Source organism: Schistocerca gregaria, chromosome 5 (assembly GCF_023897955.1).
Source record: "Schistocerca gregaria isolate iqSchGreg1 chromosome 5, iqSchGreg1.2, whole genome shotgun sequence".
In the NCBI taxonomy this organism is placed as follows: Eukaryota; Metazoa; Arthropoda; class Insecta; order Orthoptera; family Acrididae; genus Schistocerca; species Schistocerca gregaria.
This window is the reverse complement of record NC_064924.1, coordinates 278874264-278992320: the sequence shown is the minus strand read 5'-3', so window position 1 is coordinate 278992320 and position 118057 is coordinate 278874264. Positions and strand designations below refer to the sequence as shown.

Sequence of the window (118057 nt, the reverse complement as noted above, 5' to 3'; positions counted from 1 at the left end):
TATATATGGCAAACCATAGCAAGTGCACTAGGCTGTTAACAACTACCTAAACAATATTTACAGTTCCCACAAACATCTTTTGCCAGCCTATGGTTAGAAATCGATTCTGTTATTCCGCAGAACCAACATGTGCCACAGATATCCTCCACTAAGATGAATGGTGTTGTATAAACCAACTTACTTGGCTAATTACAAACATCACATAACAAAAAAATTGTTCATCAAATAACAACAGTTATAATTTTCATTCAGTAATTATTATTATTTATTTGTGCTTAAGGTCCCTTAAAACCCCCTCTTATTTCCTCAAAACAACCAAGACGTGGATAAACATATTTAATTTCTTTCAATCCTTTTTAATTAATGGATACTTGGTTTCCCAGGGTAAACATGACAGTTATTGTCCACAGTATCTCTACTTACTTATCTGTACATATTACAAAAATCACCATCACATTTACCCTACCTTTTATCTGTAACATATGCCCTGACACATAATTTCAAATACACACTTCTTTTTAATTCATGAGTGCTTAGCTCATCCCTTTGCATTTCCAGTCTTGAAAAGTATGTCGCATATTTCAGCTTGTGTAATTAAAAGTTACATTGTTCTTTAATAGCCTCATTTCACACTTAACTCGCTTCCTTCAAAATACTAATCTATGTCTATTCAACCATACTCTTGTGCTTTGCTTGCAGTAATCTAGTAAATGACTTTCTCATTGTGCAATTGCCCTATTTGTATTTGATTCCCTTTGCACTATCACATAGTTATTTAATACATACTTTGTTTCCTTTTCATAGGTAAGAATATGGGAGAGATTTGTTATGTTTGATCAAGCTGTGTCATCATTGCAGTACTCTTACTCAAAGGCAACTGCATTTACTTGCATATCACAACAGCATAAGTGTGTCAAATTTTTTTAAGACAAAAAATATTTAGGTTCACCTTTACCATATGGAGTTACATGCTGACATTTTAATGTACACTACTCTCTACAGCTCTGTGGTAAGTCAAATGTGCGGAAATGTATATGTGAATATTTGGAGAATCATCAGTGCCCAGGTAAGTGTATTAGCCTTCAACTATTTTGGAGAACACTTCAACTGTGTGATTAACAGTCACTGTACGGCTTCCTGTCTCTGTAAGAGCTGCTCTTACACCTCCTTATATGGGGAGATAGTGTAAGTATCTGTTCATCTTTTCAATGGAGATGTCCCTTTATTAATCACTCCAAGAAAGGAAAAAGACAGTTCAGGTCATTCCATTTATGAATTTACCTGACTGAGAATTAGACCATCCCTTCTGTAGGTTCACCTATCTTTCTCTCCAGTACCTACTGGTACACTCCCTATATGCACAGCCTGTGACCTTTATCTTTATACATCCTAATGATGTTTTTCCTGATTCCTTCTTTTTGTATGTCCTCACCTATGCTTTTTGCAATGCTGTAACTTATATATGCTCTATTAAATCGTCTAATAAACTTTTGTCTCATGTTACTCTTCGTCTTTTCATTTTACCACTTGTTACCTATAACATTAATGGATGCTTCTCCAGGCAGTCTTCACCTTCCAACAAATACTTGCTGGTCATGACTGTCTGCTAGGGACCTATTCATTGCTACTAGATTATAAAGTTTATCTTTAATGTTCATTATCAAAGTGGTCACATTCCACCCACATCAAAAACCATGCAAAAGTACTGTTCAGAGTATTTACCTATGTGAAACATAGTCTTAGCCACAATGGCAAAACAATTGACTCAGCAAATTAACGCTTTCTTGCTTGAACATTAGAACACCATGTTCCACTTAGGAAATGGTTCTTTTCCCGTCCTCTTCACCATTTATTTGAAGTGCCTAACATGTAGTTTGACATGCTAAGGTCATAAGTAACATACTTTTATTATTACCTAACACCTTCTAGGGCTGTATAGAACTGTTGTGACTCTTATTTAGCTCTAGGACAGGACAGTAAGAGATGGATTTATGTTAAAGACAACAGGATAGTAAGAGAAGAGTAAAACTGATCCAGGGAAAACAAAATGTGGAACACTGAAACAGGTAATTCGGACACCCGACAGCTGTCAATCTGCTGAACCAGAAAAGATAGCAGATTCTCCTCTGTATGTGAATTTCACCAAGATATAAATATTGTATAATCCCTTTTCTTGACCTCTAGCCTAATTAGAATACCACTTTTGGATAAGGTATGGTTAGCACCTTGAAGGGTGCCATATAGTGTGGAAAAAAATTGTATGTTTCCTTATTCAGATTAGAACTAAGCTGGAAATCCTGAACTAATACAAAGTCACTAATCTGGAATGCAGATGGAATTGCTTTTTTATTTCATTTTTGTAACCTACTTTCCATTTGTTTTGTAAGGTTTCCTTCACAGTTTTTATTGAAGGTGGCCACTTAAACAACATTAATAGTGGTTCACCAATGAAAGTTTTTTTCTTAACTTCTACTGGTGATAAACCTGTAGACATATGATGTAATTCATTCAAAATAGTTTGGAGCTCAGTAATCAACTCAGTCCATGTGCTATACTTGTTATAACAGTATATTCTACAAAGACATCCAATGTCCTCCATTACTCAATCACTAGGATTAGATATTTTGAAATAGCTGCATGTTTTATTCCTGCCCACATCAGAAATTCTTTGAAGTTATTACTTGTAATTGTGATCCATTATCCAAAAAGAATCAGTAAGGCTTACCCACATGTTTAAACAGTCTCTAAAAAATATGTTATTACTGTATCTGTGTTAGTTTGCTTTATAGGGTAAAGTTTTATGTACTTCGACCAACATTCTATCAATACAAAGATGAGACTCCTTCACCGTCTGTACTTAACTGACCAAAAAATTCAAAGCAGTTAAATCATGTAACTCTTGCAGTATTACTTGATACACTGTAGGTGGCTATTAACATCTTTAACTTTCTGTTAAACTTCCCAAGATCACAGTAGTTTTACTATTTTCTCACTTAAATCCATCAAGTAATAATTTTCATTTAAATGCATTATGCAGGTATGAATACCGAAATGTCCATATCCTTCACAGATAAACTGTATTATATCTTCTTCAGCACATTGTGGTACTCATAATTTCCAACTAGATATGTTATTATTTAATCTCCAGGCCAAAGTATCGTCACTTATTGTCCATAATGCTGGCTCAGCTACCAACAACAATGATTGTTCCAACTGCTGAAATTCAGTCCTAAAATATTCATCTGTTTTTATTCTCTGCTTTATTCTTAAGGCTAGGGTTCTAACTCGTTATTGATATAATCTGAGATTAGAACACTTGACTGCAAAAATGACACCAGGTCCGTCTGTCAGTCTGAATTCATTCATACCAGAAGGTAGTCAAACAATGGAAGCTCTAGGTAGGAATATCAATAATGTGAGGAAAAGACAGAGTGCTACTTACCATAAAAAAGACACATTAAATTGCAGACAGCCAGAATTAAAACTATATGTAAACGTCTTTTAATGATACCTGTAGCTAATCTTCACAACACATCAGGAACTTGGTTCTGGGACCCTTTACGTAATTAATTTCTATTTGGACCTCTTCTGAAACCAAGATCCACCTCATTAAATAGTTGTGTAATAATCTACTCTCCATCAAGAATGCGAACTCCTGATGGTCAGTGTAAATGATTATTCTCAATGCCCAAATCAGTGTTTGGAATTTTCAAATACTCCACACAGTAGCCAGTAGCTCCTTTTCTGTAGATGGGTAATTTAATTCGTGTTCATTAAGGCTTCTACTTATGGAAACAGCAGTTTTATACTCCCAAACTTCAGGATTACATTCCCCTTGAAATAATTCTGAAATGCTGCCACATTCTGACACATTCATTGCTAATTTAAATGGCTCATACAACACAGGGTGGTTCAGTATATGTGTATTCACTAATGCTTCTGTATTATTCTTAAATGCTTCCAATGGCCCTTTGTCCCACATCCATTTACCTATTTGTTTCAATAATGTTAACAGTCTAGGATCATTCATTACCTGACCATGCTCACATATACAATAAAATCCTGCTAGTCTAAGGAAAGAGCATAATTGTTTTATGTTCTGGGAATCTGGACAATTTTTTAGCCTTTATCATCTCAGGGTCTGGTATGATTCCATGAATCCATAAAACCTGTCCTAAGAACTATAATTCCTCTCTGCCGAAATGAGATTTGGACAGTTTGTTGGTAGTACCTTTCTTATAAGACTTTTGCAGAGTTTTTGTTAATAGAGCACAGTGCTCTTCCCATATCGTGGACACCATTAAAATATCATCTGCATAGGTAATCAGTTCTTGTAACAGTTATTTCTCAAAAGTGTTATCTAGAGCACAAATAAATAATGAAACAAGTCTGGAACCTAAAAGACACTACTTTCATCTGATATGATGTACTCTCAAAGAAGAACAATGTATAGTGTTTCAAATTTTTGTGTAACCTTGCTTTCTAATAGCCAACTGTCAAATCCACTGGACTGAAACATCTGGCTTGTTAAAACGTAGCTAGCAATTCATCAGTTCACTTTGATCTATCTCTTTCAGACTCTATATACTTGTTGAGAGTACGTATGTCTAAGATCAGGTGCACTCCATCTGTAGCTTTCTTAATGACCAACAATGCACTGTTGCAAACACTTAAACTTTGTTCAGTGATTTGATTGTCTATCATCTTATTTATTCCCTTATTTGCTACAGATATTAAACTTAAAGGTATAGAATAACAATTACAAAAGAACAGTTTTTCATCTTTTATTTTAAACAAAGTAATCTCCTAGTATTTTCGTCTTGTCTGAAAATACTGACCTATGCTTCCATGAAATATTGTATAATTCTTTTTCCTGCTTATCCTGTAAGAGGTTAGATTGATAAACTATACTATATACTTGATTGTAACCAAACTGAATAGCTACTCCAGATTCATCGTTGCTTAGCAATTGTGCATTAGCAACTAAGCATATGCTGTTTACCATTTCTGGACTCTTTTAAAAGGTGCTACTTCCCATTAAAATTTAGTTTCCTTAACAGTAATTCTGCATCAAAGTCAAACGTCACTTTATATTTTGATAACCAATCTACACCAAATAATATTCCTAGATCAACATTAGGTACTATTAGTAAAGTGTGCATAAACTGTAAATTTCCTACCCTTACAGATATATGCATCTCTTCCCAGAATGAGATTTTCACTCTGCAGCGGAGTGTGTGCTGATATGAAACTTCCTGGCAGATTAAAACTGTGTGCCAGGCCGAGACTTGAACTCGGGACCTTTGCCTTTCGCGGGCAAAGGTCCCAAGTTCGAGTCTCGGCCCGGCACACAGTTTTAATCTGCCAGGAAGTTTCATATCAGCACACACTCCACTGCAGAGTGAAAATCTCATTCTGGAAGCATGCCCCAGGTTGTGGCTAAGCCATGTCTCTGCAATATCCTTTCTTTCAGGAGTGTTAGTTCTGCAAGGTTCGCAGAAGAGCTTCTGTAAAGTTTGGAAGGTAGGAGACAAGGTACTGGCAGAAGTAAAGCTGTGAGGATGGGGCATGATTCGTGCTTGGGTAGCTCAGTTGGTAGAGCACTTGCCCGCGAAAGGCAAAGGTCCTGAGCTCGAGTCTCGAACCGGCACACAGTTTTAATCTGCCTGGAAGTTTCATATGCATTTTTTGTTTGATTAACTCACTTTTACTTCCCTTAATCCCCACAGTATATACACTGGTAAGGTCATATGGGACACCGGTCTTTATTTTTCATTGTTTGTAATAAACCGTGTAAAATCAGTGCTTTTTTATTACCAGAATCTACATAAATATCCACTTTCCTGCTATGTATTCCAACTACTATGAGTATTGGCTGACTTTCTTCTTTTTTCCTTATCCCAACAACCACCCTGGCGTAGGTATCATGCATGTAAAAGCAATAAACTTTTCCATGTATGGTTCTACAATGATATTATTACATACAGTTACAGGTAATTCCCTTTAATAACCCTGTTATTTGATAAAGCTACATTTTTAGTTTTTGTATTATCTAGACAATTGCTGACTGTGTTTGGTACAAACACTTGTGACTGCATATTATTTTTTCTCTGGGCTTTTATATTAGTGGATTGATACCTTGGTTATGAACATGACATAAATTAGTTCATCCTTTTTTTTTCAAAGTTTTTATGAAAATAGTTCCCTCCATCTTATTTCCACCCCGGTTTTCTCCATTGACATTTCCACAGTTTTTATTTATTTATTTATTTATTTATTTATTTTAGTGTCTAGTCCTTCAATGAAGGTCAGTAGGTCAGTAAATGACTTACAGTTGTGCACACTCTATACTAAATTTCCTTTCTTGGCTAGTGTGGCACTCTGCATATCGATACATGCACAAGGTATGGTTCTTCTATTGGGTTACACAAATATTTAGATCAAGTTAGATGTCACTCAATGTATTTCTTATAACTACCCCAAGAATATTTGTAATATTTTGGCTCTAGTAATTCTAGAATCAACTTTTCCTGTGTGCTAGATGACTAGTATGTTCTCTTGAATTTTTTTGTGAGAATCGTCATACGATTCAAAGTCTTCTGAATGAGCAGTTCCCCATTCTGCCACTTCTCCTACCAATCAACTAAGTGCAAAATCTGTTTTCTTATGATGTTACCTTTTCTTAGGCAAGGAGCTAGTTGCAGTCCTTCTATTGAATGACTTGATACCCCTGGTATTATTGACAGTCATTTTCCTACTAAGCTCTTGTGGATATTTCTGAAGACTACTCATAACTTCTGAAATTCCATCTGATTTCCACAGTATCACCCAAAGTATTAGTGACAGCACCAGTAGCCTCAACTTTCCCGTGTACTTTTTGGTCAACTATCTCCTGTAGATACTCCTCCAAACTAGTCAAAGTGTTTGAAGCACAAATTACTCACCAAGTTCTCTAATTTGTTCTAACACCTATACTTGGCCTCCGGTATCTGAGATTTAACTATGTATACTTTCGAATTCATGATTTGACAATTCCTCTATTTGTTGCATCTTATCATTTGCCTCTTTAAACTGTTCTTTAACTTCATTTCTGACTGTCAAATTGTTTAGTTATCTCCATTTATAAGTCCTTAGGTAACTTCAATAAAGTCTCTTCTATGGTTTCCCTTGAGTTTCAGTACCACTTGACATATATACTATTAAACAACTCTTCTTTCGTGTATTTCACACTGTTAGATAATGCTTCTAATTTGTTTTAAATGTCTGGTAAACCATCATTCATGCCACTTGTAGAGACTGGTGTACAGTATAGAGAACAATATACTCACTTAATAGCGCTTAAATAATGTTACTGCATTGAGTTGTGGAATGCACACTGTTAAATTCTGTTAGAGGATGTACTTTAATTAAATATTTTTGAATGACCGTCATATAACTTGCTATGCTGCGATGTTGTAACAGATTTGAGGGAAGTACATTATGGTTCTGAGCACAACACCCATAAAAGACCTATAAAGTGTTTTAGTTTTACTATTGTCAGGGTCTTTTCTGTATGTGTCTAAAAAGACTTAACAATAGTTGCAACACATAAGCATCTAGCCCTGCTTACTCTGACAGCTTCCAATTCTCCGGAAGTTTTCTGTAACTGATCTCAGACTGTCTTTTGAAGTTAATCTCCATTATTTTTGTGGGTGACTAACCTTTACAAGTACTTTTAAATACTCAAAATAAAAAATCCCACCAATTAGTTATTTTCATGTTCCATAGATTGTAGTTACAAGTTGTCACTCTGATATCAAGTAAGTCAGATTTATAGATATAATGCACTTTCTCAGTGTCAAATATGTATTAAACAGTAGCTTCTAGAGCTCTGTTGAGAATAATGCTAGGTTTGCTCTTAATTTCTTTTTAATCTTTCCAGTTTTATACAAGACATGTCTGCTTAATAACTATGACCTTTTTATTTAATTCGCTTAAGTCATTTACCTATTATTTTTCTCTCATCAAAAATAACTTGACTCTTTTTTAAAAATTATTTTTGTGCATCAGCTGATAAACTACTACTCATTAGCACCCTTTGACCAGATATAACAATCAACCGAACATTGTTTTACCGCTATAGCAGTAAAACAATTGACTCGGCAAACTACTGTTTTTTCATTTGCATGTTAGCATGTCACATTCCACTTAAGCTGATGGTTTCCTTTTGCCTGCTCTTTCCCCCTGTTCCCATGGTGTGGGGAACATGTATTTTAACATAGCCATTAAATAAGTAAGTAACAATGCTATAGAGCCTGACGTAAAAATAGAGTTGTAATAATTCAAAATATCGCTTTAAAATAAACCTTCAACCTTTCTCCAGGTCGACAACTGGTTTACTTCAGGCATATTGCACCCATAATGGTCTTAAGGTGCCCCCAACAAAACATACTAAATCCTTCTCTAGGGTCAGGAACATAAAAGCAACTTAAGTCTTTATTTTCTAAATATCTCCAGAGAGCAAGTTTTGTTAGTAGCGTAATCTGTGCTGTGTCAGGCACATTATGTTATGTAGATGCACACTATTTATTAGTAAGAAGTACACTATTTAACAAAAACTATCTTTCCCAATGCCCATCAGATTCCAAACCCAGCCCCTCCTTACTAGTCGCCGTGACCAAATATATCCTCACCCACAATCACTTCTCCTTTGAAGGCACTACCTACAAGTAAATCCAAGGTACAGCTATGGGCAGCCACATGGCACCATCCTTTGCCAACCTATTCATGGGCCATCTAGAAGAATCCTTCCTGAACACCGAAATCCTAAACCCATCACCTGGTTCAGATTCATTGATGACATCTTTGCGACCTGCGTTGAGGAGGGGGACACTCTATCCACATTCATCCAGAACCTCATCAATTTTCCCCCCATTTGATTCACCTGGTCTTCCTCAACCCAACCTACCTTCCTAGATGTTGACCTCCACTTCAAAGATGGCTGCATCAGTACCTCCATCCATATCAAACCTACTAACCACCAGCAATACCTCCACTTCGACAGCTGCCACCCGTTCCACACCAAGAAGTCCCTTTCATATAGCCTAGCCACCCATCATCATTGCATCTACAGTGATGAGCAGTCCCTCTCAAAATATACTGAGGTCTTACTGAAGCCTTCACAAACCATAATTATCCTCTCACCGTTGAACAAAAATAAATCACCCATGCCTGATCTTTCCATTCTCCCACCATCTCCCAGAGTCTCACTGTCCAGCCACAGAGGAGCATTCCCCTCATAACTTAGTACCACCCACGACTGGAGCAACTGAATTACATTCTCTGCCAGGGTTTTGACTACCTCTTATCATGCCCTGAAATGAGAAATGTCCTGCCCACTATCCTTCCCACTCCTCCCACAGCAGTATTGCACCGTCCACTGAATCTACACAATTTACTCATCCATCCCTACTTCACCTATCCCTTCAATGGCAGGGCCACCTGTGAAACTAGTCATATGATCTACAAGCTAAGCTGCAACCACTGTGCTGCATTCTATGCGTACATGACAACCAACGAGCTGTCTGTCTACATGTATGGCCACCGATAAACTGTGGCCAAGATACAATTGTATTACACTGTTGCTGAGCACGCTGCTTTATTTCAATGACTGCTTCACAGCCTGTGCCATATGGATCCTTCCCACCAACACCAGCTTTTCTGAACTTCACAAGTAGGAACCTTCCCTGCAATGAAGCCTACATTCCTGAAACTCTCCTGGCCTCAACCTTTGTTAGTCATTGTCCTCACCCATCCAGCCTCTTCCCTGTTTCATTACCAGCACTACACAGCCCCCATTCCACCATTGCACACAGTCTTTTTACTTCTCTCCATTTCTGCAACTCCCCACCCCCCTCCCCACCTCTCTCCTGCCCTCCACCAAACCTCCCGACTGCACGTAGCTGCCCTACCCTCTCTCCACCTCGTCCCTGTGCACTCCACAGCATTGCTGAACTGCATGATACCCCACCCTATCATCCCTCCACCTCCTCGCTCAGGCCTCCTCCTTACCCCCATCATGCACTGGTACTGCTGCTCGCAGTGTGGCTTCAGTTGCCTGAGACTGCAGACACGTGTGTGTGTGTGTGTGTGTGTGTGTGTGTGTGTGTGTGTGTGTGTCGTCTATTTTTGACGAAGGCCTTACGGGCCGAAAGCTTTATTTGTGACAGTCTTCTTGTCATGCCTATCTGCGACTCAGCATCTCCACTATATGGTGAGAGAGAGGCAACTTCCCTTTTCATAATACTGTTACATTCAATCCTGGATTTTCCATTTTTTGACTTACATATGTTAGCTAGACAAATGTATTCCCGAATTTTTGCTATCCTCCATTAATTATACTTTTTTAATGCAATTTTTTCCCATCAGTGTAGATAAAAAAATTTAAATTTATAGTTATAATCATCGTGTACTCTACTATTCCTACTAGGATACAGATATTCTTTTTGGTTTCCTGCTACTTCATTCATGGAACTAGGTGTAGCACTAGTAGACTCAACCTTCTCTTGTACTTTCTGTTCAACTAATTCCTGTAGATATTCCTCCAAACTAGTCAAAATTCTTTGGATCACTAATTACTTCACCAAATTCTCTACTTCATTTTAATGCCTCTACTTGGTCTTGTGTATATGCTATTTGATTTGACAGTTCCTCAATTTTTTGTATCTTTCTGTTTACTTCTTTAAACTGTTCTTGAACCTCATTCCTAAGTCACATTGCTTAATTATCTCTGTTTGTAAAACCTTGGGTAACTTATTTTCTATATTTGAAATTTTTTCTATTTTTGTAGCTGCTTCCTTCCCTTTTTTTAAATTTGAGAAGTGCATATTTAAGTTTTTTTTTTTTTAATTCATTCCCTTGGGTTGTAATAGACAATTCTTCTTTGGTAGCTTTAACACTATTGTTAAATTTTCTAATTTTTCTCAGTATTTCTGGTAAAATGCCTTCTGTCTTGTGGGTAGTAACCGGCATACAGTATACACAACAAAAATTCACTGAATAGCACTTTAAATAATGTTACTATGTTTTGACATCATCACTTCAAGCCAGTGAAAAGTGTTTTTACAGTTCTTCTCAGAATGAATTACTAATAAAAATAAATCTCAGGTTGGAGCTATTTACAGCTCAGCTAATCAGCTGACTCCACTGCACTGCTGATTTCTCATGCATGGGCTAAGTGATACAGTGATGAGCTGCTGCATAGTCATTGTGTATCCAACTGACTGACTGCTGCACTGCGAAGCAAAGTCGAGCTGCACTGCTGTTGTGCTGGTCAGCTGGTGCAGGGATGTTGTCGGAGATTGCTGCTGCAGTTTTAGTCTCAAAATGAAGTGGAATTCTTCCATACTGTTGATGAAATTCTTTTCTACTCATGTGCCAGAGGTTACTAAATCGTGTAAAGATCTTTCATTATTGATGTTGTTGCTAGGGTCAACGCACATCCTTTGTCCTACTCTTTATAATAATGAACTCTTCTTCTCTCTTAGTCCAACTGAAATGATTTCTTCTCAAATAGTCAAATTAATTCAGACAACACCATTGTGTGTGCCTGCTTATATTTTCTCAACTGTTGACTTGATGGTCTAGACAATATTGTATCTTGTTCCAAAATTTTGCAAAATTCTTAAAAATTCTTTTTATTGTTGTTATAGCTTTCTTCTTTTAGCATCTCTAATTTGTTCCATGCACTAAGATGCCAAATGAAGTGTGATAGATGTCCTTTTGTGGTACGATGTGCTCCATTTCTTGCACAATCTATCATCTGGTTATGTGTGCAACGATCACATATATGAACAAAAATAAGACCTATCTACAGGGAAGTGCATATCAAGAATACTCACAATTATATTTTTAGATTGTATCAAGAGTAATTTTTATGAAAACCCCCGTGACCTGACTAAGAGTAATATACAGTCACCATTATGTAGATGGTACACTAGGCTTATTTTATGGCACTCTTGCCAAAGGAAACAGACATTGTCAAAGATTTAATCTGTTGCATAAGAACATCACCTTCACTGTAGAACGTGAAGACAATTGGAGTATTACCTTCTTAGACCTAACAGCTAAAATAGAAGGAGACACCCACCTTTTTAAGATATTTCAGAAACCCAGTACATCTGACTGTATAATTCACAGCAGTTCTCGCCCTCCATGATATCATATTTCTACTCGGTGATTGACAGGTTAATCAAATACCCTTTAAATGAGGTGAATATTAATTCTGAATTCACACACTGGAGAAGGCAGCATCTAACAATGGCTATGACCTAGAATTCGTTACGAAATTATACGCAGAAAAAAATCAAGATGTATATAAATATGATTTTCTGAAATGACAAAAGACAGATAATGTAACTCTTTGACCCGTCAGTAACATATTAACACTATATGATGGTTATGTCATAAGTGATCAAGAATTGTCACTGCCTAAGATTTGACAGCAGTGACGTATACAATAAACTGTTTACTATGTGATAGGATGGACTTCATATCGTCTGACGTAAACTGACATGTATGTCATTGCTTTAAAGATACATAATGTGAGTGGGCTTATATTTCTGTTGTTATATTGACAGTTATCATGTTGTAGAAATCAATGTACATACAATTGTTTGTTCTTCTGTATCAGAGTCTCTTGACAATGGGGTGTAGTCTCAAATACTGATTTGGCAAATAGACATTAGCGGCTCATGGCATTTAGATGACGTCCTGTAATAAACATTCTTACCATTTATATGATTATCTTTACCACACATTAATAAATTCTTCTGTCAAGTAGGAGTTGTCAAGCATATATGATTGTGTTCATTTGCCAAAAGACAATGGTGAATGAAAATGGGAAAACTAGGTAAACTTTTTCACAGGTTTATCTCCAAAATCTGATATTATCCGTATCACAAAAGTTGCAGAGCTTAGATGTTTAAGATTATAATATAATAACAAGTGACTTCAATTTCAGGTTCTTACTGATACAAATTGCTGTGAACTAACAACATTCCATTTAATTTATTGATTTAAGTCCTGCATTATTTTTACTGGAATGGTCAGGCCTTGTACAGTACAGAATTTATACTTTATTCTTGATCTGAGTTCAAAAAAATTCCATTTGCAGAGAAACAATGATCAATTTTCAGGAAAATGTTGTTTAAATTTTCAAGTGTCAAAGATTCTGTATCAGGCTTGATTATAATTCTTACATCATCAGCAAATAGAACTGTTTCTGCTTATTTGGTATATACTAGCAGGTTATTCATGTGTAACAAGAACAAGAGACGACATAATGCCGATCCCTTTGGTACATTGTAACAATTGTTACCCATCCTAAAAATGTAGTTTTATTACACACACTTCCCAGGTTTCTTAATGCACACACCACATCATTTTAGTTGGATAGGATGAAAACCAATTACTAATAAGGTTTCTGATACCAAATAAAAATGCCTTTTACAAGTTACAGGAAATAGCATTTAGCAATATTTTGGCATTATATTTTGCATAACCTGATTTGTCAATTAAAAAACAATGTGTTCTGTGGAGAAGCTTTTTGAAATTCAAACTCAGACTGTTTCTTGTTCTATGAGTGGTGTGTTAAGATTGCTTCAAACATTCTCTTTTCTAGTGCCTTCAAGGAGGAGGTAAGTCATGAGACTGTTTGTAATTGATATTATGTGTTTTATCACTTTTCTTGTAAAGGATTCTGTTGGAAGATATCCCCTTTGATAGTGATCTAGTATGTAAGTGACCCAATACATTGCATATATGGGAAGAATGAGTTTTTGGTATTTATTAACTGAACTATTCATTTCAGATGCTCTACATATTTTTAATCACTTTCCTTAATACATACTTAATGCAGCACATTATTTCTTTTGACAGGAAATTGGTCCTACTTCTCTGCTTGTCCCAAACATTTCCTACAGATTCCTTTTTCTGTAAATGTCCATTTCCCGTAAATGTCTGTTTTCTGTAATTATCCGTTTTCCGTAATTATCCGTTTTCCGTAAATGTCCGTTTTCCGTAAATGTCCGTTTTCTGTAAATGGAACCTTGATTACTTTTTTGATCTCTTGTCTGTTTTGACTTCTTATAAGTACTATTTTTCCCTTAGGAAAACAGCTGTTAAGGATTTGTAGAAATCCATCTATACATATAATATATTTGATAAAATTTCTTTACTTGACAACCAGTTTCGGTCCACAAACCTTCGCCAGGTTCATAAAACATTTACATAATTATGCTAGACAACACAAAAACAGTGGGGTAAAATAATAAAATCTGTGAATTCATCACTTTTGTCAAATTTTAATATAAATTACATTGTTAATCATAAATTTTTTGTAGTTGACAATACAATTTGGATTTTATTACTTGATCCCTTCAAATTTATATAATCCAGCATGATAATGATGGCCACAGACTGAAACCAATGGTTCAGTAATGAAATTTTATCAGCAGCTCCTTGGAGTAATCAAGACATTCTTCAAATGGTTCTGTTACTTCACAGCATCTCTAAAAGTTAACCGAAATACTCAGTTCTGCCTACTTTGCACTCAGAAATAGCTCTCATTGTGTTTACCTGCATACAGTACTGCTAGCATGCTGCCCTGTGGTGTAATCTTCTGGGGCAATGCACCTAAGAAAAGTATTTACCTGATGGAATGTGCAGTTGAAATACTGCGCAAAACTGATAACTGAATATCTTCCAGAAACCTCTTCAAAGGATCTTGTGCTTCTTCCAGTCACACACCAATGTGTTTTAATTTAACTATTGAAAGGCAAATACCAATATGGTTTCAGAGAAAATCATGTGGTAAATCTGCTTTTCCCTTATCGATCAATTCGGGCTTGTGTTACGTTGCTAATGACTGTGTCATCCATGAGGACATTAACCTTTCTTTTTTCCCTAGATTTCTTTACTTTTTTCATATGCTTCCAATAATTGCTTTTGATATTGTTGTGTTCGGCAGAAAGTACATCCCACTCTACTGGTTATTAGGGTTTCTTCCTGTTCCATTCACGTATGGAGAATTGGAAGAATGTTCTTTTGAAATTTCTCTTATCCTCAAGATCCCTTTGTAAGCTACACATAGGGCAGAGACATTAATTAAAGCCAGTTCTTGAAACTTTGTTCATAGAGTTTCTCTGGATTGTTAATGTATATCTTAAAGAGTCTTCCACTTCAGTTCCTTCAGTATCTCTGTGACACCATACTACGGATCAAACAAATCTGTGACCATTCATGCTGCCCCTCTCTGTATATGTTCACTATCCCCTGTTAGTCCTGTTTAGCACAGGTCCCACATACTTGAGCTATATTCTAGAACGGGTCACACGAGTGATTCATAAGCAATTTCCTTTGTGGAGTGATTGTACTTCCCCCAGTATTCTACTAATAAACTGACGTCTACCACCTCCTTAACCTACAACTAGGCCTTTGTGATCATTCAATTTCATATCCCTACAAAGTGTTACATCCAGGTATTTTTATGAGTTGGCAAATTCCAACAGTACCCCATTGATATTATAGTCATAGGATACTACTTTTTTTTTCGTTTTTTGAAGTGCACACTTTTACACTTCTGAACATTTAAAGCATGTTGCCAATCTTTGCACCACTTTGAAATCTTATCAAGAACTGACTGAATATTTACGCAGCTTCTTTCAGATAGTACTTCATTATAGATAACTGTGTCATCTGCAAAAGGCCTGAGATATATATTAATGTTTTCTGCAAGGCCATTAATATACAACAAGAACAGCAAGGGTCCCAACACACTTCCTTTGGGCACACCTGAAGTCACTTGTACATCTGACAAAGACTCTCCCTCCAAGATAACATACTGCATCCTCCATACTGCAAAATCCTCAATCAAGTCACAAATTTCAGTTTATACCCTATATGATCGTACTTTTTGCAATAAACATGGTACTGAGTCAAATGCTTTTCGAAAAACAAGAAATATTGCATCTACCTGACTGCCTTGATCTGCTTTCAGTACGTCATGCGAGAAAAGTGAGAGTTGTGTTTCACATGATCAGTGTTTTCGGAATCCATTGTGGTTGGCATTGAGGAGGTCATTCTGTTCATGATACTCCAGATCTATGACAGACTATAATTAAAAGAGTGGCTAACTCTGCCACATATCCAGTATGGAATCACAGTGATTCCATTGGGCCCTGGAGCTTTGTTCAATTTTAATGATTTCAGCTGTTTCTCAATACCACTCATTTATTTCATTCATATTTTCAGTGGTATTAGTGTTAAATTGCGGTAGTCACGATAATCTTTGCAGTTATTTTTCTACAGGCAGTGCTCATCCAAAAGAACATTATTCTCAAAATGCCAAGTTTTGGGCATTCTGTTACAGAACCAATAGTCGGTCTAAAACAAACACAGTTAAAACTCACATAGTGAGCATAATTCATTCCATCTTACTCATAGTGCAAAACACTTGTTAATTGAAACAATTTATCCCATGTAAATTAATGTAAAATACTATGATGTGTACCATAAAGAAAAAGTACCAAAAGTTTTATCTTACTCATGCCATTTATTCAAAGAAAAATTATACATACAGTATTATGTACTTTATTATTCATGATATATAAGTAAATCTTTCTTACTACGAAGCTATCTATAGTCATTTGTTTCTGCTGACACTTCAACAGTTGGCGATAATGCAACATAGAATTATAGTCAAATAAATTTGTAGTGCCAATAGCCACTGAATTATTGGGGTGACGATTTTCAATGTACAAGGCAACTGATTCTCATGCTTTCAGCATTTCTCTTATTGCGCCAAAAGATTGCTACTTTGCTGTTACTGCCTCCTTCTCCTTTGAAGAACTCCTCTCCACAACTTCCCACTGTGAAACACACTGCAACTTTGTAAGCTCTTCGATGGTCATTTCTTGGCTGTGATCTTTCACAAGCTCATCAATATCACTGTTACCCACTTTTAGTCCCATGCTGTTGGCCAAAGACACAATCTCGTTGACTACAGGCTCCTCAAGTACTGACTCAAATGCCTCAGAGTCATATTTGACAATGCGCTTCAGCCAAATCTTCTTCCAAGTAGAAGTAAGAGTTCTCTTGGTAACCCCCTCCCACGCAAGCAATGATATTGAAGTGATATTCCAAAACTCTCTGATGGTGAAATTGGTAGCTTCCGTCAACTCAAAGCAATGCTCGAAGAGCGCTTTAGTGTAGAGCTTCTTAAAGTTAGAAATAAATTGCTGGTCCATAGGCTGGAATAACAGAGTGGTGTTGGGGGGCAGAAATTGGATCGGGATGAATTTAAATTATTCAAAGAGGTTTATTGTTGGCCTGGAAAATGGGCAGGAGTGTTCTCCACAACATGCAAGACATGGAGTGGCAGATTCATCTCAAGGAAATATTGTTTCTCCAAAGGACCAAACACTTCATTGATCCAATCACTAGTCTTGTTGTTGGACCTCCACATCACCTCTAACACTTCATTGATCCAATCACAAAAAGATCATGTGTCACCCAAGCCTTGTTGTTGGACCTCAACATCACATTTAATCTGCTCCTCTGGACTTTACACTTCTTGAAGGCTTGTGGGGTTTCTGAATGGTAAAGAAGCAGCAGTTTAATTTTCAAATCTCCTCATGCATTGGCACAGAACAGCAGTATGAGACGATTTTTCATTGGCTTGTGACTGGGCGCTGCATTCTCCTGTGCTGTTAAAAAGCTATCCTTTGGCATCCTTTTACAGACTAGACCTGCCTCGTCACAATTAAGAACCTGTTGTAGCAGTAACCCTCAGAATCTATGAGTATCTTGAAGTTGCTGATGAAGTTCTCTGCTGCCTTTGTATCTGAGCTGGCTGCTTCGCCGTGCCTCACAACACTGTGGATGCTGATTCTTCTCTTAAACTTCTCGAACCATGACGACTTCCCTTAAACACTTCTTTGGCCGCTGATTACCTTGGCATCTTCTTAACGACGTTGGCAAAAATTATTCTCAATTTCTCACACATTATGTTCTCGTTAATAGTGTCTTCTGGAATTGCTTTTCATTTATCCATGCACGGAGCAACCTTTCGACGTCATCCAGAATACGAAACAGTTGTTTGACTACTCTTTCACTCACTTTGAAAAATCTATCTCCTCCACCTCACCCTTTTTCTTAAGGATAGTGCAAATAGTTGATGTAGACCGATCGTTTCTGGGTGCTAAACCAGCAACACTCACACCACATTCGCGTTTTTGAACGAATTTACGTTTCGCTTTTAAGGTCATTTTCTTTCTGTTATGGTCATCTTGCGGCTTTGTCTTCGGGGACGTTTCTACGAAGGTTATTAAAATGTGCACACAAAAAAGTGCAACGTAAGTTTACAAAAACGTGTAATCACAAGTTGCATGAAGAGACTAGCAGAAAGAGCTTTGAGCCCAGATTGCAGTACGTTCTGAAGACATTGTTGATGATATGCCGCTGCCGACAGTGAAATGTGTTCATACTGTTGAACGTTTCCCACGCCGCGCGTGGATGGCTAGTGACTACTCACTAAATCGTCACTCGTTATACGAAACGTCTCTCGCTAAGTGAGTCATTCTTGTACAATTTTTATTATCCTTATCCGAATTGCGCGTTATGGGAGATGCTCATTAAGTGAGGTTCTACTGTATACATATAGAACGAATATATCAAACAATGACATGCAAATATTTATATGTAGATAATGTGAAATTTATCGACAAAGCCATCCAGCCATGTATAAGTTTCGCCTGCCGCAGTGGCCGAGTGGTTCTAGGCGCTTCAGTCCAGAACTGCTCTGCTGCTGCGGTTGCAGGTTTGAATCCTGCCTCGGGCATAGATGTGTGAGAAATCGTTAGGTTAAGTTAGGTTTAAGTAGTTCTAAGTCTAGGGGACTGATGATCTCAGATCTAAAGTCCCATAGTGCTTAGAGCATTTGAACCATGAATAAGTTTCAGCCAGCCATGAATAAGTTTCAGCAGAGACAACTTATTTGACAGGCTTATTTTCTAACAAAGGGGAAAATGACAAGTTACACTGAAGAGCCAAAGAAAGTGGTACACCTGCCTAATATCGTGTAGGGCTCTCGCGAGCACGCAGAAGTGCCGTAACACAACGTGTCATGGACTCGACTAATATCTGAATTAGTGCTGTAGGGAATTGACACCATGAATCTTGCAGGGCTGTCCATAAATCCATAAAAGTACGAGGGGATGGAGATCTCTTCTGAGCAAGGCATCCCGGATATGCTCAATAATGTTCATGTCTGGGGATTTCGATGGCCAGCGGAAGTGTTCAAACTCGGAAGAGTGTACCTGGAACCACACTGTAGCAATTCTGAACGTGTGGGGAGTCGCATTGTTCTGTTAGAACTGCCAAAGTCCGTCGGAATGCACAATGGGCATGAATGGATGGAGGTAATTAGACAGGATGCTTATGTACATGTCACATATCTGAGTCGTATCTAGACGTATCAGGGGTCCCATATCATTCCAGCTGCACGCGCCCACACCATTACAGAGCCTCCACAAGCTTGTACAATCCCCTGCTCACATGCAGGCTCCATACCCAAACATGTCCATCAGCTAGATACAATTTGAAACGAGAGTCGTCCGACCAGGAAACAGGTTTCCAGTCAACAGTCCAATGTTACTGTTGACGGGCCACGCGAGGCTTTGTGTGGTGCAGTCATAAAGGGTACAGGAATGGGCCTTCGGCTCCGAAAGCCCATATCTATTATGTATGTTGAATGGTTCACACGCTGACACTTGATTGCCCAACATAGAAATCTGCAGCAATTTGCGGAAGGGTTGTCATGTCGAACAATTGTCTTCAGTCGCCGTTGGTCCCGTTCTTGCAGGACTTTTCCCGGTCGCAGCGATATCGGAGATCTGCTTTAGCGGGATTCCTGCTATTCACGGTGCACTCGCGAAATGGTCGTACGGGAAAATCCCCACTTCAAGATTCTATCGTTATCTCGGATATGCTGTACCTCATCGCTGGTGAGCCAACTATAACACCACGTTTAAATTCACTTAAATCTTGATAACCTGCGATTATGGCAGCAGTAATAGATCTAACAACTGCGCCAGGGCTTTTATTGTCTTATATTGGCGTTGCAGACCGCAGCGCCGTCTTCTGCTTGTTTGCGTATCTCTATTTGAATACGCATGCCTTTACTTTTACCAGTTTCTTTGGCGTGTAATGTATATACCAGGACATTTACAGGAAGCATGTTAGCCCCTTTTACACGGTGCGCCTAATCCGTACATCTATGCACCAGCGTCCCAAACGGGCATATCTGTAACTACGTACTGGTTCACGTAGACCTATTGCACTATCTATATGCATGATAGACGTGGCGCACATGCGCAGTAGACGGTAAATAACGCGCGAAACGCAGAGCTGTCTGATATCTTGTAAAGTCGTTCGTTCTGCGGCGCGGAAAGCAAGGGACGCCATGTAACTAATTGGAACGTGATTCGTTCAAAATATTTATGTGAGCTCAAGGTTCGTATTTAATAAGACATTGTTTTTATGATTATTTATTAAGTGACTGTTATTCCCTTATGTAGGTTATTGCTGTTGTATGTTAGTTTTATATTACACTTGGTTGCACAGGTATAAGTATATATAAATTTACATTTATACACCAGTTTGAACATAGAGGATCCACTTGTTTTTTGGAGCTATTTCTCTGGCAGTGGCAGTAAATCTTATTCGGGCAGAACGACGACGACGACGAAAACGAAAATCCAGACGTTGTTGAGTTCGACCCTGGCTGAAAAGAAGGAATGAAGGTAGGGGATTATATTCACTGATTATGAAAGAACTGAGGCTCGAAGATCCGCAAGAATTTCGGAACGGATTGACCTGTTTCGAGAAGCTGCTGTTTATGATAGAAGGCGGATTTAGCAAGTGTGTGACAGTCATGAGGGAGGCTATGTCACGTTCTCGAAAATAAGAATTAAACCATATGTTTATACGTTTTGTGATCATACCAGTCTAGATCACTGATAAAATACCGGTAAATGCCCTGTTATGTTGCAGACTGGTTGTAACATTACGTTTCCTGGCGATTGGGGAATCTTTCAAGAGTCTGGTTTTTAGCCACAGTACAGCACAGCCCGCTATTTCAAAAGTTGTTGGGGATGTATGAACTGCAATTTGCAGCACTTGAAAGGACCAATACTTAAAGGTGTACTTGTGTTATTTTTCCAGGTTTTGAATATACGGTACATAAGTGCTACTCAGAGTTTCTCAGTCCTCGTCTATCGCACTGGGCGAAAGTGCACGGACTTTGTCGCTATCACTTCCAGTTTCTCGTTTCTGGCATGCTGAAATAAATAAGAGATGCTATCAAAACAAACATGAACGTTCGTAAACTAAAGCAGTACGATACAAATCGAAAATCACGGTGTCGCGTTATATGCATATTGCTCAGAAAGAAACTATTGCTGGCGTATCGTATTATGATGCAGCGAGTCACACGTACACCTTTCCTTGCTTATCCTTGAATTCGGACGCTTAACGTCTCTTTGTTCCATTTCATTTCTAGCATACGAAGTAATGAATAGAAATAATGCTTCCACAAATAGCTAGTATAAAAGAAAGTCTACTGGCAAAACATAGGCTTTTCTCCGCATTTATGAAAACTTGCTTACTGGAAAAAAACGCATACTAGCCACCAAGCAGTAAGCAAATAACAAGCAGAAGGAAACAGTTATCTTTTTACCATCTGCTTCCAAGGCAAAGCTAACTTAGTTTTGCTCAATAATATTTGTGTACCTCAGGCAAAAACTCATTTGTATTAAATGCCAATCCTAAAGTCATCAATACACATGCTGATCCATGGGCTATAGTATCAAGAAGATTTTATCTGCCTTCGCAATATAAGCCAGCCACCCTGTTCAGTGAAGTTGGTTATTTTTGAACTGTACTGACATCCACAAAGATATAGAACATATGTTCAAGGATCAGAAATCAGAGCCATATGTGAAAGAAAATATGTTAACTGAACACAGCAGAGAAAATATTTTCTTCAGATTTAATTCAGCAGGACGACGAACTTAATCGTGATATACCTGGCTGACACAGTACCTTCCCAAGCCAACTGGAGGCTATAAAACAGCAAATTCCAAGCCTTAAAGTGACGTAGGCTGCTGCTAATTGAGAGATCGTGAATGGATTGGTCTACGCATTGCTTCATCAAGAAGAGGGAAAAAAGATTACAGCATAAAGACAATGAGAAACAATGTACAACTCTGGTATAAGGCATTACTGTGCCTGTATTGAGGAATAGTCTCGCGATAAAACGGCTTTAACACTGTACAAATTTGATTTATTGATATTTTTGGAAGTGTTTTGTAATGAAGAAATGTTGTTATTCTACACTTGCAAAACAATTCAATGGAATAAATTCCACGATGCATTTGAAAAGGCGGTATTCATGCAGGCCGTCAACGGAGCACGGCCTCAATGTAGATTTCACGGGAGACCCGATGACTGACTTTAAATGCTGTGCTCTCTGGATTGGCTGCGCATGACGCCACGCCTCCAAGTACCGAGGTCTGCCACTAGATGTCACACTAAAAGAGTTGCTCTTTTCCAGACCATTGAATTTACTACAATGCATCAGAGTTGATGTTGGATTATTATGCTTTGTATAGAAATTACGCCTGTGATCGTATATATGAGCTTCTATCTGACAGGGATCTTGTTGACTGGTCCTGCTTCCCTTTGTTGTTGTTTTGGCCTTCAGTCCTGAGACTGGTTTGATTCAGCTCTCCAAGCTACTCTATCCTGTGCAAGCTGCTTCATCTCCCAGTACATACTGCAACATATATCCTTCTGAATCTGTTTAATGTATTCATCTCTTGATCTCGCTCTACCCTCCACGCCGCCCTCCAATACTAAATTGATGATCCCTTGATTCCTCAGAACATGTCCTACCAACCGATCCCTTCTTCTAGTCAAGTTGTGCCACAAACTCCTCTTCTCCCCAATTCTGTTCAATACCACCCCATTACTTATTTGTGGTCTACCCATCCAATCTTCAGCATTCTTTTGTAGCACCACATTTCGAAAGCTTGTATTCTCTTCCTGTCCAAACTATTTATCGTCCATGTTTCACTACCATACAAATACTTTCAGAAACGACTTCCTGACACTTAAATCTATGCTCGATGTTAATAAATTTCTCTTCTTCAGAAACGCTTTCGTTGCCATTGCCAATCTACATTTTATATCCTCTCTACTTCGACCATCATCAGTTACTTTGCTCCCCAAATAGCAAAACTTCTTTACTACTTTAAGTGTCTCATTTCCTAATCTAATTCCCTCAGCATCACTCGAGTTAACTCGACTACATTCCATTATCCTAATTTTGATTTTGTTGGTGTTCATCTTACATCCTCCTTTCAAGACACTGTCCATTACATTAAACTGCTTTTCCAAGTCCTTTGCTGTCTCTGACAGAATTACAAAGTCATCGGTGAACCTCAACGTTTTTTATTTCTTTTCCATGGATTTTAATTCCTACTCCGAATTTTTCTTTTGTTTCCTTTACTGCTTGCTCAATATACAGATTGAATAACATTGGGGAGATGCTACAACCCTGTCTCACTCCCTTTCCAACCACTGCTTCCTTTTCATGTCCCTCGACTCTTATAAATGCCATCTGGTTTCTGTACAAATTGTAAATAGCCTTTCGCTCCCTGTATTTTACCCCTGCCACCTTTAGAATTTGAAAGAGAGTATTCCAGTCAACATTGTCAAAAGCTTTCTCTAAGTCTACAAATGCTAGAAACGTAGGTTTGCCTTTCCTTAATCTTTCTTCTACGTTAAGTCGTAAGGTCAGTATTGCCTCACGTGTTCCAACATTTCTATGGAATCCAAACTGATCTTCCCTGAGGTCGGATTCTACCAGTTTTACCATTCGTCTGTAAAGAATTCGCATTAGTATTTTGCTGGCGTGACTTATTAAACTGGTAGTTCGGCAATTTTCACGTCTGTCAACACCTGCTTTCTTTGGGATTGGAATTATTATATTCTTCTGAAAGTCTGAGGGTATTTTGCCTGATTTTCGTCTTTATTTATGCATATTTATGGAATTTTGGAAGTCTGTCTTCAAACATCAGTTTGCTTAAACAGTGCAACACGATTTTAAAAAATCGAAAATGTTGCCTCTGAAAATTAGATGATTTACGAGCTCTGTATATAAAACAATTTGCTTAAGTGAAACAGATGCATGTGACTGACAGAGTAACGTCAAAGTCTCACAATGAAGGAGTATCAGGTTCGAATCTTATTTTTATTTAAATTCAGTATTTATTTGTCAAGTGGAAATTACAGTAAACAATAATGAAAAAGAAGTTTTTAATGAAAATAACATTTATTTGTAATTATAAATCTCTTGAAACAATTTGAAATTTGATGCAATCATGTGAAACGACTTATATAAATCAATAATAATGCAGAAACAATTTTCACTCTGCAGCAGAGTGTGCCCCGAAATGAAACTCCCTTGCAGATTGAAACCAGAATAATCTGCTAGGAACTTTCATTAATAATAGTGGTGCATTTCGTATGCCGGACCAAGCGGCTCTAGGCGCTACAGCCTGGAACCGCGCGACCGCTGCGGTCGCAGGTTCGAATTCGGCCTCGGGCATGGCTATGTGTGATGTCCTTAGGTTAGTTAGGTTTAAGTAGTTCTCGGTTCTAGGAGACTGATGAACTCAGATGTTAAGTCCCATAGTGCTTAGAGCCATTTGAACCATTTCGTATGCTCGCTTCTCCACGGAAGGTAGAAAGAACAAATTATAATACCATAGTGCAGCGCCCGCGCTCTTCAGAACTACGATGCAATGATCCTTCGAACATGCGTGCATGTGCTAAGGAACAGGCACAGCGGCAACCGCAGCCGTTATGAAATATGTGAAACGTATACCCAGTTACGAATATCGACAACCATTAGCTGTATAATAGAATGACGACAGTGAAAATTTGTGTCGTAGAGGGACTCGAAGCCGCATTTCCCGCCTACCACGAGCGGTTGTCCTACCACCTGGCTATCCGAACGCTCTCCATGGCTAGAACCAAAGTTCCATGTGTCTACAACATGCACTCGTACATTCACAACGTACATTCTTGTACAGGAGAGACATTTTATTTGAAAGTCGCGGGCCCGGTGTCGGCGAATAAATACGATATTGCAGACACTTGGCTGATGACATATGGAAGTTGGTATAGTGACTGTTTTTTCGGACATGTCCGAAAGAACAGACACCATATCCATATAAGTATATAGTTCTAACAACACCGGCTATGACCTCCTCCTTTTATGCAGATGTACACATATTCCCCGAAGTCTTACGGGAAATGGTAAGGTAAGAATGTCTTCCACGAATATATAAAGATGGATAGAGCGTCTGCCACGTAAGCAGGAGATCCCAGGTTCGAGTCCTGGTAGGGGCATAGATTTTCACCTGTCCCCATTGATATTTATCAACGTCCGTCAGCAACTGAAGGTGTTAAATTTATGGAAGTTGGGTCTGACTGTGAAGCGTGCTCAGATAGGCGGCAGAAGGCGGCCGCTCGCGATGAGAGGGGAATCCGGGTTTTGGGTCCCCGGTCTGGCACACATTTTCATTGTCGTCATTTCATTATTCAGTCGATGGTTGCGCATATAACTATGGTTATGATGGCCCGCCCGTTTGGCCAAGCGGTCTAATGCACGGCTTTCCGGAGTGGGAAGGAGCGCCTGGTCCCCGGCACGAATCCGCCCGGCGGACTTGCGTCGAGGTCCGGTGAGCCGGCCAGTCTGTGGATGGTTTTCCATCGGTTTCAGCAAATGCGGGCTGGTTCCCCTTATTCCGCCTCAGCTACACTATGTCGGCGATTGCTGCGCAGACAATTTCTCCACATATGCGTACACCACCATTATTCTACCACACAAAAATAGGGGTAACATTCGTCTGGTATGAAGCGTTCCCCTGGGGGGAGGGGGGGAACCGCACAGTAACACTGGGTTCGGTGTGGGGGCGGCGGAGGGGTGAAGTGGACTGCGGCAGTCGTCGTGGGGTTGTGGACCACTGCGGCTAAGGCGGGGATGAGTCTCTCCGACGTTTCTTGGTCACCGGTTACCATACAATACAATGGTTATGATTCATAATTAGATTTTTCAAAATTTTGTTAATTTCGTAAATGTTTAGTATCTTTTATCTAGCCATCTTAAATGTAAAAACCTTGTTTATTTTAGAAAATTTTTTCCTAATTTATAATGTGTCTGAAAGCTACATTATGTCATAGCATCTCCTCTGTCTTCATAGCTAATTTTAAGGTTTCCGTTTCTTAGTTGATTTTGATTATTAATATTATTAATCCTTTTTAAAAATAAGAAATAAGCAAGTATCATAGTCTGTACATGTACGATTTCGTATTGTGAAAGTACGACCTGTCTTTAACAAGGCGGCAGGTCATTTGTAAATGGCAGCAAATAAATAAATAAACAATGTGCATATTCGCAGCTGCGAATACATTTCATGAAATTGAAATATTTATGGTAAGAACTTAATGGGACCAAACCACTGAGGTCTCCGGTCCCTAGGCTTACACACTACTTAATCTAACTTAAACTAGCTTACGCTAAGGACAAAACACACACACACAACACACACACACGCCCGAAGGACGACTCGAACCTCCGACGGGCGGAGCCGCGCGAACCGTGACAGGACGCCCAAGACCGTGCTGCTACATTTTATGTATGAATAAGAAAATAGTGGGTATTAGCCATAAACAGAGGAAATATGGAATCCCCAGGGGAAAATGCATTTGCAGTTGACCAGCAGATGTTTCTGTAAGTACAGCCCAGCCTTCTGAATTTTTATGTACTAGCATCTACTAGATGACTAGTGATACGGATACCGTTCATGATATTTGTATGCCTTTTCACTTTACTCACAGTGGCTCTCAAAGTTTTGCGTGACTGTACTGGTTTGTTTTTTGTATACATAATTCATTCTACCAACTACGGAAAAGTATTGATAATTTGGTGGACAATATTTCTGTAAATTCCGTGAATACGACAATATGACATCGCCCAGTACTTGGTAGCATGAAGTTTCGACTCAGTTTTATCACGATCCAGAACACTTAGGATCGGTTTTGCTTTCGGTATTACCGTTGACAATCGGTGCAGGTACACTATGGGGGGACACAATCTTTTTTACACATTTGTAGTTCGTTGCTGTAGAACTTTACTATAAATAAGCGTCCATTTGAAGATATTCTGCTGAACAATACTTGTAGAATATAATGTTTGTAGTCTCATACCGTAACACAAGTCCAGATTTACACTGTAAATTAAGACAATATTTACCGTGGAGTTTCATCTCATTAGCCTAATGTGTGCTTTATTTATTTATTTATTTAGTTAGTTTGTTATTCTTTGCCCATTGACTCTAGCTGATAATTTTCAGCCGAGAGTATAAGGTGCGTCATACAATTTTATATGTACAATAAATGTGCAGTAATGAAAACAGGATTACCTTTTAAAGGGACATGTGAGGTTATTACTTACCTCCTATTACAATACAAGAGCTAATATTTAATTTGAAATTTAATACTCATACTGTATATACATGTATCTGTAAGATACACTTTTTAAAATAAATGTAATTTATTCCCTTAACTGATTCTGGAAGCTTGAAAAACCTTTTGCCTACTCCATACCGAGCGCTCATTGTTAGGTTCACATTTCGCTATCTTGTGTAATAGCTTCCCTTTCCTCTTGTCGCGTGGTCATGTACGACTTTATTACTTATTCTCTACATTTACATGGAGACTCTGCAGATCACATTCAAGTGCCTGGCAGAGGGTTCACCGAACCACTTTCATAATTTTCTATTATTCCAATCTCGTATGGTGCGCGGAAAGAACGAACACCTATATCTTTCCGTGCGAGCTCTGATTTCCCTTATTTTATCATGGTGGTCGTTTCTGTCTACGTAGGTCTGTGTCACAAAAAAATATTTTCGCAGTCGGAGGAGAAATTTGGTGATTGGTATTTCGTGATTAGATTCCTCCGCAACGAAAAACACCGTTGTTTTAATTATGTCCACATCAAATACTGTATCATTTCATTGACACTCTCTCGCCTATTTCGCAGTAATATAAAATGTGCTGCCGTTCTTTTAACTTTTTCGATGTACTCCGTCAGTCCTATCTGGTAAGGATCCCAGGCCGCGCAGCAGTACTCCGAAAGAGGGACAAGCGTAGTGTACCCAGTCTCTTTAGTAGATCTGTTACATTTTATAAGTGTCCTGCCAAGAAGATGTAGTGTTTGTTTATCCTTCTCTACAACATTTTTTGTGTGTGTTCCTTCCAATTTAAGTTTTTCCTAATTGTAATACCTAGGTATTTAGTTGAACTTAGGGCCTTTAGATTTGACTGATTTATCGTGTATCCGAAGTTTAACGGATTCCTTTTAGCACTCATGTGGATGACCTCACACTTTTCGTTATTTAGGGTCAATTGCCGATTTTCACATCATATAGATATCTTTTCTAAATCGTTTTGTAATTTGCTTTCATCTTCTGATGACGTCACTAGTCAATAAACGACAGCGTCATCTGCAAACAACCTACGACGGCTATAATATTCTGACTATATATGCACAATGAGTAGACTGCTTTAATATTATAGTGAAGAAAAGCTTGTCAACAAGTTTACAAGGGTGGTATTTTGACTATGCGTCTCACTGCTCTCTTTTGAATTTTAAATATTCTTTTTAAGCTGCTGTCTTGTACACTTCCCCATATACGAATTGAGCAGGACAGATGTGAGCACCCAAGACAATAGTATTTGTCCTGAGTACATCATCCACAACTTCTGCCGTTTTCAGCATGAAAAAGATCTGAGTGTTTAGCTTTTTAGACAGAACATCTTTGTGCTTACCCCGTTTCTAATGCTATAATAGTTCCTAAGAATCTTGCGTTGCTTACTTCTTTAATTGCATCACTATTTACTTTATTATTTAAGTTATAGATTTTATGATTAACTTCTTTTACTTGACATGAAAAACAAATCTTAAAACATCCAACATAATAGTCTACGTTCTTGTTAATTCAGTGATTTGTCTCCTGAAGAACTTTCAGAGCATAGATATGTAGCTGCATTAATATTTTTATCATTCACTATTTTGAATTGCACATAATGTTAGCGTAAATAGCGCTAAGGAGATGTGTTACTGGTCGAATGAGCATACTATAGTTCAAAACACGTTAAGTAGCGTATTTTCTGCAATTTCATCTGATGTTTTTGCCCAGTGCCAAATGTATGACAGCGGAGTTTGCACTCAGCTAACGTCCGCTCGTACGTGCCGCCGCCGAAACGTGGCTGCCTTGGCGTTGGCCACTCACTGAGTGTGACATCTAGTGGCAGCATGAGGTAGCCGTGGCGTGACGTCATGAGCCGTGACCTCAGGAAGCTCAGGGTCGAGCCGCGGGAGGAAACGTTGGCGCTGGCGTCGTCTGCTGTAACATTAGAAAGTAAACACACGTTCCCGCCGCGCTCACTCATGTTGTTGCAGTGGATTCCGTGTTGATTTGACTGTATTATATTGCTTTCTTTGTTTGTGTGTTGCATTTTGAAGGCTCCATGAGGACTTGGATATTTTTCTTGTGTATTTTCTTCTACAATAGAGGCCAGATAACTGTAAACGAAAAGCAATTCCGGTTTTGCAGTACCTGGGCAAAGGAAAAACCGATCCTTTGCCCAAATAAGAACATAGTTTGATAAAACGATTTTCAAAGATAACCTATATTCAGTGAAGTCAGCTCAATCGAAGGAGAAAATTACTTTTTTTGACGTTATTGGGTGCTTAGAAAGGTAAAAAGCAATGAGTGAGGTAAGATAACTCTATGTGCCACATTAAAAATGTTCTTAGCTGCGTTCGTATGTATATTCTCTAGCAAGTCAATCTCGATGTTCTGAACTGTTTGGGCGGCACTATTCCTATATTTCACTTCTCATCAGTTAAGCGTACAAGCTCAGTAAACAAAATCCATTGTTAATTTTGCTCTGGCCTTTAATAATCTTTCACATTGCTAGTCCATTAATTCTAAGTTTCGACTGTTTTGTGTTGTGGTTAGCATCACTGTTCGGTACATGGCTAAACGAAGCGATGTTTTGACATTGCGTCTGGTATGAAAACGCGACGATTCGGCTGAAAAATTCTTACGCCCCGCCATAGCTCGGTCCTCTTTGTAGGCCTGAAGCCGCTTTTGGATCAAAAGAACCTACGCGCAAGTTTCATTGTACCTACCCACAAAATACAGAATCATTTCGAGAGGGAAATCGAAAGGCGTGTGGAAGTTGTTCTTCAAACTTGTGTCAGGTCTGAGCAGTAGTAAGTCAGACAGCGCGCTGTCGCGATCACATGTGGTCTGCAGGTGCAGGGTACCCCTCCCGTCCCCCCACCTGCTCCAAGTTGCGCATTCGCTGAGAGATACAGTCGTCGGCAGATTAGCGCCAGGGTAACGCAAGTACAGCAAGCTCTCCATTATCCGGGCCCACAGGTGTTTGCAAGGAGGAGGATGGGAGGGGGAAGAGGGAAGAGTGGGGCACCCTCCCCTTCCTTTGGAACTTGAAGTTTTCTCGCATCACCTGCTTTCAGCTCACTTTCGGAAATTATATTAATAATATTGTGTTTTCAATTCATATTTTTTTTCTGACAAAGTCCCTCTTTTTTTGGATAGGTAGTAAAACGAATTTTGTCCTGCATACTCCAACGACAGATAAACTCGTCTTTGAAGATAGCAACGCCGATCCCAGCTCCTTCCTGATGCAAGTAGTACACTGGCTAGTTCGCTACCCATCTGAACAAGCGCGGTTTTTTTCGATTTGTCGCTAACTTTTCGCAGAAAAGAACAATTAAGTCTTTCTTTACTAGTAGCACGCTCTTCTATCCGAGATGCAAGTTCATGCAGGTATGACATACTCCAAACCAGTTTCATCGGCGTTGTAAATCCATTACGGGAGGAAATTATCCTGTTCATTGTAAATGAAGAATACGAAGCAAAAAGCATCATCTGTGGTCTGTGTTAGCACCAAGTTTCTCTCCCTGAAATGCAATTTCTCTAATCCCGTAGCGATGTTTAAATTCAGCCAGCCATTCTGATGAAGCGTTAAATATTCTTCCAGTTTTCATGGAACTCTGGTGCTTTCTATGTTAACATCCTCCTCGTGCTCTCTTCCGCTGGAACCACAGGTTACAGTTCTACATCTAGTTTCGGACAGTTCGGCTTAGCTGTTAGCTTTGGCTGCAAAACTTCCCAGCTTTTCTAAATTTTTCTTTGGGTCATTCACTGTTCGTATATAATATATATGAGAACGTTTTGGTGCAGATTCTCGCTTTTCTAACTTAGCAATGCTTCTAATTTGCCGTTATTACAAAATTGCGTTTACTTGTCATCTTCTGATATAAGCAATCCTCCTGACGATGTTCAACAGTATGCTTTCATTTCGTATCAACACTGATTGTGAGTAAAAATCCTGACTGAATCGCCCCAGAAGGAAACCTGAATCATTGTCTTTTACCATTGGATGTGAGGAGGTAATTATCTACTTTTAGCTCATAAGAAAAGGACTTGGCAAACATCAGCCGCAGATGCATTTCGAGAGCAGTATCCCATCATTTGTTTTAATATGAAACAGGAAACAGAAACCTATTTCAGGAATGTCCGACGGTGGGATGTTGATCTGTATTGTTTTATGGCAGGAAAACACGGGTCAGAACGAAACTATTCGTTCTAATTACAGCAGAATACTTCAGGCTTCAATTTTTGCTTTTTCAAAAATCGTCAAAATGTGCATAGATAATCATCAGTCCGAATAGTACTCACATGGATAATCAAAAAGCTGGTTATTAAGTGGAATTTGCTGCGAACGCAGCCTCTCAAATTATTGCATCATGTCGGCTACACGCAGGAGCGTTTGACGTGGCGAGTGGCAAATTGTCACAAACAGATTCACCGCCGCGCCGGCGACTGCTGGTGCACTTCAAAGTGATCCGCTATTCAATTTTCCTCACTCGATTTTAGGGAAACTATTCGATTAAAAAGTGATGCTTTTGAATATTATGACCTCATATTATACTGTGTTTCGGTGGCTCAGTGAAGTGACATACGGAGCCAAAGGCCTCGCGTTCGATTCCCGGTCAATCTTAAGATTAATATTTGTTACGTTTCCTCCTTTCACCTCATCCATTGTTTTCTAATGTCAAAAATGTCTAACTGCACGATGGTTCGCACTGCACGTTAAACTGTAGGCCCCTTTGTAACTGGCTCGGTAAAGTAATTCAAAGGTCGAAGGACAACAATGGCATACCAATGCCATAGGATGGCTTTTAGTAAAGCAGTGATGGCCGAAGCAACCTTCGGGCTGATGACAGCCTTATGTTTAATCTTATATTATGGCTTGATTATAACCTTCGTTATTCACTGTAGTTATATGATGCTTCAAAATCAAATTACTGTTTGCACGTATTCCAAAAAAAAAAAAAATTACAGTGAATTTTGCTGTCACTGTCTTCTTTGCGTCGAGCACACTTTAGCTCATGCGTTACTGCATATGCAATGTCGGTAATTATTCGAATGTTTTAACCTTTCTCTCTCTCTTCTGTGTACTTCTGCGAAAAGCTATGGAAGAGGGGTCAAGGCTCTGAAATTTCCATTTTTGATATAACTGATTTGGTAGGTCTGATGCTGTATCGTGTCCCAAGCAATAAAATTGACTGGAATTCCACCAAACTTATTGTGTCTCAGACGACAGATACGTATCCATTCCATGTTTTTAAGGTAAATTACTTTTGACACCTAAATGGTAACCATATTTGTTCAGTATACGTTATACTATGTTCATCTTTTTGTAATGTGAATGTCATCTCTTTGATCCAACGACTACATCCTTAAATCCAGCCTATCGCATACCAACTACATTAGGTCGGCATTGTAAATTAAAAATTCGAAACAGAAAAACATCATATGATGGAGAAAATGGTGATAGAGAGTAACAAAATCACCAGTAACCAATGCCAAACTGGAGTAACAGGAAACAAAGTTTAGAAAAATACGTATTCGTCGAAGATACGAACTATGTAATTTTCTTTGCTTATAAAGGTCACATTTGACCATGTTAATCGGCTAATTGCATTAATTCCGTGCCTTCTGTTATTTAATGTTAACTTGCATCATTAAAGTTGAACAAAATGTATAGCTGATTTTATAGGTTCTTTGAGTAAAGTGTAAGCCAGGGCCAGAATCCGACAAGATCAATGTGGGGAAACTCCGAAAACCACCCTAAAATCAGACCGTAGAGTAGACTATAGTGTAGGATCGAACCAAGGCAGACCACGTCTTGCCAGTTTAATACATTATCGTGCAGCCATGTCAGCTGTACAGTGTTGCCAGTTTAGCTTTTTTCCTGCTAGATCAGATCACTGGCGTATTTGAGAGGAAAAAAATTTAGTCCCGCCTAGTGGGATTTCTAGTTTATTAGTTTCTCATGACGGGCAAATTATCATAAATGAAGTGCGTCACAAATTTCTGGCAGCATCGGACGTGTGCGTAATCAATAAACAGAAGAATAAAACTTGAAACTACCTGGCAGATTAAAACTGTGTGCCAGACCGAGACTCCAATACCGTTCTGGTACACAGTTTTAATCTGCCAGGAATTTAAAACCAGTGCACACTCTGTTTTAGAGTGAAAATTCACTCTGGAAAAATTAAACATACTACTAAGCGAAAATGATCACAATGCGTTCATTGTCATCTGCCTTTGTAGCTTCAAAACGCATTAGTACAGGCATTACAGCGAACTTCCCCAATCCAAGAAATGATGCAACCAGATAGTACTGCCTGAACAGGGTATTCCCTACCGTGCCTCGCTGAAGGTCTCGTAGTATTATGTCCCCAGCAACGAGTTTCCTACTCGGTAGCCGTATCGATCCACATATCACAATCCCTCCGAATTTATTTAGTTCTCTTCGCAGTATTTATAAACAAGCAGAAAATATCTGTTTGTTAATTTAAGATGCCTCCACAACTCCAGTACAGATTTTGCGAAGTGTGGTTAAATGATGATTTTTTTAAATACTAGTTAACTAAGGTTCCCAAAGAGAGTAGTAAGGGAAAGTGTAAATTTTGCAAATGCTATATTCACGCTAAACGCAGCGACCTTGTGCATTACACCAAAACCTCATCCAACATAATTCCTCATGGAGCTGGTTGGACGAATTTGTTACACCAACTAAGAAAACCGAAGCAGTCTATCTGAAGCTTCCCTGGTCCTTTTTGTAACATGCCATTCATCAAAACATAATATAACGGAAGTATATTTTATTTAATGATAGTCCAGCTGCAGTAGGACTTAACAACAACAGAACAAAGCACAGTGCAGTGGTGACCTTTTTTTTTTACCTCATTTTGAGAAACTTCCGTTGCACGATATAGGGACCTTTTAGTATTCTTGTTGACGAGTCTAATCACCATTGTTAACAAAACGTTGAGAATTGCATTTGTCTATTTTAGTCGTAATAAAAAGATTTGACTTACACTTTTCTGTCACTTCCCTAGTTATGAAACTGAGACACCTAAAATATCACTGCATATGTGCCGAAAATGTTACGTGAAAAGAGAGTGAAAATAAATAACGTGAAATGACTTTGTATTGATAATTCCGGAATAACGGTAGGTATTAACACAGGAGTTCGTGTAAGGTCCCGAAATAAATGTCCCAATCTCATCATTATTCGATGTGCATGTCATTCATTACAGTTAGAATTTCGTAGAATTTATCTCACGAGAAACTAGCAACCGGTTTGCTTTTTCTGAACGACAGTGCTTGTACAAAGCTGTGTTTGCCGCAATGAAAAGTAAGCTGTCACAGGTGAAAGAGTGGATGCTCGGATTGTAGAACAATGGCTGGAACTCTCTTCTGTGTTTGGAATCCCGATGTCACAGGAAAGGAATTACACAGCCTACATTCCATGTATCTAGCTGAAAAAAAAAATGTTGCACTCTCATTTTTTTTTCGTCGTCTGTTGGCTGAAGGGCAAAGGGGAGATAGGTCATTTGAAACCCAGGCTGCAGATCCTTCTAAAGAGTTTTAGTGGCGGGCAATGCAGAGACATTAGTCTTCCCAAGACGCAGGAAGAATTTCTTGGCAGTGTGTCCTGTCTATTGGAGAAGAAATGGCATTTCGTAAAATGTACGTTACTCTGCTTTTTAAGTTACGTAGTGAATTTCAAGCAACACTCTGATAAATTTTTGAGAAATATGTCAGGTACAGTAAATTTCAAATTCTGTGTGAATAGTCAAGGAATTACTTACACCGATAATAAAAAATCAGGAAGGCCATAGCGAAACGATTAGTGGTAAAATTAACGTAGATTTATTAAACGGAAAGAAATTTCTGAGCGTCTGTGTTTCTGAGTGGCGAACTATGCTTCAGGCGTTAATCCGTTTGAATGTTTAGCGGGTAGCACATTCTTTACTAATTTTGCCGTGCTCATATACAGAGGCAGAGAGACTTTTCGGTATCGTGAGCATTGTGACAAAGAAATTACACAGTATAATTTCGTCAGAAGCGTTAAACGTAATAATTACCCTACAGTAAAACAAGAGCTTAGTCGGAAGGGAAAGTGTTGTAAAAAGTTCCATCGGAAATATTTAGCAAATCAGTTTATATTTTGAACTCCCATCTCACGTTTCAATATGGCGCGGACGTAAACATCAGCCTTCGCTGTTGGTCAATTTATTACCGCAACCAGATTTTCTGCTTTTACATTCGCTCGTTTCGCCAACTCAAAACTGTCACCCTCCAGCGTTACGTACACCTCAGCCTGCGCTAAGCCGGCCGTTGTGACCGAGTGGTTCTAGGCGCTTCAGTCCGGAACCGCGCTGCTGCTACGGTCGCAGGTTCGAATAATGCCTCGAGCGTGGATGTATGTGATGTCCTTAGGTTAGTTAGGTTTAAGTAGTTCTAAGTTCTAGGTGACTGATGACCTCGGATGTTTAAGTCCCATAGTGCTTAGAGCCATTTGAACCATTTCAGCCTGCGCTAGTGATCAGCCTGACGCCACAGCCGAGATTTCAGGGGGAGATCCAATACCACACTTTAAGTGGAACGATGGCTAGATATAAGAGTGACACAGCTGATAATCTGACGATCTGAACTGAACCTTCGAGAGTTACAGACATTTCGAGTAGGACTGCACACCTTAATTTCTGTCAATTACCGAACTGTAATTTGAAGCTGGTGATCGAACTGAAATCGTTATTTACAGAGGTAGTTAACTATTTTGTTATCTTGTACGTAATAAAAAATGTATGGTAGATAAATGTCATTACAAATAGCATTTTCGCTGAAATGGCTCTGAGCACTATGGGACTTAAAAGCTGAGGTCATCAGCCCCCTAGAACTTAGAACTACTTAAACCTAACTAACCTATCACACACATCCATGCCCGAGGCAGCATTCGAACCTGCGACAGTAACAGTCGCGCGATTCCGGACTGAAGTGTCTTGAACCGCTCAAACACCGCGGCCGGCCAAATAGCGTTGTATTGCATACTTTTTAACGCTTAGAAACATAATACAACATTCGCACAGTCCAGTTTATATCTGAACGCCTTTTAGCGGGACTGTTGCTACGCATTTGGCAATATGGAGCAGGAGCGCAGGATTTGTTAAGTTCTGTAAGATGGAATGTTGGGTTGCGTGCATCCCACAGATTCGGATTCAAGGGGAAGTCGAATAAAAAGTAGAGACCTAACCACTGACGTAGATATATTATTAAGATTACATTCAAATATAAAATTATTTTTTCGTTATTTTATTGTAGCACGTTAAATGTACGCGTGGCCTCCCCACAACCGAACCCTAGATCTGCAGCTGTCAACCTCGTAGTGTTTAAGAAGGCCCCAGTTTCTGGAAAGGACATATTTTCGATCTCAAAATGTCACTTTTTTTTCTTCTCTTCTCTAGTGATGCATTTAGATCCATAGACAAACATATTTCCAGTACAGCCCAGCCATGCTCTGCAGTCTACAAGAGCTCTGCGGTGCATAACTGAATGTAAATTCAGCAAGTGGATCTTCTCCTACAAGGAAATGGTGAACTGCTGTTGTGATTACGTTGTACTGCTAGGGGAGTGGGCGTCCATGTGGAAATTCTGGACGGGTGTCGGGAAAATGTGCTGCAGCGATAGCGGTGTAAGCCGGAAGAAGTGGTCGAGAGGTTCTAGGCACTTCAGTCTGGAACCGCGCTGTTGATACGGTCGCAGGTTCGAATCCTGCCTCGGGCATGGATGTGTGTGATGTCCTTAGGTTAGTTAGGTTTAAGTAGTTCTAAGTGTAGGGTACTGATGACCTCAGATGTTAAGTCCCATATTGCTCAGAGCCATTTGAACCATTTGCTAGCGGTGTAACATCCCGTGAACCACACGCGGATCCAGAACGATATTTTAGCGTGTTCCCGATTTAGGATGATTTTATAAATATGGTTGACCTTCGACGTTTGTTTGGTGTGGAGGAGGAATGAGAGTGTTTTTGCTGTTGCTCGGTATCTAGGCTACTTTCACTGTGAGTTATTAACGTCGATACTAATTCTGTCTCCCTCTCGCCCCTCCTCCCCCCTACCCCCCAGAAAATTTTAGAACGACATATACCTGGGCTTTAATATAAAAAATAATAAATATATAAATATTTTAATATATTAATAATATAATAATAATATAATGTGTTTAAATCAGCGTTTATTAAATCACTATGACATAACTTCAAGAAGATTGCAAGTCGGGAGAATACATCACTAGAAAATCTGAGAAATTTATATCTCATACAGCGTCATAATTCCCACTGTTTAAAATCGTGAGCACTCACCATTGAGGTGATGCAGTATGGTACACTTACTTTTTACTGTTCTCGTGTTAGCCGGTCGGAGTGGTCGAGCGGTTCTAGGCGCTTCGGTCTGGAAACGCGGGACCACCACGGCCGCAGGTTCGAATCCTGCCTCGGGCATGGCTGTGTGTGATGTCCTTAGGTTAGTAGGTTTAAGTAGTTCTAAGTTCTAGGGGACTGATGACCTCAGATGTTAAGTCCCATAGTGCTCAGAGTCATTTGATCCATTTTGTTCTCATGTTATATTCTGTTTCTATTATCATAATACGGCTCATTTAACACTTCACCACCTAACAAGCAATCTACTTCTCTTGCGATCCCGACAAAATCCAGCAACCCATTTCATTATTATCAAACAAACAAATAACGACACAGTTGCGAAAAACGAATAAAAAATCTTATTGCTGTTACAAAAACACACTCTCAGTTTTCTTCATTTATAGAATTGTACATGTGTAGAGCAAATGCGATGCATAATCGGCTATAATGAAGCAAGAATGGTGTGATGTTAAAGGTTTCTTGCAAGACCCGATAGTGTATTTTTTTTTTTTTTTTTTTTTTTTTTTTTTTTTGCAGAAAGGTTGAAATTAATCAATGACATGTACTTTAGTTCCGTACTTCCCCTTTTAAGAGTTGTCGAATACCGTTAAAGAGGGCAATAGCTAAAATTCGACGGTCTTCATCCTTATTTTTGGTTAAATACAGCAATGCACTTCGACGACAACACAAAATTTTTACACGACCAACAGCGCGGGAATACGACGCTATACGCCACTATCTGACTTTTTTCAATGCGGCTACTGTTGTGATGGACGCTAGGTAAACTGACCTCGGGCGGTTATCGAGGATGGAGCTCTTGCACGACGGTCTGTTACGAGTATTGTGAGTTATACTCCATTTAATCCGTTCTCCGACCCCCATCCTGATCCGCATCCTCCACTTGCGAGAAAGATCGTTCTCTGTTTTAAATTTGTTTTTAAACTGTATCTCAATAAACGAGTTTCTTGTACGAACGAGAGGCGGCATATTATTAAGCGACGATCCCGTAACCTGGTACTTATTGCACAGCTTGCAGGAGCAACAAAAATTTGATTTTCAATATTTTGCGTAATCATTGTTCGAATTAAAAAAAAAAAAATTTGAATGCTGCCGTAGGCTACTCATTAAAAAGTACAATCTTATATGCAAAGTTTAACACAGGAAGACAAGTGTAGCTAAAATTCAACGGTCTTCATCCTTATTTTCGGTCAAATACAGCAATGCACTTCGACGACAACACAAAACTATTATTACACGAGTAGCGACTACCTCATGACCAATAGCGCGTCTTTACCACTTAGCGGCTTCCAACGAACTTTACACGTAATTTCAAGCATTTATGAAACTATTCCTCTCTGACTCACCCCACCCCACCCCACCCATAATAATCACAAAATGACGAAAAGAAAAAAAAGTTGTCCGTTTACTACATTTTCTACGTTCATGCAGTAAAACCTTAACATCAGACATGACTTTTTAATCTGTTACTCCTTTACTACTGAATCTATTCACAACGCCGTTTACTCACAGTATCCACATATATCAATGAATGTACCTGCAAAATTATCATTGTTCAGGAGATATAGCAGGCCTTGTGGCCGTGCGGTTCTAGGCGCTTCAGTCTGGAACCGCGTGACCGCTACGGTAGCAGGTTCGAATCCTGCGTCGGGCATGGATGTGTGTGATGTCCTTAGGTTAGTTAGGTTTAAGTAGTTCTTATGTTCTAGGGGACTGATGACTACAGATGTTCAGTCCCATAGTGCTCAGAGCCATTTGAACCATCAGGAGATATGACATCATAATCATTGACACGCGTTAAAAATTAGTTTTTGTTCAAAATGGAGCGCGCAAATTACTCAGACTGCATCCATCCAGTGTTTCGTAATGAGAACACTTAGAGACTTCGAACAAACTTTAAGCATAATTTCAAAGCTTTTCCCGCTTACATGCTTAACGTCAAATATTTAACACATTAATCCATTTGTTAAGTAATCAGACGTTTGAAGCTGTTGTATACGTAAAAGTTCGATTCTTTAAAGAATCGAGGATTTACTGGTGGTTTGAAGAAGTTTTACATTTCTGATCATTTAAAGCAAGTCGCCAGTATGTGCAGCTTGGTTCAGATGTGCTTGCTTTAGATAAATTCATCATGTTCGAAGAATTTGAGGTTAGTGTTAGTATTGTGCGCAAGGTCATTAATATACCAGGTGATCAAAAAGTCAGTATAAATTTGAAAACTGAATAAATCACGGAGTAATGTAGATAGAGAGGTACAAATTGACACACGTGCTTGGAATGACATGGGGTTTTAATAGAACCAAAAAAATACAAAAGTTCAAAAAATGTCCGACAGATGGCGCTTCATCTGATCAGAATAGCAATAATTAGCATAACAAAGTAAGACAAAGCAAAGATGATGTTCTTTACAGGAAATGCTCAATATGTCCTCCATCATTCCTCAACAATAGCTGTAGTCGAGGAATAATGTTGTGAACAGCACTGTAAAGCACGTCCGGAGTTATGGTGGGCATTGGCGTCGGATGTGGTCTTTCAGCATCCCTAAAGATGTCGGTCGATCACGATACACTTGCTACTTCAGTTAACCCCAAAGCCAATAATCGAACAGACTGAGGTCTTGGGACCTGGGAGGCCAAGCACGCCGAAAGTGGCGGCTGAGCACACGATCATCACCGAACGACCCGCGCAAGAGATCTTACACTCGTCTAGCAATATGGGGTGGAGCGCCATCCTGCATAAACATCATACGTTTCAGCAGATGTTTATCCGCCAGGCTGGGGATGATGCGATTCTGTAACATATCGGCGTACCTCCCACCCGTCACGGTAGCAGTCACTTACGTTTTGCTGTCCAGCGCCATCTGTCGAACATTTTGTGAACTTTTTTTTGTTATAATAAAACCCTATGTCATTCCAAGTATGTGTGTCAATTTTTACCTCTCTATCTACATTATTCATTGGTTTTATTAAGTTTTCAAATGTGTACTGACTTTTTGATCACCCAGTACAACGTGAACAGCTAGATACCCAGTACATTTTCCTGCAGTACACTTAAGCCACTTATACATCAGTCAGTGACTCATCTATTCAAAATACTGGGTCAAATACATTTCGGAAATGGAGAAATACTACATCTATATGACTGTCTTGATCTATGGGTTTCAAGATGTCATGTGAGAAAAGTGCTAGTTAGGTTTGTGTGATATAAGTTTTCGCTATCCGTGCTGACACTAATCTATTTCATTCATATTTTCAGTGGCACGAGGATTAAACTGGGGCAATACTCCTGGGTTTTCGTTTGTAAAGGGACATTTGTAAACAGAGTTAAGTATTTCTGCTTTAGCGTTGCTACTCTCAATTGCAGTTCCTGCTTTGTCCGTGAGTGACGGTATTTTAACTTTGGTGCCACTACTGCCTTTAAATACGACCAGAATTTTTTTTCGGTTTGGTGAAATTTTTTCGACGGTGTTCTACTACCGCAGTCGCTGAAGCTTCACGCATAGTTGTCTTGATGCCACACGCGTTGTATTCAACATCTCTCTACCTATAGCTCTACGCATTGTTATACCTCTTATGAAGTAGTCTCTGTTTCTTTAGAATTTTGTTAACATTGACTGTAAACCATTTTATATTTTCTAACACTAATACGAGACAGAGTTGGCCCTTGTTCAAGCTACTCATTGCTGCACATAATATGTAACTTACAACAAAAGTGTAATATATCACAGATATCACGTTCTACACGACGTTCTCAAGTTATCCACCGATACTAGAGTAACGCTACAGATGCAAACAGTTATTAAAGGGTGGTCACGTCAGACCAATAATTTGAATCCTGTGGGTTGTGATTTTGTAAATACTGGTGTTAAGGCAAAATTGTTGTGGGGAGTGGTTCAGTAGAACGATATGATAAGACTTAATGCAGTAAAATCGATAGTAGATGGTTACGTAACTCCTGGACAAGAAAATCTTTTGTAGTACGGACGCGATCTGGTGAGCTGTTAAGGAACTGCATCGATGATGGTTCTCCGGTAACAAAAGAAAATTGTTGCAGCCAAAGTTCTCGGGAGTGTTGTCTAGTTCGCAATGCAAATGCGGTAACTGAAAAGTCCCCTTCCGCCTCAGTTGGGAATCCCATTCGTCACTGTCGTACTTGGTTCACATTCGACTTGGAAGAACCGAACTATCTGTAACAGGTAGTACCTCAAACAGTCCGCCCTGCCAAACAGGACAGGGAATGAATCGTACATATGAACAGCAGCGGGAGAAACTGCAAGGAGCAGGCGAGGAGGGGAGGCGTGGACCCGCGGCACCCCCTCCTTCCCCCACCACCTGGCCAAGCTGTTGCCAGATAGAGCGCACGCAGAGTGATTCAGTCGGCGCTCGACTGTAGACAAGCGGTGGCGTAAGGGTAAGTACGTCTTGGAGAGCTTCAGGCGGTCACTCACCAAATATTCATCTGAGAACTTGACGTAACGGACCCTAGCTGCTAGGGACGTCCTATGCTTCGGCCAAGCACCCGGCTGTGCTCGTGTACTGTCTGGAATGTGGGATATCTGCTGCGTCTAAAGAAAACAGTTTTATGTAAATGAAGCAAAGCTACATCCGTGTCTGTACTTAGTTTTCTAGTAACATTTTAATTTTGTGTGAAATAATTTTAAAAAAATCTATTTCGCATAAACGTGTTTTCTTTGCTATGCAATGTTTCTTGCGCGATTTTAGGAAAACTATTCGCAAAAGAAATTGATTCTTGCACTTATTAGTTTCGTATCGCCGCTTTATTATGAACTGGATATCTGTTCTTTACTCGACATAGTTTTTATGATGGAATTAATGAAGCAGTTCTTGGATAAATCATATGACCTTATGTTGATCAAATATAAATTACATTTGCAACTACACTCCGCAAGGCACCTGGCGGTGTGTAGCGGAGGGTACTTCTGGTACCACTGCCTGGTCCTCCCCCTTTCCCTGTTTCGTTTGCAAATGGCGCATGGAAAGAATGATTTCGGTAAGCCTCCGTATTAGTTCAAATTTCTAGAATTTTCTAGTTTTGGTCGTTTTGCGAGACGTACATAGAAAAAAGTGATACCTTGTCCAACTCTTCCCAGAAAGTACTTTCTCGGTATTTCAGTAGTAAACTTCTCCGTGATCCGTAACGCCTCTCTTGTTTCGTCTGCCACTGGACTTCGTAGGGCATATCCGTAACTCTTTTTCCGCCGACTAAACGATCCCTTCGCAAAAACGCGCCACTGTTCGCTGTGGTATCTTGTCTCCCTCTTATCAATCCAAGCTGGTAAGGATCCCAGACTGATGAGCAATACTCAGATGTCGGCCGAACGATAATTTTGCAAGCCACTTCCTTCGTGGATGAATTACATATCGTTTTTTTTATTTTCGCTATAAATATGATTGGCATCTGCTTTTCCTAGTGTTTGTTTCATGTGGTCATTCTACATCAGACCGCCCCTGATCGTTACTCCCAGACATTTTTTACGGTACATAATGTTGACCGCAGTTTGTCACCAATACCGCAGCTTTACACTAGAAGCTTTCTTCTCATAAGTTCAAATGGTTGAAATACCTCTGAGCACTATGGGACTTAACTGGAGGTCACCAGTCCCCTAGAATTTGGAACTACTTAAACCTAACTAACCCAAGGACATCACACACATCCATGCCCGAGGCAGAATTCGAACCTGCCGCCGTAGCGGTCGCGCGGTTCCAGACTGTAACGCCTAGAACCGCTCGGTCACCACGGCCGGCTTCTCATTAGTAATCGCTTTTATTTTTATGACATCAATTTTCACTCCTAGTGCGGTTCATCAATACTCTGCAGGATTCTGACGTTGCTATCTCCTTGTAGAAGCCGCATCATGTGCAGATAGCCTCATGAAACTTTGAACGTTATCCACTAGATCAATTACACAGGGTAATTCACGAAGATATGCAAATATTTTAATATGTTATTCTACAAGTAAAGCTAAAGAAAAAAGTTCATATAAACATGTTTGGTTACGGAGTTACGGTAATAAAAGATTTTGCATTAAATTTAGTAACTTCGCTAATATGAGGCCATCGCAAAACTGTACCAGGTTAAAGTAAAGCACGATTTCCATTTATATATTTATTTATAATATGAGACCATCGCAAGACTGTACCAGGTTAAAGTAAAGCACGATTTCCATTTATTTTGTTGTTATTGATCGGTGAGTCTAATAAAACATGTCCCAGACTTGTATCTGCAGTAGTTTTTCAGAACAACCAGAGAAGCGAAGACGCAATTTCGTAAAATTTTTAATTTAGCGACTACTTGGCGCATTTTTATTTTTAATTCCAGACAATTGCACAAAGTTTTCAACAGAAGTTGTAGAGAATTTCGTTTTGGAAAAATGATGGTAATAACGTTAGGCCTAACTGAAACTGTATGAATGTGTCAGATAATCCGCTTTTATTAATAAAATAGCACACGTGAATTCGTTTAAAGAAAGAACAAAGCTCAGTTTTAAGAAAGTTGTATAGTGTACACACAATTTCACAATACATTCACAATAAATGTTCAAAAATGTCTCCACCGAGTTCGATGCATTTTAGGAAACGACTGAAACAACTCACTAACGGTTGCCAACAGTGACATAAATGTTTCAACATCCTTAATGGGAAGTAAACAAATTAACTTGTATAATAATCTTTGCTTCTCTGGATGTTCCGGAAAACTGCTGCTAATACACGTCTGGGACACGTTTTATTACATTCACCAGACCAATAACAACAAAATACATGGAAATCGTGTATTACCTTAACCTTGAAGTTTTGCGATGACTTCATATTATCGAAGTCGCTAAGTTTCAGGCAAACCCTTTTATTAGCCATAACTCTGTAACAAAACATTTTCGGGCCTATGTTCATAAGAATTTTTTTCTTTACCTTTCCTAGTAAAATAATATATTAAAATATTTGCATACCTTCGTGTATCACCCTGTATATATATTGTAAACAGCAACGGTCCTATTACACTTCCTTGGGGTAATCCAGAAACTACCCTTACATCTGCCGATTTTGTACCGTTAAGAGCGACGTATTGAGTTCTATCTGAAATTAAGTCTTGAATCCAGTCACAAATGTGGTGCTATACGCGGTAAGTTCTTATTTTTTTCATTTAGCAGGACTGTATCAAAAGAGTTCCGCATGTCAAGGAACACTGCATGGACTTGAACGTCGATGTCTGGAACACTGTATGCGCGGTATAGTAAAGATTTTTTTAAGTGCGTCTTTCAGTGCAACGTCCCGTTTTTATACAACAAATGAAAACTGTTACCCAAATTCCCGTTGTAAGATGAACTGGAAACAACATCTGAGAGCACCCCTAAGTACAACCAACAGCTCTCGATCTCTGTTTCGCAACGTGAAAAGAGGAGTATAGTTCTCGGATTAGATATTCGAATAGTCGAATATCTAGAGAACATGGAGGAATCGCGTTGGCTAACACCAAGTAAATGCCTCACTCAGAAAGGCACATGTCTGCAGCAAAGCCACACGGAGCCAGTAACTTAGTCCAGTGGGCGAGTTATTAGTAACCAACGTGTTAGGACATTTTTTAGCCGAGTATTATAGTAAAACGAGTTAGTAGACTCGGATATAGTCGACGTTTGCCTAGCTTCCCATACCTCTTCTCACTAGTAACACGCCCCACTGGATGTGTCTGAACACCGTGTTTGGGAGGTGTATGGTATATTAAAGTTGATCGTCCAGCTAGCAGCTGAACGCAACTTAGATTGGGGAAGGATGAGGAAGGAAATCGGCTATGTCTATTACAAAGGAACCATACCTGGGATTGACTAAAGATATTTATGGAATACTGCCCAACCGTCAGTTTAATACGTCACGGTTGCAATATATTGACGAGAATTATTCACAAAAGACTGGAGAAGCTCGAAGAGGACAATATTCAGGAAGATCAGTTTGGGTTCCGGAGGAATAAAGGTACACGAGAGGGAATACTGAACCTACGAATTAGCATATGGATTGAGGAAAGGCAAACCGACTTTCATAGCATTTGCAGACTTAGAGAAAGCTTTTGACAGTGTCGACTGCAATACAATATTAAAAGTTCTGAAGGTAGCTGGGATAAAATACAAGGAGCAAAAGACGATATACAGTGTGTACAAAAACCAGATGGCAGTTATGAGAGCCGAAAGGCAAAAAAGAGAAACAGACGTTGAGAAGGAAGTGATACACGATTGTAGCCTATCCCCAGTGTTATTCTAATGGGATGTAGTTGAAATAAATCAGGCAGTGCTGAGAAAATAGATTAGGAAATGAGACACTAGAAGTAGTAGATGACTTTTGCTATTTGTGCAGAAAAATAACTGATCATGGCCAAAGCAGAGAAGATATAAAATGCAGGCTAGCAATAGCAAGAAAAGTGTTTCTGAAAAAGAGTATTTTGCTAACACCTAATATAAATTTGAAGTGATGGAAATGTTCCTGAAGGTGTGTGTGTCTATCATATGTAGGCATTGTATGGAAGTGAAACGAGGACAGAAGCTTTTGAAATGTAGTTCAACAGGAGATAGCTGAATATTAGACGGACAGATCGAATAACACATGAGGTGGTATTTAAACAAACTGCGGAAAAAGAAACGTATAGCACAATTTGACGAAATGAAGAGATCGGTTGACAGGACACGTTCTGAGGCATCAAGGCACATTCAGTTTTGGTAATGGGATGAGGTGTGTAGCTGCGAAGTCACGTGCGGTAGGTATGCCGAGATGAAGAGGCTTGCTCAGGGTAGACTAGCATGGAGAGCTGCATCAAACTCGTCTTCCGAGTGAAAACCAGCACGAACGACATAAAATATGGAAACCACGAAAAATGGCCTGGAGGAAATATGAAATGTCGGCCTCCCGAGGGTGACTTAACCATTGGGCCAACTCTCTCTCTCTCTCTCTCTCTCTCTCTCTCTCTCTCTCTCTCTCTCTCTCTCTCTTCCCCCCCCCCCCCCTCCCTCTCCCCCACCCCCTCTCCCTCCGTCTGACTTCATTAGCAGAGGATTCTCATTCCACTGTCTTTTATGGTTGTGACAAGACGAAATTGTTACTTCCCTAGATGCAAGTGTTCTGTCTAGGTAAGAAAGTATCCAGTAGCAAGACGATAGTGCCTCCATTTTTAGTTTTTTGAAGATGTGACTTCCTTTGGGTGAACATCGTTATTTTGAATTCAAGTCAATACTTTTTTTTACAGAGAATAGCATTTAATTCCCTGAGCATAATGGTTACAGGTACGTGCGGGATATACACACCTGTGACGATCCTGGCTTGATGTTTCCGAAATTCTTGGATGCCTTATGTCAGGTCGACTTGATAACAGCTTCAGACGTTTGAGGAGTGCTCAAAAATGTTTCATTTGCGTCACGTAGATTTTTTTTGTTAACAAATCTACTGGAATGTCCGAGAATCGTGTGAACAAATATAAATCTTCTTTCGCCTTCCTTACTAAAGATTTCGTTTGTTCTTTCCATTTTATATCGCTTTGTAGTACTGCCTTTAGGTTTTTCATCCGTGTTACTAACATTTCTCTTGTTTATATCACTATTTTATATTTCGGTATATCTAAGGAAAGCTAACGTTAAATATGTTTGTGGAAATACGAAATCGTTCTGTATTTCCTTACAGTCATTCAGAGATAGTACTTTCCTGCAGATACGCGCATTGTCAGCGAACAATCTGTGTGCTGCATGCACCATATGATAAATCGTTTATATGTACAGAGTCTGGCAGAGTGAACAGTGGGGTATAAAAAAGACAGAACTTCGAAACATATTTATTGAAACGCACATTGAAAACAAAGAAAATTATGTGCTATTACATATAATGTACGCCCTCTACTTGGTTTTAAATATAAGAGTAAACAGATGATGCCAAACTAAGCCACACTGCTCCCCACAGTCACACGTTCACAGTGCGTGGGTTTGACATGCAACCGAGGAGGGATTCCCTTGGTTAGACAGCGTTCAGTAATTCTGTTTATTTACACCCCTGTCTAGTTGAAAATTGGTCTCATTCCGACACCAGCAAGTTGTTTGGCATCTGCGGGTCAGCTGCTAAAAGTTCCAGGAAGTGCAAAGCGAATGTTCATCAGTCAACATTATTTATTCGCTTAGTTTCTGTACGACCTGCAATTTGTATTGGTGAAAGTGCAGCTTATCAAGGGTATTGTGCTGCGAGTAACGCTGTGACATTGTTATTCAGCGCCAATGCCTGTCTGCCTACAGAATGGTGACTTCGGATGACAGTTCGACGTGCCTCCTCCACTCGTCCCGCTGTGTCCTTCGTCATACTGGACTTCTCTTACTTGCACAGGGTGCAGAAGCCCAGAATTCTTGCACCGCCGTACAATCGTCCGATGATCTGGGATTTTATCATGTCGTTTCGACTCGAAGAGAAAAAGAGTCGCTGAACTGTGATGGGAGACTCGTTATTTTTTAAATACGCCTCGACGGGGAGTGCTTGATACCCTGAACTTCACAAGGTCGTAATTAAAGCGTGATTGTGCCCTTCACGACGGTTCATCTATGAATCTGAACTAGGATAGGGACTAATTGCGCGGTACATTCTTTGTCAATTTAATAATAATCATGCAAGCCCCTTTTTATTTTCTATTTTGCCAAGCTCTGACTGTGCAGTTGGTTAATTTTAACGAAGTGTTCACCGATGGAAAAGTTAGTGTCGTTTAAGCGTGTGCAACCCCTGGCAAAGTGCACTTCTCATTTACGCAGCGCTGAGCGCAATGCAAGGCCTCCCTCACATTACGAAAACAGCCGACGCACGACGAACGTATACGAACACTCCTCCTCTCGAGCGCAGCCAAGTTCAAAGAACTTAGAGAAGGACGCCGAAGTCAGCCGAGAGAGATTCTGTTCAGCATTTCCGACGCACTTGACAGGGTTGTCAGTGCAGTCTTTAAACTATGGTTGGCAGTCTAGCGGGCACCCTATTCACAAATATTGCGAATGGCGCATGGGAAGAATGACCGTAGGTAAACATGCGCATTAGGTCTAATTTATCGGATTTTCTCATTGTGGCCATTTTGCGAGACATATGTGGGAGGAAGAAGTGTATCACAGTCAACATTAGACTGGAATATACTGCCCGACTCTTTCCAGAATCAATTTTGCATCTTGGCGAAATTGCTTCCCAAATAGCGTCAGGTTGCTCGTGATACGAGCCTGTGTCCCGGAAACGTAATAAGACAAAATATGCACATGAGGAAAAAAATTAATCGCATGGTCGCTTGACAGTGACATCTTAATTCCTGACCGTAAAGTACTAAGGATTTAAAATTTTCGACTGCAGTTTCTAAGAAGATACTGAGCGAAATAACATCTAACAAACACAAAGCTATATACACAGTTCTGGCGACAAGTAAAGTACCGATATTTCAATTACGGAATTATTGTGACAGGCTACAGATAACATTTTTTTCCATTTTTAGACATGTTTGGAATTCCATATAGCGTTAGAAATGGTAGGAGTGGTCGATGAGGTATGTTTTACTTTGCTATCGAGTATACAGAGATTGTTTATAATTCCCTGCCCGAAGTCTACCACCAAGCTTCAGAATTACAATTAAAATTAGCTGTCTTCTTATCACAATCGCTTGCTTTCCACGAGCATTTGGGACTCATATATATTTTGATAAACGCGGCAATGAATTGTCTGGAGCTTCGACGCATATCAAACATTTCATAATTCAGTTTGCATGCAAATATAGGGATCTGTAGACACATGACCGGAACAAATTTCGTGTGCCATTTTTGTGGCGGCCCTCCTTTCCATCCGCTGCGATTTGTCAGTGGGCGTGTGATTTGCACTCACAGATGTGAACAATTTTGCCCAAATTTTCAAATCAAACTCCCAAGTTAGCGCACGTCTTGATCTGTATAAATGTCTGTTTCACAGCTACGATAAGCCTGCGAAACGCGGAGATGTGACCTCGCACGTATAGAGGGTTGCGTCGTGACTGGCGTTTACGGGCGAAGTGTGATCACTGCTGTTACTCCGCTGAATTGCTTTGGTTGGTGTTTGGTGGTAAAATTTCTTTGTTAGTTTTTTTGCGTGTAGCCGGCTTAGAGGTGCGTCGCCGAAGGAGGAAATATTCTTGCTAGACTGGTAAGAAACTGATAGCCTATTATGATACTAAAATTTTGAAGGAGTAATGTTTACGGTATTATTTGTATAGTGGCTAATGACAGTTTAAATTTCGGCGGTAAATGAGCGACAACTTGTTGATTTCGTAAGTGAAATCATTTATAGTGAAGAAATGTTAGAAGTACGTACAGTTCGTAATGTTCATGGAAATTTGTTGTAATAGTGCAATTTAAAATATATTTTGTGGCTACGTGATATTTATGAGTTGTGTGTCAACCTTCTACTTTCAAAGTAAACACAAATCGTGTTGTTTTTGTGATGTGTGCTTGTAAAGTGAGATGGAGCTGGTGAAGTGGCGAAATTTTAAGGACCCTGTGGTATTTGTTTGCAGTTGCATAGTCGCGTACCCAAGCATTTTTGAGGGGTTACTGTGAACCATACCGACGCTAAGCGAAATTGAATTCGCGGTGTTATGAATCCGCTCGAGTGACTTCCCGCAAAAACGAATGTTTCTGGTGGCAGATTCATTAGTATGAAAGGCTGTCAACTTGTTCATTCTCGGCCCATTCGAGAGAAGTTAAAACCGAATTATATGTGAGGAGTAACAGGTTATTTACAGACGTGACATTTCGATATGTATGGGCAAAAGTAGTTCTCATTAAGCCGAAGGAAAACTCTCACTGGTTTATCGTAGTTTTCTTGTGCTATTCAGAGACCAAGAGACAGCACACTGGTGGATGGATATACTTATGGTGTCATAGCAATGGCTTCGTTGCTATTTACTGTTGGTTAGCAATGTGTGGACGAGTGTTCGTTTATGTAGTAGTAGTGTTTTGTAAATATAGATATCAAGTGTGTTTCCTTCTTTCCAGGCGCCAGTAATGGAGCTCGGTGAAAACCTTTATGAAGGTTGTGATCAGCTGAGTGTTTCGTAAGTACAAATACAATCAAGCTTCAATAAATCTTGTCTGGCATTATTATCCATTTGCCAACTGGACATCACTCATTCATTGCCCTTTATAAAAAAAACACACTGTTTTCTGTCTCCGTTGTGTATCATTGAAATTAAGTAATTCTTTTAATGGTGATGTGTAGAAACTTTTTCATTGGATGATTATGTCATGTGCACTGAAACCTGGATGAAATTTAGGAGTGGAAAAGTTCTGTGGTATTTATGCAATTTGACTGTAACTACCACAGCACAGTACATCAGTTAGCTTGGGAAAAATTGTAGAATTCGTAAAAGAGCTGTTATCTATCCTTCTAGTTAATAGTTTAAAATAGAAAATGTTTCCTCACAAACACTGATGTTCATTTCACTTGAATTACTGTATTTTCTTCAGAAAGAAGTTGTTTACAACTCAACTATTTTCCGTTTTAACAAAATTTTTCCACTAAGTACCTAAGGGACCTGAGTGAATTGAAGCTAAGTTTTACGTCTACATGCATACTGTGCAAACCACCGAGAAGTGCTTTGCACAAGGTGCTTAGCAGTATACCATATACTGTTAATCCCATTCTAATCCTGTACGGAGTGCGGGAAGAACGCGTGCTGCAATTAGTATGGGAGTGATACATAGGCGGCTGAAGAATATCTCTAGATTTTCATTGAGTATTGCTTCTTGAAATTTTGTAAGCATGCTTTCACAGAATAATTTGCACCTCTGTTCAAGAGTGTTAATTCAGGATTTTCAGCATTTCTGTGACACTCTCCCATGTGTCAGACTAATCTGGGGCCACTTGTGCCTTCCTCCTTTGTATGCATCCATTCCATTTTAGTCCCATCCACATGAACATTCATCTGAGATGAAACCCACTGTTTATTTGTAAACAGTCTCCTTTGTAAACTGACAGCATTTTCCCAGTGTTTTGGTAATGAACTTAAGTCTGCCATGTGCTTTACCTACAGCTGAACCCAACTGATCATTCAATTCCATATCAATACAAATTGTTAAACTTAAGTATTTGAATAACTATCTTAGGATACTATGTCTTCTTTGTTTAGTGAAGTTCATAATTTTACATTTCTGAACAACTAAAGCAAGTTGCTAACCTCTGCATCTTTTTGAAATCTTATCAAGATCTGACTGAATATTTGGGCAGCTTTTATCATGCGGTACTTCATTATAGAAATTTGTGCTATCTGTGAAAAGTCTGCAATTACTATCAGTGTTGTTTGCAAGGCCATTAATATACAGCAATGGCCTCAGCCTACTTCCCCCCGTCACACCTAATATTCATGCAAACAAAGTTGACACAACTCGGTGGCTGATGGGAGTGACTGTATATGGGAAATGTCGTTATTATCGCTCCTGTCTGCCACCACGCAGAATGTCAACTTTGTTTGTGCATGTAGTAGAGGTTCTTCTACGTCTACCAATGACTCACTACCCAAGACAACATGATGTATCCTTCCTACCCCGAAATTCTCAATCCAGTCACAAATTTGGTTAAATGCCTCATTTATTCATACTCCTGTTAATAAACATTTGTTTGGTACAAAGTCAAATGCATTTTGTATATAATAAACTTTATCCATCAGTTTGCACTCGGAGTATATGTTCTAGGACTACAAGACAGACATCAGTGAGATTGGACAGTGATTTGGGGACCACTTCTGTCACCATTTCTTGTATCTTGTGACCTGTGCTTTTCCCATTCTGTGGGCAGCAGTTCTTTGGGCTAAAGTTATGTACTGGACACCTCCCCCAATCTTGGTTGTGGGGATAGGAAACAGTCAACAGGGCAGCCCAAGATGTAGATTAGGTTGGAAGGTGACAATCTGGTTGTGAGTTAGCAAAGCAGTGAGAGCAGAAAATGTGGTTATGGTAACAGATTGACGAGGAGTGAAGGCTAATGTTTACATCTGCACCATATTGAAAATTGCAAAGGAACCAATATGTAGCTTGTTACTGTGTTTTTTTAAAGGGACCTACAGTATATTATTAATAAAATGGAGCTTTCGTAGCTGCAAATTCTGTGTAGAATCTGACAGGCCTCCCATCGGGCACAGGAGCCATTTTTAATTTTAGCTGTTTCTGTACGTCACTATTTCTGTACGTCACTATTGACATCAGTATCTATATCATTCAATTTTGAAGTGGTGCAAGGATTAAAATGGGGTAGTACATCTGTACCTTCCTACATAAACATACATTTGAAGACTGTTCAGTACTACTGCTTTTGCTGTTTCACCATCAGTTCCTGTTCCTCTGTTTTCCTTGAAAATGTGGGCACTTAAGTTTTGTAATGTGGTGTTCGTACTGTAGCCAATTTGCCCAAGGACCAGTTTGTAAGACCCTGGAAAAAAAAAAATCTTGAATTTAGTAAATCATTGTTTCTAACCTGTAACTTGCCATCCTGATAAAAGTTCTTTTAAAGAAATCTTTGAATGTAAAACTTAAATTTCTCTATTTATTTAATGTTATACATGTTTTGTATGTAGTGCAAATGGTGATGAGCATCAATAGATTTTCATTCATTTAACATGTGGAAAGTTTACAAATATATCTGAACGTTACCACGCTCTGCCCTTAAGTATCATGGTTGTATTCTTGTTTTGTGTGGCTAAAGGTTTGAAGTTACAGTATGGAATATTATGAACATCAGTTATTATTTTATTGCAAATGTCATTTATATTCAAAATGATTCGCTTTTAAATCATTATTGTAATTCTTTCAGAGAGCAAGAAGTGAGCAGCAGTCAGTCATTGTCGGTAAGTTTACACTAAACTTTCTCGTATTTTGTGTTATTTTATTTAATCCATGAAAAGAAACAATCAGAATCTTCAAGTCTAAAAACTGAACGTGCATAGAGATACAATGACTGTGTGTACCTCATTTGATGATCAAATAACACAAGGAATCTAATGAATGCCTGCAGAGAACTCCTCAAACAAGCTGTCAGTGATGACACATTCACGTTAAGGATCATTACAGGTGAGGGCTATGACATTAAGACAAAAGTCTACTCATTAGTGTGGACTGGCAGTTAATCTCCATGATCAAAATAAACTGAAGAACCTGTGTCAGAGTGACGCCTTGCTGATTTTTTTTTTGACATAATTGGAATTGCATATTTTGAATTTTTGTCTCAATGTTGTGTCAGTCAGTTGTCATTCCTCTTACAGTTTTGAAAAGATAGCATGAAAAAAAAAAAGTTACGAAAAGCTAACACTTGTGGCAAAAGTTTATTCCTTCACCACTGTTGTGGCCCCCACCAGATCACGCAGCTTTCACAATTGGCAAATGTTGTGAAACTGTTCGTTTAGTGTATCACATTGCAAAACACGAATGTACCCAAAGTAGTTACTCTATATAAGTTTGTATAAGAATAAAAGTATGTGAATCGCAAATCTCGAAACAGTTGGGCAGATTTTTTTACGTATTTGGTTGCGGCTCGTAATCACAGTAAAGATGTTTGATTACTGGCCAGATTATGGTTGTGAAGGGTAGATAGTTTTTGGTTCCACAGTGTCATTCTGATTTTGGAAGAAGCTGGCATTTCCAGTCAGTATAAAGAGTCCACATGTGATATCCTGTTGTGGTGAGTCCATTGCAGACTCACATTGCTGAGGACTCTAGTTTTGTGATAAAAATCGGATTACAGTCCACTCTTAGTCTCCCTGCTGCCCAGATTCATCCTAATGATGTTTTTGTGTTTAAAAAAAAAAGTGTTAAAGAAAATTGTTTTGACGCCTTTATGACATTACGAAGTGTTTGTCACAGGCACTGAAGAACATTTCAAAAGGAAGTTTTCTGAGGTTGCTTGGTGAAGTTGAAACGGCACCGAGAGAAGTGTGTGATTAGAGGAGCGGAGTGGAAGTACTTTGAAGGAGACAAGGACTGAGGAACTGTAAGTTGAATGAAACAGTTTACTTAACTTATTTGTGAGACCTCGTACAGAACTGATGTCTGAAACAAATTGATCAGGAGAGCAAAACTGGCTCCCATCTTCTCCAGGCTGCAGCCAACAACTCCTTAGGAACCTCTTTATTTATTTTGGTTGTCGTTTGAGGAAAATTCTTTTGACAAAGTGTTAAAAAGGCATAGTGACACTGAGACTTGAAACACTTGTCAGTGAAATTTGTGTGTTAATCCCAGCACTATTTAAGGATATTAGATGGTAAGCTCAGTGCTTGAAGAACATATTTTTGTTCATTTAAATTGGAGTATACTTTTCTTTCTGGATGTAAGGCTGAGCGAGGTGGCACAGTGTTAAGGCACTGGACTCCCATTCAGGAGGATGGCGGTATAAATATTCTTCTGGCCATCCAGATGTAGGTTTTCTAGAGTTTTCTGTAATTGCTTATGCTAAATGCTGGGATGGTTCTCTTGAAAACAACAGGGCTAATTTCCTTCCTGAGGTAGAGTTTTTACTCCACTCAGTAATCATGTTGCTGTCAACAGCGTGCTAAAATGCTAACCTTCCTTCCTTAAAGGTTTAAGGTAGTTATGCTTGAGGAAGAGTTCTCACATTTTTAGAGTTACTATTTAGAATTTTCGTGTCATTAATATTAGCTTTCTTTTTCCTGAACTTCGCTACTAGTGTGTTAAAATTGTTATTTGTAGAGGCAATCATTTTATAGAAAAGCATGGTTTTATGGCGATATATACTGATAAAATTCTGTTGGGCTTGTTGCTGCCATCATATGGTGGCACTACCACGTGTGACATCAGGTGATGCCCCGTCCAGCACCTTATAAGGTAACGTTCTAGCTACAAGAGTACTGTGCCTGCTTTAACCTTCTGGTGGCCAGGATCCAAGCTGTGCTTAGCTGCAGACTGCTGTCTTATTGAGTGTGTTTTTAGAAATGTGTGTGTTGTTTGCTTCTTTTATGAAGCTACCCCAGAATTTTTTGTCTTTTTATTACTGTGTCATTGAGTGTAATTCAGTGCGTGATTTCCAGCGCATACTCCTACCGCAGATTTCTCTGAGTTGTGAGGTCTACATCACCTTTCACATAGCTTGCTGTGGAAAACAGACATGGAATTCCATTTGACAAAAGATCTATTACTAGGTGGACAAACAGTTTCTGTGAGAGTCGTAAAAGAAGTGATTCACGTAAAAATTTCGTAAAACCTTCCAATAAATATTCTGTCTGCAGTTATGTATAGCTTTGAACCCAAGCTTCAGAATGCTGAAGCAGTCATAGTGGTCTTGCAACAGAAGCATTACCTTATATGGTGCCAGAATGGGCACCAGTGACATCACAGGCAATAGTGCCACCATATAAGAATTACTTCAGCAACCACATGACGCTCATCACCTGACAATGGCTGTGGAATACTTGGGCAAAAGCTTGTGGATTTTAAACCCGTTGACATCATTGTAAACCTGAACAAAGGGATGGTTCCTTTGAAAGGGCACGGCTGATTTCCTTCCCTAACCCGAGCTTGCACTCCGTCTCTAATGACCTCGAAGCAGCATGGGATGACCAAGGTCACAAACTTTGTGTATACGCCTTTTATCTCATAGATAAGAATAACTATTACTCATCTTTTGCAGCTGAATTTTTTATGAAACCTGTTTTACCAAGTTTATTTAGATCCTTTTTTGGTGGTTTATATGCCAGTAACAATGTAATGAAACGGATAGTCCCTACTCACCATATAGCAGACATGCTAAGTCGCAAATAGGCACAACAGAAAGACTGTTGGAAAGTGAACTTTCGGCCAACAAGGCCTATGTCTAAAATAGATAACACACTCATGCCAATGTAATTCACACACGTGGCCACAGTCTTTGGCAGCAGAAGCCTGACTGTGTTTCATATATGTCCATTGGCTCCCATGTAAGTACTTCTTGAGTCAAGCTTCAGTTTTCACGCAACTGAATGTGACAACCGGATCCAGAAGTACTTCCACAAGACCCAATGTAAATGACACACACACACACACACACACACACACACACACACACACACACACACACACACACACTCTGAAGGAGCTTTCTACAACAATGTTGAACGAAACCATTATGACCACTACCTTCAGTGAGATCGAATGCCAGTTGATAGCATTGCAGACATGTGATGGTGTAAGAAAAGTATGTATGGGGAGCAGATATGGATGCAAAATCATTCTAGTGACAGTATGAGCTGTAGATTAGAAAATCCAATGAAATTAAAGACTTTGACAAATGGAGAAGTTGGTTGACTGTTTGTATGCACCTATGGAAAGTGATTGAAGAATGATGAAATAACAAGTAGGTGACAAGGTGTTGAGCATCCACACGCCTTCACAGAATGCGGAGTTTAGGGGCTAGGGCATCCTGTAAAACAGGATGGGTGCCAATCTGTAGTAGATACAGATAAGTACAATGTTGGTGCAGACACAAATGTTTTGGAGTACACTGTTCAGTGAATGTTGTTTAATTTAGGGCTCTGCATCAGACATTATCTACATGTTCTTATGTTTACACAGTGACATTGTTAATTACAATTTCTGTCATGTCAGGATTGCTATCATCCAGAGGCACAGGTGCAGCAAACATGCACCATGCCTCGGACACAGACCATCCAGACATTTTCATTTTGCTTGGATGTAACAGAATGTTTGTGTCACTTTCTATAAGATATTAAAATATAGTGTAATGTTTCTCTTTGATTACCTAGTTTGCAATAATACTTCAGAAGATCATACTAGTTTTTATGTTTTCAGGAAATGCTTGTATCATCACGGACAGAGTACTGCCTTGAAGACGCATATACAACAGAAGAAAGTTTAACATGGCCAACAGCGATGGGGTTAGGGCCACTTTCTGTAACATCAACTACAACAACAGCAACCACAAATGCAGCATCAGCTTCCTTCCCAGCAACTGTTAAGCGACCTCATATTGATGCTTTTGCTGGACAATATGATTTTGATATCCAACCATCTAGACACCAAGAGGATGCTCATTGGGTGGTATGTTTCATAATGAACAATGAAAACTCTCAAAAGTGAATTTTCAAGGTTACTTCAAACTTTTGCAGTACATTTGTACTATCTTGGTATCATTAAGATCTCATCCATTGTTGTGATATGCATATTTTTGTACAATGTGGAAATTTTAAGACTTACGGTATCTTTTTGGGGCTATTTTGTTAAGCAATTGATTCTTGTTGATAAAATTATTGATATATCCATCCTGTGGTGCAGTGATGTTATCAACAGAAATGGGGAAAAAAGAATAATTGTCCATCTATGAACCCAGTCATACAAAATATTTGCAACACGCACTTTGAGGACAACAGAGTAAAATTTGCTGTTAGCCCCTAAAAACAAAAAAATATAGTTCTTAGTGGAAAGTGTTTAAGCCATAGTTCCACATAGAAATTAACATTCTAATTCACTATGCATTCATATTGTATGACACTAAGAAAAGCTGCATTGTGCCTGGTGGGCTCACATCTCGTGGTCGTGCGGTAGTGTTCTCGCTTCCCGCGCCCGGGTTCGATTCCCGGAGGGGTCAGGGATTTTCTCTGCCTCGTGATGGCTGGGTGTTGTGTGTTGCCCTCAGGTTAGTTAGGTTTAAGTAGTTCTAAGTTCTAGGGGACTGATGACCATAGATGTTAAGGCCCATAGTGTTCAGAGCCATTTGACCCATTTTTGTGCCTGGTGGTAGTGATGGTGGTGGTGGAAACCATACACTTAGACATATGAGGTCGATGCAGTATGTGACACAAGTCTAAATCAGATGATGTAAACAGCAGCAACAATTGTAGTTCACTTGGAGAGGCTTTTGGATTATAGTGATTGAAAGGGTGTTTGCCACTGGTCATCCTTAAATTGCCAGCTACAGAAGTTCACGACTGGTCTTTTATATCAGCTGTGTCTCCACCGCATGCACCTTTGTCGTGCGTGTGTGACATTACATCGCTGCATTCTTATCTTCCATTTTCACATCCAGAAGGGTTACTAAATCCCTCCCCCCCATGAACTGATATGTGGGGCCATTACCTGCTGACCAATGTGGAGGATGAAGCTGGTAGCTGGGCAGTATCATGGTGAAAGATTCCTGTGTGACATCTGGGAGTGCTGGCGATCCTAGTGCGGCTGGATGTTTGTGGAAAGTGCACTCTCATCTCATAGTAGGGGGGACCAGGCAGCCCTCTAGGAGTAGAGAGAGCTACAATGTCTTAGTGATACTGAACTCCCCAATGAGAGGAGGTCAAACACCTCTATGCTGTTTCAAGAATTTACTGTGGTGCCATTGTAGCATCCCACGTGTTGTAGCCACCAACACTATCTGGATCCACCCCAAATTCAGCCCAGGTATGTGTACCCACAATGGGACATTTTGCACTGAACAGTGTGGCTGTCTCCCCTTCGCATTGTATGTTTGGGAACAAGATGCAGAAGTGTCCTGTTAGGATGACCATGAAGGTGTTGTGAGGGGTTACAACCATTGACAAGAGTGAACCAGTAAGAAACAAAGGATTTTAGTGCTGAAGCAGATGCACCATACCCTGGAGCTCTTAATGTAAGTGAATTCTTTTTGTTAACACATCTGAGGCTGGGTGAAACATAGAAGTACCAACATATTTAATCCTATTGCAGGTGCAAAACCTTTTGAAAAAAAGCCAGTTACCAGCATATGAGGTTTGCTGTCTGTTGCAAAGATCCTCTAAAAAGATCTCACTGTGGTCTTCGTTGGCTGCTGCAGGCATACAACATATGGGAAGTGGGAGGATTGGCATACAACAATTAATCATCTGGACCCGAAGGAAGTACCCATGCTGCATGATTTCAGTGCCACAGCTGTGACACAGGCCACAAACCGAGCGAGGTGGCGCAGTGGTCAGCACACTGGACTCGCATTCGGGAGGACGGCGGTTCAATCCCGTCTCCAGCCATCCTGATTTAGGTTTTCCGTGATTTCCCTAAATCGTTTCAGGCAAATGCCGGGATGGTTCCTTTGAAAGGGCACGGCCGATTTCCTTCCCAATCCTTCCCTAACCCGAACTTGCACTCCGTCTCTAATGACCTCGTTGTCGACGGGACGTTAAACACTAACCACCACCACCACAGGCCACAAGAGAACGATTTGGGTGGGGCTGACAGGTGTGCCTGTTGAACCACCTGTGCAATGTCATCATCCAGGTAAGATCAGTAGATATTGCAACATATCAGTTGCTTAGTGCTTGAAATTCCTCAATGGGACTGCTACAAGAGATGGAAGCCCCAGTATTGCAGGGAGGATGGCTGCTCTTCGCAGTGCCATTTGTCAGCTTCTGTAAAGAGCACAAAACCTTGCAAAACCAGATGTTGGCGCTGCTGATGGAAAATGAAAGGTGAATGCCAAGTGGTTTGCTTCTGAGAGCTCAGCAAGCCGACCCAAGGGACATAATGCAGGACCTGTTGAAGAACCAGGCAACACTTAGATGCAGGAACTGTCCAAGCAGTTGTTCCAGTTGGCTGTCTAACCGAACTGTGAACCATTTGGGGAAGAACTCCCTCTCTATGGCTCCAGGGTTGGTTCCTCTTCCCTCTTCTCTTTCCACCTTTCCTTCATCCCCTAGCCCCCACACCTTCACCTGCTAGGTCAGCAGCACGTGTAACCAGTTTGCGTGATGGGGCTGTTATGTGCTCATCTGACAGCATCCCCTGACAACACAGAGATCACTGTCACTGCCTTGTTTATGCCTGGGAGTCGTTGCTCATCTTCTTGGGACATTGGAACTCCTGACAGTGGCTGCTGCGCCAGGTGGCTCTAGCTGCAACTGAATGGTGCCTGCGGGGTGAGTCCCTGATTGGAGTGGGTGGTACCGGGGAGGATACTCTGTGCATGAAGTATGCTAAGCTCCTTAATTCTGGCCACTCTTCCATAGCTATTTCTTCAGACAGAAACAGTTCTATCTCTGCTCCTACTTTTGCGTCCAAAAGGAGGAGGGCCAGACCTGCCAGCTTGAGGCATTGAGGCAAAATCCTTTCCATGTGACTTGGCTCACTCCAGGACAGAAGCAATGGGGATACTTTCGCCATTAGCAAACCTACCTACTACCCCCCCCCCCCCCCCCTCTCTTTCAATTCCCCTTTTTTTTCCCCCCTGGTAGAATATTTCGATGACAAGTTTGTTAAAGTTGATCCACTTAGTAGGATGTGATCTCGTTCTCTGCTGAGTAAAACGTCTTTTGCCAGTCAGTTGACTTCCCTTTGTGCTTACGAGCACTTGGGAGATATCCCAGTAAGTATTACCTCTCACCAGTCTTTAAATATGACCCAAGGCATTATTTTTCAAGGGACCTCCTCCTTCAGTCTGAGGAACTCAGGACTAACCTTGCATGACATGGCATTTGTTTCGTACACCGAGTCCGCAGAGGTTCTAAGAACTATCACTTTGATGCTGGCACTTTCATCCTGCCTTTTGATGGGGTATTCTTCCGGAAAATGTCTTCAAAGCTATGGTTTACCATTGTAACATGAAGCCCTAAATCTTGTCTCCCACTCGCTGTTTCTAGTGTCTCCGTTTTGGTCACATGTGATGTGAGGGGAATCCTATTTACAGTGGCAGCAGTTGTCCTCTCCATGTGAGGAATTCTTACACCCACTGCCCAAGTGAGTTAACTGTTGCAGCCCACATTCTCCTTGCTTGCCGTATTGCCTAATCTATAAAAAGGAAAGGAAGATTCAGGAGTTCAAAACTCTCAGACCATCTGTCCTATTCTGAAGTTTGACAGAAATTCAACTTTCTCCACCCTATATCTTTACTACCCATTTTTGCTTCTGTTGCATCCTATCCTCCCCCTCCTACTCCTACTCCTTCTGAGCTTTCCTCCTTAACTCCGTCCTCTCCCCCCTTTCCTCCTCTCTGGCTGTTGCTATTCCCACCCTTCTCTGGACTGCACCTTCTCCTTGGCCGGAGAAGAAACCCTGTCCTCTGGCACCCACTGGGGATGGGGCTGCCTCTATGAACCTCCCTTCACGATGTCTGCAGCACAGAAACCCTTGTATTTCAAGTTGGATGCGGAACCCATGCACGGTGGGCCTCAAGGCCGCTTGTTGTCATTTGGGTCCTGATATTGCTTGGGGACTTTCTGTCTTCCCAATCACATCTCCTCTTGCCCTCTGAAGGAGAGGAAGAACATGCATAATTCTTGGGACGAAACCTTGCTGACATCCCAGGAGCTGTCACTTCTTTCTTCGTAATCATTTTCTGATCTTTCACACGAGAATGCCACTCTGTGCTTACTGGTGACAGATGCTCTCTCTACAAATAACTGTTTCTGACCTGTTTGACGTCCATATGGGCTCATCTACTACTGTCCTCCAGTGGGACTGTAATGATACCTATTGTCACCTTCTGGAATTGCAGTCTCATCTTTCTCTGTTCTCTAGCTTTTGTTGTATTGCAGGGATCTCGTTTTGTGGATACTCACCTACGGACTCTTCATGGCTCCTAAGCCTTCTGCCAGAACCGGGTCAGCCCTTTGTGAGCCTCTGGTGGTGTCAGTATGTTCGTCCACATGGACATTGTTAGTTCCTGGGTTCATCTATATAATGTGCTCTCCTCCTTCGACAGATCCCTCCCCCCTTCTTTCTCCTTTGGATTTTAACACGTATAATCCTTTTGTCGGGTGCTACTGCAACCAATGACAGGGGCAGGATCGTTGAATACCTTCTACTAGTAGGGCTTGATCTCAGACCCCTCACCACTTGGACCCCCACTCACTTTAATACTACACATAGCTCTTTCTTGGCCATTGATATTTCTGTATGTAGCACTGGATTCCTTCTTCCCCTTCATTCACCAGGGAGCTCATGATGATTGCGACAGTGATCATTTTCTGATTGTTTCATCTTTTCTCTAGTATTACTCGTTCGGAAGTTCTTGCAGGTGGGCCTTTACTAATGTGGTTTGGGATGCCTTCTCGTCAGCTGCCATGCCACTGCTCTACCACACAGTGGCATTGATGAGTCCATATATAGTTTGACTAATGCCATTCTTTTAGCAGCTGCTTTGAAAATTCCATCTTTGTCAGGCTCTCCTCAACAGAAGACTGTCCCTTGGTGGCCCCCCGAAATTGCTGCAGCTATTAAAGATTGTTCCCATGCCTCCCGGCCTTTAAAAGGATTTGTGCCCAGGCCACTATGTTCATAAATGCTAGAAACTGATTCGTTGTGAATGATATGTCACTGTCACCAGGCTGCATACTTTCTCTTTGCAGATGTGGGCAGTGATCAGGTGCATTTTTGACTGCTGTCCTGTGTTCCAAGAATTTCTTTGAATGGTGTTACTCTCAGCAGCCTGGGTTCCATCACTGAGCATATTGCTCAGCATTTCATCCAGGCTTCAGAGTAGGTTCAGTGTCCACCAGTCAGACACGGCCGGAACAACACCTTTTATCTTTATTCCCTGCTGCCTCGAGCTTATAACACCCCACTTAGCAAATGGAAATTCGCCATGCATTTTCTTCCCCTTTTTAACTGTCTGTCTGTCAAGAGGAATTCCCGTCCAAGTAGCAAGAAAGTGTCACTATTCAAATTTTGAAATTGGGTAAACCACATCTTGAGATGGACTTGTTTTGTCCGGTCAGTTTATACAATGTTTTCCACAAATTATTTGAACATATGATGAGTTGAAGGCTGTATTGGATCCTTGAATCCTGGGACCTTTGGCTTCGACCCAGTATTGAGTTGAAGGCTGTATTGGATCCTTGAATCCTGGGATCTTTTGGCTTCGACCCAGTATGGTTTTTTTCACTGAGGCTGCTGTACTACAGATACAAATGGCTTTTTCTGGTACCGCACGCCCTGGAATTTGAATCCCCGCCAGACGTCATGGACATCGAAGACCCCTAGAGGTCTCTGCACCATCGCACCGTAAGCTGTGGCAGTGCATGCCTCTGGGAGCGCATTTAGTGTGAGGGTGTCACAGTGGAACACCTGGTTCCAGCTGCCAGTAGTGGTGCCCCCAATAGAGTACTGAAGCGCCTGCTTCTCGCTCAGCCATCCAGTCTAACCTTGCGTACGTCTCCGGACACATCGCCTCGCATTAGACAGCTTATTTACATTCTTGTTCTGTGTACGAGTGGACGTGGTTGTTAGGTTTTCGTGTGACTCGATTGTTTTGATCCTGTCCTCGTTCGTTTTGTCCTTCGTTGGTCGTGTCCGTCCTCTCCTGTTTGTGGTTGTTCACAGGCCGCTCTGCAGGACCCGCTGCGCTTTCCGTCTCTTCAACCCCACGACCATTCCAGTCGCCGTTACGACATTTTTGGCGATGAGGTAAACAGTGGTTGTTGTTGGTATGGAGGTGAAGTTGGTCTGTTTGCTGAAGAAACTGCAGCAGCAGCAGCTCCAGTTGGATATCTTACAAAAGTCCCTGCAGTTGCTAACGGACAAAGTCAATGCCCAGGGCGCGTTACCACAACAGCTTCGGAGTCCTCAGATGTCCGATGCTTTCTCACGTCCGCCGTCGTTTCCACCCTTTAGTGACACTAAAGAGGACTGGGTAACCTACCTACATCAGCTGAAACAACATTTCACGGTTTTTCAAGTCACGGACGACTCCTTGCAGCGGTCGTTTTTTTTTGTCTTGGGCCTCCCCAGACACGTTCTTTCTTCTTCACAAGTTGGCACCGTTGTGCGACCCTGTGTCTCTCTCTTTCCAGGAGATCTGCCTTTTGCTGACCAACTATTATTCCCAACACTACCATGTGGCCGCCTCTCGGTTGGAGTTCCACCAATACCATAAACATCCTGGTCAGTCGTATCATTCCTGGGTCACGGACTTGCAGGGTCTCAGCCGTCGATGCGATTTTACTTGTAAAAACAGACATAATGTCTAATGGGATAGCAGCAATCAGTGATTGTATAATGTTACTTATAATCTGTCTTGATTGCAAAATTTTTTATTCGTATGACTGGTTTCGGTTAATTCAGAACCATCTTCAGATCTGTTTATTCAGTTACAGAAGTAACCCGTCCAATATGTGAGATATGTGACGCAGCATGTGAAAGTTGCTGGATTTGGACGGGTTACTCCTGTAACTGAAATATCACATCTGAAGATGGTTATGAATGAACCGAAACCGGTCATATGAAAAAAAAAAGTGCAATCAAGATAGATTATAAGAAACAAGATTTTACTTGTGCCAATCAGCAGTGTAAGGCTACGTATGCAGACTCCCTGATCCGGAATGTGGTGGTTCAGCTGGCTCCCGATCCTGAGGTCCGTACTGCGGCGTTAAAACTCAACAACACCTCCTTGGAAGAGATTTTCCCCATTGCCCACTCCTTTGAAATTGCTCAGGCGACTAATGAGCGTCTTATGGTGCGACCGTAGGTGGTGGCGAACGAGGCGCCACTGCGGGTTCCGCCCTTGCGACGTCGACGTGGCCCGGCTGACAGAGGCCAGCGCCATTGGGACTCCTCATTGTCTGACGTCTCTATGGCATTGGCGCCTTCGGTCACCGGTCGCGTGGTCCCTTCCATCTTGCCCACAGTGCTTTACTGCCCATTCGCTGACTGATTGGCTGATTATACCCACTGTTGGCAAACGTGCACGCTGTGTAACAAGGAGGGCCACATCCGATTGGTTTGTTGTAGTCGCTCGACTCGCTCCAGTCCTTCCTCTCCTGGGCCTCAAGATACTGTCCATGCTCTGCAATCGGTCATCCCACAGGATGACTCATCAGCATGGAAGATTTTCCTCTCGCCCCACATTTTCAGTGAAGATGTCAGTTTTCAGGTTGACACTGGTGCCACCGTCTCCCTGATTACTATGGCGACATATGCCTGGCTGGGCTCTCCTGCATTGTCGCCTTCCTCTCGCCGTTTGGTCACCTATGGAGACGATTGCATTTCCCTTTGTGGGCAGTTCGTCATCCAGGCGACGTACAAGCGTTTCCCAGCTCCTTAACCTCTTTGTTGTCAGCCATCCGTCAGCTTCGAATATTTTTGGCCTGGATGCATTTCAACTGTTTGGCTTTTCATTTTCCAACAAAGTTAATGTTGTTTCCACGGCTGTTCCTTTTCAGGACTTGGACGATCTGTGCTCCTCCTTTGCGTCGTTGTTTTCACAGGATCTCGGATGTGCTTCTGGTTTTGAGGCGCACATCACCCTACGGCCGGATGCACAGCCTCGCTGTTTCCAGGCGCGGCCCCGTCTGGTGGCCTTACGGCCAGTGGTGAAAAAGGAACTTCATCGTTTCCAGTTTGCTGGCATGCCGGAGCATGTAACTTACAGTGCATGGGCGACACCACTGGTGGTCATACGGAAACCCAACGGGTCCCTTTGACTGTGCGGGGACTTCGGAGCTACAGTCAATGCTCAGTCCCTCATTTACACTTACCCCATTCCCCGGCAGGAAGACCTTCTTGCCAAGCTTGCCAGGGGGAGAGTATTTTTCCAAGATCGACCTAGCTGAGGCATACAACCAGTTGCCCGTGGATGCTGAATGTCAGAACATAGCGGTTATCAACAGGCCTTTCGGATTGTATAAGTACAAGCGCCTTTCATTTGGTGTCTCTTCGGCAGCGGCCGTTTTCCAGCAATTCCTGGAGCAGCTTACACAGCCTGTCCCTGCCTGTGTTAATCATGTGGATGACATTTTGGTCACCGGGCATTCCCACCAGGAACATTTGCAAAACCTCAGCACCTTATTTCATGCTCTGCGGTCTGCTGGTTTACGCTGTCAGCTGGACGAGTGTTGTTTTTTCCAACCGGAAGTGGAATATTTAGGCCACTGGCTTAGCAAAGATGGCATTCGCCCTTCGGGTCATAATGTCGCGGCCATTGAGGCCCTTTCTTGTCCCAAGAACTTATCTGAACTCCAGGTATTTTTGGGCAAGGTTACTTATTACTTAAAAGTTCTTGCCCCAGGCTGCCTCCATTGCTCAACCCCTCAATCACTTGCGTCACAAAGGGGTACCTTTTGATTGGACTACTGCCTGTGACCAGGCTTTTCTCCGTTTAAAGGCGATGCTCAAGTATGCCCCTTGCCTTACTCCTTTTTCTCCGCACTGCCCCTTGGTTGTGGCGGCTGATGCGTAGGCATACGGCATTGGGGCCATCCTCGTGCACCAGGATGGCGTTGGCTCCGAACAGCCCATCGCTTATGCCTCTAAGACATTGACCCCAGCACAAAGGAACTACTCCCAGATTGAAAAGGAGACTCTGGAAGTCATTTTCGCCGTCCAAAAATTTCACACCTATCTCTTTGGGGCAAAATTCACCCTCCTGAAGTTCCATAAACCCTTGGTAACACTTTTTGGACCCCACTCTCACCTTCCAAAGTGGACGGTTCACCGTCTCCAGCGCTGGGCATTGTTTTTACGTAGTTACACTTACACCATCCGGTATAAGCCTACCGCCCACCATGCTAAAGTGGACGCTTTGCCACGTCACCCATCAGGCCCCGATCCTGCCTTTGACCAACAGGAGGTCCTCTGCTTTCACATTGATTCTGCATGCCGGGATGTGTTAGACAGTCTGCCTCTTATACCTGCTCACATTGCTGCGGCTACCCGCCGCGACCCTGTCTTCCGGCAGGTTCTCTACTATGTGGTCAACGGGCGCCCGTCCTATGTTACTCAGTGGATGCAGTCCGATTTCAGCCCCTGGTGCCACCTGTCCCACAGGCTCTTTGTGGTCGATGATGTCCTTCTGTTGGCAACGGAGCCAGATGCCCATCGGGTGGTCATCCCTCCAGAATTGCGGCTTCAGGTGCTTGGTTTGTTAAACCGCTGGCACTAGGGTATGTTCCGTATGAAAGTTTTGGCTTGCTGGCACATGTATTGACTCGGCATCGATGTTGATAATTGAGTGCCTGGTCTGTAGGTGCACTGTCTGTGCGTGTCACCAGGCTAGCCCCCCTCAGTCATTTACACCCTGGCCTGTGCCTCGCCGGCCCTGGGATCGCATCCATATCGATTTTGCGTGCCCGTTTTTGGGGTCTATTTGGTTACTCATTGTTGATGCCTACTCCAAATACCCATATGTTGTCCGCATGGCATCCACCACCACGGAGGCTATACTCATGGCCCTGGACCAGGTTCTCGCATTTGAGGGCCTGCCACACACGTTGGTCTCCGATAATGGTCCCCAATTCACGGCGTCCTCCTTCCACGGCTTCTGTCAGGCCAACGATATCAAACACATCCGTAGCCTCCCCTTTCCACCCTTCATCCAATGGCACAGCAAGAGGCTTGTCCGCACTTTTAAACACCAGTTGACTAAAGCGGTCGACACATCTCCAACTGGGTCAGCCGTAGGCCTGTTTTTGAGCACCCATCGCACTACGCCAATTGACGGATGCAGTCCGGCAGAGCTCTTTCATGGGCGAAGCTGCAGACGCACCTCCATTTGCTGATGGCATCCTCCTCCCGGCCCTCACAGCGGTATGCCCCTGGCACGGCTGTGTGGGGCCGTGAGTACGGGCGCAAGGCGGGTTGGACACCCGTCACAGTCGTCGCAGCCCATGGGTGGTGTGTGACGTCGGTGCATACGTCAAAAGGGTTGGAGCGCCGCCATCACAATCGCTCAGGCCGCATGACGCCACGGGACTTGCCCACTGCCTCTTTCCCTACCTCCTTCAGGTACGGACATGGTCCTCGAGTCACCGTCCGTGCCCCTGGTTGCCGTCTCCCCTGCCCTCTCCGCCTCCGGGTGGATCGGCGGCTCCCTCCCCTACCCTGGACTCTGGATCGGCTGTCATGGATACCTGAGGCATCCCTTCCTCCCCACCAATAGTGGTTGATGAGCGCAGCTCCGCTTTCCACTGCCTCCCACCTCGGCACTGTCCGGGGCTTTTCCGCCCCTACGCTCAAGTTTGGAGGGGGGGGGGGGGGGGGAGAATCTGATACCGCACGCTGCGGAATTTGAATCCCCACCAGACTTCATAGATGTCGAAGATGCCTAGAGGTCACTGCACCATCACGCCGTAAGCTGTGGCAGCGCACGCCTCTGGGCCCGCATTTAATGTGAGGGTTCCACAGTGGAATACCTGGTTCCAGCTGCCAATAGAGGTGCCCCCGATAGAGTACTGAAGTGCCTGCCTCTCTCTCAGCCATCCAGTCTAACCTTGCGTACATCTCCGGACACATTGTCTCATCTTAGACAGCTTATTTATTTTCTTGTTCTGTGTACGAGTGGATGTGGTTGTTAGGTTTTCGTGTGACTCAGTTGTTTTGATCCTTTCGTTGTTAGTTCTGTCCTTCGTTGGCCGTGCCCGTCCTCTCCCATTGTGCGGTTGTTTGTGGGCCGCTCCGTGGGTTCGACGCGCTTTCTTTCTCTTCAGCCTTGCGACCATTCTGGTCGCCGTTACAACACTTTTGCCTGGTGTCAACACTTCTGCGATCTCCATGAGCCACCATCCTTTTCCACTGTACATGAGTGGGGCGTCCATAACCTGCCCCGTTTTTATTTTTTCCCCCTGGAACTTTCTTTCATATCATGCTTTTCAGGTATCAATTGCCCCCTCCTGTAGCAGCTCCCACCTGCAGGAGAATGGCGTTCTGCAGTGTTGTTTTGTGTGTGTGTCTCTTTTCAGTAGCTAATAGTGGTCTATGCGGCCTATGAGGTTCCTCTTTTTGTATACTTATAATTTTTGCATTTATTTTTATTCGTCCGTGACGGGTGTTGCTGAATGCAGACTGCAAGGAGTAATACACTAAGTAGAATCATGTGCTCTCACTCATGGCTTCCATTTCTCGGCTGCCAGCACCTGCTTTATGCATTTCTGTAATCGCCACACAGTCCATCCCCATCTGGATCTGTACCTTGAGGACCTGGCCGTCAGTGTGGTGGACTCTCAACGTTATTTGGGACTGGTCCTTGATGCGCGGGTGACACAGCTTTCCCGTCTGTGTCAACTAACGCAGACATGTTGCCCGCACTTCAGTGCTCTTTGTTGGGTCAGCAACACCGACTGGGTTGCGGACTATTCTACTCTGATAAGGCTCAAAAAAGCATTGGTCCAGTCCCGTCTAGATTATGGGCGTCTCACAATGGCTTGGCATCACCTTTGTCATTACAGATGGTGGACCTGATACACCATTTTTGGTTACGACTGGGAACTGGTGCCTTTTAGACCAGCCCTGTCTGACTTGGTATTGCGGTTTATTCGAAAAGAGGGTTTTTATCACTCTAAGGGAGGGTGACTTGGCCTAGTTGGGCCATTGAGGGCTTTGCAGGGCACGCTGCTGCCTCCTCTGGTCCAAACAGGCAGCAGCTTTGTGAACTTGGTGGTCCACCCCAATCCTTTACCTACCTACTATTTTGCTCTTCTTCCCCCTTCTCACATGCTCTATTAGACTTGTTCTTCCTCTGTTTTCCTGTGCTGCTCTTGCCCTGTGCGTATTGTTAGTCTTTTCAAGATAATGTTGGCTAGGGTGCCTCTGGTAGGTGGTGGTGGTGGTAAAAGAAAAAGAAATGGGGGGTAAGCCCTCTTTGCACTTTCTGTCTTTGGAGGTTTCTGGCTTACCCATGGATGGGGCACCTGGCCGACCTTTCTTCCTTTCCCCCCATTTCTTCTTTGTTCCATCCTCTAGGCTTTGTTGATCTTCGGTAGACTTGGGGTTTTGTTTCCTTTTGTGCACTGGGTCCTTCTTTGGTGTGTAGTTTTGTTGACTTGCCTTTTCCTGGTAGGAGAAACTGATGACCTTGTAGTTTGCTCCCTTTAACCATTTGAGAAAGTGCATCCACTTCGGAATGATGAGCAGAGGTGTGACAGTGAAATTAGTTTTGGAAATTTGTCAAACAGTGAGGCCATCGATGAAAGCAAGTGCCATTCTTTTTAGCAGCTTCACCTTGGGTCCAGAGAGGAATGAATGGTTTTTGACTTACAAGCATTAATACTTTTCGTAGAATAAAATCCTTGTGAGAAGATCGAGTACTATAATTTAACCCTTTATAGGTTTGCGGTTGATTTTTCAACCACATAACATAGGGCGCATTTTCTCATTGATTTGTGGTGTGATTTAGTCTTTATGGCTCCAGCACATCAGTGAGAATGTTTTCCGATTGGAAAAGTAGCCACAATGTAGCTCGCTAAATTCTCACACCAGACGGCAGGGGTACATACATTACCTTTGTGGTTGAAAAATCAACCACAGAATGTTGCCGACCACGTCAGAGGTATTTATCGCCTTTGTTACTTTACAGGCAAGTGTATTTTTGTTGTTACATAAATTTTGCCCATTGTAGTCGTTCTCTGAAGTTTTATCTTTTGAAAAGTGCCAGTAATGTCTTGAAATAGAAAGTTAGTAGTCCTCAAATAAACGATTTGCAATTACACTGTTGAGAAAGCTCTTCATTACTGCTATTCTGCTGAAATACAGAGCAGACTGTTTTTGTAAACTGTGACCCATGAAGATGTGGTCGTCATTTTCATACATTCGGCAACTGAAATGTTGTAAGAACATCACCGAATTTGACAGAGAGACAGTAACTTTTCTGCTGAGATGTTATTTTCAAGTTGTATGCACATTTGGCATGCTGCAGTACAGAATTGGACATCCTACATTTTCTTCTGCTTGACATCAAGACGATTTGCTTTGAGGTAATTTTTATGAAATATCTATCATAGCAGTTTCTACTATGTACTATATGAGTGATCAATGTTTTTTATGGTTATTATTTTCCTTTGTGGTGAATAATGGGTACATTAGTGTAATTTCTTCTGTAGTGAAATGGCTAGACAAAGACTGAACGAAGCAGAGATACTGCAGATTCTTGAAGATTCATGTTCTGATGTTTCTTCGGGTGATTCTGAGTAGGGGGGGGGGGGGGGTGATACAGATGCAGAAGATTCCATGAACCCAAGGCCAGTCAGTGCCTCCCTGATACAGTTCATCCTGTGCAGGATGGCAGAGGAATTAGACTCCAATGACAGTACCTGTGATGAATGTGAAGATCCTGTATTTATTACTCAGCCTCCACATTCTTTGACAAGTTCTGCTACTCATTCAGATGATAGTGACTTATAGACTGGTGGAACAGCAATAATACAGGGGCAATGCCAGTTCACTAAATGTGGAGTTGAACCAAGAAAATTCAGTGACAGTGTTTATAGTGAATATTTTACGCCAGTAAATTTAAGTTCCCCATGTGAGATATTTTCACAATTCTTTTTTTTTTTACACTTTTCTCAATTTCGTAGTAGTCCCAACATGTATGTTATTCAGAGAAGAGCAGCTCTCAATCTGAACTGGGAGGAGCTGAAAGCTTTTAATGGTACACTAATTATGTGGAATCCCATTCTCTTCAGAGTATTAGCCAGTATTGGTCAACTGATCCCAAATTTCATGTACCAAGAATTGCAAATATAATGTCACACAAATTATTTCTAAATTTGTTTATCTGCATCAGAATGACAATGAAAAGATGGCCAGTAAAGGCGCTTCGGGCTAAGACAAACTTCATAAAGTAAGACCACTTTTGAATCAAGTGAATGAACTTTTCAGAGCAACATTCAGTCCAAGTAGATTCCTTTCAGTAGATGAAAGTATGATAGCATTCAAAGGCAGGACCCCTCTCAAGCAGTACGTGTCACTCAAACCAATTAAGTGTGGCCACCAAGTTTTTGCTATATGCTACTCTGTAACAGGATACATGTTGAACTTTCAGATTTGTGAAGGAAAGACAGATGAACATAATACACCCTTGGGAAAGTTGTATTGTCACTTTCATTATCTTTTCAACATCATGGATACTGTTTGTTTTACAATCTTTTTTTCTCCAGCTTTTCTCTCCTATCTAAATTGTTGCAGAAAGATTTTCAGGTGTGGGATGATTTTATCTTCGAGGAGGTATTTCCCAAACCCTTTCAACCGATAAAGAACTGACTTCGCTGTCTGTAACAAAATGGAAAGACAGGGGCACTAAGTCAGTCATTGTGCAAGCAGTATGCACAATCCTACAGAGAACATGTTTTACACGTTGTGACAAGAAGGGGAAGAAGCAAATGATCCCTTGTCCTCAAGCCATTGCCAATTACAACCGCTATATGGGTTGTGTAGATAGATTTGACCAGCATCATGCACCCTATAATGTAGCATGGAAGTCTAGGTGTGTCTGGATGAAATTTTTTTATTACTTTATAGATGCAGCAATAGTGAAAGCCTATGTTCTGTACAAAGAAACTAGCAAACTAATCATACACAGTAAACAGCAGTCACATTTAACATTCCGGATCATACTGGCAAATTATCTAATAGGGAGTTTTTGTTCCAAATCAAGGATGGCAACTATACCACACCCAAAAGTCCTTATTAGTAAGAATAAATCACACATCACTTCAAAGGTCAGCTTGTCTCCTACTACTGGAGCACACATGCATGTAAAAGGTACTTCAAGGTGGTGTGCAATGTGTAGTAGCGGAGCAGAACCAAAAAGAAGTTCTCTTAGTTGTAGTTCCTGCAAGGTAGCACTTTGCGAGCAGTGCTTTGCACCATTTCACGATATGAAATGATTGAGTGTTATTGGATGCACTTTGCTTGGTTATCAAAATAATTTTTAAAGATGGATATGCTTACACAATTTAGTTATAAAGGTAAAATTTTTATTTTCAATAGAAAAATTGTTTTGAAAATGTGTATTTTGTTCAGAGTAGTTGTTTTAGTGTCAAACCCAGGAATAAAATTGTTTAGCTTCTTCAAGAGATGACTTTTTCTTAATATATGAGTCTAAAGATTGTGGTTGAAAACTCAACAACAAAACATTCAGGTAATAAATGTGACCTTAAATAGGTTGTGGTCGATTTTTGGCCAAGCAAAAAAATTCATAAAAATTCAATTTTGGTTTGTCAGTGTAAAAATCCATATTTTCCTGTTTCCATGTGTAAATAGAAACTTAATAATGTTCGTGTCTGCTGCTTTGAAGGATAAAATTTCTGTGCCCTATAAAGGGTTAAAGTATGAAAAAATATTAAAGTATTCATGTGGCTGCTTGCTACACAAAATATATCACTTTTGCAAGTCTGAGAGTGGAGTATCAGCATCCTAACACATTACTTCAAGACGGATCCTTACAGAGTGACCACTACACCCAGACTCCACCAGAATGACCGCTCGTCTCGGAATGACCTGGGGGAACAGCTTGATTGCACTTTTAAGCCTTCAGTCCACCCCCCCCCCCCCCAAACCCCGCCAAAAAAAAAAAAATTACAGTATACTCAAAATACACTAAATGGACCACCATTCACAGTATACATAAGTAACAAGTCTGAATATAATAGAGGGAAACATTCTACGTGGGAAAAATATATCTAAATAAATCTAAAAACAAAGATGATGTGACTTACCAAACGAAGGTGCTGGCAGGTTGATAGACAGGTGAACATACACACACAATTCAAGCTTTCGCAACCAACGGTTGCTTCATCAGGAAAGAGGGAAGGAGAGGGAAAGACGAAAGGATGTGGGTTTTAAGGGAGAGGGTAAGGAGTAATTCCAATCCCAGGAGCGGAAAGACTTTATCTTAGGGGGGGGGGGGGGGGAAAGGCCAGGTATACATTCTAGCGCGATCGCGCTAGACATTTGTAAAGGCAACTTTGCCTTTATAAATGTGTGTGTGTGTGTGTGTGTGTGTGTGTGTGTGTGTGTGTGTGTGTGTGTGTGTTAAAAAAAGCTACGCATTGCTTTAAAATATGGCTAGGTTAGAATTTACTGTTTTTGATGAATAATTAGATCTGTTTTGATTTTGGCTTAAGGAAAATGTTGCTAGACGGAAATTGGAAAAATTCATGGAATTATTAATCTTGCACAATGTGAATCCTCTTGTTTACATGTATAAGTATAAATTTCACATTAAATTGAATTAAATAAAATTATTAATTACTGAGTTAAGTAACTAATGTTGTATGTCAACTTGTATGAAAAATTAAGGAAACAAAAGTAGTCAAAGTTCAGAACCAGACAGAGGTGTTTATGAAATCTGCAATGGAAAGTGGTACCGGCTATGTACTTTGCGCGCGCGCGCACACACACATACAAACACACACACTCAAGCAAGCACACACAGTCACCAACTCCAGCATCTCGGTCCTGAATGCAATTACACATAGGATGCAAGTAGCAATCTGGAAAGCAGGACAGTTGAATGCCCATTAATGTTGTCATTCACTTGGCTTATCTGTCAAATTAGAATCCTCGCAGTAGTAGTTTGTTTACAGTAGCCTACTTCTAAGCAGGTTATTTTCAGTTCACACTGCATGGATGCTGACACTGATGGTGTGTATTAATGTTGCCTCTATGGTGCAGTCACTGAGTGTCTGATTAGTTCCTTGATCGAATAATGCCTACAAGAAGTAGCAGTCGCTAAAGTCCAAAATCACATCATTCCTTTATCATTGTGCAATATAGTCACATGCAACGATAACTTAAACACAGTTCACATGTAACTAAGTGATATGATCACATAATACTCATATGTAGCATTCACAAACTGCACATCATTACTCATGTTGACACACAACAGTTGGTTTTATTCACAGATAGTCTTGAGTATGTAGATCACACAAGATTACTGTTTGTGAAGCATAGAGTTATCAGTCGCACAAGAGGGAGCGCACTAAAATGCTTACCCACAAATTCAATATCTCAGTGATTTAGTGATTTTCTTTGATCACTGACTCACTGCTTGACTGCTAGAGTTCCACTAGAGGTCAGTTAGCCAACGTAATGAAACTTCAAATGCCAATTTGTAATGAAACTGTTATGTGAGGAGATGTTGAAAATTTTGGCCCAGAAAAATTTCACTATTGAAAAGAGAGAATTTGATTTAAACAAAAAAAACTCGAAAATTTGTTATTATTCTTGTGTTCCATAGACATCAATCGTGTGATCAAGGGGTGTTTCTTACAGATCACGTTGGCCTCTGCCATTCAAAGAATTGCTTTGAGACAAATGCAAATGTTTACTGCTGGAACAGTTTCCAAAACATTACACTTTAGTAATTAGTTCTGCAGTGACACATATATAGTTCAGTTGATTTTTTTATACATATCTTAGTTCGGTGTAACTCAGAGTAATCTGCTTCCCGCTGCTGCCGGTGCTGACGAAGTGTTGCCTCGGTCCATTTCATCTGCTAACTGGACCAAGTTACGTGAATCCCATGAAATAATCCAGGTATCAAGTCGTTTTATAGAGGTTTATTTATGACAAGCTGCAATATTTCTTCTTAGTGAGAGCCCACTCCACATAACAGGCTACATAGTCACAAAACTGTATTACAACAATTAGATTATAGCACAGACGTGTGACACAGTGACTGCATCTCAAAACTGTCTCCAACTGTTCATTATTGAGCCTTGTGCTCCTCCTATTTATAAATTTTTTTAACAATCTAGTCAACAAAACCACATTGCAAATTTATGAAATTACCACATTGCAAATTTATGAAATTAACAATTAAAAGTTTAACATTTTTATGAATAACTATCCACAAAACCTTGCTTATTTTATGCCGAAACTGACGTATCCAATAAAAAATGTCTTTTACAGAGAATATACATCATATTGTATAAAATACTGAAAGATAACAATGCTAATCTAAATTTTCTTAATTAGGGCTTCATTTGTAAATGCAAACATATATTGGACAAGCATGACCTACTACTAAACAAATGGAATAATAAATTTCATGAGATTTAATGTATTACATAAAATCACTTATTAGAATGGAATGTAAAACAAAAGGGTTGTTTTATTTCAAATTGTAAAATTGAATATGACTTATTGATTACAAATTTTACCTACGCCTGTCTCAAGAATCACCAGTACAATGCTGGCGAGGGATTGTATAGGGCAAAATGCTGTAATACACTGTACTCCTCTCTATGACTCACCCAACTTGTACCAGGGTTGTGAGGCTTAAAAAGACAACTGTCCAAGGATCAATTCCTCCTCCAAAATATAAAATAAACAAATCTGACTCCTTGTTTGGATATCACATTATTAATTATTCAGAATTTACGCAGATCGTTAGGTTCTGTTAATTGCATCACTGTATTTATCTATGTGGTGAATATAATTTCATCAATTGTTGCAGCAAGATCCTCCTTAAACTAATACATAATGAATACATACTAAACATATTTAATAATATGGCTATTACCTTCCTGGTAAGGATTGATTATTCACGGGCATACACACAATGAAAAATCACTTACTGCCTATTCTTCTGAGTGAATGCTTTCAAACAATGCTCATCTATTTTTAGATCAGCTCACTAATATATACACATAAATAATCAACACATTTAAAAGGAATTTCATTAACATGTAATACATATTGGAAAACAATGACACATATCTGCTTACTTAACTTACTGTTTACAGCTATACAAATTGTTCCGTCTTGTCACATATGTCACATTACGTATCCGTCATCTGGTCAAATCACATGCAGTCCTCTGATTCATTGGCTGTCCAGATGAGCAAGCAAATAAGTGCCTGGATTAGGCATGCTTATTATTTCAAAAGGCCCCACATAAAGATGTTGCCACTTCTTGTTTCTTTTGTGAAGCAAAGACGATTGAGGGTGGTTTTTTAATAATGTCTTCACCCCCACCTCAGATTTGAATATTCTCGATGTTACAGTCATTACGATCCTTCTTGTGACACACTTTCGCTGTCAAAATAACCACTGCTTCAAGGACACATTGTTTCCATGTGTCATCATTCAGAATTCGTGACAGTTTATCCACCCACTCATTTCTTTCTGTTTTCCTGACCATCAGTTTGGCAGGCATATAATTAGTTGAAGAATTATTGTGTATTTCCCACTGGAGCATTCGTTTAATTTCGTAATTGGCAGCAGATCTCCTTACCGTGGAATAGAGTAGAGTCTATGATAGTATACAGGGTGAATCACATAAAACATGCACAGCAAATATTGCGTAAATAGAAAGTGCTGTTGACATGCAATTTTCAAAGAATGGATTGGTAGTCGAGATCGTGTTGTTAGCCAATAAGCTAATTGTAACAACATGTAGAAAGTGTATTTTTTGTGCAAACAGTAAAATTTTTAAATGTAACAACACCTATTAACATTAGCAGATTAAAAGTAGGTTAAATTAGAATATCAGTGGTGTTTGTTGCAAGAGTCTGGTGTGAAACGTATACAAGATACCATATTTTGAAAAATACCCACACCGACTCTTGTTTGTGCCATTCAGCTTGCATATTTCCTAGATATGATGTTATGTTTGCTTACAGTGTGCTTGTGTGTTCCTTGAGAGCATTGTGACTTGCTAGTCAGTTATTGTGTGACAGTCGAAGTAGTAGGTTGTGAGTGGGCAATGGGATTTACCAATGCAGAAAAAGCCGACATGCTCATGGTGTACAGAGAGTATAGGAAGAATGCAGTTTGTCCTTGTACAGCATATGTGGCAAGCTATCCCAGTAGATATCAATCATCTTAGGAATTATTTATCAATCATTCAACCAGTTATGTGAAAATGTTTATATAACACCTAGATAAAGTAACAGAAGGAAACAAGTGATGACAAAACGGGGGGAAATTTATGTTCTTGCTGCTGTTGCAGTTGATCTGCAGTTTTGCCCCCGTGCATTCGTACGAGGAAGTGGCATGAGTCAGGTAAGTGTCCTACTCGTTCTCCATTGACAACTTCCATCCCTATTACATCTCTCTCCATCAAGAGCTGCATGGAAACAATTGTGAGAATTGTGTTAACGTGTTTACATGGACATTAAGATAGAATACTCCAAATATATCGTGTATATGGTTTAGTGAACTACCAAAACATGCGATATTGGTATGAGGCAGTCCCGTTGGCTTTGTCGGTGGAACATCAGTGTCCGTGGAGTGTTAACCTGTGGTGTGGGATAGTGAACCATCAGCTCGTAGGCCTGTTTTTCATAGACAAAACACTGAACCCAAGCACAAGCATCACAGCCTCTTAACAGGACACCTTCCGTGGGTGTTAGAAGACCTTCCTCTACAGACTAGGAGGAATCTGTGGTACCAACATGATGGCTGTAGCCCAAAGTGCACGAAGTACTGCAGCATGTCTTCAAGAAGTGTTTCCAAATTGTTGGATTGGAGGCATAGGACGTGTACCTTGGCCATCACGTTCCCTGGATTGGACAACTGTAGACTGTTTTCTGTGGGGAAAGCTGAAATAAGCTGTCTACAAGAGAAGCTGTCTGCAAGAACATACCGTCTACACCCGATGATATGCAATGATGTATTACCGCAGCCTTGTCCGACATCTTTGCTGAAATGCTAGCATGTATGCAGCAGTCATTCCATATCAGACTGGAAGCGTGTATTGCCATTGCCAATGGTCAATTTGAATGCAATCTGTGATGATCAATTGTCTGATTAATAGTCATAATCCTTCTAACTATTGCATGTACTTGGATTGTTCTTTAAGTGTGTGCTACCACTGGTATTGTACAAGTGTCAGTGTGGGAACTGTTCAAAATACATCTCATAAATGACTCGCACTAGAATCATGCAACAAACACCTCTTACATTCTAATTTACTGTACTTTTATTTTATTAATGTCAATAGACATTGTTCCATTTAAAAATTTATGTTTGCACAAAAAAATACACTTTCGAAGTAGTATTATTATCTGTTGATGGCCAACAATACCAGCCCCTGACTACCAATCCATGCTGTGAAAACTGCAAATCAGTAGCAATAATTTATATTCCTGCAATATTTGTGGTGCAAGTTGTAGCTGTCAGCTCAGCGCAACATTAAGGTGGCATATGTATTTTTGAATCACTCCTGGTGTATTGGGGCGGGGGCTGAACACATTGCTGAAGTAGGTTAAACAGCTCAATGCATTGGATTCCATGACCTGTGATTGAATTTGCTCATTTAGAGATGGAATTTTCAGTGTTACAGGATTCTGAATGCATCCACTTTATTCTTATTCCATAACACAAACAGTGTTTGCCATGGACTTAGTCTGCTCAATCAATTTACTGAAATCTAAACACTGTCACTCGTAAGGTGGAACTTGCAAGAAGAAGTTGACTATGGCATCCTTATTCTTCAGAAGGTCAGGCCCTACAGTACGATCTACATCCAGATTTGGAACGACTGGGGAGATGCCTCCAATTGCTACAAATTTTGTAGCTTGCCTTTGAGCCACGTCTGCAGTCTTACTTTATGCGATTGTCGTCATTCTGCAGTTACAATAATACTATTGGGTGTATTCACCCTGGGAAATCCAGGAAAAATGCAGGGATCTTTTCATCTGGAAAAAAACATGGAAATTTTTTAGAATCTCAGGAATTTCTCATTTTTCTAGTTTTCAGTTAAATTTTTGTTATTTTGACTGGTATGAACTGATACTGTAACAAAGAATTTTACTTTAGCGTGCTAAAGCATAATAATACTGTGGTAATAAAACATGATCAAGAGGATAACACCAAAATAAAACTTTAGTTGTAGAGAAAATGTGCCATTTACAACAAAACACAATACCCACACAGGTATCTGCTGACAGCAAATTTTGTCAATGGTTTTAGGATGAAGACTACGTAATACTGTACTTTGTAAGAACCAACTGCTTTCAAAGAGTGTCATGTCACAACAAAAGAGCTTGCTTACAAGTCACTCATGCAACCCATCCTAGAATATTGTTAAAGTGTATGAGACCCGTACCAGATACTACTAACATGAATGGTTACAGGTTTGTTTAATCCATGGGAGAATGTCACAGAGATACTGAGGGAATTGAATTGGGAGACTCTTGAAGGAAGACATAAACTATCCCAAGGAAGTCTATTAACAAAGTTTTAAGAACTGGCTTGGAATGATTACTCTGGGGATATACTACAACCCCCTACATATTGCTCACACAGAGATCATGAGGATAAGATTAAAATAATTACTTCACACCCAGAGTCATTCATTCATTCATTCATTCAATCATTCTTCCCATGAAACTTCCTGGCAGATTAAAACTGTGTGCCCGACCGAGACTTGAACTCGGGACCTTTGCCTTTCGCGGGCAAGTGCTCTCCAACTGAGCTACCGAAGCACGATTCACGTCCGGTACTCACAGTTTTACTTCTGCCAGTATCCGTCTCCTACCTTCCAAACTTTACAGAAGCTCTTCTGCGAAACTTGCAGTACCGGACGTGAGTCGTGCTTCGGTAGCTCAGTTGGTAGAGCACTTGCCCGCGAAAGGCAAAGGTCCCGAGTTCGAGTCTCGGTCGGGCACACAGTTTTAATCTGCCAGGAAGTTTCATATCGGCGCACACTCCGCTGCAGAGTGAAAATCTCATTCTGGATTCTTCCCATGCTTCGTATGTGAATGGAACAGGAAGAAGCCCTTATAATGGGCACAATCAGCTGTACCCTCTGCCACAGTGGTTTGCAGAGTATAGATGGAGATGTAGAACTTTTTATATTTGTAACAGGTCGTGAGAAAATATTGCGAATGCTGGTTTGAAAAGCATTACTTTCACAGTAAATTTCCTTGTACACAAGCTGAATTATGTTACAAGCAAGAAAGCATAATGGATTTCTTAAATTGAGGAGCATTTGACTCTCAGGCAAAACTTAATACTTTGAAGACCAACTACTTTGAAGACCAGCCATTAATACCATTATTTAAAATTTTACTGGCAAATTTGTGTTTAATATATCTTAAAGTGTCACAAACGCTAAAAAAGACCAAGCTTCAAGGAACGCTAAAAAAAAGACCAAGCTTCAAGGTTAGTTTCTTATATTTGTTTTAGTTCTTTATAGATTACAAATTATGTAATATGGATGGGGAAAAAGTATAACTATTCTTAAAATTGTGCGAGATGAGTTCTTGTACAATTTCTCGTGTAATTGGCGTGGAAAAATCAAAGTGTTCGTTGGAACTTGCATTCCGTCAGGTAACAAAATGTGTGGCATACAGCAGTGAATCTTATAATAGAGGTTGTCAAATATATTCAGCTGCTGCAGTTTACACTGTGCTCTTAGGATGCTGCTTAACCACATCTTCAAAAAACCAGCAAAAACTTTTTGACAACCAATGTTATATGTGAAAGTTTAACTTGTCCAGTTTGTATGTTCGCACTACTTAACAGTGATATTGCTATTGGCTGGCAACATTGCATGCCCTATACTCTGAATATCTGCTGTCATTGGTTGGTGAAATCAAGTGACATGAGCTATGATGGCTGACAAAAATGCATCATTCAGCACAGTCTTGACTTCAGTGCTGCACAAGTTGCTGTGCTGTATCTAGTGGAATTTGTATTTATACGTTTTTAATGAAAATAAACTGTGTACATGTTGCTGTGCATCGAAGATCTTTCAATTTTTAGTTATTTTTATTTATTTTTATTTTATTTTATTATTTTTTTCCTGGGCTTTCTTTGCACAAGTCCAGGAAGTTCTACATTGGTGCATAAAACCTTTATCATTTGAAGGATTGATAAGTTTTACAGCTCCGAGAAAAAGTATATTGTCACTTGACTCGGGAAAAATGTACTTTGAAACTGGTTATATTGTATTTTCATCCAGACAAAATCCAAGAGTTGATCCTCTTGTCCACACACGCACCCAGTACTAGAGTTTGTTACAGGGAGGTTGACATGTGGACCCTGTCCAATATTGTTTTGAAGAATGCCATTGAAATAATATTAACCAATACACCTGTGTCTAAAATTGTGGTAAGGTGTATTCCTTCGATTTCATCATGTACTGCGGATTGTGGAACCATTATTAAATTTTCAAAGATTAGCATCTTGCCCTAGCTCTTCTCTTATATCTGTTCCATCAGTGACTGTAATTCTGATTTCATGACCACAGTCCCTTGCTCTGTCTGCTATCAACCCTCTGGGGCAATAGATGTTCACATTTAGCGTATCAAACAATTATTATTGTCTACCACCTCTGTAATTATTGGCTACTCACCTGCCGATTATTGGTGCTTGGAATTCAAAGCACTAATAATCAGCAGGAGAGTAGCCAACCAAAAATCCCAGGACCGTTGCTCATGTGTCTGCTTTTTGTATCAATTCCTGTTACTACTATTGTCTCCTTACTGGTTGTTATTTCCAGTGGGTTTTTTCCTTGAAGGTTACACAATTTGCTCAGTTGGTTATCATTTCTGTTTCCCGTGCAATTTTCAGTTCCGTGTTGTTATTGCTTTTACCCCTTCATTCAAGAGATTGTGTCTAGCAGTGATGGAGACTTTCAATATTATATTCAGTCACATGAACCAACTTCTCCCTGATTTCTTTTGGCAACTTGGTTTTTAATATTCACAAGATATCTCAGTGTGAGACAGATTCATCCCAGAATCTGGTCTTGTTAATGTATTTTACAATCTAATAATATTTTTGTGGATTTAGTTCTTTTGGTTGTATAGTCCCCCTGAATGATTTGTAAAGGCAAAGTCGATGGCTGGTAAAAGGCTGCGCTGTGCGCAAGGCATGCAGTTTATGATCAGCACAATTTGTTGAAACTAGTATGGAAGGAAATTGTTACCGAAGACAAGTTTGTAGCTTCACACAGCCTACTAATATCAAGTGTTAAGACTTGATAACAAGATTGGAAATCAAAGTTTTTCTCAGCTGTCAATTAGAAGCCATAAATTCTGTGTGAATTTACCTTTTACTTGGCTGATAGTATGCCAGTACAGGCATTTTGTTACGGGTTTATAGTCTGTGATATGGTGCATTTTGCGATCATACCTAAAATGCTAAATATATTGGCACTAAAGACGATGGTCGGTACTCCCTTTTCATTCTATAAATAATGCTTTTGAGTGGGAGTGAGTGTTTTGGTATATACGAGAATGACCTCTTCATACCATCCACTAACTTGTGAGAGAGAACAGCTGTGATGCCGAGTGGGAATGCATGTGTCGCAAACACCAGTGGCATGTTTTTAATAGCCTGTACATATTCTTTGATGGGTTGAAGGCCCTCCTCATTGAGGATGTAGCCTAAATAAGTGGCTGCATGTTGAAAGAAGGTGCGTTTGAAAGTGTTATACCCAAGTCCTTTCGGTACAAAGTCTGCAAAAGCCAAAGGTAGATTGTACAATTGATGATACAGAAATAATTCACACAATATAGAATCTCTGGAATCGTCTGCTAGCCATACTAAAAGGCAGTCTGATCTATTGATACAGTTTGTGAAAATATGCCTCCATCAGATCGATTTTACTGAAGAGTTTTCCTCTTTAAAGTTTAGGGAAAAAAAGTGCATCTCTGTGAGGGTAAGGGACAGAAATCAGTGTCCGCTTGAACATTAATGGTTTGCGTAAAATCTTCTCACAAGTGATGTTAGCCCTCCAGGTTGTCTTTCCACCAATTACGGCAAAGCCCCACTGACTTTAGGAAACCAAAAACAAAACTTGTCTTTTTCTAGCCTGTCTGGTCCAGTATTAATGGCCAACAGAATCGGACAAACTTTGTGAAATTTCAGACATGGTGTTGGCTGTACAAAAATGTGGTACTGCAAGTCTACTGCTTTCACTGTACCAAGTTCAAACAGTTACACAAATTGCATCTGAAGTATATCAAAGGCAGCACAGGACACCAAAAAATAAGGAGCGCTTAAACCAAAAATGTTCTCTACCAAAGGAGATGTCACTACCAAGAATGACAATATTCAGGACACCTGATTATAACTGACCGCCAGTTGCACACTACCTAAGAGTGACACTTTATGGTGGCCATACACCTTCAAATTTGATTGCACTACTCTTAGTGAGGGAATGCCAACGTTAAGCTACTTTGGTTAATGACAGACCAGTGCAGCAATGTCAAAAATAAGTCACTGGAATGTTTTGACAGTGTTGCATGTAGCAAAATTTTGCACAGTTGCAGCACACGATTGCGGAATTCGCTTCTTGGCGATTGGTGCCCAGCGTGGTACAGTATGCTTCTGCTGTGTGACATCTATGTAACCAATTATAACACTTGTCCTCATAATGTGGACATTGTCATCTGCCATGCGAAGAAAAACAGCCTTGGCAACAGGGATACAAAGTGTATCACTATAAATGTAGCACAGTTCTGTATTTGAGTAGGCATAAGTTGCAGTGGGCATTATGCGACTAACTCAACCAGTGACATAATGTGGTTTTGTAAACGTCCCTATGGCAATGCCTCATTGTTGTCATAGTTCTGTAGATGGCTGCTGATTTCGCTTGCAGGCTTTAGCGCTCCCAGTTGAAAACTGTTAACGGCACTTTGAGCTGACACCATGTCATCTATAGCCCTGGGTTGCTGAGTATGTGACCATGTGTCCACTAGTGAATGGAACTTGTAAATCACTTTTGAGTCTGCAATGGAAACTCATTGCACTACATTGCTACTGTTCTGAGCCAGATATCAAAGTCTAAGTTTCTTGTGCCATTCGAAATATTTCAGATGTGCTCACAGCCAAGGAGGAGTCGAACTGTTTTCAAAGCTTGAATGCGAACCTCTGTGTCTAAGTGAACCACATATTAATTTTTTTGTATATGGTTTCCCATTTACATACTTCTGAATTAGTCTTGTCACTAACAAACAAATCTTGTTCAGAAATGATTGGATAATAAAGAGAATATGTCAGAGCACAGTAACGCAGACAGATTGGACAACAGTGTGCTGACTTCTGAACGAAGTAATGCAACTGTGGGCAGCAGAAAGGCACATTAGCAATCCAAACATTTGATATCACATGCCTGAAAGTGCATCACTAGGCAATTTTGACATGCTTTCCCTTATTAAGTAGCTGGGACGTCCCCATTTCCAATATTGTGATCCTCAGTTTGAGGGCAGTGGATTTATTGAACACAAATTTCCATAACAACAAATTAAAAGTGTCTATTAGGCCATGAAAACAAACAGTTATAGCTCGTGATGGATATAAGTGATAGTTCCAAATATAAATTAATATGCGATAGTTTCTAATTGAAACTGACAAAAGTCCAAGGATTAATAATTCAGTATGCAGGTGTATTGAAAGACTGATATCAAGCAAAGGTCCCTTAAATCTAGTGGTGTTGGAAACTGCCTGCTCGTAGGTCGAAGCACTATGCAACCCCAGTGTAAATTGGTCCACGTAAACTGTAACAATGACTACAGTTCACTTGTAGAGGCAAAGTTGCAGCTGCAAAAGCGAACTGATTGCATGCTGTAGTGGTTAGCAGTTTTGGCTTTGCTCGATGAGCACATCAGATTTTTCTGTGGAGGAATGGTAGGGAAGGTGGTCTACTCAGCCTTATGAGGCCAACTGAAACACTGCTTGAATATAAAAGCTGCAAAATTGACATGTAAGGTGCTAAAGTGGCATTACATCACAATGCTTATACCAGGCATGACTTTTATGCATAACAGGTAGTGGGAATATGGACTCGCATTCGGGAGGGTGATGGTTCAAACATGCATCCGGCCATTCTGATTTAGGTTTTCCATGATTTACCTAAATTACTTCAAGTAAATGCCAGGATGGGCCTTTTAAAAAGGCATAGCCGACTTCCTTCCCCATCCTTTTAATCTGATGGGACTGACGATCTCATTGTTTGCTCCTCTCCCCCAAATGAACCAACCAACCTATCCAAACTGCTAACCGAGGGTACAGCCACCTGGTTGCATTTGCAGAATGCCTATCTAATGATTTCCAGGTGCACAAATGTTTGATTTTTAGTATTTCATATAATTATTTACCAAATTAAAAATTTAAGTTACTATCATACTCTATCCATTATGTTAAAATTTTAACACAGTACGGCAAGTAATATGGTAAGAAACTGTGTATATGTCTCAAGTATAACATGGCGTGCAAATTATCCAGACAGCATTCTTCCAGTATTTGAGATTGAGAGCGCTTAGCAACTTCCAACAAACTTTATCCATAATTTCAAACCTTTACAAAACTTTTTCTCACTGGCATCCCTCCTCCCCCCCTCCCACAAAAAATGATGAAAGGAAACTAAGTTTATTGCTTACTACATTTTCACTGTTAGTAAAACTTCGCCATTAGGCACGACATTTTAATTTATTACTTCTCTATACCTGACTGTATTTGCAACATATTTTGCAGATGGCATCCACATACACCACTGAATTTACCTGCAAAATTACATCATTGTATGACACATAGTTCAAGAGATAATTATGTGTGAAAAACTAGCTTTTGCTTAAAACAGAATGCAAATTGTGCATACTATACTTATCTATTGTTTGATTGTAAGAGCACTTACATACATGCTTAATGACAAATAATTAATACATTAATTTATTTTGAAAGTAATCAGATGTTTGAAGCTTTTTTCTGCATACAAGTTTGATTCTTTAAAGAATTGGGTGTTTGGTGATATTTTTAGAAAAGACTTCATAACCTTTAAATTTATACCAATTGATGAATTAAACTTTTACTAATTGATGACAACATATATCAGGAAAGCTTTAATCACTATAGTCAGTCTGCATATCCTCTTTACTCTTGCCATAATTTTATTTTGCTTCCCGTCTTGTAAAACTGCTCTACTACTTTGTCTCATTTGCAAATCAAATTATATTCTGTAATGAATAACATAGGTCACAACTTTGTTTCACTGACTTCTGTGTCACTGCCTCCATTTATTCATAGAACTACAATGTGGTTTCTGTACATGTTGTGGGTAATGGTTTGCTCCTTGAATTGCATCTCAGATAACATCAATATTCCAGAAATTGTTTTCCGGTTGACACCATGAAAAATTTTTTCTAAACATACAAGTGCTATGATTGTATTTTTAAATTTCTTTAACCTTTGTTATAAAGTGTTGATTCATGCATTTCGACATTTCTCCAGAATCCAAACTGATCTTCCTCCAGACCGTCATAATTTGTTCCATCCTTCTGCAGACAGTTCGCCTTAGTATTTTATAACTTCGACATGTGGAACTTATGGTTTATGGGTAAAAAGATAATATGCTGAATCTAGCCTTTGTCTGTTACAAGATTAACAAGTAGAGTCTTTTACAGCACAACTTATAAATGAAATCTAAGAAGTGTTAATTTTCTCTTCCCCAGTATTCACAGATTCTGGACAAAGTATTCACAGATATAGGCAAAAGTGTTCGTTTCAATGTGACACTGAGCACAGATTGGACACCGTCAACTGCTCTCTTCATTCGTGCACTTCCATTGTTCGTACCAGAATCTGAATCATTTGAAGAAGTTGTTAAGACATGCCCCACTCATGAGGACTTGGCTCATACACTGAATGCAGGTGTGTACCATGAATTTGTGTCTTAACTCACATGTAATATTTTTGACAGTAAATTACTTACAGTTTCAGTACACTGAAGCTTCTGTTTTAGGCTGCCCATCTGTGAAGCACGTTGTCCGCTGCAGTGACCCTTTAACGCAATATCAGACAGATCCAGTGTCGGGACGCTACAGTGTTGTTACACCACTCTGTGCTCCTCAGCCTGGTGCTACTAGCATTCCTTTGCTTTACACTTTTGTATGTAAGAACAGCTGCAGAGGTGGTATTGGCCGAAGGGCTCTTGCACTCGCGTTTACTCTGGAGGACGTCAGGTTTGTACTGTTAGATCATATATTGCAGATGATATTAACATAAGTAGAACAGATTGTTTATGTACACGTCACTCTGAGAAAAAAATTGCTTGTTACCAGTGGAGAGATTCTAGGGCGTCGTGTGTTGGAAGTGAGGGTATGTAGCTGCCCTCGCAGAGACAAGGAGAAGCAGGAGAAACAGTACTTACGTAATCATTCAAGAGACCAGTCTGAAGAAGTTCAATCCGAGACTAAAACTGCCATCCAACAGCTGATGCACGTTTCAAGAATTCAGGCACTGCAAGAAGTACCCCAGACCCAAGTTGCTGCTGAGCAGCAGAGAGATTCACCACAGGTACAGATACGTCGTGTGACGTTTCTAGCTGTATAAAATCGTGCACTGACTGTTATTTATAATAGGACATTTTATATACCATAAACTTGCAAATTACAGTTCCTGTTGTTACCTATTAAATTACGTAGCATCTTGCATATAGCGAGCATTTTCATTAGTTTGGGCTACATAACATGCTTCAGTGCTGCATGGTGCTAATCTTACTTCCTCGTTGTTGTGTTTAAAGGTATCCTTATCATGGAAGAAAGACATAGACTGTTGTTTTATGTGAAGGTAATTTCATATGCTGCTTTATAATAACATGTAAATACAAATAATGGGACTAATAGAGGTCGTTATAGTTTGTGGTAACGAGTTCAGCAACTGGATATTGCACCAAAGTTTTCATTACTGTAATTTGTGTGAGAAGTGTTGAAGAGCATGATTTTTCAATGCACACCTTGCTTCGTGACAAGCCAACTCCAAAAATTATACTTCGGAATATGTCGTTCCAAAGCATCTGCAAATTTATAGACACTCTTAAATCACACACCAAAATGCAAAACAGCAAAATGTATGGAATACAACAACTTCAGTTTAATCCAATAACTTGGATGTGAGAGCTATCAGGAACAGAAATACTCAGTCACCTCAAAATATCACAAAGCCTAACATGTAATGTAATGCCCACTCTAACACCAGCAAAACTATGTCACTATAATCTAGCCAGTTAACCACATGTGATAGTGTTAGAACTGTGATCAGTTTACAGTTGATGGAAATATAAAATGAAGTAATACTCAGGAGACATCATTTCTTCTTGAACTCTATCCTCATAAAAATTTATGTACCAATCAAAATTTTTTCGCGCTAGCTCATGAAATACCACTATTGGTAATGTATGTGAATGGTGAGGCATAATCTATTGGCATGGAAAGAAATTGCCATTTGATAGGTGAGAAAGCAGGTATGATATGACCTCCACATGGTGGTGCAATCTTTGGGGACATTTGAAACTATTTCCTCATAGGGGGCTTGCTGATGTGCCGCAAAATCCAAAGACAGGTACAGGCAAACGTTCTACCTGCTGCTGCATACAGCTGCAGGCGTTCCCTCCTGGAAGTATACTGTGACACACTGCATGCTTGGGAGTTGCAGTAGGAAAGCCTCTCCTGCAGAGTTCGATCCAAAGCCAGCAGCATACACACAGAGCCCTAGGACATTTAACAAGCAAAGATGGTTGATTTTGACCTATTTTCAAGGATATGTTAGGTTTATTATACTTAAAGATTAGAAGAAAAGACAACACATTTTCCAACTTTCTATATTGCCCTTGCCCTGAGACTTTTTGTGTGTGTGTGTGTTTTCTGTTTTACTATTTACTAGAGATGTCAGCACATCATGACTTACAAATAAATTAATTGGCATCTTCAATTGCAGGAGTGTGATAATACTGCCTTAAGAGCCAGTAGCCATATTATTGGCATGCAAAGGCAGCAAGCTGAGCAACCTTGCATTTACCTTCCAGTATATCTATCCCATCAGAGAGAAATCAAGCGACAAGCCATAGCAATGCTGTGGAGAGATGCTGGTGAAAATCAGGTGCCCTTCTCAGAGTGTGACTCTATCTTGCGACAGGTGTACAAAGAAGACTACTGACAGTCGTCTTTTAGGTAAGAATGTAGCTACATAAGTAGTAAACTCTTTCAGTTGATATATTTCACAGATGTACAAATTGTCAGTCGAGACTTTCAATTATTCTTGCAGTCCCACTTTCTATTACTAAAAGCAGTTGATATGGTTTAGCAAAGTGGGTAACCCAACAATTTCAACCACATTTGTCTCTTTGGTGTTTTGTTTCTGTGCAGAATTCCCCAAAGTGCTTTTTATGTACACTTCAGTATATCTACCTTTTTTTTAGAACATACCCATGAATGAAACAAGTTTACTATTAATAGTCACTGTTTATTTATCTGCACAATGTGTTTCAGAGGTTTAAACCTTCAAAAACATTTGCATTTATATGTCTTTAAAACAAAGTGTGTGTTGTGTTAAGACTTTGGAGTAACCTGTGGCACTGTCTCCAAAAGTCACAGGCTCCATTCTCTGTTGTAATACGTCACATATAAACAGTTACACTTTGCAGACGAAGATGGTGTCTGGAAACTACTAAGTGCTGTATGTTCTTTGCCCCAAAATCGTAACACAGAACACCCATGATGATGCAGATTTAAACTTTTGAAACGCGTTTTGTATGTAAATAAACAATGACTGCTAACAGTAAACTTGTTGTTTCATTTGATAATCAGTAACGGTCATGGTAAAGCCTACTAAACTAAAATCTTTGACCATACCTTCATCAAAAAACAAATGTTCGATTTCACAGTTCTGGCTGCAGCTTTCACACCTGGTGGATGAATAATAGTATTGTAAGGTCTTTTCCTTACATTTCTTTGTGGAGGGTTCTTTGTCCATTTTGTTGATTTGTCTTTTCCCAAGTAGAAATTGTTATTTTCAAAACTCATTTGCCTATCATTAGCATCTGCCTCTCAGTGTTTTAGTTCTTCACACTCCTCAGATGACTCTGAATCTGCTTCATCATACATTTTTTCTGCTTCAACTTCTTCCAGCAATCTCTGTTTTTGTTTTTCGTTTTCGTTGTGCATACACATCCTGTAGATTGAGTTGTTGCAGTACAATGGCAGAATGGAGACTGACTCCAAGACTTCTATTTCACTTGTAAAGCATTGTAGTGACTTACATTTAATGATTTTATTCAGTGAGCCTCCTCCTCCTGTCTCTTAATGAAAAAGAAACTCCGGAGAAGCAGAATAACCTGTACTCATATATTTTTTTAATCAGTTTCCTGTCAAAACTTATTCCTGACTACAAGTAGAAGGGCAGTTTGTCTTTATGAACATTCATCCTTTCACTCTCATACGGCACCATTGATGCGCACCTTCACTAGTCGCATTTAGTCTGTACACAGAACAAATTTCATGATAAGTATTGACAGCATTGAGATTTTTTTCACTAAACAGTGTGTTACGGAACTGATTTCACGTTTAGAGGAATTTTCTGTGGCAACAGTTGTTTTGAATTGTTACTGTAGACGAACAAGAAGCAAGAGTCTTTCACGTTATCACAGCTCAAGGCATACTGATCTATTTTATCCTTTATTTATATACAGGGTGTCCACCCAAAATATCCCTGGAACAATAACAGCTATTGGCAAACGACTTTCACCGGTATCAATGAAGGGCTGGGGCCCATGAATGTACATATTTGGAAACATTCGAAAACGAATGCATATGTGTTTTTTAACACAAACATGTTTTTTAAATGGCCCACCTATATTTTTTCTTCAGCAATCCATAGCATGACAAAGCACATACACAACAGCATTGATTGCATCGCAATATTCCCATTACATCCCGAGATATTAAGACGCGAAGTTGACGCTTGAAACACTCGACATGCACTGCTAGTGCACGTCCTGAGGCTCAGGCGTGAACTCCATGCTGCCCATAATCGCGATGTGATTGTCATGTGTAATCACACCTCCATACTTATCAAGAGGTCCGAAACGAATAATATGATCTGCTGCCATCAAAACTTTTTTGTCCACTTGCTCGTTTCACTAAAACCATCAACATGAATTTTACTATTACGAGGGAATGATTAACTGTCACTTGCGCTAGATCTACAGTAAAGTAAAGTAAAGTTTTAACGTTGAACGGCATTACCTTTTTAGTAACGGATTAACGATAAGCGAAGTTAACTTTGTGACCAACATTGCAGTACACGGATATGTTACAGAACCGCATCACCCCTAGCCTATGGGATAAATACCTGCTGGGATGTACGACGTTAATGCAGGGTGGCAGCAGACCGTATTATTCTTTTCAGACCGTTTGAGCCTCAGGACGTGCGCTAGCAGCATGTCGGGTGTTTCAAGCGTCAAATTCGCGTCATAATATCTCGGGATGAAATGGGAATATTGCAGTGCAGTCAACGCCATTGTGTATGTGCTTTGTCATGCTATGGATTGCTGAAGAAAAAATATAGGAGGTCCATTAAAAAAAAAACAGCATAAGTTTGTGTTAAAAAACACATATGCTTTCGTTTTAGAATGTTTCCAAATATTTACATTCATGGCCCCCAGCCCTACATTGATACAGGTGAAAGTCGTTTTCCAATAGCTGTTATTGTTCCAGACATATTTTGGGTGGACAAGATAGCTGGGAAACCCTGTATATAAATGTACATTAGTGTAACTGGTGTGCCAGGAGGGTGCTATAAACATTCTGGCTTGAGATGGCTAATTTGTAAATGTTGGTCGTGATCCTCGCTTCATGTGATTTTATGAAGTTATGCGAAGTGTCAGCAAGTATTAGTAGAGAACTCTCGATGACATAGTGGGGCAATCCAGGAGGTAATGACAATTAGACTTCAGCAAATGCAAGAAATCTATGTGACAACAAAAAAATACCTCTTAACGATGTTAAAGCCACTTCACCAACATAATCACCTGCATTATACAAGCATTGGTTATATTTTTTCTCGAGCTTTAGAATTTCCTGTGTCATAGTCTCCTTGTGCCAGCTCCTTAATCCAGTTGTTCGTTGCATTCTTTACCATGCCATTACTTCCAAAACATTTTCCATCCAGGAACACTCTAAACTCTTTGAAAAGGTGCCTTGTACAATTTAGTTTCTTACTTGATTCTTCAAACCATGTAAGTCAAGTAGCTGACGTTTGAATCAAGTTTCGTCAGGCACATTAATTCGTCGCTTGCTGAACAATTCACACCAATTCGTCAGATTTGTTTCATTCAGACTGTATCACCATAGGTGACAGACAGCCATACCCTCTACTATCTGTCAGCAGCCAATGAGATTAGTCTTCTTCCAAACAATTAGCCATTAGTAATACTGGACAGTGATAATCAAAACAAGAGGCTAATGGAAAGCGCAGAGGATGTATTTCTTTTAGTAGATGAGAAACTCAAATCAACAGGGACAAAAAAGCTTCATGTGATACTGTTTTTGACAAGTCAGTTTAATAGGATTCTTCCATCAAACACCAGATTCGCCCCTGAGTACATCTGATTTCCTAATCATGCTGTCATTGGAAGGGAATTTAATCATCCAACAATGTAATCTGAAATGCAAAAGCCCCAAGATAAGAACTTGGGAAAAATGAGATCTGAATAGACTTAAGGATGGTATCGTTAGATCGAGATGCGTGGAATTAAAAAAAAAAAACAGTTAATGAACAACACCAGAAATGTAGAAGAAAGAGAGGGGGGGGGGGGTGTCGAAGAAAGAAGAAAGTCTTTGAAATGCAACATCCTACGAGCAGCAAATGAAGTAGTTGGGAGGCAGAAGACAAAGCATAAAAAAGAATGGCTTACAGAAAGCATAATAACAAAAAGACTAAACAACAATTCATGGAGGACCAATGTAAAGAGGTGAATGAAATGATCGAGGTAGAAAAGCTGGAATCTGCTTAGAAATCATTTAAACAGTTTTTTGGAAGCAGACAAATAAAATGCAGTGGAATCCAGAATGAAGATGGAATAATATTATATGAGCAGAAAGATATACTAGAAGGGTGGAAACAATACATTTAAAAACTGTATACAGGAATTAATGAAGACTTGGAACATCGGAACTTCACTGAGGCTTTTTGCAGATGATGCTGTGGTATATCGAGAGGTTGTAACAATGGAAAATTGTACTGAAATGCAGGAGGATCTGCAGCGAATTGACCCATGGTGCAGGGAATGGCAATTGAATCTCAGTGTAGACAAGTGTAATGTGCTGCGAATACATAGAAAGAAAGATCCCTTATCATTTAGCTACAATATAGCAGGTCGGTAACTGGAAGCAGTTAATTCCATAAATTATCTGGGAGTAGGCATCAGGAGTGATTTAAAATGGAATGACCATATAAAGTTGGTTGTCGGTAAAGCAGATGCCAGACTGAGATTCATTGGAAGAATCGTAAGGAAATGCAATCCGAAAACAAAGGAAGTAGGTTACAGTACGCTTGTTCGCCCACTGCCTGAATACTGCTCATCGGTGTGGGATCCGTACCAGATAGGTTTGATAGAAGAGACAGAGAAGATCCAACGGAGAGCAGTGCACTTTGCAGGATCATTTAGTAATCGCAAAAGCGTTACGAAGATTATATATAAACTCCAGTAGAAGAGCCTGCAGGAGAGACGCTCAGTAGCTCAGTAGGGGCTTTTGTTGAAGTTTAGAGAACATACCTTCACCGAGGAGTCAAGCAGTATATTGCTCTCTCCTATGTATATCTCGTGAAGAGACCAAGAGAATAAAATCAGAGAGATTACAGCCCACACAGAGGCATAGCGACAATCTTTCTTTCCACGAACAATACGAGACTGGAATAGAAGGGAGAACCATTAGAGGTACTCAAGGTACCCTCTGCCACACACCGTCAGGTGGCTTGCGGAGTATGGATGTAGATGTAGAGAATGATGAGATCAATCTGTAAGAAGAGGGGAATGTATGTTGTGCATTGAGTTCAACCTTGCAGTCAGGCAGCGTTCCATCTCATACTAGTTATATATAAAACAGGGGAGCTCCCGACAGACTTTAAAAAATGTATCACAGTGTCAATACCAAAGAAAGCATCTGCAAACTGATGTGAACAGTGTGGGACCCTCAGTTTGGTAACATATGTTTGAAAGATTTTTGACCTGTATTATTCATGACCAGTTTGGCTTTAGAAGAGGTATAGGCACATGAGAACATGAGAAGCAATACTTAGCTTAAAGACCAAAGATGGGTCTAGATACACATATTGCCCTCATCAACTTATAAAAGCATTCAACGGGGTAGACTGGTGAGATCTTTTTAAGGTGTTGAGAGAGACTGGCAAAGCATGACAGAAGAGTAATGCAGAGACTGTATAGAGAAGATGTGACTGTGATAAGATGTAAGAACATCAAGCTGCCACTATCAGACAGGGTGTATGACTGGGCTACCCACTTTCTCCTGTCTTGTTCAGTAGATACATCCAGAGAGCAGTAGGTGATGTTAGGTGACATACGAGGAATTAAAGTTCATGGAAGGAAAATAGACAAGCCGACATTTGCTGATGATACCACAGTGTTAAGTGAAGACACAGAATAGTTAGAAGTGATGCTGGTGCGGATGGAAATTACCCTCAGATCTTCCCATAATATGAAAATTAATGTAGGTAAAACAAAAATCTTAGTGGTGAGCAGACAAAACACTGTTACCCCGTGCTCACCTAACAATGAGCAACTGTGACCTTTGAATCTTGTGTGTACCAAGGGAGTAAAATTACTTCAGATGGAAGGTCAAGGAAGGATATCGTAAGCCAGATCCACCAGGCGAAAGCTGCTTTTAACAAGAGAAGAAAGCTTTTCATGTCCATCAGCATAGACAAACATCTCAGGGAAAACCTCATGAAGATGTTTCTTTGTGTTGTGCTGCTGTACAGAAGTGAAACATGGACAGTCTGAGAAGCAGAAAAACATAAAACAACAGTGTTCGAGATGTAGTGCTGCAGCAGAATATTCGAAATTTCCTGGGTAGACAAGACATCAAACAAAGGGGTGCTCCACATAGTAGAGGAAGAGAAGCCTTGTCTCCTGAAGATAATTTCATAGGGAAGGTGGGTCAACCATCTGCTAAGACATTATAGTATCGCTAAAAGTATCATTGAAGGGACAGCGGAAGGAAAAAAATAAGAGGCGGACCCAGACAAGAATACATCAACCAGATGAAGGAGGATAACAGCACCACCACCTATACTGCTCTCAAGAGGAAGGTTGAAGACAGAAATGAATGGGAAACTGCTGTTTACAAACCTGGTGGTTGAATGCGTATGGAGAAGAGGAGGTGAACATGACAAAACATGAAACAAAGCAGTACTAAATGATTTCTCTGCGAACTTAAAGCAGTTGGTTCAACAAAAAGGAGGCCTGGTCTCTCTGAAGAAGCCCACATTGAAACTAAAAGGAGGCCTGGTCTCTCTGAAGCAGCCCACATTGAAACTGATATCAGTGACCATGAGAAAGTTGCATTACATTTCACGGCGAACTGGCCCAAAAAAGTATAAAATGCAGGAAAGTATAGGAAAAACATCAAGCGAAAATGAATAAACTAATCTTAATACCATTCTCTTTATACTGTTCAAAATATGAAATTAAAACAATTTAAATGTAAAAAATCTGAAAAATTTTTTTTGTTTCTTTCTAACGGCAATTGCTCTACTTGTCTCTCCACAGCACACAAAGCATCAAATGCGTTAATATCACACACAAAGAATTTCTAGCTTTCACAACCGACGGTTGCTTCTTCAGGAAAGAGGGAAGGAGAGGGAAAGACGAAAGGATGTGGGTTTTAAGGGAGAGGGTAAGGAGTCATTCCAATCCCGGGAGCGGAAAGACTTCCCTTAGGGGGCAAAAAGGACAGGTGTACACTCGCGCTTGCGCACACACACACACATATCCATCCGCACATACACATACACAAACACAAGCAGACATTTGTAAAGGCAAAGAGTTCGGGCAGAGATGTCAGTCGAGGCGGAATTACAGAGGCAAAGAAGTTGTTGAAAGACAGGTGAGGTATGAGCGGCGGCAACTTGAAATTAGCGGAGGTTGAGGCCTGGCGGATATCGAGAAGAGAGGATATACTGAAGGGCGAGTTCCCATCTCCAGAGTTCAGATAGGTTGGTGTTGGTGGGAAGTATCCAGATAACCCGGACGGTGTAACACTGTGCCAAGATGTGCTGGCCGTGCACCAAGGCATGTTTAGCCACAGGGTGATCATCATTACCAACAAACAATGCCTGCCTGAGTCCATTCATGCGAATGGACAGTTTGTTGCTGGTTATTCCCACATAGAAAGCGTCACAGTGTAGGCAGGTCAGTTGGTAAATAACGTGGGTGCTTTCACACGTGGCTCTTCCTTTGATGTGTACACCTTCCGGGTTACAGGACTGGAGTAGGTGGTGGTGGGAGGGTGCATAGGACAGGTTTTACACCGGGGGCGGTTACAAGGGTAGGAGTCAGAGGGTAGGGAAGGTGGTTTGGGGATTTCATAGGGATGAACCAAGAAGTTACGAAGGTTAGGTGGACGGCGGAAAGACACTCTTGGTGGAGTGGGGAGGATTTCATGACGGATGGATCTCATTTCAGGGCAGGATTTTAGGAAGTCGTATCCCTGCTGGAGAGCCACATTCAGAGTCTGATCCAGTCCCGGGAAGTATCCTGTCACAAGTGGGGCACTTTTAGGGTTCTTCTGTGAGAGGTTCTGGGTTTGAGGGGATGAGGAAGTGGCTCTGGTTATTTGCTTCTGTACCAGGTCGGGAGGGTATCGGCGGATATCGAGAAGAGAGGATATACTGAAAGGCGAGTTCCCATCTCCGGAGTTCGGATAGGTTGGTGTTGGTGGGAAGTATCCAGATAACCCGGACGGTGTAACACTGTGCCAAGATGTGCTGGCCATGCACCAAGGCATGTTTAGCCACAGGGTGATCCTCATTACCAACAAACACTGTCTGCCTGTGTCCATTCATGTGAATGGACAGTTTGTTGCTGGTCATTCCCACATAGAAAGCGTCACAGTGTAGGCAGGTCAGTTGGTAAATCACTTGGGTGCTTTCACACGTGGCTCTTCCTTTGATCGTGTACATCTTCCGGGTTACAGGACTGGAATTTCTCACTTCCAGCCTTGCCTCTCAATCTTTCTTGAAAAACCTTAATCCTACTCCCAACATCACCACAGCCGAAGCCCAGGCTATCCGTGATCTGAAAGCTGACCGATCCATCATCATTCTTCCGGCTGACAAGGGTTCCACGACCGTGGTACTTGATCGTCGGGAGTATGTGGCTGAGGGACTGCGTCAGCTTTCAGACAACTCTACATACAAAGTTTGCCAAGGTAATCCCATTCCTGATGTCCAGGCGGAGCTTCAAGGAATCCTCAGAACCTTAGGCCCCCTACAAAACCTTTCACCTGACTCCATCAAACTCCTCACCCCACCGACACCTCGCACTCCTACCTTCTACCTACTTCCTAAAATTCACAAACCCAAACATCCTGGCCGCCCCATTGTAGCTGGTTACCAAGCCCCCACAGAACGTATCTCTGCCTACGTAGATCAACACCTTCAACCCATTACATGCAGTCTCCCATCCTTCATCAAAGACACCAACCACTTTCTCGAACGCCTGGAATCCGTACCCAGTCTGTTACCCCCGGAAACCATCCTTGTAACCATTGATGCCACTTCCCTATACACGAATATCCCGCACGTCCAGGGCCTCGCTGCAATGGAGCACTTTCTTTCACGCCGATCACCTGCCACCCTACCTAAAACATCTTTCCTCGTCACCTTAGCCAGCTTCATCCTGACCCACAACTTCTTCACTTTTGAAGGCCAGACATACCAACAATTAAAGGGAACAGCCATGGGTACCAGGATGGCCCCCTCGTATGCCAACCTATTTATGGGTCGCTTAGAGGAAGCCTTCTTGGTTACCCAAGCCTGCCAACCCAAAGTTTGGTACAGATTTATTGATGACATCTTCATGATCTGGACTCACAGTGAAGAACAACTCCAGAATTTCCTCTCCAACCTCAACTCCTTTGGTTCCATCAGATTCACCTGGTCCTACTCCAAATCCCATGCCACTTTCCTAGACGTTGACCTCCATCTGTCCAATGGCCAGCTGCACACATCCGTCCACATCAAACCCACCAACAAGCAACAGTACCTCCATTATGACAGCTGCCACCCATTCCATATCAAACGGTCCCTTCCCTACAGCCTAGGCCTTCGTGGCAAACGAATCTGCTCCAGTCCTGAATCCCTCGACCATTACACCGACAACCTGAAAACAGCTTTCGCATCCCGCAACTACCCTCCCAACCTGGTACAGAAGCAGATAACCAGAGCCACTTCCTCATCCCCTCAAACCCAGAATCTCTCACAGAAGAACCCCAAAAGTGCCCCACTTGTGACAGAATACTTCCCGGGACTGGATCAGACCTTGAATGTGGCTCTCCAGCAGGGATACGACTTCCTAAAATCCTGCCCCGAAATGAGGTCCATCCTTCATGAAATCCTCCCCACTCCACCAAGAGTGTCTTGCCGCCGTCCACCTAACCTTCGTAACCTCTTGGTTCATCCCTATGAAATCCCCAAACCACCTTCCCTACCCTCTGGCTCCTACCCTTGCAGTCGCCCCCGGTGTAAAATCTGTCCTATGCACCCTCCCACCACCACCTACTCCAGTCCTGTAACCCGGAAGGTGTACACGATCAAAGGGAGAGTCACGTGTGAAAGCACCCACGTGATTTACCAATTGACCTGCCTGCACTGTGACGCTTTCTATGTGGGAATGACCAGCAACAAACTGTCCATTCGCATGAATGGACACAGGCAGACAGTGTTTGTTGGTAATGAGGATCACCCTGTGGCTAAACATGCCTTGATGCACGGCCAGCACATCTTGGCACAGTGTTACACCGTCCGAGTTATCTGGATACTTCCCACCAACACCAACCTATCCGAACTCCGGAGATGGGAACTCGCCCTTCAGTATATCCTCTCTTCTCGATATCCGCCAGGCCTCAACCTCGGCTAATTTCAAGTTGCCGCCGCTCATACCTCACCTGTCTTTCAACAACTTCTCTGCCTCTGTACTTCCGCCTCGACTGACATCTCTGCCCTTACTCTTTGCCTTTAAATATGTCTGCTTGTGTCTGTGTATGTGCGGATGGATATGTGTGTGTGTGTGTGTGTGTGTGTGTGTGTGTGTGTGTGTGTGAGTGTACACCTGTCCTTTTTTTCCCCTAAGGGAAGTCTTTCCGCTCTCGGGATTGGAATGACTCCTTACCCTCTCCCTAAAACCCACATCCTTTCATTTTTCCCTCTCCTTCCCTCTTTCCTGACGAAGCAACTGCCAGTTGCAAAAGCTCGTAATTCTGTGTGTGTGTGTTTGTGTGTTTTGTTCATGTGCCTGTCTGCCGGCGCTTTCCCGCTTGGTAAGTCTTGGAATCTTTGTTTTTAATATATATATATATATGAGAGAGAGAGAGAGAGAGAGAGAGAAACTTCCACATGGGAAAAATATATTAAAAACAAAGATTCCAAGACTTACCAATAGGGAAAGTGCCAGTAGATAGGCACAATAAATAAAACACACACACAGAATTTCGAGCTTTCGCAACCGGCGGCTGCTTCGTCAGGAAAGAGGGAAGGAAAAGGAAAGATGAAAGGATGTGGGTTTTTTGGGAGAGGGTGAGGAGTCATTCCAATCCCGGGAGCGGAAAGACTTGACTTAGGGGGGAAAAAAAGGATAGGTATACACCAGCGCGCGCGCGCACACACACACACACACACACACACACACACACACACACACACACACCCATCCATCCATACATACACAGACACAAGCAGACATGTTTCTTCCACAGAGGACATTTGCTGTCTTTTCTGGTCATTTCATTCGTTGTTACTGATTAAGCTATTTCAGAAAGTGATTTTTACACTAGTGTTTGTTTGATTATTATTACCAGTACTGTACTACTTTTTGTTGCGTTCAAAGAAGCAGTCCAGTGGCGCATTTTGTTTCAGAATTCATAATTAAATATGCAGTAATCACTTTTAGTGTTTAAGGAGTGGAAGACTTTTTGCCTAGTTCTTTTTGTGACATTGTCATGATTCGGAACATCTGTCGACTGTCTTCTGTTTTCAGTTCTGGCATTCTAAAATGATGTGACGGAATGACTCTAGTAGCGTCCTTCATTCTGTTCATTGCATTGTGTTAAAACAACTTTATTTTAATTTCAGTCATTTATACAAGCAAACACTGCTTTCGGAGATGACTGTCTCTCTAATGGGCTTTCATGAAGTGGTTCCACGTGAAACATGCTAATCTGTTGTATATGTGCAGTTTTAGGTTGGTATGATCTGATGTCAGATGTAAACAGTCCTCCTCAAGATGCTCTGTAACATGACAATTTCTGCCTTCTTTCTCACACAGGACATCCTTGTGGGCAACAACCTGTAGATTTCATGGTTATTGTTCTCTGTTTATGAAGACTGCCAACTTAAGTGTTTTAGCCAACGCAGTATTATGTTACAAGTTTTATTTACCAGAATTTTAAAATGGTTATCAACAATAAGTCTTACATTAAAACACGACTATCTTTTTAACGTGGTTTCAGGAAAGGCTTTTACTTCCTTTACATCATTGAACATTATCGGAACGAAAAAGGAAACCCCGTGCATGTGCTGGTGTGTGTTAGGTCTCTGCCACTGCCTTCGTGTTTATCATGACGGCAGTGGCTGAGTGCTAACAAACCAAATGGAAGTTTCCTTCTTTATTTCGATCATGTCCAGTCGTGAAAATTACAACAAATGGAACATTTAATGCAATGCTATATTGGCTTCAACACTGAAGTTGGCAGTCTTCGTAAAAAGAGAACAATAGGTGCGGAATCTACAGCTTATTGCCGAGAAAGTCACTCTGTTCAGGGACGTCCTAAGTGAGAAAGATTGTGGAAATTCTCATCATATTATGGAGCATCTGGAGGAGGAATGTGTATGTCTGACATGAAGTGGTACCAATCTAAGACTGCATGCCTAGTACAGATTAGCATATTTCACATGGAAGGAACAACAATTCATGAAAGCCCTTTATGGAAATGGCTGTATTCAAAAAATGGTGTTTATTTGCATAAATGGCTGTGAAAATAAATTAAAGCTGTTGTAGTACAACACAGTGAGCAGAAGGAAGGTTGCTACTAGGATCATTATCATCACATTGTGATCATCATTAAGGCAGTGACCCAGCGTACTTTCTCCCCCCTTTCTGAACACCGTGAACCTATAATATAGGTGGCCGTGACCCAAACATGCCAACAATTAAAAATCTTGGTTACCCCGCTAATGCTACTTTAGATGATCAATAACTTATGCATATAGTCTGTGTTTCCTGCCTTTGGGTTGGGTTGTTTGAGGGAAGAGACCAAGCTGCAAGGTTATCGGTCTCATTGAATTAGGGAAGGACGAGGAAGGAAGTCGACTGTGCCCTTTCAAAGGCACCATCCCGGCATTTGCCAGGAGTGATTTAGGGAAATCACGGAAAACCAAAATCAGGATGGCCGAACGTGGGATTGAACCGTTGTCCTCCTGAATGTGAGTCCATTGTGCTAACCACTGCGCCACCTCGCTCAGTTTCCTGCTTTGTTCCCAGGCTGATTTTGAGCAGGAGCATGGTGCACTTCTTGCAGAAATCCGCTTGAAAATCAATGTTAAAGGTTGTGATAACACCAAGGAAAATGTAAAATGTGGGAAATGTTGTAACATGGAATCATTAATGACAGGAAAGCATTCTGTTGGGACCGATAAAAATGAATGTAAACTGCGTAAACGTAAAAGCAGTGTTTGACTGTAAATAGGTAGTAGCAGTTCCATACCTTAAGGAAGAATCCCAAACATTCACTCTGGGGAGAACTTAAAGGAACTGTGGCTCAGGTTAAAAAGAACAGTTGTCCAAGCACTGGCTAGCTATATATGTAGCAAAACAGTTCATGATGGGTACTCTCATTGTATACAGTCTCTAAAGAAACAACTACTACAGCTTAGCAGGTGTAAAATGAAGCATAGGACGAGAGAGAGAGAGAGAGAGAGAGAGAGAGAGAGAGAGAGAGAGAGAGATAGATAGATGTGCTAAATGAAAAGTGTTTGGCTTTCTAAAGGGCAGTGGGTGTAGCCTTTAATGGCTAATGTAGCAGAATCTTTGAAAGACCTATAATAAAACCAAAAGAAAATTCTGGACAAATGTTAAACCTGATAGTGCCACCAAAGTTAGTGTCTAGACCCTAACGGGTGACACCGAACCAAAATTGAGAGTGGCAAAGCAAAAGCAGAAATGCTGAACTTTGTTGTCAAATATTTCTATACCAAGGGAAATCCAAGAAAACTGCCCAACTGCCCCAGTTTAATTGTTGCACCATTCCAAAGCAGAGTACTATTGATATTATGTCATTTGCTGTTAAAAGCAGCTGAAATTGCTAAAACTAAACAAGATACCATGGCCTGCTAAAGATTACGTCAGATTTTAGAAAAAAATTGCAGTTGAGTTAGTCCCTCTCTTAACCATAATATACTTTAGATCCCTTGGGGGGGAAAAGGGGGGGGGGGGCGAGCTTTGTGGTTGGATGAAAGTGAAGGTTACACCAGTCATCGAGGAGGGTAGTAGAAATGACCTGCAAAACTGTTATCCAATATCATTAACATCCCTAAGTTGTAGAACCTTAGAACATATTCTGAACTCAAATGTAACCTTGAACAGAATGACCTCCTCTATACCAACAATCATGAATTCCAAGAACATTGATCTTGTGAAATCCAACTTAAATTTTCTCCCATGATATTCTGAAAGCCGATGGATCAAGGAAATCAAGTGAATGGAGTATGCATTTAACTTGGAATTACACTATCACTTATTAACAAAAGTATAATCATATGGGTATCAGTCGAAATTCGTGACTGGATTGAGGATTTTTTGGTAGGGAGGAAATCGCGTGATATCTTTGATTGATATAAACAGATGCAGAAGTAATCTCAGGTTTACCCCAGGAAAGAGTGCTGCACATTTAGTTTACTGATTTGGCAGTCTATATTAGTAAACTAAATGTGCAGCACTCTTTCCTGGGGTATACCTGAGATGGCAGACTATATTAATAGTAAATCATAGCTAACACTTGGTTCAAGAATCATCAGAGAAGGTTCTATACATGGAAGTATCCTGGAGATACTAAAAGGTATCGGATAGATTATATAATGGTAAGACAGAGATTTAGGCACCAGGTTTTAAATTGTAAGACATTTCCAGGGGCAGATGTGGACTCTGACCACAATCTATTGGTTATGAACTGTAGATTAAAACTGAAGAAACTGCAAAAAGGTGGGAATTTAAGGAGATGGGACCTGGATAAACTGACTAAACCAGAGGTTGTCCAGAGTTTCAGGGAGAGCATAAGGGAACAATTGACAAGAATGGGGGAACGAAATAAATTAGAAGAAGAATGGGTAGCTTTGAGGGATGAAGTAGTGAAGGCAGCAGAGGATCAAGTAGGTGAAAAGACGAGGGCTAGTAGAAATCCTTGGGTGACAGAAGAAATATTGAATTTAATTGATGAAAGGAGAAAATATAAAAATGCAGTAAATGAAGCAGGCAAAAAGGAATACAAACATCTAAAAAATGAGATCGACAGAATTGAATTTAATTGACGAAAGGAGAAAATATAAAAATGCAGTAAATGAAGCAGGCAAAAAGGAATACAAACATCTCAAAAATGAGATCGACAGAAAGTGCAAAATGGCTAAGCAGGCATGGCTAGAGGACAAATGTAAGGATGTAGAGGCTTATCTCACTAGAGGTAAGATAGATAATGCCTACAGGAAAATTAAAGAGACCTTTGGAGAAAAGAGAACCACTTGTATGAATATCAAGAGCTCAGATGGAAACCCAGTTCTATGCAAAGAAGGGAAAGCAGGGAGGTGGAAAGAGTATATAGATGGTCTATACAAGGGCGATGTACTTGAGGACAGTATTATGGAAATGGAAGAGGATGTAGATGAAGATGAAATGGGAGATATGATACTGCGTGAAGAGTTTGACAGAGCACTGAAAGACCTGAGTCGAAGCAAGGCCCCGGGAGTAGACAACATTCCATTAGAACTACTGACAGCCTTGGGAGAGCCAGTCCTGATAAAACTCTACCATCTGGTGAGCCATATGTATGAGACAGGCAAAATACCCTCAGACTTCAAGAAGAATATAATAATTCCAATCCCAAAGAAAGCAGGCGTTGACAGATGTGAAAATTACCGAACTATCAGTTTAATAAGTCACGGCTGCCAAATACTAACGTGAATTCTTTACAGACGAATGGAAAAACTGGTAGAAGCCGACCTTGGGAAAGATCAGTTTGGATTCAGTAGAAATATGGGGACACGTGAGGTAATGCTGACCCTACGACTTATTTTAGAAGCTAGATTAAGAAAAGGCAAACCTACGTTTCTAGCATTTGTAGACTTAGAGAAAGCTTTTGACAATGTTGACTGGAATACTCTCTTTCAAATTCTGAAGGTGGCAGGGGTAAAATACAGGGAGCGAAAGGCTATTTACAATTTGTACAGAAACCAGATGGCAGTCATAAGAGTCGAGGGGCATGAAAGGGAAGCAGTGGTTGGGAAAGGAGTGAGACAGGATTGTAGCCTCTCCCCGATGTTATTCAATCTGTATATTGAGCAAGCAGTAAAGGCAACAAAGAAAAATTTTGAGTAGGTATTAAAATTCATGGAGAAGAAATAAAAACTTTGAGGTTCGCCGATGACATTGTAATTCTGTCAGAGACAGCAAAGGACTTGGAGTAGCAGTTGAACGGAATGGATGGTGTCTTGAAAGGAGGACATAAAATTAACGTCAATAAAAGCAAAACGAGGATAATGGAATGTAATCGAATTAAGTTGGGTGATACTGACGGAATTAGATTAGGAAATTTTGGGAACAAAATAACTGATGATTGTCGAAGTAGAGAGGATATAAAATGTAGACTGGCAATGGCAAGGAAAGCGTTTCTGAAGAAGAGAGAAATTTGTTAACATTGGGTGTAGATTTAAGTGTCAGGAAGTCCTTTCTGAAAGTATTTGTAGGAGTGTAGCCATGTATGGAAGTGAAACGATAAATAGTTTAGACAAGAAGAGAATAGAAGCTTTCGAAATGTGGTGCTACAGAAGAATGCTGAAGATTAGATGGGTAGATCACATAACGAATGAGGAGGTACTGAATAGAATTGGCGAGAAGAGGAGTTTGTGGCACAACTTGACAAGAAGAAGGGACCGGTTGGTAGGACATGTTCTGAGGCATCAAGGGATCACAAATTTAGTATTGGATGGCAGCGTGGAGGGTAAAAATCATAGAGGTAGACAAAGAGATGAATACACTAAGCAGATTCAGAAGGATGTAGGTCGCAGTAGTACTGGGAGATGAAGAAGCTTGCACAGGATAGAGTAGTGTGGAGAGCTGCATCAAACCAGTCTCAGGACTGAAGACCACAACAACAACAACAACAACAACATTAATACTAACCTCAGATTTTTTGCAGTGATGTGGTTATACATAACTGAAGCTCTATCTGAAAAAAGCTGCTCAAATATTTAATCGGATCTAGATAAGTATACAGAGTGGTGTAAAGATTGGCAGCAAGCTTTAAATGTTCAGTAATGTAAAATTATGCACTTGTGAGTCACTATTGGAATTGGTTAATTCATGCAAATACCAGGGTGTAACAATTTGTGGGGATATGAAATGGAATGATCACCAAAGTTTAGTTGTAGGTAAAACAGCTGGCAGATGGTTTCATAGGACGGATGTTGGGAAAATCTAGTCAGTTGACAAATGAGATTGCGTTAGCCTTTGACTGCTATGGTCAAGTTAACTCGTGATCTGCCGCTTACCAGCTGCTGATGATTTTTACATCCGGCCTCTGGGTTTTCCTTAAGTGCTGTTAATGTGTTTACACAACTGGTTTTGCCAACCCTCTCACTGCTGTGGACATATTACTTCTACATCTCTGTGAATAACTTTCAAGTATTTATCATGTAACATATGTGCCTCTTTGAATGCTGTCATTTGCAAACAAACCTCATTTCAATACTTTGAACCATTTACGAAGTATGATGATTGTTATGACCACATGATTTCCGATGCGCAGGTGCGGAACTTGGCATGTCCTGTGTGACCATCCACTGGTTATAAAGATCAATATTTTCTAAATAAAATTTCAATACCTTTTCTACATTTCATACACAGCGGTGCATAGCTAAAATCAACTGTACGCAAAATCTACGCAATGTGTTTTTATCTGTACAAACACTTTAATGTTCTGTGCAATGTTTTGCTTAATTTGATGTGCCACAGTAACTATGTTGAATAATGAAAAGCAATTTAGTCCTTGAGTGAATATATCAGGCTGGAGATGTGCAAAAATAATTTTTTTCATCAAATAGTTCTTTTTTAAAATCAGATGGTAAATATTTCATAGTGGCCGGAATGTCATCCCTCAGCAGGTAGGTAGCAGTATTAGACAAGCGAAATAGTGATGACAAAGCCAAACTCAGCACAGAACGCAGAGAGCACATCTGTAGCAGTCTAAAGGGCCAATGAAACACTTGTCCTGGAATAATGCTCAGTTGTGTGGGATTCATACCAAATAGGACTAACAGTGCATACTGAAAATATACGAGGAAGGGAAACATAAATGATCCAAAGTTTGACTTGCAGATGTGTGTCTCGGAAATATTCAAAAATGCTGAAAGCTGCCAGTAACTAACCTCTGAAAGCCTACATACATAGTCCCAAGAACAAGTGTTGAGTAAGCAGTCTGGCAACACACTATGATCCTGTACATATAACTCTATAGGGACATCTAACGACAAGTTTAAGTTGATTACAGAGTGCACTGAGGCATTTAAGCAGTTATTTCCCTCACATCCTGTATATGAATGGAATAGGTTGAAACCTTAATGTGTAGTGCATTATGTAGTACCTTCTCCTATGCACTTCATAGTTGTTTTCAAAGTGTGGATGTAGATGTAACTGCTGCTCTACAGACTGCAACATAGCCATATTTAGGTGGTGATCAATTTTTATTCATTGTTGTTAACAGCAATGCTGTGTGAAGTTTGAGGCTTTCTGATGCTGTTGCCTATAGGAATTTTGAAATACCAGTAATCCATTAGCAAAATGCATATATAGACCTGCAGACCATTGACACTACGTACAGGGACTGGTATTTGATCCTCAACAAAGTAAATGCGACATTTAGCAAATAAATAGACAGAAAGGTCCATTAGTGTTTGATTACTGTGTTGGCAATAAATCAGTGTAAACAATTGTAAGATACCTAAGAGTAACTGTTGACACAAACTAGACGGGAATGGCTCCCTATCGCTAGTTTTATGAAAAGCAGATACCAGCCTGAGATTGGTGGGAAGAAGGAAATGTAATTCATCCTTCAGAAGTGGCATACAAAACACACATTTGAGTGATTGTTGAGCATTACTTATTAGTAATGGATTGTTAGAAGGTAGAATTAATAGAAGAGGGAAAGAAGATCCAAAAAGGAGCAGCACATTTCATCGTGGTGACGGGATTATTGCAGTGCTTACCATACTGCATTGGTAGACACAGCAAGGTAGACATTATGCATCAAGGAAAAATTTACATTTAAAATTCAGAAGAGTGATGCAACACATTGCTTCCTCTAACATATATCTCGTGAAATGACCTCTACAGGAAAAACAAGAAATTAGAGGTCTTACAGAGTTTTACGTGTAGTTGTGATTCTCACACACCTTTCACAAATGGAACAAGATAGGGGAAATCATAGTGATACCAAAAGCACTCTCCACTGCACATCATGAGGTGGCTTGCAGAGTATAGATGTAGATGTTTTCTGATGTCAAGCCAACAATTTGGGTAAAACTGTATGGTCTGTTAACCATGTAGCTGTAATCAAATGATACTTGCCTGTACATATTTCACTTGTCTGCCCACTGTTGCCATTCATGAACACAATAGCTGAAGTGTGACAGGCTAACACACCCACTTCCTGAGGACCGATCTTTATTCCCATTTCAATCCCCTGGTACTGATATTCCACCTCCTAATGTCAATCTCTCTGTGGGCACATACGGGCACTTACTTTCACTTTAGCCTGTTGTTTAGTCGCCCTTCATTTACTGGCTTAATACTGAACTTTCGGGCCATATACAAGAGAGTGCTGCTTGGTCTGGGCATAAGTTTATACTCAGCAATCTTAATCACTTGATTGCTGATACACTGTTTAATGTATTGTTAGAGTTTAGCTTTCGGATGATGTCTTCCTTCAGAGATCACAAGTACAGGGTGTGCAGTTGTATGGATTATATTGTACCAGCATTGTAGTCTAACTGGGGGCCACAATTGAACTGCCCTGCTGGTACAGTATGATAAGCTGGGACATTGTAGCCATACGAGTGTGTGGGCGCCCACGCGCGCGCGCGCGCCCACACACACACACACACACACACACACACACACACACACACACACACACACACGGCTACAATGTCCCAGCTATTATTATATGAGAGCTGATAAAAAGAAAACACAGATTTTTTTTAAATGTTTATTGCTCTACTTGAATTCACTTTTTATATCGTGTCTGCCAGTGCTGAAACACATGGTGGAAATATATCAGGCTGGAGATGTGCAAAAATAATTTTTTTTCACCAAATAGTTCTTTTTTAAAATCAGATGGTAAATATTTCATAGTGGACGGAATGTCATCCCTCAGCAGGTAGGTAGCAGGTTCTTAAGAGTCTCCTCACTTTTCTTGAGGACTGCAGAGTTCTCAAATTGAGTGCCACAAAACTTTGCCTTTATTGACTGGGTGGGATCACAGGGTGCATGATCAGGGTTATGAAGCAGATACAGTACTTGTATGCAGACTATTATCTCACTTAAAACATGCACACGGCACCAGATAGGGCCAAAGTCTAACAAGTTCTGTAAACCAGGTGTGCACAGGATCAATTGCAACGACTGTGACCGTTACTATGTTGGTGAGACAGGTCGATATCTTCATGTATGTTTCAGGAAGCATTACTACTCTCAAAATAAAACAGCTTTTGGCTCGCATATTCCTATTGCAGGAAATTAACCTTCATGGGTTCGTTCTAGACTGAGTCACATACACACCCGCACAGGCGGTCGTTTGACCGCCTTACGTTTTCCAACACTCTCTTGGGATTTTCTTTTTTTAAAGTCCAAATTTCCAAAAAATGTTGACATAGGAATTCTCACAGAATATTTCAAGCACATTTTTGATCAAAAACGTTTATTCATCAATAAACTATACAAAGGTATATGAAAAGGACATTTTTCTAATTTGATGTTTTGATAATGTATACTATAAAACTTAGGAGTAGATTGTCGGCTATCTTAGCATGTCACAAAATAATTTAATTTTGGTGTACAAAAGATATTTTTGGTTGAAAATTACAAACTAAATATCACAAACATTTATGTGAGAACAATATCTCTAATCAGTCAATATCCATTTCATCTTCATTGTGGGGCTGGCGACAGCTATTGGATTGGACAGTGATATTGAATGTTGTAGGCATATTTTTTTTCCACAATCATCACATTCTCGCTTCGTTTTTATGTTTTTTTGAGCCACACAAATAACATATACCTATCTCAGTTGGAACTGGTACCACTCTATTAATTATATCCTTCTCTATGTTCTTTACTAAAAACACTAACAAATCTTTTGGTACATGCTTCAATTTAGCTCTTTCCATCAGGTTTTCGCTCATCAGCTTCAAAGCTAACTCGTGTAAGAATAGCCTGCTCGTTATATCTTTTTCAGTAACTGTGTTGAATTGAAAAATTCATAACGAATTTATTCCTGCTAAGTGCAGTAAGCGGAAAAATATAAATGCAGGTCACCTTTGCATCTTTCTTGATGTGGAAATTCGAGAGCATTGACAGTATCAACTCCACCTTTGGTTGAATTATAGTTGGTGATTTGTACAGGCTGTATGGTAACTTCATCAATGGCGTGCGTACCATGCGTGGTTGAGAGGACTGCTAGAGCTTTCCTTTTTTTGTAATCATTGAAATTAGAGTTTTATCATCTTTACATCTGAACATGTAGTCTCCTAGCACTGCATTTCTGTTTAATGTCATGACTTTGGGGGAATTTCTTTTTTATTTTTTCTCATTGTATCTAAAAAAAATTAACCCTTTACTAACAAGGTATTCAGCCAAAGGGTAACTTGAAAAATAATTATCGGTTGTTATGTTTCTATTTGTCCCTTCTATACATTCAACCAATGTAGTCACCAAGTCATGTGGTTTGATGGACAGTAGGTTACGGCCTGGAATTTGTTTTCCGCAGTACACTTCTAAATTATGTGTGTAAAAAATTTGTGTACCGCACAATGCATATATTTTTAATCCAAATTTGGCTGGTTTTTAGACTGGATAGTACTGGATAAATGAACAGCGTCCTCTACATGTGACCAACATCTCATCAACAGTAACAAATTCCCCTAAACTGAATGGTCTTTGTTTGCAACAAAAGAATATAACACTTCTCAGATACAAGCTAGTTTGTCCATTGCTTGACATAACAACCTCGTGCTGAGCTCATAAAATCTCAGAGCCCATAGCAAAAATATAAATAGATTTAAGCTGAAATTGGCTCGCAAAATTGGCACGGTTTCCCCCTTTCACTGCAGTCACAAACAAAGCACCAAATAATGCTCTATTTCAGCCATTGTTGTTGGCCTATAATCCCTATTGCGTACCTCCAAGTTATTGCTTCCTTCGGCCAGGGTTTGACGTGCCAGTTTTGTCCTTTCAATATAAATATTTGTGTATCTTACAATCCGTTCTACTATTTTGGGAGTTGTTATACACTGAAAACATTTCAACATAGTTTTACATTGTCTAGCTTGTCCTCTGGGGCCTGGTAATGTGTTGATTCTATACACACACTCTGCTTTGCTTCCTCCGTATCCAGTTCATCCAAAATTCGATGTATGTCATCAGACGTAAGGCATCCTCAGTCCCTTTAAAAAATAATAATAATTGTTACTTTTCACAGCAGAAAGTTCTGTGCAAAATCGGGAAGAAAAATAGTACTTATGAAATGAAAAATTTATGTAAAGCAATGCACAGACATTAGGGTATGGAAGAAGTCCATAAAAGTGAGAAATTGTAGAGGAATGACAAAAATAAATACTTACATTCTGAAGTAGCCGAGTTGGAAAAAAATCACGTAAACGCTCGCAAGGCGGTGAACTGACTGTACTTTCTGTGTTGTATGTGCTCGTAAGGTGGTCAAATGACCGGTCGACCTTTTGAGACTTGTACTACTGAGAGGCAGAGAGGAGTGATTTCAGTTAACTTTGGTCAGGATCAATCACAGCTAGAGAATACATGGCTGTCCCCTTTTTATCTTTGTGGAGTTAGTGTGGCGAGAAATTGTGAGGAGGTGGTCACCTCACCACCCGCGACAGTGTGTGAAGGTTGTCAAGGGTTAGAAATATTACTTTATGCGCCAAAGGTAAGAAAACTTAATTTTCTTGAAGAATTAGAGATTTATTTCAGCATTAAGAAGGCCCCAAGTAAGATTTTGAATGAAGAGAAAGAGTTCAGCCAGAATTATTTCTTCAGTTTCTTCGATGCCATGTTATAGAGGAAGGGGGTCATCGCTAATCTGTGACAGCACGTCTTCCAGCCTGGGCTGCCATCTGCCATATAGCTGTGCATGCCTCCAGCACTGCTAGCAGAACTCCTATTTCACATGAGGCGATGCCCATCACCATCAGCTGTTGCATCATCTTGACCAATATTGTACCTTTCATTGTTAAATTCTATGATGAACACTACTGCGGCCCCTGCTGTTTATAGCCTCTAGACCATTTGGGTGCACTGCATTTTATTTATATTACTTCACTTGATTAATGATGATATGACCTACAGTTTAAATGTATATTTTCATTTTATTGATGATGATTCGATCTTGGATCATTTTTATTATTACCATGCACTACTACATAAGGCATATGCTAGACATAATTTTAGTCGTCTTTACTATCTTCCTTTGCAGTACACATACAATACAGTTGTGTCAATCTTTGTAAATACAAGCGCTGCCACGCCTTCCTATCACCCGTGTTAGCTACCCCGGTTGGCCATTAGGAGCCCTTGCATAATCCAGTTCTTTTTGACATGTCTTGTCAGAATGGTAGGTGTGCAGTATTTTCATATTATCCTTCAATTCATACATATTTCATAAAAAATGACTATGTTTCAAGGAATGGTATTTCCTTTTCATTTTAAGAATGTTGATTACATAGCTTTATTACAAAATTACGAAGAACTTTATGGTTTATACGTTTACAGCTATGGATCACCTAACAGTTGTTGGAACTGTTGGATATACTGTTCTGACAATAACTGTTATACTACTGCAAGTAATGATCTTTTGATCTAGCTTCTACTCATGCAACTGGACAATTTCCTGTATGACCGTCAACCTGCGAAATTACCATGTGTTATTCATATTTGTAGTGCTACGCTTTACTTGATGTTTTCATCAATTGACTCTCACCTATGATCTATCTTTAACATAAGGCATATTGCCAGTTAGCTATATAAGGCAGCTTCCCTCTCTTGTAGTTTTTAACTTCATTACAGTGTTATTTTTATGGTTTTAAAATTGGTTTGGCTTCGGCACAAGCTTCTGGGATTTCATTCACAAATTAATGCCAATTACATATGACTGCTTCCTACAAATGGCTTGTTGCCAGTTCAGGGCATAATACAGATCTCTGCCTTGTAATTTTAACTTTATGTCGTTATTATCTTCATATTTAAAATCCAGTTGGATATGGAGAACGCCTTTTGAGATTTCCAGTCTCCAGTTCTTTCGATAGGTCTACACCTTGGCTTGCTTGTGGTGATGTTTTCAGCTACATATTGTTGTTATTTTGGTACTTACGAGTGCAGGTTGCATGACTACAGCTAATGATGCTTTCCAATGTATGACCGCCTTCTCATATTTTGAATGGTATGTTACATTATAACTATTAACGTAGTTTGTAAATAAAATAGAAAGAAACTTCCACATGGGAAAAATATATTAAAAACAAAGATTCCAAGACTTACCAAGTGGGAAAGTGCCGGCAGACAGGCACAATGAACAAAACACACACACACACACACACACACACACACACACACACACACACACAATTACTAGCTTTCGCAACCGATGGTTGCTTCTTCAGGAAGGAGAGGGAAAGACGAAAGGATGTGGGTTTTAAGGGAGAGGATAAGGAGTCATTCCAATCCCGGGAGCGGAAAGACTTCCCTTAGGGGAAAAAAAAAGGACAACATCCTTTCGTCTTTCCCTCTCCTTCCTGAAGAAGCAACCATCGGTTGCGAAAGCTAGTAATTCTGTGTGTGTGTTTGTGTGTTTTGTTCATTGTGCCTGTCTGCCAGCGCTTTCCCGCTTGTTAAGTCTTGGAATCTTTGTTTTTAATATATTAACGTAGTTTGTACTACACAGTTAAATGGATTTGTCCAATGTTCACTTTTACTTGTAGTATTGGTTCCTCATTATTTTTGCTCGGATGTTAGTGTTTTTCTATTTTACTTGATTGAACATAATTTTCTTAGGCTATGTTTCCTACATGTGTTACAGACCTGAAGAAGGTTGCAGATAGCAACCGAAACTAGTTATTGAACTTTGTGATAGGAAAATTGCGAGCTAGGCATTAAAAGTATTTACTTTGAAAATATTGTTTATTTTTGTAGAAGAAGTTAATAAAGAGACCAGAGATATCCATGTAAGAATGGATCACATAGACTGAAATGGCCTCATGTATTTTGAAGTGATATTAACTAGTAATGTGTGAAAAGTAATAATTTCAGAGGAATGGGAGAGGAAAAGTAGTAAAAGGACAGGTATGTGAAAAGCCTTCAGTCTCTGCTCAGTTGAATTTTCACCAAATGGGGTGGAAGGAGTTGCTGAATCTGACTGGAAATATTGGGACTGACGGGTCCTTAATGTTATGTTGGTTAGAGATAAGGTTTTGCACATTGTTGTCATCAAATATGCATTACCCAGCTGGTGTGTGGTATGTGATCCAGAGTATTGTAGTGAAGAACAATTTCGAGTCACACTTGAAAAAGTGTGATAGAAAAATTTGCCAAGATTGTTCCTTTCTCTTGCAAACACCTTCTGTTTTATCTCTGTTAATAAGACTCCTATTAGTAAAAAAATGTTACGTATAAACTACAAAATCCTTGCCTTAATGGAAAATGTGTCTTTTTTTCCAGAACTATGAGGTGCCATTATTTTGTCCAATTAAAGAGACAACTGCTGTAAGGCTGTTTCGAGTTGGAATGTTTGTACAATCAATCTGCCAGTTACCATTACCAGTGGTGCTCAAGATTCATTGAATGTGATGCGTGTATGTATTCATACAGCCATTATAATTTGGTTGTTTTAAGTCTATTGAGGGATTTTACTGTGCCCTTGATTGTTGTGATATTTGGTTCCTCAATGAGGAGCGGATTGTGTGGCCATAATTTGATAGCCTGTGTGTTTTTACATATTTTCATGTTTTGCATTGTTGGAAGTGTTATGTTGCAAGATACTTGCAGAGTATTTTTACAAATCTTTGAGCAAGACTGTTTTTTCGAGTAATCTATCATTCTGTTGAGTAAACATAATTGCGTGTTGCAATCACATAATGTTTAAAGTGATTGTTTGTCAATTGTATATAGTTTTTGTACGTTCATATTTTTTTCTATATGATGTATTTCTAATAAAAAAAAAAGAAACACAAATTTTCTTTGTATTTTTTCTCTGGCTCTCTCATACTAGTATCAATTACCTGACAAAGAGAAGTTAGGCACCCAGAAGACGTGGTTAGATGTCAATAATTCTGTACACTATTGGTATGTAAGTAAATCATCAGAGTTGCAGTTTTCTGTAGCAAGTAGAACAGCCACCAGAGAGCATTAGTATTCATCTCGTTACCAGGTCTGGTAGGATATACAGGGAGTCACTAGAGGAATGGTGTACATTCAGTGATATGACAGGAACACTCATTTGAAGCAAACTACTTCATATGGACATAATGCTATATTCCGAATGATTTCCAAGATGCAAAACCTGTAATGCCACATTTGTAAGTTTTTCTTGACGCTACATTAATTTTCCTACAAAAAATATCCTATTCATTTTTTCTCTAGGACTAGTAGCTTGCATGAAAAAAATATTGAAAATCTTGTACAATGTGCTGCAACTGTAGCTTAGGTAGTTTTTGTAAGCCAGTTTGCATTTTCCCGACTTGCTTGTGTTGACATCCTCTACACTACTGGGGTAACTATCTTGGAAACCATTCAGAATAGGGCAATATGTCAGTGCAAAGGTTTTTGCTTCAGATGATCTTTCCTCCTGGGACACCCTATATGAGGAACATGTACATCAACGTATGTTGAGTAATCACTTTGAAGGACACGAAGATGCTGCATACTCATGAAAGTATTATCATCACCTGTCGGAGAGTTTGAAAGGTGTCTCAAATGGGTGTTCAATTGGCCAATTAGTTGAACTGCACAATTTCCAGATTTGTGGACGATTTGGATGTGACAGTGCCCCTACTTAGGACAGCAGGGGAACTTCGGCAGGCGTACACGTCGTCATATTTCCAGTCAATCTCATCTGACCACCATGACCCCACACATCCAAACACATTGTAACCTCTTCACATCCGCACCTGCTGCCTGAGAACAAATAACGGATTCCCTGCAACATACTGTGTCATCCTGCATCATTCGGTGGAGACTTAACAGCAGCATTACTAGGATATTGCTGTCATACGTGTAGGCTACCATCAACACCACAACACGGACAACTTCATTTGCTCTCATACTGTGAGCAGAAAGTGTGGACTACTGATGAATAGTGTTACATTGTATTTAGTAGTGAATCACGCTTCTGCACTACCCAGACGACCATCATCAGCGAATATGGTTGTGACCTGGGGAAAGGTCCCACTCTTCAGATTTTTTTGAAGAGGCACTGTGGTGTTACTCCTGGCATCATAGCGGGGTAGGGGGGAGGGAGGGGCCATTGGTATATTAAAGGTCATGGCTGATAGTGATTGAAGGATCACTGACAGCATAACAGTACATCATGGACATCCCGTGTCCTTGTGTTACTCTCATGTGGCAGTATCAAAGTGCTATTTTTTCAACTGGACAGTGCTCATCCCACACGTGGCATGTGTCTTCATGACCTGTCTGCCTGATGTTGAGGTACTCCCATAGCTAGCAAGGTCCTCAGATCTGTCTCCAATAGAGCGTGTGGGACCAGCTCAGAGAGTACCAGTATCAAATATATCACGGAGCAGTTACAACAG

The 118057-nt window shown here is 40.4% G+C and overlaps 1 protein-coding gene across 7 annotated transcripts; it reads left to right on the top strand.

Moving 5' to 3' along the window:
- Window positions 1-29621: 29621 nt before the first annotated feature.
- Window positions 29622-116478, top strand: LOC126272103 (cellular tumor antigen p53-like). 7 transcript variants are annotated; one of them, XM_049974687.1, is made up of 9 exons: window positions 29622-29950; window positions 51083-51141; window positions 53892-53925; window positions 57875-58123; window positions 88141-88339; window positions 88431-88650; window positions 88750-88984; window positions 90404-90636; window positions 115965-116477. In XM_049974687.1, exons 1-8 carry the CDS (start codon window positions 29942-29944, stop codon window positions 90620-90622), a joined length of 1224 nt encoding a protein of 407 aa, XP_049830644.1. In that variant the 5' UTR covers window positions 29622-29941; the 3' UTR covers window positions 90623-90636; window positions 115965-116477. The 7 variants fall into 7 exon arrangements, with proteins under 7 accessions (XP_049830644.1, XP_049830649.1, XP_049830647.1 ...); XM_049974692.1 differs by having other exon boundaries at window positions 29715-29931; window positions 115965-116466; XM_049974690.1 differs by lacking the exon at window positions 29622-29950 and adding an exon at window positions 42434-42471 and having other exon boundaries at window positions 115965-116466.
- The last annotated feature ends 1579 nt before the right edge of the window (window positions 116479-118057 follow it).

What these genes read in the sequence shown, in the direction of transcription:
- LOC126272103 (XM_049974687.1), top strand. An exon ending in GCAGCAGTCAGTCATTGTCG is followed by an intron (nt 53,926 to 57,874) that starts GTAAGTTTACAC and finishes TTATGTTTTCAG; the next exon opens with GAAATGCTTGTATCATCACG. An exon ending in GGCTCATACACTGAATGCAG is followed by an intron (nt 88,340 to 88,430) that starts GTGTGTACCATG and finishes CTTCTGTTTTAG; the next exon opens with GCTGCCCATCTGTGAAGCAC.